At 40.5% G+C, this 144,179-nt stretch overlaps 3 protein-coding genes across 5 annotated transcripts in view; all 3 read right to left on the bottom strand.

The window, feature by feature from the left end:
- Positions 1 to 10,040, bottom strand: part of Slc19a2 (solute carrier family 19 member 2) — a 20,244-nt gene extending 10,204 nt beyond the window's left edge. For all 3 annotated transcript variants that reach the window (XM_004658806.2, XM_045149374.1, XM_045149366.1), the window contains exons 1-2: positions 9,834 to 10,040; positions 1 to 80 (exon numbers count right to left, since the gene is read on the bottom strand). The exon at positions 1 to 80 is cut by the window's left edge and continues 523 nt beyond it. In XM_004658806.2, coding sequence (XP_004658863.1) covers positions 1 to 80; positions 9,834 to 10,040 — 287 coding nt within the window. The remainder of the gene's footprint in view (positions 81 to 9,833) is intronic.
- Positions 10,041 to 30,518: 20,478 nt separating this feature from the next.
- On the bottom strand, positions 30,519 to 104,376 carry F5 (coagulation factor V). Its single transcript, XM_045149351.1, has 25 exons — positions 104,172 to 104,376; positions 101,400 to 101,476; positions 90,500 to 90,622; positions 77,385 to 77,597; positions 73,905 to 74,048; positions 72,007 to 72,228; positions 70,846 to 71,011; positions 69,682 to 69,853; positions 68,022 to 68,121; positions 67,454 to 67,665; positions 66,114 to 66,264; positions 64,294 to 64,506; positions 60,541 to 63,112; positions 56,406 to 56,580; positions 53,283 to 53,519; positions 50,069 to 50,276; positions 45,457 to 45,636; positions 43,312 to 43,428; positions 42,475 to 42,546; positions 41,439 to 41,542; positions 40,884 to 41,039; positions 37,907 to 38,051; positions 34,891 to 35,042; positions 32,029 to 32,211; positions 30,519 to 30,767 (listed from the first exon to the last, which is right to left on the bottom strand). The coding sequence occupies exons 1-25, from the start codon at positions 104,327 to 104,329 to the stop codon at positions 30,621 to 30,623; spliced, it is 6,399 nt and encodes a 2,132-aa protein (XP_045005286.1). The 5' UTR covers positions 104,330 to 104,376; the 3' UTR covers positions 30,519 to 30,620.
- Positions 104,377 to 106,262: 1,886 nt separating this feature from the next.
- LOC101596615 (selectin P) lies at positions 106,263 to 143,271 on the bottom strand. The gene is made up of 16 exons (XM_045149390.1): positions 143,164 to 143,271; positions 135,195 to 135,285; positions 130,949 to 131,335; positions 128,875 to 128,982; positions 128,249 to 128,434; positions 126,649 to 126,834; positions 124,824 to 125,009; positions 122,969 to 123,154; positions 119,642 to 119,827; positions 115,370 to 115,555; positions 114,087 to 114,296; positions 112,772 to 112,957; positions 111,524 to 111,643; positions 109,038 to 109,068; positions 107,603 to 107,658; positions 106,263 to 107,095 (listed from the first exon to the last, which is right to left on the bottom strand). Exons 1-15 carry the CDS (start codon positions 143,164 to 143,166, stop codon positions 107,604 to 107,606), a joined length of 2,307 nt encoding a protein of 768 aa, XP_045005325.1. The 5' UTR covers positions 143,167 to 143,271; the 3' UTR covers positions 106,263 to 107,095; position 107,603.
- Between the last annotated feature and the right edge of the window lie 908 nt (positions 143,272 to 144,179).

Here is a 144,179-nt window from a genome sequence, read left to right as displayed (position 1 = left end):
AGGTAGTCTGTGGCAAGGAACACAGGAAACAGCAGCACCAGGTAAGAATAAGTCCATACTGGATAAATTTCATTGAAGACCTGATAAAAAGAGAAAAAAGCCCTTACTGACAAAAGACCATAAAAATTTACTCGTAAAACAATGTACCAACACTTCATCAACTAAAGAACCACTGGTCACAGCATTCAGAGAACTTCAGAATATCCTTTCCTACCTCCATTTTTTCTTCACAAAAAATTCCTATTCATCAAAGACTTTCTCAACCAGCAAGACATTGCTGAAGCTATGATGGTATGATATCACAAGCTCTAGAAAGTTCTGTGTATGTTACTGTTATGTTCCTCACAACTGGTTCAGAGCCATGGCTATACATTTTCAAAAAAGTCAAGAATTGGATAACAAGTCACAGTATTTTTTCCCCCAAAGGTAAGGTCCTCTCTCTAGCCCAGGCTGACCTGGAATTCACTATGTAGTCTCAGGGTGGCCTCAAACTCACAGCAATCTTCCTACCTCTGCCTCCCGAGTGATGGGATTAAAGGTGTGCACCATCATGCATGACCAAGACACAGTATTAAAAAAAAAAAAAACCTCCTGAGAGATTTCAATATGTGCCAAGGTTCAGAATGTTGCCTTATATATTATTTTAATTTTGAGACAAGTCTTGCTATGTAGCCCAGGATGGATTCAAACTGCCTTGTGTAAACCCAGACACATTATCCTGAAACTCAACATCCTCCTATCTCAACATCTCAAGCATTGGTTATAGGTGTGCATCACTACACCTATGCCCAGCATCTTTTAGGTTACTTTAAGGTGGACCCAGGATTCACCTGTATAACCTGTCTGATACAAAGCATATTGCTTCTTCAGAACAATACTAAGATCAATAAATGCTTTGCATATTGAATCACTGTCAACTCTTACTCTGAACCCAGGGTGGGGCTAGGTGTCTCTGATTTTTAATTTTGTTCCTTTATGGGCAAAATAGGTAAAAAGGGCAACTCTTTCCTATGTCTTGATGGAATGGTTATCTCTTGATAACAGAATTATGTGCAATACTGATGACCTTAATTATATGCAAGATAAGAGGAAACAGTTTTTATTTAATATTTTGTTTATTTATTTAAAAGTGACACAGAAAGAGGCACAGAGAGAGAGAGAGAGAGTGGGCGCACCAGGGCCTCCAGCCACTGGAAATGAACTCCAGACACGTGCGCCCACTTGTGCATCTGGCTAACGTGGGTCCTGGGGAATCGAGCCTTGAACCAGGGTCTGGGGTCCTTAGGCTTCACAGGCAAGCCCTTACCTGCTAAGCCATCTCTCCAGCCCAGTGAGAACAGTTTTTTACTAGTTTTTTCTTTTAATTTTAAATGATTTTTAATTTACATAATAATTATATAAATTTATGTAATACAATGTGATTATTTTGGTACATGCATACATTATGCAATTTTCAACTCAGGGTATTTAGATTATCACCTCAAACATTCATCATTTATTTGTTATAAGAACATTCAAAATCCCTTCATTTAGGTATTTTGATTTATAATACAAGGGGTACACCCTTATAAACTACAAGCTATAATAATATAACATAACATGGTAGTTTTCTTTTTAATGGATGTTTGAAAAATATGATATAGTAAAAAATCATCTTTCAGTTTTAAATAAGATAGATTCCAGCAGGAGTTTCTGTTCCATTACCTGCCATATGTCAGATACTCCCCAACTTCTAAGGACTAGGTCCTAATAAACTTGTTTGAAGTTGAATGTATGTCACAACATACACTGAATACACATAACCTACAGAACACCACCATTTAGCAACATGGTATCCTGTAGAATAGTAGTCATGATTGCACGGCCTCTCCTCATGATTGTATGGTTGACTAGGAGTCATGACTCACTGCTATTGCCAAGCATTACAACAGAATGTCACACTAAATGCTGCAAACTCAGGAAAAGATCAACATTTACAATCTGGTATGTGCACTGTTCTCATGTTATCATAAAGTCAAAAACGGTTAAGGTGAACGATTATATATCATGGACTGTGTATAGTTTCTGCAGTTACCCTTGGAATCAATTTCCATTATCACTAAAAGAAAGAAAGACCTATGTCATAGGATTGTGTTTTTTTGCAAGGATTAAATGAAAAAAGTGCATGTAAATTAGTTACTCTATTTTTTCACAAGTGTGAAATCTAGAACACTGAAGCTAAAACACAGAATGTGTGGAAAGTTGTGCATTAACAATTAACTGGACTATTATCCCAGTTGTTATTGTTCTTACAATAACAATGTAGATGATTTTTCTTGGACCACCATCCCCGTTCTTCCAATAACAATCACCACATTGCTGAGCAAGGTCTAAGGGTTTAAGTTAGTCAGTTTGTTTTTATTTTTTAATAGGACCTTGTTATACAATTCTAGCTGGCCTGGAACTTCCCATGTAGACCAAGATGGTCTCAAACTTTTGGTAATCCTCCTGTCTCTGCCTCTCAAATTCTGGAATTACAGCTATGCATCATCTGGCTGTTAGCCAGGGTGTGTTTGTTTTTGTGTGTGAGATGTAGATGTGTGTGTACGCATGTCTGTATGTGTAGGGACAAGCACGTATGTGTGTGTAGGCAAGAGGTCGACATCAGGTATTTTTCTCAGTAATTCTCCACTGTTTTGTGTTTGTTTGTTTATTCTTATTTATTTATATGAGAGCAACAGACAAAGAGGCAGAGAGAGAGAGAATGGGCATGCCAGGGCCTCCAGCCACTACAAACTCCAGGTGCATGAGCCACCTTGTGCATCTGGCTTACGTGGGTACTGGGGAATCAAGCCTCGAACCAGGGTCCTTAGGCCTCATGTGCAAGCACTTAACTGCTAAACCATCTTTCCAGCCTTTTTGTTTTGAAACAGGATCTCTCACTAGCCAGCAGGTCTTGGTGATTCTCCTGTCTCCACCCCCAACACTAGGATTTCAGGCATGCACCACCATGCCCAGCTTTTACATTGGTACTGGGGATATGAACTCAGGTCCTCATGCTTGTGTAGAAGGCACATTACCCACTGAGCCATGTCCCCAGAACTTGTAGGTCAGTTTTTGAAATTATCATTTCAAAGTCTAGATCAGTGGCTTCTTTTTTTCTTCTTGCTATAGAGACTAGGCTGGCCTTGAAATCTTACTCCTCCAGCTTCAGCCTCCCAAATAGTAGGGTTACAGGCATATGCCACAATGTTTAGCTTAGTAGGCTTATTTTTTACATGCTTTTTAGAAAGTAGTTTTTGGTCAGAGGCTAAATGCTTTGCAATGCTAGAGTCTGACATTCTGAGGCCAAAAGGTAACACTCTGTTTAAATCTCATGTATGTCTTAGTTCACTTTCGTGTGAAATGAGCTAATTTTTCACAAGGTTTTAGAGGAACTTAAAACAATTAGTGTAAAATCTTACCAGCACAGAACACGTCTACAAAAGTTAAACATAATACCCCCCACCACACACACACACACACACACACACACACACACACACACACAATTTCTGAAATATATTCCAGACTTGACTTCTGATTGCCCTTGTTTCAAAAGCTACCTAATAGCCTTATGTAACTTTATGGATTTTGGACTAACTTGGGTGTGCAAATCACTTGCTGAGGAAATTATGTTTCACCTGAATATCTGCATGAATGAATAATCAAAAACTGTAGAAGGCCAGGTGTGGTGGGACATGCCTTTAACCCCAGCATGTAGGAGGCAGAGATAGGAAGATTGGTGTGAGTTTGAGGCCACCCTCAGACTACATAGTGAATTCCAGGTCAGCCTGGGCTAGAGTGAAACCCTACCTCAAAAAAAAAAAAAAAAATGTAGAAAGGATTCTTACTCAAGTATATGAATTTTAGCAAATGAGGAGAGAAGTGTCTAGGTTCAGTATGACCACAGCCTAAGAATCAAAGCCAGCAAGAGTAACCCTGAGATGAAGGTTATGCAGCAAGAAGCTTGCCAGGCAACATTTTCACAGGTGTGCTCCAATTAGTAACTTCCCTCTGGGCTTTTGCTTATACTTTCAAAACATTACTCTCCTTTGGTTTTCTAAAGTTTCAAGCTGTCTCCTGTTTGACATAGCATGTTTTTGCACCTTCACAAGTTCCTGAATATGTTTTCCCAATATACTACCAGCTACTGACCCACAAACTTTTCCTTTAAAAATGTTCTCTACACACAGTTGAATATCCCTTAACCATAAAAATGAAACCCTCTCATTTGCAGTAGCAGAAATACATGTTAGAAGACATTGTGTTCAGTAAAATAAGGCTGTCACAGAAAGGCAAATGTCCATATTCACTCTCTCTTGTGTGGAAGCTGAAGCAAGTTAGTAAGAAAGGGGAAAAGTGATTACTACAGGTTGAGGGGTGATGAAAAAAGCATGGGTATCAGGTACCAAAGCACAGTTGAGATAGTCAATGCCACAGCACAGTGAGATGACTGCAGTTGGCCTATAATATATTTTATGAATACCTAGAAGAGAGGAGCTCATGGGCTCCAAGCATAAAGAACTGATAGAGAGAGGGAAAAGCTAATTATTCTGATTTGATCACTCCATCTTATCTGTATGTGTTAGAATATCACACAGAAACCAATAAATAAATGTCAATTAAAAGTTTTTAAATGTTCTTCAGTACTCCCGTGCCCTAATTATGACTATAAACAGTGTGCATATCTGTAAACCCATCTACTTGGCAGACCGAGGCAGAAGTATCACGAGTTGAAAGCCAGACATAGGGAAAATGCCTCAAAGTAAATAAATGCCTAACATTCACAAGTCTAATTCTGTCCATAACACAAAACCACAATCTAGATAAGTCAAAACGAGGGAAGGTAATACTACCAGGTTTGTAATGCCAACCAAAAAGGTATAGGTGTGCAGTGGGTCATGCTGTGAGATCAAATAGCTTCTCTTTAACTCCTTCTAGTTAAGAAAACAGCATTTTTCCAATAAAGAACATCAGCCTAGGACAAATGTTCCTCTTACAATATCAGTACCATAACAGCACATAACCTGCAGGTCATCTCCACATATTACCAGAATTATTCCCAGTTAATCCAAACAGTCCTATGAGATAAATGCTTTTGTCATCTCTGTTTTTTTAAATTTATTATTATGATGATATCATTTATTTATCTATTTATTTGAGAGTGACAGACACAGAGAGAGAGACAGATAGAGGGAGAGAGAGAGAATGGGCGTGCCAGGGCCTCCAGCCTCTGCAAACAAACTCCAGACACGTGCGCCCCCTTGTGCATCTGGCTAACATGGGACCTGGGGAACCGAGCCTCGAACCGGGGTCCTTAGGCTTCACAGGCAAGCGCTTTAACCACTAAGCCATCTCTCCAGCCCTCATCTCTGTTTTATAAGAAGCAAACAAACAGGATTAGACAATGGTTAATTATGCAAAGTTATGACAGCCAAGTTGGCAAAGGGAGGATCTGAAGCAGATATTTTGAATTTTTTATTTATTTGTTTGTTTGTTTATTTATTTATTTACTTATGAGAAAGAGAGGAAGAGACAGAGAGAGAGAATGGGTGCACCAGGGCCTCCAGCCACTGCAAATGAACTCTAGATGCATGCACCTCGTGCATCTAGCTAACATGGATACTGGGGAATTGAACCTAGGTCATTAGGCTTTGCAGGCAAGTGTCTTAACTGCTAAGCCATCTCTCTAGCCCCTGAACCAGATATTTTTAATCAACCACATGAAAATACCTGCTTTCTTCAATTAGAAAACTGTCTTCCAGGTTGCTTCTAATGCCTGCAGTAGCTTTTTTAGTCTCTACTGCAGTGTGTTGACAGGGAACTATCAAAAAATAAAGATAGCCTTCAGAACTTAGCCACTGGGTCTCCAAAGAAGACTCCTTCTCAGTGGAGAAGTCATAACATCAGAAAGTACTTTAGGAGCTGGCTTAGGTCAACCTGAGTTAGGATCCCCAGTACCCACATAAAAGCAGGGCACAGTAAAGTACATCTATAATCCCAGTCCTGGGGAAGGGGCAGGAGGATCCCTGGGGCTTGCTGGTTAGCCAGTCTAGCCATATTGGTGAGCTGCAGATTGAGGGAGAAAACCAGTCTCAAAACATTGGGTGGAGAGTAACAAAGGAAGACACCCATCAACCTCTGACCTGCACACACACATAAACAAATAAACACTTCCTTGATACATATACTTTGACTCATGAAGGGAAATTTCTTACAGGCAAAAATATACAAACAACATACTCTTATTAATTGCCTATAACTAACTTCTCATCTTGGGTAAAATATGGCATGTGATGAAAGGGAACTGATTTTATACTATTCATGGAATTTCACAATTCTAGGTCACGACATGTTTGTGTGTGCTCTTTGCTGAGATGTAAGTCAACAGAAAACAAACTGTTAAGTTATAAACTTTTAATCTGATATACTTTACTTTAGAAGAGTTTCAACAGTTCTGTTAATCAAAATGCACATTTACATCACACTGTATTCAATGTATGTAGAGATGGAAAAAAAAAAGAATAAATGAGCTGGGCATGATTATGTCTTCAGTCCCAGCACTGGAGAGGGTAAGGTAGGAAGATCCCTGGGAGTTTGAGGCCAGCCTCAGCTAGAGTGAGACCCTGTCTCCCTCCCCCCCCCGCCCCAACCACCACCAAAAAAAAAAAAAAAAAAAATAGAACAACATGAAGCTCCAATCCTCAGGGAGTTCTGAAGGTGGATGAAAAATACATAAACACAATGTAAAATGGATATCAGAAACTTAGGGCTTCTTCTTTGAGGTAGACCTTGAAAGATAAGAAAGAGGCTAAATGAGGTATGGGGAAACATTCCTTTAATCCCAGGAGGCAGAGGTAGGAAAATTACTGTGAGTTCAAGACCAACCTGGGACTACAGAGTGACTGGTAGGTCAGCCTGGGCTAGTATGAGACCCTACCTCAAAAATAAACAAGAGGCTAAATGAAGATTATTCTAAAGAATGATCATGTAATTGAAGCACAGATGAGATTTGTGGATATGCTGGACTTATAACATCAATATGAATGAAGTTTGGGTGTGTGGAAGGTGAGAGGAAGATAACAGGAGCCTGTAGGGTTTGGAGTATCAAGCAGAATGCATGGAATGGTTTTTAAAAGTCAAATAAGTCTGTCAAACCAGATACTACAAAGAGGAAAAGATAAAAAGAACTTTCTAAAAAGAAATAGCTCTTCTGGGTATGGTGGTGAGTGCCTATAATCAGCTCACTGGTAGGCTGAAACAAGATCACAAGTTCCTTAGTGAACAACTTAGTGAGACTATATCTTAAAATAAAAATGACTAGGAATGTAGCTCAGTGGTAAAATACTGACCTAGCATGCCTAAGACCCTGGAATCAATCCTCAGCTCCATGAATAAATGAATGAACAAACAAACAAATTTTATTTTAATAAATAATAAATAAATTTGGTCTTAACCATTGGAATGTAGTCAAATTTTAATCTTCTAACTGTAATAATACTGTAACTTTTTAAGGTCAATGCTATTCCTAAAATCTACAAAAGAAAAAAAAAATCCCTCGGAGAGGGGAAAGATGGAGGAATTTTTGCCTTTGGGAATTAGGTAATAATAGCACTGTTTATAATGGGCCAATCTGGCCCTTCTGTAGGTTTCAGAAGGCCAAGGGGAAATGCAAACTTCAGCACAAACATCACTGGATTAAGATTTTCTTTGCTTAAAAACCATGTAATATCTTTTATTAATTGCCCAATAGTGACAGCAAGCACTCAATCAGGAAGAACAAGTTGTTCTCTTTATTTCAGTTACTAGTTTTTAAAAAGGAAATGTACGTTTCTCGGTGCAGTAAGACAGCCATGCTGCACAACCAGCAGAATCAGCCATGATTTCAAGATCCTCAGAAAGCAATGACCCTCCACCACTAGATTTCTCTTCAACCCTGCCCTCTTCTCCTCCTTGCTAATGTGTACTGAGAAGCATTGCTGTTTATGCTACTCAACACACATGTACTGGACCTCACACCCCTCCCTACTTTATAATTCAGTGACCTCCTACATGTAACTGAAATTACCCTAAACAGTTTTCCGGTACAGAGAGAACATGATCGTTACAGAATACAGCAGCCCTCTACCGAGGACCCTGAAAAAGTAGATCAGCTTTCAAACAGCAACACTGGGAACATTTTCTTCCCTCATGTGCTTTTCTGTCAGGCAAGGTGCAAGGACTGTACAGGTCACATGGCAGTTCATGTGAAACGCAAGTCTCAGTGGCTGCAGGTCAGGTTCAGTGGTCTGATGATTCTGGGTCTCCAGAGTCACACTCTCTTATCAATGCTGTACTCCTTTCCCTCCATTGTTGGGTTAAACTAGTCCCAAAAGGACAATGAGTAACTGAAGTGATCAGTAAGACTGGGACACAGATGATCTAATAGTCTAATAGCTAAAAATGCAATCATGTCACTCAAACGGATCCATGAAGCAACATCAACTCTCAATTCTTTGTCAAGTGACCTTGAAAATGAAGGCACACTGCAAGAACCGGACTCATAATTATATCCTGTCAGTCTGACTCTGGTAGTGCCGCCTCTTGCTCTGACCTGTTACTACTGTTGCTACTGGTTACTACTGTGTTTCTACTCAAAAGAGGTGCCTGGCCACACCAGAGGAATATGATTTGCATGGGAGGAGTAAGTGCTACAGTAACTGGGGCATGCAAGCAAAGGCGGTAGGATAAGGAGGCACAAGAACAAGGAAACTGTTACCCTGTGCCCACTCAGGTTGTAGGGAAAATAACATCAGAGCTCAGCTTTCACCTTTTGTAGTATACAAGGTACTGAGCCTACTTATTTGAGTTCTGTGTTAATTCACTGAGTTTCTTTTTTTTTCCCCATGTATATGCTGTCTTCTACAAAAAGCAAGAGTTGGGATTGACTGTGCATTTTAAGCAGGACCAGGCACATTTCTAGAGGACATCAGACCTTCTGAAATACTATGCTCACAAGCCTTATATTAAGTAAATAGCAAGATGTTCTTGATGACGGACAGCGTTCTCAGTTACCCTGAGCATCACAAGCAGGGACAGAGCCCACAGAAATCTCACCGGTAGGCGTGGGACGAAACTAGCACCTGTGAAGCAACAACTGACAACACAAAAAAAACCCCTTCGTGCCAATTATGTGATACCATTTGCTTATCCCAAGAAATAGGGCTTAAGTGGGAGCAGGCTCAAGATGAGGTATTCCTGTCCTGGACTGTCCTTATTAGACAGAACATATCCATCCATTAAAAGGTCAACAAAGTAAGGGATAAAAAGGAACGGGGACGCAGCAGGTAAAAGGGCGACCCTTTGGCCCTTCCACCAAAGCAGTGGGTTACCTATGGGTTACCTACTTCCAAGTCAATGAATATCCACTAGACGTTCTAGTACAAAGTGCAGCTTGGTGTTTTCACCTTTTTACCCAAACACTGTCCCCTGCTCCACAGCAGAAACTGCTGAATGTCCGCGGGCAGAGTCAGCAGGACAGCGCGGGCACACCGCCGCCCGCCCAGCACCTGAAATCCACAGGCACGCGGGCTGCGGCCCTGGTTCGCTGCCCAGCACAGGACTGACCCAGAAACTTAAAAGACCGCAAGAGACACTTTAAAGGCAGCACGAAACACGAAGTCGTCTCTCAAGCAGTAAAAAAGAAAAGAAAAAAAAAAAACAAAAACCAAAAACCTCTGCCCAGAATGGCTCTTGTGGCCCGAGCACCCTCCGAGCCCTCCCGGGTGTCCCCGCGAGCGCGCCCCCGGCCCAGGCCGGCCCCGCGCGCTCACCTCCCGGTTAGTCAGGTTCTTGTCCGATCCCAGCAGGTAGGGCGTCAAGAAGGGCTCCGACGGCCGGAGGCTGGCGAAGAAGCCGTAGGCGCAGAGCAGCGCGGTGGGCAAGAACCAGCACTCGCGAGGGACCCGGGCGGTGCGAAGGAGCATGGTGGCCGCCGCCGCCGCCGCCGCCCGCCGGGACACCGGGCCGGGCACATCCATCCGGGGCGCGAGGGGCGGGGACGCGGCCCGGCCCCTGCCTTCGGCTCCTCCAACTGGAGAGAGGTTCAGTGTGACTGGCCCAGCCCGGACACCAGGGGCAGGCTGTCCGAGCCCGCCGCCGCCTCCTGCCGCACGACCTCACACGGCTCCCCCAGCCCAGGCCCGCGGCGGGGTGAGCCGAGACACGCCTCCGGGGCTCGCCACCGCCTCCAGCCGCACAGCCAATCACAGCGCGCGCCTGGAGCTGGGCCGCTCCCTCATTGGTCAAGGCCTCACGAGATGCGCGGGGCGGCGCGCCAGACCCCTGACGTCCGGAGGCTCCGGGGCGCTGGAGCCTTGGGGCTGCCGGTGAGGACGCGCGGGGCTCGTGGCGGTGGTGGCCGGCCGCGACCCACGCGTCAGGAATGTTCCCCGTGGGCCGGCTCCCCGGATGCGCGCTTCCGCACAGTCACCCTTTCCCATCGTTAATCACCATCCGTCTGATGTCCACTCAGGTGCCCCTCCCTGGGAGACCTAGTGACCCCAGGCCGGTAAGAGTTCAACCTTCATTCAGGAGGAAGAAACCCATCCCGCCAGCAGCTTCCGTTATTGTTTTAAATTTTTAAGTACCCTTCTGTCATGGAAGGACGCAAGCCCGAGATCTCAGCTCTTTGGGGCACGTTCACTAGAGACTGACTAAAAAGAAAGTAGGAAGCGTGAGAAGAATGCACGAGCTAGTCAGGAAACAGAAGGACCCTAATGAAGTCGCAGCTCAAAGGATTTTTTTTTTTTTTTTTTTTTTTTTTGCTATATTTCCTCACTTTTGGCACCCAGGACTTAAAGAGAATACTTAAAATCCTCCACATACATTGTGGCCTATATAGTTAAAAAGAAAGTAGGAAATCCTGAGTCATAAAAAGCAATCATGAACCGAGTTCTTCATTGAAAACATCACTATAACAACAAAGAGGTCTTGGCATAGTTTTCAAGGGCAAAACATGAGAAGAGTCCCCAGTGCTTGCCTTCCCCTCCCTCTGCGTGCCCTTTCGCTGGACTCAGCCTGCCTCTGAATCCCACTGCGGACAAAGCTGCACCCTCTACAGTCATTTTCCCCAGGACTATTTACAGAGGGACAGAGCCTGCCAGAAGCTCCAGGAAACACGTCTGAACTATCTTATTTTACCCTCCGTTGTTGTCGTTGGTGTGTCATGATCTATCCACCTCAGTTTTTCTCTTGTGGTAGCAAACCACATTTGGGTTTTCTGTGGTTTTTTTTTTTTTTTTTTTTTTTTTTTTTTTTTTTTTTTGCAAGCATCGGAAACAAAAGCAAGTCTGCCAGATGGATCAAGACACTAGTAAAAAGGCAAAAAGACTTGTCTCTATGACTGCTTAAGTGAATGCACCAGAATATGTGCGTTGAGCAATCTGCGAGAAATAAAATACAATTTGTGGTATTTACAACTGCCACTGAGTTTTTGCAAAGAACGGTCTAGAAAAGCCCTGGAAAGTCCTTGGAACCTTTTCAGAGGTTCCACAAGGTCAGAAGCTATTTCATGAATCATGTTAAGGCTTTATTTCCTTTTACATTCCAGAGGCTGCATATCATCACTCAGTAAGGCTACAAGAATGTGTTCTTGTGTATTCTTGTGTTTAAAATTTCTAGGTGTAATTTATCTTATGGTAAAATTAGTAGTTACAGCCCACCCACTCAAGTCTTTAGCGTCCTCAATAACAGGAATCCTGGGACCAAAAAGTTCAAGAACTTCTGATGTATGCAATACAATTATCTAGTCACCTGAACTCCTACCATAGGATTTGCTTCTTTTCTCTCCCTCTCTCCCCCAACTCTGTGGGGGGGGGGGTGTGTGCAGAAGAGCTCAGGGTGGTCTTCTTAGTAATTGCTTTGCATGTGCATACAGTGCTTTAGTAGAAGAGAAAACAGAAGCAAGCCCAGAGAGCCTGGAAATTAGTTACTTATCCACTAAAAGCAGCTGGCCATCCTTTCCCTGAGGCATGGAAACTAAACAGTGTTTATTGGCAAATCATCAGATCTGGGACCTTGCCTCCCTATAAATCACTGAAGCCCTTCCAATCCTTTTTTTTTTTTTTTTTTTTTGCAAGGAAGCTAGGTATAAACAAATAATATATTTTTCTTGAATGAGGTAGAAAATGTATATGCTCATAATTTTTCTCTAAGTGGTCATGACAAGTAGAATTCTAAGAAAGACCCAAATTACCCTGGTCCTCATATGTTTTCTATCCCTTTGAATGTGGCATGAAATTTGAGAATATGATAATTCTCTGATTACATAACATTTTATAGTAAAAGTGAGGTTATTCAGCAGGCTTAAGAACCTTTTACAAACAGAATTTTTACTTCTGGTAGCATGGAGGAAGTCAGGTTCATTTGAAAGATAGCATTCTGCTGGAGGGGCCTATAATGCTAAAGCATGTGGGAAGCCTATAGCAAGAAATCTGTAGCAATGGAAACTGGCTACGGGCTGACAGCCAGCAAGGAAGCATGATCTTAGTCTTATAATCACATGGAACTTTGTGCTTTAAAAAGCAACAACAACAACAAAAACTTCACAGGACCAAGCATGGTGGAGTCCACCTAAAATCCTAGCAGGGCTGGAGAGATGGCTTAGTGGTTAAGCACTTGCCTGTGAAGCCTAAGGACCCTGGTTCGAGGCTCAATTCCCCAGGACCCATGTTAGCCAGATGCACAAGGGGGGCGCACATGTCTGGAGTTCGTTTGCAGTGGCTAGAGGCCCTGGCGCGCCCATTCTCTCTCTATATCTGCCTCTTTCTCTCTCTGTCTGTCGCTCTCAAATAAATAAATAAAACTACAAAATATTTTAAAATCCTAGCAGTTGGAAAGCTGAGGCAGGAGGATTTCAAGTTTGAAGCCAGCACAGGCTACAGAGAAAGTGCCAGGATAGGGATAGGGGAACGATACCACGTTTAAGTGTGAGTACCCAAATTTGAAACCCAAGAACCCTCATGAAAAACCATATATGTGGAGGCCTATGTCATCCCACCAGGCTTATGGAGAGAAGAAAGGCTGGCACACAAGAATACACAGAACGTTTGATAGACAGGTAGCCTGGTAAAAGCACTGGTAAACAACATGAGTCTGCTTGCCTCAAAGAAAGTGGAGGTGAGGACCTATACCTGAAAATTATCCTCTGACCTCTGTGTGCAGTCAATGGCCTGCACTCACGCACATGAGCACACAAGTTCAAAGATAGACTGGCATACATAGTTAGAACCCGTCCCCCCCACAAAAAAAAAACACCCAAAACTACACCACCAAAAACCAACATCTCAAAAAGCTTGAAGTGGATTCTTATGCAGAGCCTCCAGAGGACAGTCTGGTGAATATCTTAGTTCTGGCCTCTGAAACCTAAGCAGAGATCCCACTTAAGCCCATTTGGGAATCTGTTTGTAATAATATGGAAGAACATAGAGCATATCCCAGCCAGTACTAATCAAGCCCAACCCTGCTTAACTTCCAAGATTCAGAGGAGACCACATGTTGAGAGTGGTATGGACATAAACAATGAATACACATCTTTATCCATTATTATTTGTTATAAATGTATGTGTAGGGGGGTTGCCAGGGTCTCTTGCTACTTTAACTGCTGAGCCAATTCCCTAGGCCCAAGAATACATATCTTTAAGTTGAAGTACTAATAACATACATATAGTTAGCTACACTGAAGCGTACAAATCAACAGCAGCAGTACTGTCACGATATTGTAGAAATATTGCTTTTTTTTTCCCCCTAGAACCAAGACATTTTCTCAACCCTAGAAAGGAAACCCATACTTAGGAAGCCATTAGCCTCTACTTATTTCTCATCCCCTGCCCCTTGCAAATAATATGTGCTTTCTGTCTCTGCGAATTTACCTTTTCTGAAAATTTCATATGCTATGTGACCTTTTGTGCCTGTATTTTTTCACGTAGAATAAGGTTTTCAAGGCTCACCCATACTGTAGTATTATCAGCACTTCATTCTGTTTTAGAAGTAACATATGTAAACTACATTTTGTTTGTAGATTCATCTGTTGATGGACATTTGGAGACTCTTTGATTACTGTGAATAGTGCTATCATAAACAATTCTGTACGAGAATTTGAATTCCTGTTTTCAAGGGGAGGGATTGCTGTGTCAGTTGGAAATTTTATGTTTATCTGTTTGAGGAACTGCCAAACTATTCTCCACAGGCTGGACAGTTATACAGATGATGCACAAAGTTTTTAATTTTCTACATCAACATTTAATTTCCTTAAAAAAATTGCTACCCCAATAAGTGTGAAGTTGTAGCTCACTGTTTTGGTCTTCAGTTTGTTTTTAATATTTATTTTTATTTGTATTTTTTTTTTTAGAGAAAATAAGAGAGAGAATTGGCATGCCAGGACCTCAGCCACTGTAATATAACTCCAGATGCTTCTGCCACCTAATGGGCATGTGTGACCTTGCACTTGCCTCATCTTTGTACCTATACCTTACATGGTCCTGAGGAAACAAATCTGGGTCCCTTGACTTTGCAGGCAAGCACCTTAACCACTAAGCCATCTATCCAGCCCTTTATTTTTAGTTTTTTGGTTTTTCACATATTTATTGGCTAGTTGTATACTTAGAAAAGTGTCCATTCAAATTTGAGTGATACGAATTTCTTATATTCTGGATATTAAGTTCTCCCACTGAGGAGATATAATTAAAGATTGAGAAATAGTTTTCTGCATTCACATCCAGGGATGTATGCTTTGTAAAATATTGGTTTATATTATACTCTCTTCTGTTTCTTAATTTTCTCACTAAGGAGAACATATTACATGGAGAACATTCCATGTAATGAGATAGATGTCTACTTCTTTCTACATGACAAGCCATTATATGGATTGTGGTGGCTTGAATGAGGTGTCTCTAATGAACTTATGTGTTTTAAATGTTTGTTCTCCAGATAATGGCAATTTGGGAGGTGAAGCCTTGCTGGAGAAGGTGTGTTGTTGAGAGGGGACTAAAGGGTGTTATACCCGCTCCCCCTTGCCAGTGTTTGCTTCACTCTCCTGCTGCTATAGTCCACCTGCTGTGACAGAAGTGATGTGAGCCTCTGCTCATGCCATGCTTTCCCCTGCCATCATGGAGCTTCCCCTTTAGACTGTAAGCCAAAATAAATCCTTCCATGTGTTTGCCAACTATTTAGATTTATTCTTTTATAAATAGGTTACTCATGTCATTTCCCATTTCTCTCTCTCTCTGTGTCCCTCTCTCTTCTTTTGTGTGTGTGATATGTGTACGTATGGGTATGTAAATGGCATAATAAACACGTGGAGGTCAGAAGACAACCTCAAGATGTCAACCTTCATCTTCCACCTTGTTTGAGACAGGGTTGCTCTTATTGTTTGCCTCTGAAAATGCTAGACTAGCTGGCTCACAAGCTTCTCACGGGATTCTCCTGATTCAACCTCCCATTTCCAAGGTATACATGTGCACCACTGTGCCTGGCTTTATGTGCACCCTGGGGTTCTCAACTCCCATTGCCCAGCTTGTGCAGCAAGTGCTTTCAACCACTGAACCATTTCTCCAATTTTCCCCCATTTTTCTTTTGACTTTTTTAATACTTCTAGTTAATTTTAAGCTACTTTATACTTTATAAGCCATTTATTTTTCAACTACAGTGAAAGCATTATTTTTCAAATATGGTTTTTATTGATTTTATTATACTTTTTTTGCCAAATAGTAAATCTTATTGTGGATCATAAAATTAGGGCTGAATATTTGTCAGACATATTATGTACTTGGATGAGAAAACAGCATCATAAAAATGTCCTTTTCTTCAAAGTTAATTTGTAGCTTTAATACAATTCCAATGGGAACCCAAGCAATATTCAATTAAGAATCCAAAAATACCTTAAAGTTTGTATAGAAAAATAAAAGACATCATATAGCAAAATAACAAATGTCCAAGAATAGTCAATGAAATGTGCAAAGGGAGATTGATAAGTCGGTTCTTGCTTATCAGAACATAGTTTTGCAGCCCTGGAATCAAATCAATTTGACAGTACCACTGGAGTATATAACACTCATAAAGGAAACATCAGAAAATCCAGAAATAGGTGTTAATATACAAATATATTTATATACAAATTTAATAAATTGCAGTTACTTTGTTTAATTAAATCAAGCTGATGATTATTTACTAAAATGACACAGCAAAACTGTTTATTCATATAGAGGGAATGGAATCAGAAACAATCTTGTACCACATGTAAAAACAAATTCCAGAAATACAAATGTCTTAAACGTGCTTCGTATCCAAAATCTATGTGACCACATGTATCTTTTAGGAGACAATCAAACACGTAACCAGAATAGAGAAATACTAATATGAATGTGGAAAAAGAGAATGACAAAATGAACTACTTGTTAACTTGACCTGACTAAGTTGCTTGGCTGACACAAGAGCCTTGTCTTAACATCTCTTGTTTATTTAACATAAAGATGAAGGCGCTTAATGAATCTCAGTAAATGAATGGTCCTGTGTCTATCTTGATTCTAATGCGTTGCATGACTCATTGCAAAGTCCTAAGGCAGCTTAACGAGTGAACAGTGACCTACAAAGCATGAGCAAATTAAATATATTTGACAAACAGAGGGTTGCAGGCTATGAAGTACCACTGATGCACATGTATCATGCAATACATAATTTTACTTTTTTTTTGTTTTTTCGTTTTTGAGGAAGGGTCTCACTCTAGTCCAGGTTGACCTGGAATTCACTATATAGTCTCAGGGTGGCCTTGAACTCATTATGATCCTCCTATCTCTGCTTCCAGAATGCTGGGATTAAAGGTGTGTGCCACCACGCCTGGCTAAATTTTACTTTTTATTTTTATTTTATGATTGGCTGATTGATTGATCAAACAGTTGACTAATTGATTGCAGTACTGGGAAATGAACCCAATGTCTTACACACACTAGGAATGACTATTACTGAACTATATCCCTAGCCTATAGAGCTATAAAATAAAAAGAAGAATTGAGGTAATTTTGTCCATTACACTAGTTTCCAGAGGAAGATTTTGGATTATAGAGAAGGGACATGAGATATGCTAGAACTTTAAAAATACCTTTTGGCCCAATTTGAAATATGTTCTACAGTATAAATGATAGAATTCAGTATATATATACTGTTCATTTTGGAAGGAATATTGAAGCTGAAGCCATGAAGTATAAATCAATTTACCAGGATCACTGAAAGTTAGCAAAATCTCAAGTCCTTTGCTGTTCTCACATGTATTCAATTACCATTCCCCCATGCCACAAGCATCTTATATTCTCTCTCCTAGTTCATATTTCTTTATTTTTCAATATATAGTCTGCTTTCCTTGTCCATGAATTCTGCATCCATAGATTCAACCAATCATTCAGAAAAAGTAGCCTGTACCGAGTACATGCAGACTTTCTTTTTCTTGTCGTTTTCCCTAGACAATATGACATAACTACTGTTATACTGCATCAGGTATTATAAATAATACAGAGGTAAGTTAGTGTGCAGGAGAGGATGTCCATAGATCATATATAAATGACATCTCATTTCACATAAGGGATAGCATCCATAGATTTTGGTATCTATCTGGGAGGAGTCCTAGAATCAACTTTCCAAGGATGTGAGGGACAATACCATAATGCACTTCTCCAGAAAAGCAGTATTGAAATGCCTATCACATGTAATTGCTAGTATTTGGATTCTGATGGTCTCCACAAGTATGATAACAAGACTAATCATTTTCCTCAAGTTGTAGATAGAAATATTGGTAGGCAACATTCATCAGTCCTCAAGATGGCTTTTTATCTTTCAACATGAATTTGTTGAGAAACCACTGTCTAAGGCCTTACGTTTAATTTCATAAGAAATAAAGGTAGGACAGCTTATACAATGACTCAGTCATGAATCAGCCACCCATGTGACTCTAGGCTACGTCCAAAAGCCCCCGATATTGTGATCTGTTTCATAAACAGGAGGGAGTTGTGTCCTGACACTAGATGAATATGCTTTGCTATCCGACAAAATGCCAACTCAGCTCACAAGTGATTCTCTTTCTCTTTTAATAAATACTTGACCCAGAATTGTGTACGTAGTCATCGAGGCATGGCTTCACAGGTTGAACTTGTCATGGTGCAGCCCAACAATAGGAATGCCTACTCATCTGCTGCTCATCCTGTGTTGGCTTGGAAGAGACTGTGGCACCCTACAGGAGAGGCGTCGCCACACCCACAAGATACTGTGAGAAAGTGCTCCTGAGTATGTCAGTATATACTTTGTGGTATCATCCCTTCTTCTTTGGCCTTGCCTGTTTTCTGTCATTCCTTTACACATAAATTGAAATGAAACGAATCGCAAAAAATTCCATCATGTGTGAAAAAATAGTGCTTCCTATGATAACCAATACATTGTAAACTATAACTCAGATATTATTAAATTACTACCTTCATACTATAACACTTCTAGCACTTACTTAATTGTAGTTTTCTTGCCTCTAGTCTTTTCCCAGCCTACGCCAGTGTCCACATCACAATTAGAATAATCTTATTCAAGCTTAACATAACACTTGTCCTGATTTTTGTTTTTTTCTTGGTTTTTCTAGGTAGGATCTCACTCTAGTCCAGGCTGACCTGGATTTCACTATGTAGTTTCAGACTGGCTCGAACTCATGCCAATCCTCCTACCTCTGGTAGGGATTAAAGGCATGTGCCACCATGCCCAGCTTGTCCTGATCTTTTATTTAGAATTTTTGGAGTCTGAAGAGATAGCTCAGCAATTAAAGGTGCTTGTTTGTGAAACTTGATAACCATGGTTCTATTCCTAGTACCCATGTAAAGCCAGACGAACAAAGGGGTGCATGTATCTGAAGTTCGTTTACATGGTAAGAGGCCTTGGCATGCCATTCTCTCTTTCATAAAAATAAAAAAAGAATTTTTGATGTCATGCTATTTGTATATGACTCATAATAACCAAATTAAGGAATGAGCTTGGGTATCTATCAATATATGAGTAGATTAAAAAATGTGGTATATATACATAGCTGAATTTTATTCAGCCACAAAGAAAAAACGAAATGTCATTTGCAGGAAAATGTATGGAACTGGAAGTTAACACCAAGTAAAATATGGCAGATTTAGACAAGTATCACATGTTTTTCTTAACATGGAGACTAGAAAAAAGAAAGGAAAAAGAAAGCATGAATGATGTAATACCATACATTTATAATCACAGCCCATGGGAGATTGAAACAGGAGGATTGTGAATTTAAGGCAAGTTTACCTGTAGAACAAGATGCTGCCAAAAATTGGGTGGGGCAAAGGAACAAAGGACATAGAAATAGAAGGGAGACTACTTGGAAACAAGATGTAGGCTGGGAGTAAAGGAGAGGGGGAATCAAAGAAATTAATGGGGGTGAATATGATCAAAGAATATTATGCATATATGAAAATGTCACATTGACACCCATTAGTTTACACAAGTAATATACATTAGTAAAAGTCATACACTCATGAAATATCTGTTAATTAAATTTTAAAAAGTTTGGGTACTATTGAACAAAACAGAAAGTCCATGTCAAGGCTTTCTGCCACTGCAAATGAATTCCAGGCACATTGTGCATCTGTCTTTACCTGGGTACTGGGGAATTGAACCTGGGCCATCAGGCTTTGCAAGCAAGTGCTTTCAACCACTGAACCATCTCTCCAGTTCCCAAATGTCATTTTAGATGTCTTATCTCCTCTACTGCTACCACTGTAGTCCCCTCTGAGTTACTACATCAGCTTCCTAATTCACGTTTTTTAACCCTCATCACACCATAAAATCCATTTGTTCTAATCTAAAGAAAACTCATACCATTCTTGTTTTTTTTTTTTTTTTCCTTTAGATTCCACCTCTGGCTTCCCATCAGGAAGTTTCAGAGCAGGGACCAACCTTTTTCTATTATTATTATCACAGACCCACTCGAGATAATCCATTATCTCAACCTGTTACTCCATGAATGGATTAAGCTAACAAGGAGTGTGTAGTCCTAGTGACCTTTCACCTTACAAAGTTTCCACCTGACCCTATCCCTTATCAGCTCACAAAAGAGACTAAACTTCGGCATGAGTTTTGTCACCAAAACTCAAATCATTGCAGACTTTAGGTCCCTGTTTGATCTAGAATCACAACCATAGTATATCTATGATCTTCTCTTCTGCTCATCTTAATCTTCCCACACAGGCTTCCCCGTCATTCTCAGCCTGTACCAGGCTCACTCCCATCAGAGAATGTTTGCACTTGTCCCCCCTTTATATAAAGCACTCTCTTCCTAGGTGTTTGCTTCATGCCCTTCCAAACTACCTTCAGGTTTCAGCCCAATTGTTACTAATCCTACTTAAAATAGACCATAAACCCATTCTGGCCATTTTCTCTTCTTCCCTGTTCTTGATGGCAGCGCTCATCCTCATTGGAATATTACCTGTGTGTTTACCTTCCCTATTTCCTGTTAGGAGCACTAGAATAAGACTTCCTTAAGAGCAGCAGCTCTGTTTTGGTTTGCTCTTCCAGAATGGTTCTTAGCAACATGCTCACACACTCAATATGTATTTGTTGAATGCATGGATGGGTGTGATATCATTTCCTCTCTATACAATTCTGGCACCTCTTGGACAAGTGTTTGATTCTCTAGTCTTTTGGAACTATGAATTTATGTCCATCATATTTTATTATAACTTCTGTCTCTTACTCTCATTGGCCTATAAAATAAATCCTCAAAAGCAGAGGCTTTATCTTCTTCACCTCACCTCTGGCACTTAGCACAAATTTAGTGAAAATGAGTACACTGACAAAAGGTAGAAGAAGCAAATTGGTTCTGACACAAAGGAGATGCTAAGGTTGACACATATGTCTCTAATTAATCCTTCCTTCAATAGGCTTCCATGATGCTAATGTCTGATCCTTTTTCAGTCCACCATTTCCTAAGTTTCTCTCTTTTTCTCATTTTATTTTATTTATAAGCAGAGATAGGGAGAGAGAGAGACAGAGAGAATAGAGAGAGGCAGATAGAGAATGGGCATGCCAGGGCCTCTAGCCATTACAAATGAACTCCAGATGTATGTGCCACTTTGTTCATCTGACTTTATGTGGGTATTGAGGAACTGAACTCAGATTGTTACGGTTTGCAGGCAAGTTCCTTAACCACTGAGAAATCTGTCCAGCCCCTAAATTTCTCTTTTTAAGGACTTCCAGCTTTTGTGATCCTTAAAAAGCCACTGGGATAACAATTCTACCTCAACATTTAAAAACAAACTAACATATAACAGTTCTGAACTTTAAAGGCTTTATAAAACAGCAATAAACTGTGGAATTCAATACAATGATGTTGATTTTGTTAACATAGCTCTAACCCATTACAGAGCAGGATAGTGTGAGTCTATAAACTTTTATAAAGACTACAAACCAATCTAAGGAGAAAATGTGTTAGAGTCAGAAAGAGTACTGGATTGGTAGTTGGAAACCACTGAGCTCTTGCCCAGATTTTTCTACAAATAGGTTACATATCTTTAGATGAGTGGCTGTACCTTGCAACTCAGTTTCCTTTACCATAGGGTTGGAACTACATTATCTCAGCAAGTCTTTCCAGCTGCATAGTCTTCTGATACTAGGGATCCAACTGAGAGATTGTGTGTAGGTGGCAGGAATATATTGAGTCCTGGACAGTGAATGTATTTATCTTTCCACGTCAATGGCCTAGAGTGATGAGAATGTGGTGACAGAGTCAGACTCCTGGCAGAGCCTTAGCTAGCTCTCAAATGCCATTTGTATTCCTGTTCTTACCAACACAACTGTCTTCCTTATTCATGCAACATCTGGGTTCCCATCAAGACAGAGGTAAGAATGGAGGAGCTAGGGCAAAGAGATGTGGTATATTTCTAGACAGGGTTGAGAAGTATGTGTGGCCGAGAAGGGCTGTATCAGGAGAGGGTCATCTTGCCAACATTGTGGCCAGTCATTTCAGCTCTGCTGCTAGGTTTTTATCTAAAAACTACCACTGATGTGTCCCAGGATTCAGGGTGTGCCCTTTGGAAGTTCCCCCAGTGGGTTCTGGAGGTTGTCAGAAGCATACTGGGAGCAGTCAGTCACCTGTGAGATGGTGGGTGTGGATACAGCATCTATGACTCAGCAAAGCAGCCTCCACATGTCTTCATATTAGACAGACTTCCATATAGAATAGTTTCCCATGCCACCAGGACAAACTGGGCTATCTAGCCAAGCCAGGTGGTGAAAAAGTTGATTTTATGATATATCATTTATCTCTCTCTCTCTCTCTCTCTCTTTTGTAAAGAATGCATCAAAACTTTTTGGGAAATTTTGTTAAGTTCTGTTTTCCAAAAGGATATAATGTCTTCTGGTAACCTGTAAAAGCAGCATTCACAATCACATGCAAATGAGTCATAAGTTAAGAAATCTTGAATGAATCAAAACAAGGGTGTGTTGATTTCTCACATCAAACATGTGTTTGTGGCAACAAAATTTACTCAAAGAGCAAATCCCAAGTGCTCTGACATTCTCAAAGCTACAGAGCCAAGCTATATCCATTCCGATGCTTCTGCTGTGTCACTCTCCTCTGTTTCTCTTGACAGTATACGAACATATCCACACACCTCACACATTTGTCTTCTTTCTTCTCAGTTACATATTATCCAGCTGGTTTGATGAAGTATTTTCAAATACACTCCCCTGGATAAATATTTTCTGTAAACTCCTCTCAGATAGAATCAATTAGAAAGGGCATATTTCCCTCAAATCTTTGAATATTGATCCAGGATCCTGCCTCTAGTCTCTCAGGAAAAAAAAAAAAAAAAAAAAAGCCTATTATGTATCTTCTCAATCCTGACGCTGAGGATGAGAGTTCTCAGCTAAAGTTCCAAGACAGATATTTTCTGTTACAGGGGAGGCAATCAGGTGTCTTGGGACATGATTCCTTAGGCAGGCCATGGTGCTTGTGCTCAGCCCTTGTCATAGTCTACCAGGTAGATAGTCTCTGGTCCTTGTTTGCATGACTTCTCTCAATAGTTGTGGGGATTATTATTTTTGTAATTCTTATTTTATTGAAATACAGTCCTTCTGTATAGTCCAAGCTGGCCTCCAAATCTCCATTCTCCTGTCTCAACATCCAGAATTCTGGGATTACTGATATGGACTACCATGCCCACCTACTATAATGATTTTTGTGATGAAGAGCTGAATTATATCTTTCTCTGTTTCCTTGTGTACTTTGAATATATGAGTTTTCTAACAAATGTTTGTTCCATGAAAACATTTTTAACTCATCAGTTAGTTTCACTCTTCAGTAACACTTTTTTTTTGCAGCTCATTTGTAGGTTTATCTCACAGTCATAAATGAAGCACTTTGTGCTCATAATTAACCTAGTGATTCTTTTAGAGAAAAAAAAATTACATGAAACAAATTTTAGAGTCTATTATGTATGCACTGGATGAAAAAAATCCTATCTTTGTATTAGAATCTGAAGATCCCTTAATGAGACTTTTGACTCACACTTTTGTTTGTGTGCTTGCATGTTCACATACATGCAGGTTTTGTGTGTACACATGCTTGTGGAAGAGACCTCAAATGTAGCTCCTCAGGTATCATTCATCTCTTTTGTTTTGTGTGACAGTCTCTCATTGGCTTGTAACTCACCTTAATTAAGCTAGATTGGCCAGAGGGTCCTAGAGACTTGCCTGTCTCTGCCTCTCCTATGCTGAAATTTCAAGCACCTGTCATATCCTGCTGCTGCTTTTCTTCCTCTTCTTCCTCCTCCCCCACCCTTTTTAGCATGGGTTCTTAGGATCAAACCCAGGTTCTCATTCTTATTTTCAAGAAAATCACTTTACCCTACTTAGCTATGTTCCCCAGCCCTTGTTCATACTTTTTGCAGCAACCCATACCATTTTGCATTTCTAAATTCACTGTCTCCAACTTTACACCGGGATCCTAGAGGAGACACCCACCTTATTTTGAAACAAAAGAAATTCTTCAGTGGGGCCTTGGATGTGGAGTGGAGGCTAGGGAAGAATCTACAGATCGAGGATATGCTTGGCGGCTCACTAAGAACCCTGGGCCTCAATTCCTCACTCTGCCAAGGGATTTCAATCTCTCTCTCTCTTTCTATTAGACAAGCATGCTACCACTTAGCTTCATCCCTACTCCTTGGCAAGGGATAGTTTGCTGTGCCCCCTGCAGCGAGGACAATGACTTCAAACAATAGAGAGAAATGCATGAATCTGAGCAGCTGGTTATTCTGATCTCTTACCTTTCCGTTCCCACCCCACCAGAGGCATCATTGGTCATCACCTGGCTTAGTATGAAAAGCTTCATAATGAGCCCTCAGGCAGACTGGGTTTAGGACCCAACCACCACTACAGCTTTTGACAGCCTGGGGGAAGACCTACCACTGCTCCCTTCTGAAGCTCAGTTTTCTCTGTTCTCAAGTGGAAATAATATCTACTTCTTAGGGTATTAGGAGGATTAAATAAGATTATACATGTTAAATCCTCTGCACAGTTCCTCATTCAAAATTAATCTCAAAAAATGTGACCTATTGTTATCTAAGTACCATGGTGGTCAACTTGTAGTTATTTAGCAGAGAACTGAGCACAAAGTAAAAGCTCTTTAAATACCTGTGTAGGAAGCACAAGCAAAGCACATTTCGAATTTAGTTTGTTTTGCTAGAGATCCAAGTACATTCATGATCAGAGGGAAAAGAAACAGAAGGAATTTAGTTATATATATTTTTAAATTACTTATTTATTTATTTGAGAGTAACATACAGAGAGAGAAAGAGGCATAGAGAGAGTGAGAGAAAGAAAGAGAGAATGGATGCGCCAGGGCCTCCAGCCACTGCAAACGAACTCCAGATGCATGAGCCAGCATGTACATCTAGCTAACATGGGTCCTGGGGAGTCAAGCCTCAAACCTGGGTCCTTAGGCTTCACAGGCAAGTGCTTAACTGCTAAGCCATCTCTCCAGCCCTGGTTATTTTTTTTTTTAAATTTATTTATTTATTTGAGAGCGACAGACACAGACAGAAAGACAGATAGAGGGAGAGAGAGAGAATGGGCGTGCCAGGGCTTCCAGCCTCTGCAAACGAACTCCAGACACGTGCGCCCCCTTGTGCATCTGGCTAACGTGGGACCTGGGGAATCGAGCCTCGAACCGGGGTCCTTAGGCTTCACAGGCAAGCGCTTAACCTCTAAGCCATCTCTCCAGCCCCTGGTTATTTTTTTTTAATTAACAACTTATCAAGGTATAATTTCCATCCAGTTAAAAATCACCCTTAATTTAGATGTAGTTTAATAAGTTTTGACAAATTTATATAATTACATAACTATCTCTTTGAGATTCTAGGGTTTTGGAAATAAGTCTGTGAGTTGTGGGAATCAATAACTGAAACACAAAGTTTGGTCTTGACTAAGAAAGAAAGAAATTTTCTTTCCTTCTTGGGAGGAGGTAAGGTAGATTTATAAATGTAGATAAGTCGGTACTGTTGGGATATTTCTTAATATCTGTTTTTCTTGTCTGGTAAGAGGCAGAGTACTGGAAACAGATAAGCAAAGATATAACAGGTTCTACCATAGAATATGAACATTGAAATAGCTCATGTGGAGTGACTGGTGAGGGATTTGTGCAAAGATAGCTGGGCTAAGCCGGCCAGTATGCTCCAGGCTAGATGTGGCTATGGAGAATGCAGGGGCCAATCAAATCTATGGCTGGGAGTTTCTCAAGAGTGATCATATGATATAGAGGCTGAAGGACAGACAAGAGTTGTCCAAACATTTGTAGGCAGTGTTGATGAACTGAGGTGGTTTGAAGTAGCCATAAACTCATATGTTCTGAGTTCTAGGTCCCCAGCTGGTGGCAATTTGGGAATTGGAGCCTTGCTGGAGGAAGTGTACTGTTGGAGGCAGACCTGTGGATGTTATACCCAGCTCCTCCCTGCCAGTGGTCTCCTCACTCTCCTGCTGAGGTTTTCTACCTGCTGAGGCAGAGGTGATGTTCGCTTTCTGCTCATGCCATCCTTTCCCTGCCATCATGACGCTTCCCCTACAGACAGTAAGTCAATAAATAAATACTTTCCTCCCATAACCTTCTTTTGGCTGGGTGTTTTGGAGGAGGTAACTGTGACATGAACCATGCATATACACTGTGTAGGGAGGAAGTGAAGCCAAAAGGGGTGCAGAGGTACAATATAGTCATGAGACTGAGAGACCTGGAGGCCTCAGTGAGGTCTGGGAGTAGATGATTTGGAAGTTTGTGAGAGCTGAGATGCTCCAGGAGTTCCTGGCCCATTGGCTTAATATTTCGTGGTCTTATGCTGAGAATGACAAGGTCTGTGTTATACTCACAGGAATTGGCTGCTGAAGCAGAGTGAAAGGCAAAGGGGCTGTTGGCCACCAACTGATAGAAGAGGCCAAGACTGCTGATCTAACAACTGTCTATGTCCATATACATTTAGATTGTAAGGAATGACAGAATATTTCCCAAAAGGATGTTTTCAAAAGGTTTAAGTAGGGCTGGAGAGATGGCTCACTGATTAAAGAACTTGCCCATAATGCCTAACAACCAGAGTTCAGTTCCCCAATACCCACATACAGCCAGATGCACAAGGTGGCACATGTGTCTGGAGTTTGTTTTCAGCAGTTGGAGGCCCTGGTGAGCCCATTCTCTATCTCTTTCTCTCTCTCTTTCTTTCCTTCCTCATCCTCCTCCTTTCTTCTCCCTTCCCAGACATGGTGGCACATGCCTTTAATTCCAGCATTTGGGAGGCTGAGGTAGGAAAATTGAGGCCAGCCTGAGACTAGGTAGTGAATTCCAGGTCAGCCTGGGTTAGGGCGAGGTTTAAGTAGGACTATACTTTAAAGGCACTACACACTGGTAGGTAAAATGTGCTTTGGTAAAAATGAGTTGCAACAATTATTACTTCAAAAGAAGTTCTCTTAATATGAAATGGGGAGGGAGTTCATCTGGTGAGTACTGAAAAAGTACAGTGAGTAAACTCTGAGGGAATTGGGTATGTTGGGAGGAGGAGAGAGAAAGTAGTTAAATATAAAACTTGCTTTGTTTACAAAGCCTTAATCTTGATGAATTTTTAAAACAAATATACCTTGTTAAGGGAGTTTATATTTATATTTCAACATCTAGGTTATAGTCCAAATGATTTTAATCGGAGGAAAGTTGTTTATCTGCCCTGTGCTGAGTGTATGACAATAAACCACAAACTGCTAAGAAGAAAATAACACATAATTATTAAAACCAGGCCTTAGTAATCAGAAATTTGCAGGGTTGAAAGTATAGCTCAGTGGCAGAGCACTTGACTAGCATGCACAGGCACTATGTTCAACTTCCAGCACTATGCCAAAAAATAAAGGAAAAGAAAAAGAAAAAGAAGAGGAATTTGCACATAAGTCTGTCAGTCTTCTGAAGGTTATGCTAGGTACCACCCTCTGTAGTACCTTTTCTATTATTTACAATAAATATTTGCTTAGCTAAGTTGGCATACTCTAAATATGTTGTATTCATTTTCAGAAAAGATAATTAGAAACAACTAATCTCTGCTAGATAACCAAGAATCAAAGTATACATATACATACAATGGCTGAATGACAATATCTTTACCATATGTGAAAGAGACTAGGAAGTGAGGTAATCCAGGTTCAGAAAGACAAACATGTTCTCTCTCACATAGTGATGCTAGCTTCTAATTTTCAATATCTAAGTTGGAGTGTTTATAGAGTCTGGGAAGCTCAAAAGGAGCCGTGGGGAAGGGAAGAGGAAAAAGGGATTCCCTAGAGTAGGACACATGCAATGCAGCCAAAGCTGTAAGTTCATCTAAATGGCTTCAAGAAGAGGAAGAAAGCATATAAATGTCATTTACTTTAGAATCAGACACAGTCCAGACATTTCACTGATGCTGAAACAATAATTTCCTGGTCATTAATTAGCATTTATATTTACCTATTGGGGTTATGATTCATAAACACAATTTCTCATCTATGGATGAGACAGTAGACACAAAGAGAAGCTAAGAGCATAATTTGTCTGTTTTTATAGTTTCAGCTCTGACACTAACAAGCAATAGCTTTTACAAGCTGCTTCACCAGGGAGGCCTTATTTCTTTCAGAAATATCACAGCTACCATTTCTTTTACTTATTACACCACATGATTGTCCTGCCCTCATTATGCCTCAGTAGATAGAGATATTCTGCACAATTCTACAGTAAAGAGACCCAGGACTAGGCTTATAATTTATGAGAGCATTGAAAAAGTTAAAATGTTGGATTCCTTATATAAAAATTAGGGAATTCAAAAGGATGAGAGCCTAGCATTAACCTAAGCCCAGGGTCCTGAGCATGGAACCCTTTGTAACTGAATAGAGAGTACATCTAAGAGGCCAGACCTGGAGAGAATGAAAGGATGTTTTCTTGTAGTTTGGAGTCTTTTTATACAAAATGTGGAGACATAGTCATCTGAATCATGAGAGGGAAGAAAGAATGGGAGTACAAGTACCAGAACCCCATTGTTCTGTGGATGCTTGAAGCTCTCACACATATTTACCAGAGTCAGCCCACCTAAGCACAACATAGGTGACTCTGGTAGTTTCTAAAGCTGCCCCAATAGAACTATGAATTTTGGTTTGCACATCCTATATAGTTTCTCCCTATATTGAAATCTAGCTTGCCTGTTTTTGTTAATAAGCCTTAACTAATAGAATGCAGAAGACATGAGAGTATACCTGCTCTGAGCCTATCCATTCAAAAGAATAACAGCCTTTCACCTAACTTATTCTTTCATTGCTTTCTTTCCTTTTTTCTTTTTTGTATTATATATATATATATAGAGAGAGAGAGACAGTGAGAGGATTGCAGCCACTACAATCAAACTCCAGACACTTTCGCCATTGAGTTGGCATGTGTGACCTTGAGCTTGCCTCACCTTTGTGTGTCTGGCTTAAGTGGGATCTGGAGAGTTGAACATGGGTCCTCAGCCTTTGCAAGCAAGCACTTAACTGTTAAGCCATCTCTCCAGCCATGACCTAAGTCTTGAGCACTGGTTTATAGGCATCTGAATCACCAATATGAAAGCCTAACTACCCTGTTGGTGACATTGGGTAGGAAGACCAAATATAGAAGCCATGTGGTGGGGGCTGGACCTGAAACAAAATGGACAGGGCAAAAGGATCCACTGTCCCCACTGTCTCTGCATTCATTTGAGCCTTCTGAAGAATCAGCTGCAGCCATGGTTTTATTGTTTTTACCACACAAGAGACTCCAAATTAAGATAGCAATAAAACTGCCCCACCGAGCCCATTCTACCCACAAAACTATGAAAAATAATAAATGTGTTGTTGATGTTAATTTTACTATTTTTAACATAGAAAAATATAATTACAGTATACAAAATAATGTTTTGATATGTATACACATTATAAAATTGTCATATTTGTTTTCTTACCTATCTTCTGTGTGGTTATTATTTTAGGCCTTGGAATGGTTTATTTCATGAAAATTGGTCTTTTCAATTATTTGAGTGACTCTCTATCCTGTCAATATTGACTGGTTCTCCCATGTGGTTTCATGAATGTCACAGCCTGCTCTGTCTGACAATCCCTGAAGGATCACTGGGTGCCAAGCTTGCATGGGAAGGAGTGATGGCAGCGAGCTGCTGGAGGAAGGGAGAGGAGGAAGAGGAGGCCACAGAAAGAAATGCAACTCAAGAACACTTCAGTTATTTGCTGCTGACCTGGGGCAGTTCTAGCAGGAAAGGCTGCATCTGATCCAACAGTTCCAACAATCAGCTTTACAGGTGGAACCTCCCCTCAGGTGAACCTCTGTTTTGAAACAGTATACCCTGTAGTGCTAGCTTTTAACCAAGGCAATGTTCAGTTTGATTTTGTTTGATATCTAATGACTTCTAACCTTGAACATCAGTATGTGCAGTCAGTCACAAGGGACACCAGGTCAATTTCACTGGGCCTTCTAAAAACATGCTTTCTTGTTTCTTTAACTCATAGAATCACAAAAAGGGGCATCACATAGGACAGACAGGGTGTTTAAAGTTTATATCATGTCATGTGGGAAGATTTTATCTTACTATTCACAAAATCAAGATTTTCTTAAGGAAAATGTAGGAATAAAATTTTATGAACCTATAAATAGTTTACAAAAGTAATATCTCTTTTATTAATTTGTATACAATTTTAAAAAGTTATACTGAAGTATACTATTACATGGATGTTACTTCACATATTACCTTTAATATAGTGAAAGATTAGTCATTTTTATTCTTAATATTTTCCTATTACATTCAAATTAATGAAGAAATAATAGCCATCATCTCACTTAATGACAGAGATGAATTACATTATAAAAGTTTTTATATAAAATTGTATTATCTAGTAGAAAAAAGGACAATTGTGGTAAAAAGTTAACATTTAAAATAGCTTTAAAATACATTTCCCATTCTCAATGGTTTGCTGCCTTTTAAAACTTTTTTTGTTTGACAATTCTAGTTAATATCACAGCCGAAGAGTTCTAGACGCAGTGCAATACTTAGATTCCAAGTCTTAGGAATGATGCGGATGTATCTGGAAAGGATAGGTGGGTTGAAAAAATTCTTCACTTGTCCTTTAGTATTACTATTTCCTTCAAAAACCTACAGTGAAAACAAGTGAAAAATCCTCAATATATGCATAGTGGGTATAAAAGTCTCACAGATAATTTATTTTTATTCCTTCAGCTCAGAGTAAACCTTCAAACAACATTTCTCAACCCTGCCCTCTTTAAAGACTTTATTTATCAATGATGATTCAAATCAGGAAATAAAAATCTGATATGATGCCAAGGAATGGTTGCCAAACTTTCCTTTTAGCTCCTTTGTGACTGTATGGCTTTGAGGAAGTTAATTATACTCTTTGATTCTCCATTTCTTCATTGTCAAAATGGCATAAGAACATTTTTACCTTAGTACAGTTGTAAAGATTTGAAATGCATGTGAACATATAGCAAGTACCTAGTAAGTGTCATAAGTGCTATTACTATTTGCTATTACTTATGTTTAAAATAAAATATTACCATCCATTTTTATGTTATTTTACTTTTTGGCATATATTTTACCTCCTCAACTAAACTATGTTTTATGTCAGTGTTTTTCATCTTCATAAAGTTGCCCAAGATTTATATACATAGAGTAGATGATAAATCATTATTAGTTCATGGCAATGATGCTTATCCTGGTATGAGGACAGTCTGCTATAGTGACTAATAAAACAAACTAAAACAGACAGTAAAGAAACAAAATTCATCAAATGCTGAGCATTTGACTAGAATGCAGTAAATTTCAGTTCCCTTTCTCTGTATTGCTTCTCTACAAGATTTAGTCCAAGTTCCATTCCTGGATAACTAGGTACATCTCCTTAGCTTTGCTTCTGGTAGCATTTTTAAACGACCTACTAGACGGCAGAGGAATTTGGCAATGTAATAGAATCATTCATCTTTCAAAAACTCTAGTTTTCTTATCAGAAAGGATACCAATTGCTTCTGTACAACAAAGCAGTGACATACATAAGATCATACCATCTTAGGCATTTACTCCATCATGAGTGACTAGTGTTTCTAAGGCAATGCTTGTTTGTATTATTTCACAGAAGTCTTTCTGGATGGCTTCACCATCTTTCTCAATCAAAGCTAATTACACCTCATGCCATCCCCTGGTATTTGGTCCTATTTCATGAGATGATAGTCTCATGAGTGACTTAGAAAGATGATGATCTGGTCCCTGCACCAAGAATAGTCACCTGTAAAACTAGGACTCACAGGAGTGGATCAGTGCATACTTAAAAAATGCAAAATACTATTATTCTTAATATGGCATGGTTTTCAGATTGCTTTCTCTTTGTCAATATAGCAACCTTTACCTTGTCCACCATGGAGGATTTCTGTCTGTAAGGTTTCCACTGCACACCATGGTCACTGTATTGGATGGTGTAGCTCTTCACATACATTTCAGAAGTCAGAGACTTGCAGCCCTGTGTTGAAATTGCAGTTATCTTCTTGACTTTGAGTAGATCAACTTGTAACCATTGCCTGTTGTTGTTGGCCTATGAGAATGATAAAGACATATGAATAAGGAACATGCTTTAAAAAAAATCAAGATACTTACAAATGCACAAAGTTCAAAGGGATTTCTTGTCTGACTCTTTCCTTAGGATTCACTGTCTTTTGAAAGCCTTTTAGATTGCTTGTTCATTTCCAGGGATCATGACACAGGAGGAAGAGGCCTTAAAGGGTTGAGTGCAGAGAGCATAATGGGACTACATGTGATATAAACTCAGGAAGGAAAACCATGGGGAGCAGTGAGGGCATGGGAAGGGGCAGTAGAGGAGCAAAATAGCTGAGAACAAAGTATAATGACACAAATTTATGAAAATAATAGCAAAACCCATTATTTTATACATTGACTTAAAAAATTATCTTGATATATTTCATGCTTTACAATCATTGTTTAGTTGTTTGTTTCCTTTCTAATACTAAGGAAAAGGCTTATTTAGTTTGTTTCCTGGTATTCAGAATAATGCAGGGCACACAGTTGGTACATAATTAATAGTTACTGAATTAATAAATAAATGAATCTTGGAAAATTATTAAATTTCCAAAATATCTGTAAATATTTTCTTAAATGTGTTTAAATAAAATGATAATATTGTTTTGGGATGTCTTGAAAAGAACTGGGTTGCTTCCTCTTTTGATTTCACATATTATAGAAAGCCCAACTCTTCTTTCCATTGCTAATGTCACATAGGAGAAATGGTCCGATTTCTGATTGTCCAATATTTCATATAAATGCAAAATCTAAGAGATAAAATAAAGCTGTGAATATGGCTTGATATATGTTAGAATAATTGCCCTGAATCTGACCTAATAAAAGGTATAATCATGCTTGGTGACATACGCTTGAAAAAAGATCAAAGGAACTTTGTTTAGTGTAATCTGAGATAACTTTCTATCTTTGGGAGATTTATCATTCCCTACAGCATCACAGAATCTTACACGAAATAATAAATATTTACATATTTCCTCAATATCATCCATATTTGCATGGCTATATGTGTAGCTGTACATTTTAATGTTATTAGAACATTTTTGGTACTTTGGAAACACCCCCGGGTGCCATTGTAGTGTGTCTTCAAGTTAAGTTTGTGTTACCGGTGCAACTATGCAATATCTATACAACAGACAACTAGATGAATTCTGGAAGCACAAATGATGTAGAGACACTTAGCCATGGATAGATGAACTCTCTGTGCATGCAGGCATATGTCTGGCTTTAATTTCAGTCTTCTCTAGAGATCCTATAAAGACATTTCATATGTGTAGATGCAGATTTCCAGATTTACAATAAAATCATTGACAAAATTAGCATTTATTCTTAGGATCTCTTTATGAGTTAACAGAGACTAATAGCAACTATACAGATAACACTTTTTATACGTTGTAAAATTGAGGATGGGGTGAAAATATGCAGGCCTAAAGGCTCATCTTGGAAATAACTAGGTGACATTTTAACTTGTTATTTATGTTACCCTACAAATATGTAATATAACATTCTTATTTTAATTTCTCTGGGTATCTGTTTTCTTTCCTGCAAATATTAAAATGAAGTGTTGGGCTGTTTCACATGGTGGTTATGTCCTGATTACTGGGAAAATAGTATTCCAATCCTGATTCTGCCACCAAACCAAGATAAATTTATTTAATATCATGTATTTAGATTTAGGGGGAAAGATATGGATCAGATGCTTTAAAATAAACAATCTTTGCAGGTAGCATTCTGTGATTTCATGATGAGCTAGAGTACGTTTTGACATGCAGATATTATTCCTGAGACACTGTATGGGACTCACTTGTACCACACTTTCCTCCCTTCCTTCCTTCCTTCCTTCCTTCCTTCTTCTTTCTTTCTTTCTTTCTTTCTTTCTTTCTTTCTTTCTTTCTTTCTTTCTTTCTTTCTTTCTTTCTTTCTTTCTTCCTTTAGGGTCCAGGAAATTAGCACATATGTATCTTGAAGGCAGGAGACTGGAGAAGACTAGTGAATTTGGATTTAGTTAGCCACTGGGAAGAGTAAGTTATCTGTGCTATTGAAATTCTACCAGCAGTTGAAGAATGAAATAAAAATAAATCTGCTCTTAACTATTCTTCTAAAATTAAATCACCTGTTTTACTCAGCAGGTTGATATCAGGGGCAAAGTAATTCTCGAGAAAGTGTTTAACTGAGACCAATTATCACAATCCTGGTTTAATAAACATGCCTCCACTGTCTTGAGTAATGTCACAAAAGTGTTAAAGAATGGGAAGAAAAAACATTAAGTGGTGCTCTTTAGAAAATGAAAAATATTGCCATATTGTGAAGAGAAGAAACAAGAGCTGTTTTATATGTAGATCACTTGTCATTACTGTTGCCTAAATCAGGAAGTGGCAAATGATGACTCGCTCCTTCATTCACATGTTCGTCATGACTACTCCCCTGCTACCATGGCAGAAAATGTATCATCCACTGAGCCTAAAACATTTACTATGTGGCTCATTACAGAACACAAAAAGTCCTTTGCTGGTCTTAATGAAAAGTAGACCAAGAACCACAGAGAAGAGCAATGACTTTTCTCTGTTATTCCAGACCCTCAAGCCTAGGATCCTAATCCACAGAAGACCAATATTCCCTGTGCTGGCACCATTGTGTACTTCTGAGGGGCAAAAGAAGTCCATGGTACTGTCTATATCACCTTGGCTTGCCAGGCATTCACACGGCCCTGGGCATTAAGACGGGCATGAGAGGGTTCCCAGTAATCTCCCCACCAAGATTTTTTAAATGAGGAAGCTGTGATTTGCTTGTTTTCTATCTTTCCAGTTTCCATACCCAGTGGTGCGGAGCATCCTGTCAAGAGAAAAGTCATGCACTTAGTTACATAACACGAATATTCTCTGCGTGGCAGTTTGCAACAGAGGAGACAAGAAATACTGCTGCTACCAGGGAGAAACAAAATAACCATCATTCAACATTTGTTGAATCTAGGTGATAAATCCTTCTCTCTGTTCTGAGTGCATAATTTAATGATCCTAACTATCTCCATTTTCCCAGTGAGATCACAAAGTACAGGCAGAAGCAGTAGTTTGCATAGAACAGGACAGTCAGAAAAACAGGAAGCTGAATTTTAAACTCGGTGTGATGCCAAGCACTATTTCCTCTCTGTATATCACTGTCCTCTTCAGTCAGCCATGGAATCTTTAGTTTTTGTTTATGGTAGACAGCAATTCTAAACAATCCATATGCGACCATGAGGCACATGACATTTCAGTTAATAACAGACCACATATATGATAGTGGTACCATTAGATTACAATGGGGCTGAAAAACTCCTGCTGTTTAGTAAAACCATAGTTGTCATAATGTCATAGCGTCATATATGACTCATGTGTTAATGATGATACTGGTGTAAATAAACCACTGTGCCACTACTTATATTAAAGTATAGTGCACATAATTATGTACAGTATGTCATGCTTGATAATCCACTACAATATAACTGGCTTATGTGTTTACTGTAAATTTTTTAAGATTTATTTTTATTTATTTATTTATTAGAGGCGGGGGGGGGAGGAGAATGGGCATGCCAGGGCCTCTAACCACTGCAAACGAACTCCAGACGCATATGCCACCATGTGCATCTGGCTTACGTGGGACCTAGAGAACCGAACCTGGACCCTTAGGCTGTGCAGGCAAGTGACTTAACCACTAAGCAATATCTTCAACCCAATTTACTGTAATGTAATTTTTAATCATTATTTCACAATGTACTCCTTTTGCTGAGAAAAATAGTCTACTGTAAAACAATGTGTCATGTTATGCTGGCAGTAAGAACACATATCTCTTTTATTGTTTTCCCTCATGAGTAACTGACCTTTACTGTCTAGGTCTGTGTAAATATATGACACAATAGCCTAAAGACGGATTTCTCTGAACATTAACTAATGCATGACTGCATATAAAAAATACTGTTTCTTCCCCTAACCAAAGCTACAAAGAAAATATAGTGAACCATTGGTAGTTATCATTTAATATCTTCACTTCCAAGTCTTTGAGTGTGACTTACACTATATGCCCTTTGGAATTTTAAAAAAATATTTTATTTATTTGACAGAGAAAGAGGGAGAGAGAGAGAGAGAGAGAGAGAGAGAGAGAGAGAGAGAGAATGGTGTATCAGGGCCTCCAGCTACTAAAAATTAACTCCAGACTCATGTGCCCCTTGTGCATCTGGCTAACATGGTCCTGGGGAATTGACCCTCGGTCCTTTGGCTTTGCAGGCAAATACCTTAAATGCTAAGCCATCCCTCCAGCCCTGCCCTTTGGAGTTTTGCTAAGGTGTGATTTAAATATTCCAATCAGCAAAGCTGACCTGTTAGTGGAAGCAACATGGCAATTAAGGGATACTAGCTGATTGCCCATCTCAGGGTCACTTTGTTTTTATTAGTAAAGCATACAGAACTTTTCTTTAGGGGACAAGTTGCTTTTTCTGTTTGGAAATAAAATCCCCCAAATTTAAACAGAACACTTATTGCTAATAATGTATCACAAGTGAAGAGAAAAGTAAAGCATATTATACGGAAAGGAGATGTTTTATATACATTAACAAAACTGAACCCCTCATTTTTGGTTAGTTTGATTTATGATTGAAAATAAAGTGACCATTTACATCCTAATTATAGAAAAAAAGCACGATTTGTGGAACTGATTCAAGGATTATTCTTTTCTTCATAAAATTTGCATTTTGTGTAGGGGACTATATACTATCAGCATCTGGATATTGGCAAAATGTCCATCCCTCTATCGCTAATGAATACCAAGGATATAGTATCTGCAGTAATACGAAACTGATCCCAAGGTTCAGGTTCATTTTCCAATGTGAGTCAAGATTTCTGCCTCTTCCTTGAAGGAAGATGATGTAACTTCCCAGCAGTGTGACATAACAAGTTACCCTGTGACTGAGGATCGGTCCCTTTGCCCCCTTAGTCTTTGAGGATCCAGCTGCGGCTGGGTCAGCCCAGCCCTGGACCAGTTAGTTTATTCTTCCACCTCAGACTGCTAGGTAGATGAGATTAGATTATATGTGTGCTTTGAGTTGAAAAACACTGGAAAGCTTTGCTTTAGGCATCACTCAGCTGATAAGACTCTCAGCACCAAGCATCACTGCTCATAAAGTAGACATTTACCATAGCGATTATTACATAGAGTCTATGTTACCATAGAAGTATCTCATTTTCTGAAAAACACGAGCTGGAAAAGAAAAAACTTGAACACTTAGTGGAGTATGAAAGAAAAGAGTATGATCTTGAGTTCAGGAAGTTGGAAAGCAGATTAAGACTTCAAAAATACTCAAGTCCCAAAAGGTATGCTAGTAATGCTACTACAGACCTCATCTTATGGACTCAAACCTAGTTGAATCTCAGTATTTCTCACTAAAAATGGGCTGATGGAGTTAGCTCCAACTTAGAACCTTCACTGCAGGGCCATAGTGGTGTTCACATTATCCAGGCATGTTTAATGAGATGCTTCATTTTGGTGGAACCAGTCTCAATGTAGATTGCACTAAGCAGTCCCCTGGGTGGGGCTTGGGTTGTACAACGGTTTTTCTGGGAGCTGAAGTTATCAAAGGTATCTAAGTATTTTACTTACTCTCCCACACTCTCTAAAGCTTGAGTCTCAACATGTCAGGGAGAAGAGAATGTATCTTTGTTCCTTACCATTAACTTCGCAGCCTTGTAGCTCCATTCGAAGGGCAGGTCTGTTATGGGATTTTGTTGGTGTGATCCTAATGTATCTAGCCACAATGGGTGGGTCAAACTCATTCTCTTTTATTGTAGAGGCATCTGAATTGCCATTAAAATACTTTAAGGAAAGAGGAAAGCTTGGTTACATAACACTTCTCTATAAAGTAATCGCATTTAAAAAACCCATATAATAAAGTTTTGTAAGGTTGTTTTCATGGGGCCTGAATCAACTAGATTTGGTTGTAAAAATTAATTGGGCATATATCAAGAAGATGGGAACAGATGCATTTTAGGATGATGGTATAGATGTACTTTATCCTGTTCTTGCTAAGTCCAAGTAGAAGACCTGGAAATTATAAATAAAGAAAACATAAAGAAGATTCCCCAAGGTGGAGAGGAGAAATCAGACAACCAAGGGTCTCAAGTCCCAAGGAACAACACAGTGGTTGGTGGGTCTTAGAGAAGTAGAAGCCAGCGGCCTAGTTAGGCAACTGTTCTAACTGTGGCCAAACGCCACAGGGGGATAAACCATGGCCCCTCCCCAACTAACCACCTTATTCATAGCAGCAAAGGCTATAAAAGTGAGCCTAGACTTTTAGTTTCCTTGGACTCAAGAGTTACTCAGTACCTCTCTAGAAGCCATGTGAGAGGAGACCACTATAGAAACCCAGGGCTTTACAATTCTCTCCAGTCCCTAATAAGGGTCCCCCAGCAGTGCTGATGGAGACCGCTGCAGAACTCAACCCTCTGGTTAAGGTGCCAATGGAGGTCTAGTGGGAACCTGGACTCTGACCTCTACCTGGAAGTCACCAGGCTATGCCCTGTTACTTTTCCCTGCCAAGAAAGTGTCAGAAAATGCCAGCTAAAACAGGAGACAAGAGCAAACATCAATAAGATTGAACACACAGAAAAAAAAGAAAATCAGTGGGAAAACTGGTTCTTGGAAAAGGTAGAAACAGATTGACAAATCCATAGCTGGCCTGACCTAAAAAGAGAAGAGAAGAAAATTATAGTATCAGAGCTGAAGTAGACAATGTTACTTACAGGTGTCATAGGATCTAAGGACAATTAATAGTAAAACTTTCCACACGTGGCTTAGTAACTTGAGAAAAAAAAATGGGCCAATTGGTTAGAAAAAAAACCCCACATAGTATCACCACTCACCCAAAATTAATATTGAATAATTCCAAGCCATTAAATAAATTGAATTTGTGATTTTTCAAATTTCCTATAAAGGAATGCCAAGTAGAATTTGCTCATGTTTTCTACCAAATGTTTAAAGAATTAGCACCCATTGTATAAAATATCATCTAGAGTCCAGAAGAGAAGAGCACACTTACTAATATATTTTACGAGTCTACTATTACCTTGTCACCAAAACTAAAAATCAACAAGACAATGAAGCTACACATTATGACACCTCATGTATTGCTATGTAAAAGTCTTTAAGCTATGGAGTCAAATGCTTATCTGCATCCTCTCTTCCCCTACTGATTTGTAAAAATCGTGATTTATTTTTTAATTTTATTTATTTTTGTTTATTTATGAGAGATAAGGAGAGAGAGAGAGAGAATGGGTGTTCCAGGCCCTCTAATCACTGCAAATGAACTGCAGACACATTTACCACCATGAGTATCTGGCTTATGTGTGTTCTGAGGAATCAAATCTGAGTCCCTTGGCTTTGCAGGCACGTACCTTAACCACTAAGCTATCTCTCCAGCCCCTGATTTAAATTTTTAATGACTCTACATGACATATTGAAAAGGGCTATTTTGGCCCAGGCCCATGCCGAGGCCCAGCCAGGAGAACCTCCTAGCCCTCACTCTCCACATGGGCTCCTTTTACCCGCTCTAGTGCCCCACATGGCAGGAGCTCCTTGAACTTTTTTTTACCTTTTTCTTTCCATGTCTTTTCCAGGCCCTCCACATGGGATCTCTAGCCATGTGAGTGCCTTTCCTTGCTTCTGTACTTCCCTCAATGAATATAATAATTTAATAATCATCTTTCTCAGTTTTTTATTCAATTCTTTGTTTAAAATTAGAAACAAACTGAGGGTTTGGGCTTCAAGGGCTTTTCTGGACCCCAAGCACCCCTTTACAGCATATTACAAATGATTTATTCTTGGAAATAGCAAATGATAATATAGAAAAGAAACAGTAAATGGTAAATTATTTACATAAAATCCAAAGAGATGTGAGGTTATTGGTATAATAATAGAAGATATTTTCTTTGGGGACAGAGGTTGGGTAAGATGGGGACAATGAGAGATCTTGAGTGAAACATGGAAGAGCAAGTAGAGGAAAAACATTTTTCTTTAAGCAAGGCTCCTGAATCATTCTGAAAATCATACTGCCCCAGAGGATCATTGGTATAACATGAGGGAAGCATAACTACCATAGTAGCTGGAAGATTGAAATAAACAAATCCAAGGACTTGGTGGCTATCTTCTAACTTACACCCTCTGTTGAATAAGTACATATATTCTATTTTGCTTCACACTACCAGCAAATCTGATTTGTCTTGGACCTTTGTTTAATGATTGTTTCCTGCCCCAAATTTTATGGGCTTTAGAGTTTTTTTTAATTTTTAATTTTAATTTTTTATCTTGAGAATGCCTCTTTATTACCATGGTTCTATCAGGAAATATATGCTCAAAACCAATCAAAAACATTCCCTTGCTTTTGATGGACAGAACAGAAGGCCTCATATAGAACACCAGTGTTCCAGTAATCCTGTTCTAAACTATGCCAATTTTACCTCAAATTTGTTTCAGTTATTCCCCCCCCCCAACTTTTTCTTTGTGATACACAGACTCATCAAATGACTATTTTCCTCCATAAGAATCTTGGGAAGTCATTCACCTTGCTAACACTGCAATGTAATTTAAAGGATACAGCCATAATAACCCTAGCACGAATCTTGAGATTCAGCTAAGGACATGTACACAGACCATCACATTCTTTGTGCTCTTCCCTTTGAAAATCTGCCAGTTGGTTTTGTCAGAACTGTAAGCCACATAGAACTCCGTGGTGAAGTAGGACTTCAGGTAATGTTTTGCACCTTGGGTTTGTATGCCTGTGATCACGACATCCTTCTGCATGTCCACCTGTATCAGAGCAAAGTCAGTAAAAAGAACTATTCTTCTGCTTAATTTCCTAGTTTAAACAGTGTTCTTTAGAATTATCAAGGCAATGCCTAAGGTCTTAGCAAACACATGAAATGATTAGGTGCAATCTACAGCAAAGCACAGAGTATGTGGACTCGAGTTGTAGCTCAAGCAGTAACTAGCTAGTTTTGTGTCACTTTAGGAAGAGGGTTAACACCTTTCTGTCTTGGGTTCTCATCAGACCAAGAATTATTAGAACCACCTTTACAGGGTTGATTTTGAGGATGTAAAATACTGATAATAATGCTTAACATGCATTGCAACAACAACAATAAAATATAACCAAATCACTGTAATTCTTATCACAATAGCAGTAAATATCAGGCTAATAAAATATACCTGGATCCAAGGTTGAGAGTCAGATTCACTTGTATGTTTTTCTATACTCCAAGCATTATATGATCCACCATTGTTTAATCTTGCTAATCTGGGCTCCCAATAACCTAAATCCAAAGGAAAAAAACTCATTTTGAACTTGTTTTCTCTGATACTTTTTAAAGCTATGGTCCTTCAATGTGGATGGGGCTGGCCTCAAACTCCCACTGCCTTAATAATCTCCTTGCTGGAATTACAGGCATGTACCACTACATATGGCTTACATTTTTTGAAAATCAGGCAATCACCATTTTCTCAAATGAGTTTAATCCAATTAACTGGAGGATATGTATTACTGTTAGATAAGTCAGGTGACACAGGCATTGTCTACCAAGCCCACCCTTGGTTATGAAATGTTGGCTTCAAGCCCATGTTTAATCAGCTATAATTTTCACCCACCATTTCTTGCATGCAGATCATGTTTGCATTTTCTCATTGTGTTGATGAGGTAGCTGCTGAAAGTGCCTACCAAACAGGAAGATATGGAAGGTATATACAGGAGCCTTATTATCCTCTTGATGACCTCATGATCTTGAGAAGTGATTTGAGGCTGAGTGAGAACATTTAGGAGGAGTTTCTGACATAGAGTGAATGATCATTAAGGTTTCTTTTGCTAAAACCCTTCTATCTAGCTGGTTGTTATATATGTGACCCAACCCAGAAAAGATAAATTGGAAGAGATTTGGAAATGAGTACATGGTCATAAGAAAGACTGGGCCCCTTATGGATAGATAACAGAGATGCCAAGTTCTTGGTTTAGGTCTAGAAAAGACTTTGACATCATGACACATCAAAGGGAATGAAAGTGATAAGAGCATACAATAAGATGTTAGCTCCTGACATTGTTCTCTTTACCAGAGTAGTGTCCCACTATGTTATGGTAGAAGAAATCCTGGGGAAAAGAGATTGCCTGTAGATAGGTTGTCATGTATGGTCTCATGGATTGTCTGCTGAACAGTTCTTGGGGTTGCCATTCACAAGCTATGATGCTTCTACTTACGTAGATGCTCTGAAGCTGTGATCTGTGAATCAGCTATGACACCAGTGCTTAGTCCCATTGGCATCTTACATTCTTTGAAAAGCAGAAAATGAATAGGTTTTGCTTAGAAAATACATGTAACAAAATGAAACCTCCATGGCTAGAGACTGCACTTCTGTTGGGACAGTAACTAAATAGTTTCACTTCATGTGGCTGTGACTTCAATATGGATGGCTAGAAAATGGTAAGTGCACAGCAAGACTGTTTCTTTAATGGAACCAGTGACACTTTAGAGGAAAGCAACTGGAATCCTTAAAGCCATTGGTTCTGAAACTGATGACTTCCATCTGGTTGGATTTTAAAACAAGATATGTTACATTAAGCACTAACATTCATAAGTTTTCATTCTTGACCTGGAAGATACAGGTCACTTACATCTATTCAAGGAAGGTGACACCAGCTACTATGTACCTAGGTGTGAGCATGGTGTTTGGTATTCCACAGGTGTCAGTAGCTTAGTAAGGTTTGATAATGTATAGATAGATGGACAGATGGAACTGTTCCTTGAAAACTTAAATGCCAAGTACAATGACTATCACAGTCATACCTGATAACTTTTTTCTTTACTCTAGGAGTCTGGGCTATTTCTTATACATATAGATTCCCCAATCAAGAGGAATGTCTGAATCATTTCTTCAGTTTTTATAAATTACTAGCATGCTTTAGTGCAGTCAGACCATGGGCCAGGACAAAATCAATTAGGGCACAGTTTATGTCTTTATCATACTAGAATGCCTAAAAGTTGGAAATATGTTATCATGACTCACTGTCTTGCCAGCAAATGCATGTGGTTGATACCTTTGTCTATGATGAGAAACGGCGTTTGCATCCCTGCTCTCTGGTTTTCTCCGACCTCTGTGTCTAGAAGCCACCAGCCAGGCTTTGATGCTTTCATTTCAAGAGTTTTAAATGAACCTAAAATAGAGAGTTGAGGACAGACATGAAGAGCAACCATTTGATACTGTGATGGAGCTCTCTAAGAACCTTAAAATTCCCATATCACAAGAAGCTTGGGAATAAAATTTCAGTGTAATCCGTTTCTCTTTAGGCAGGACTAGACATTTACCAGACAAAAAAGACAACTACAGCTACAACAGCAATACATAAAATTTACTGAAGATAAACCACTTCACAATTTTTTAAAAAAGAAACTACAAGCTCCCACTAGAAAGAAACTCTTACTTATCTAAGTGTCATGTTACAAATTAACCCACACACAATACAAGTTCACACTCCTAAGTTTCAAAATGAATGACTCATTACCCAGCTTCAAAAATATTGGAAACATTTTCTTCTTCTCTCTACTTTGCTCTGCTTTCTTAAATAAAATAACATCAACATAAAATATCTTTCCTTATGCTTTTAACTTTTCTTTAAAGCTTACATATCTGGAATAAGCTTTACATAATTTATTTCATAAATTCACCAAAAAAATTGGATTTCTAAAATTTCAGTTTATTCATACAGGCACTTAATATTACTCTTTAACAATACAATAAAACCTATAATCTGTGAGCATATCCCAGATTGTGAGTGATGTGGTCATCTTCCCCAAAGATACTGAACAAGAGTCCCAGCGCTCCTTATATCCATGTAGATATTTAGGTTTGGAGATTTCAATGAGCTAGCCCACCCAAGCTTCTCAGTCTATGTTGTACCCTCCTTTAAAGGACCATTGATCTGCTAATACTTGGTGAAAAGATGTGGGGTAAGTTTGATCTGGTCCTGTCCATCTCGAATCTCAATAGACTAGGTCTTGGGCTGGAGGGATGGCTTAGCAGTTAAGGCATTGTTTGCCTGCAAAGCCAAAGGACCCAGGTTTGATTCCCCAGGACCCATGTTAGCCAGATGCACAAGGGGGCACATGTGTCTGGAGTTCGTTTGCAATGGCTGGAGATCCTGGAGCACCCATTCTCTCCCTCTCTCTCCCTCTTTCTCTGACAAATAAATAAATAAAAATATTTGAAAAAAATAAACTAGGTCTTTCTACATGAGGAAGTCACCATGAAAACCAAGCAAGAACCACTTCTCCTCTCCACTTAGCAAACCAGATCCATTTGGACTTCTGTACCTACACCTGAGGAGGATTGACACAGTGACTTCCTCACTGGAAGTACTGTCAAGGGATCACCTTTCTACTGGTTCTTCAGGCAGCATATGTGGAAGTGGCAGTCACTTATAGCAGCACACGTGGAAGTGGCAATCACTTATAGCAGCACAGAAGCCTGAGAATTCTGCCTAAAATCTACATGTCCAAAGTTGTAAGAGAAAAGTCCCAGATTTACCTTCTAACCAACTTCCTACAACTGGACTGACACAAGGCATTCGTGACCCCAATCACTGTCAGTTGTTTGTACTCACTAGCATATCAGCATCCCCTCTGGTGACAATAGTTTATTTAAATCTACCATTTAAATAGATTTGTTACCTTACCCATACAAAAGCTCTAAATACCTTTGTTATCCTTGAGCATTTGCAATCATCAAAATTCTTTTCTCTCCAAGTAGCCTCATGAGTCTGTTCAATGTTATGATTCCTGGAACCACTTGCTAAAGAAAGTGTGGGTGAAGGGTCCAGAAATTCTAATTAAGTTTCTAACCATCCTCTCAACAGTAAATCTTTACTACTCTCTCTGAGCCCCATGGGATTTACTCTATTGTCTACCCTGATGTCTGTGTGGCACACCATGATGCAAGTGACACACAGCATCACTGTAGAACCAAGTGGGGCCACACTTCTACTCTGTCTGGTGCCTGGACACAGTTTTCATGGGAGCAGCTTTTTGTTCTGTATATACATTCATTCATAGCTTTTCCTGGGATCTACACCAGAACCCCATCTTCTGACCCTTTCAGTAGAAGGTGCATATGGAGAAGATGAGGACAAGTTATAGCTGTCTTGTTATTTCTTAGCAGGGACCTTTTCCATTTCCCAGATCTTTACCAGGCAGAAGGGGCCAGACCCCTAACTGGTGCTGTTGAGTGCCATTTTCCAGCAGGGTCTGACCATGAAAGTGAACCACATGAATATCTCGAGAGCTGCCCATGTTCAGCAGGTGTAACCTCACCCACTCTTGCTCATACATTCTCAGACCAGGCAGGTTGTAGATCATTCCATTAATGGCTGAAAGGAAAGAGTTGTAGTCAATTAGTTAGGAAGAGTTTGGTAAGGAACTATGGAGCCACCCACTTAACCACCTATTTTTCTCATTATAGCACATTCCCAGCCCTACCAAGGCATAGAAAAGGCCCTCCCTACATGTCATGACACCAGTGAGAGGTTGAAATTGCTCCTCTAGCTTCTTCTCAGATCACTCTAGAAACAGCTGTGGGTTTCTCTCTTCCCCCAGCTTTCTCTTGTCTCTCCTGTGGAGAGCTTTGCCCTTCACACTCATTTGTGTACATTTACCTTTGCTACAAAAAAAGATGAAGACTACTGTGGTTAGATAATGAAAATTCCAAGGGCAAGAGTAAGGAAAGAGAATGCAGCAAATTATCCTAAAGTCTTCAGAATTCACAATAGATGTCCCATCAGGAAATTAGATTTTATCTCTGGAATATACACCCACTATAGAAATTCATGCTTGTTTTCTCTTTCTTCTTTGAATGGCCACTCCTCTATGACCCTCTCAGCTTAGATGTCTAAGGTTTTCAGACTATAATCCATTCTTCCCTGGGTGAAATTTATTTTGAGACAAGGTCTTATTATATAGCTCAGGCTAGTCTAGAACTCACTGTGTAGCCCAGACTGGCCTTGACCTTGAGATCCATCCTCCTCAGCTTGCTAGGATTGTAAACTATATGCCACCAGACCCTGCCCAGATGTATTTTGAAAGCACCTGGTAAACTTAACCACCTTAAAAATACAACACAAAGTTTAATGATAAAGGTTACTGAAACCAAACGTTTAATTGAAATAGAAGTAACTAAAGGTTCTTTCTTCTTGTTAAAGGAATTACTGTGCAATTTCAGAAACCAGGCAATGGAAGTTTTGGAGAGGAAGAAGTCGAGATCATTTGGCACCCTTAAATTATGCCAGGTATGGGACACCTACTTCTAGGATTTCAGCACAGGCTTTCATCCCTGAATTTCAGTTTCTGTTTAAGAAATAGATCTCAGGCTGGAGAGATGGATTAGCGGTTAAGCACTTGCCTGTGAAGCCTAAGGACCCCAGTTCGAGGCTCGGTTCCCCAGGTCCCACGTTAGCCAGATGCACAAGGGGGCACACGCATCTGGAGTTCGTTTGCAGTGGCTGGAGGCCCTGGTGTGCCCATTCTCTCTCTCCCTCTATCTGTCTTTCTCCCTGTGTCTGTCGCTCTCAAATAAATAAATAAATAAAATGAACCAAAAAACAAATATTAAAAAAAAAAGAAATAGATCTCATCAGAGGGAAAGGCATCTCCAGTGGCTATTATGTCAGCTTTTCTCAAAGGCTGCATCAGGATGTGAAGCTGACAGCTCTCAACGTAATAGGCACTCAGTAAACATTTGATACTCAGAGCTGAAGGGCAGGATTCATTCATATATTCACTATTCCTTATATTTCCTGTGCACATGCTGAACAAGCCAGGCACCGAGCTAGGACTCAAAAAGCATGCTTAGCAAACCTGATGAGTTCTACACCTGGGGATTACTCAATTCCAGAGACAGATTGCAACACGTTTAGGTCTGAAGCTATATTGGGTGTATTTGACATTTTTTGAGAAATCAGGAAGCATTGCCTCAAGGGTATTCAGCTAGTAAAGCCACAGTTGAGAGACAAGCCTGCCTGACTCTGGAGCCCATGCTTTCCTGCGAGGCTCAGAGGGTGTGCATCCAAGAGACTACCATACATTGGCCAAGGGCCCAGCGATGGGGGAAGAAAAGAGAGAACAGGGAAATGGAGAACTGCAGAAGGGAGTCCAGAGGGGGTATAAACAAGAGAATAAGAAGAGAGAATGAGGGTAGAGGAGGGGAGGGGAGAAGAAAAAAAGAGGAGAGGGAAGAGGAAGAGAGGAGAGGGGAGGGAAGAAAAAGGAGAGAAGAGATCTCTGTTTATAGTCTAGCTGTCTCTCAATCAGCTTTATTCTCCTTAACAGAATCTTTTGAATATTTAAATTTAAAATTTTTAAATTATTTTTATTTTTAGTTATTTATTTGAGATAGAGATAGAGACAGAGATAAAGGAGAGAGAGGGAGAGAGGAGAGAGGGAAAATGGGTGTGCCAGGGCCTCCAGCCACTGCAAATGAACTCCAGACACATGTGCATCTAGCATGTGGCTCCTGGGGACTCAAACTGAGGTCCTTTGACTTTTCAGACAAACGCCTTAGCCACTAAGCAATCTCTCCAGTCCTGAAAATTTAATTTTTAAAGATGATTTTATCTTTTTATGTTAAGTAGTATCCATTCTTAGTGGCTGGAATAGCAAGTCACCAATCACACTGTTTGCATACCTGTAGCACAAGTGTTTTTGAAGGCACCATCATTCAACTTCTAGAAGTAAGACAAAATATAAACTCAGGGTAGCCTGAGCATGTGAGTGGTAGAAAAGGGAGAACTAATCTACTTGGCCTTTATGGGTGGCTGGAGGTGGCACTGAATAGCATGTTATATAGAAAGGTGCCACAAATGTGTTCATTTTAATTTTTGAGACAAGGTCTCACTACATAGCCCAGGCTCGTCTCTAATTTGTAATTGTCCTACCTTTGTCTCCTGAGTGCCAGGATTATAGGCCTATGTCTACTGATGTTATTCATATACTTTCAACAATAGCAAAACTCTCCTTCCATATTACATTCAATGACCTATTATTATCCAAAGCACAGGTCTTCACTGGTCAGATATTTTGTAGCAACCATTTCCATTTCTCAAACTCTGAAATTAGGGCTCACCAGTTTTTATTTTTTTCTAATCGAGAACCTGTCTTTTTCCTTCTTCCCTTTTTTCCTTCTACCCTTACTTTTTTTTTTTTGTTTGTTTGTTTTTTTGAGGTAGGGTCTAACTCTATCCCAGGCTGACCTGGAATTCACTATGGAGTCTCAGGGTGGCCTCAAACTCATGGCAATCCTCCTACCTCTGCCTTCCAAGTGCTGGGATTAAAGGCATGTGCCACCACGCCCGGCTACCGTTCCTTTAAAAAAATTTTTTTTGTTCATTTTTATTTATTTATTAAGAGTGACAGAGAGAGAGAGAGTGAGAGAAAGGCAGATAGAGAGAATGGGTGCACCAGGGCCTCCAGCCACTGCAAACGAACTCCAGACGCATGCACATCTGGCTGACATGGGTCCTGGGGAATCAAGCCTCGAACTGGGGTCCTTAGGCTTCACAGGCAAGTGCTTAAGCACTAAGCCATCTCTCCAGCCCCCACTTTTTTTCCCCTTGGTGGATGTATGTATGATGTGTATATATGTGTATTCTTGTGTGAGAACAGGCATGTGCATGCCATCACATGTGTGTGGAGACCAGATGACAACTTCAGGTGTGGATTCTTGCCTCCCACTTTGCATCAGGGTCTCTTGTTGTTCACCACTACATTAACCATGCTAGCAGGCTTGTGAGCTTTTGGGGGATTCTCCTGTCTCAGCCTCCTTTCTTGCTGTACGCAGACTGGGGATACAGATGCTTGGATATGAACTCAGGTACTCACACTTACATGGCAAGTGCTTTATCCACGGAACTACCTCCCCAGTGCTGTCATTCTTTTAGCTGTCCACCAAAAGCCACCAGCCCTAATTCTACGTTTACCTAAAACTATAATTGCTTGCCAGTTTATAAAACAAACTCCTGAATGAGTTTCTGACATACTTTTCCAAAAGTGGCCACCTTGGTACTTTACTTTTCTTGTCTTCCCATTTAGTGGCTGCCTACTTGCCTAACTCCTTATATTCACACCTGACAGCTGACATGGCTGCTACCAACAGCTACTGAGTGCTCAGGAGGAAAAGACACTGCCTGGTCACCTCTTTAGGGATTAAGAAACTAGTTCAGAGCTGGGAAGATGGCTTAGCAGTTAAGGTGCTTCCCTGCAAAGTCAAAGGACCCAGGTTAAATTCCCCATGACCCATGTAAGCCAGAAGATGCACATAGTGGTGCATGCATTTGCAGTGGCTGGAGGCCTTTATGTGCCCATTCTCTCTCTCTCCCTCTCTTTCTTTATCTCTCATAAATAAATAAATAAGGGAAAACAACATGTTTGTTTTTTTTTAAAGAAACCAGTTCAATAGTTTCTTAACATGTAGAATGATAAATTCCTTTTCATTGTATAATGCCTTTTTTTTTTCTCACTGGTTAGTTTTGGTTTGTTTGCAACAGCTTCTGTGTGCTGCCCTGAGAATTTATGATCTGCCTGCAGGGCCACCTGCCACCAGATCTGTGAGATGCTAAGGATACAGGCTTGGTTGAAACTACTATCCCTCAAAATCGTATGCTGGGTAATGTTGTGAAGACTTAAGGGCCAGAATCACCATGACCCAGTGAAGTTTATGATCAGCACCATGTTCTGACCAACTGAGCTAATCGGCCACATCCAGTAACGTTTAATGCAGAGAGAAATTGGATCAAAGTCAGCAGGAATTACCATAAAACTGATGGGAGTTTTTTACTTCTGGAGATTCAGGTCTCCAAGATCTTTCAGACTTTTTATAGTACCAGCTTTTCTTCTCATCAAACACCATAAACAGTAAGAAAAAGTCTCTCGTGTCCACAGGCATGTTGCTCTCCTTGTGAAGTGTTCCTTTCTGGCAGATCAGAAGAGGCCCAATCAAGCCCGAGTGGATGTCTTTCTCCTGAAAGACAGAAAGAGCAAACACAAGTATTTTCCTTTGCTTGCAATTTGTTTTTCTTTCCCCAAATACCACTGTTCATATAGAAAAGGCAATATCTTCACAAATGCTCTGTATTTGAAGTTTAGTAATCAATAGCCAAGTAAGCCTGGATATTTAATTCTGTTGTATTCACATTCCTTTCCTCCGAATAGTATCCATTTTCCAATAAGTGATGACAATCATATGGACAGTGTAATAGATATTGTTCATTGAGTAACTATGTTGTGCTAACTGCTTTGCTGATAGTATTTCATTTAATCCTACATGCCGGTAAATATAAATTCATTCATTTATCAAGTACCTATCATATGCTATATATACATCCCATTCTCCCTTTTCTTTCTTCCTCCCTGTCCCCTTCCCTGTCTCCATCTGACTGAACTAAGGCCCTATGTATGCTACGTGCCCTCTCACTGAACTCCATCCTCAGCCTCTAAACTGTTTTATTTGGAGACAGATTATCACTAAATTGCTCAAGCTGGTCTTTAACTCATTTTGTAGCCAAGGAAGACCTTGAACTTGAGAGTCTACAGCCTCTTGAGTAGCTGCATATTATGATTTTTTTTTTTAACTTTAGAAACTGAGGCTGAGAAAGGTCAAGCGGTTTTCTTAGGGTCACTGTAGTGGCGGCATAGAAAGACGGCAGCAGCAGGGAGTGTGGCTCTGCGGAAGAGCGCGGGCGCAAGAGGCCCTGGGTTTTGGCCCTACTGCCAGAAGGGAAAACACAAAGTCCGAGGATATGCTATTTCTACTATGTCATAAGTTAAAAGGGCTTCTCTCTCTCTCTCTTTTTTAAATTCAATGAAAAATTGTATATATTTACCAACTGCAGCAAATTGTTTTGAACAATGTGGAATTTATCATTCCAAGGAGGCTAGACTTTTCAGTTCTTTCGTAAATGGCAGATGGAAGTTAAAATTCATTTAGAGCCAGGCTGGTGGTGCACACCACCACTACTTAGGTAGCAGAGGAAGGAAGATCTCTGTGAGTTCAAGGCCACCCTTACTCTATATACTGAATTCCAGGTCAGCCTAGGCTAGAGTGAGACCCTACCTCAAAAACAAACAAATAAACAAACAAACAAAAACTCATTCAGAAACTCATTGTGAACCAAGGCCTCATTCTGGGCTGCCCATTGGCTCCAGGGTGCACTGACCTCTCTGTCAGCCAGGACACCACAGGATGATGCTCCTAGAGCTCTTTTAGGTGGCCTTCTACGTTTGGGCATAGCTAGGACACTGCTGGACTGCACTTAGTAGAGGGATACCAAAGGGGTGCTGGGTGGAGGATCAGGAGGGTCCATCATTCCTGATCCTCTGTGTGTGGGTGGCTCACATGAGGGTGGCGGGGGTGGGGAGAGAGACACACCGTTGCAGTCCCAGGGGTAGAACAGTGTGGCCTGTGCATGGGCTTTCCTTGGCTGCAGGTGCATGGCCACTACTTTGCTGTCCTCTTGGCCTAGAGAACTCCAGCTCCACCTCCCAGGGAGCTACCTCACTGCTCATGTAGGCCCCACGTGGTATTTCCTCAGAGCTGAAGTCAGGAGGCTCCCCAGGGACCCCTTTGTCCCAGATATGGGCTATATTCCCTTGTTTGGTAAAAGACCTTTTATAGGCAACTGGGCATCATCACTATGTGTGGCTGGCCTTGACCCTTTGTCACAAAAGCACAGGATGTGACTGGCACCCAATTCCCTGGTAGAAATCAGCCAGCCCTAAGCCATTTTCCCAGTGGAAAAAGGAAATGAAAGCCATCAGCCCCTAAAGGAACAATCTCTAGCCGGTTTGCAGCAATGGAGGGGGCTCTGAGCCCTGGTTGCCTGTCAGCTGAGAGAGGCCTGGGAAAGGGTTCTGCATTTTGTTGGGTGGCACAGGACCTTGAGCAGACCTCTCAGCCACCAGTGCGTGCTTGTCTCACTGTGGGAAGATTGGTGCTCTTATGCCTCGGAGTGCTGAGGCAAAAACAGCAGTCAGGCATGCTGGGGACATTGAAAATTGAGGGTTTTTCATTTTGCTCTCCCAGGCTCCAGCAGTCTAGGGCCAGTCAGGAAGACCTGGGGTGGGTACAGCTGGCCATAGTCAACAAAGGTGCTACTTTTGTCCAGGGGAATTAGTTGTTCCTTCCCTCCCATGGGAGTTGGACAGAATGGAATGTGCCTGCATTCATTCTCCCAGTGGGAACGCTGCAGCTGTCTCTCTGTTTGCCTATTTGTCTTAAAATGGTGCTGGCTTCTTGTCACATTGTTTTTTATTAGCAAAGACTATTCAATGTGTCAAAAATAAAATGCTTTGTCTTATGGATTCATTGGAGCAGGAAAGAAAGTCCTCCTTTAACCCTCAAATCCAGTATGTGATTTGTGTCCACAGTGTTGCTGTTAGTCCTCAATCCTCTAAAGTCCTCCAAAGCCTAGCTTTGGATTATGATAACAATTAAAAAAAATTTCAAATAAACATCTTTCTTTGTAAACGCAGGCACTCTCACTTGGGCCCAACCATATTTGTAGGTCCTCTCCACTGAATAAATGTCTCTGTGCATCCTTCTGACGAACTGGATGGATAGTCCCTGGATATGGTAGCTACACTGTTGATCATAACCCATAACCCTCTACATCCCTCATGCCAAGCAAGGGAAGCTGCTTTTTTTTTTTTTTTTAATTTTGAGGCAAGCCCAATAGACTGGTATTTTTATGAGAGAGAGAGAGAGAGCATTAATACACCAGGGCCTCCAGCCACTGCGATCAGACCCCAGACGCATGTGCCCTCTTATGCGCATACGCAACCTTGTGCATTTGTGTCACTTTGTGCACGTGGCTTATGTGAGACCTGGAGAGTTGAACATGAGCCCTTAGGCTTTATAGGCAAGCACCTTTATCACTAAGCCATCTCTCCAACCCAAGAGAAACTTTTTAACAAGAAATAACACAATCCTTCCAGTTAGTGAACAAGAACTTCTGGTGGAAGTACCTACCGCATTCACTGCTGAGTAGTAGGCCCATACCCGGCAGGCAGATCCAGAGCTCTCTGGTCCTGCCCGCTCAGTGGCATGCCATACATAGGTATAACTTGCATTCGGCTGGATGGCATTGTCTTCCTTAAACCATTCAGGAGAGTCATCTTCATAGGTCTTCCCCTCTGATGATTTTTCATAGGAAAGTCCATGGGCATGAAGTGAATATGGTCTGGATGCTAAATTTTTAAAGCGAACCTAGATAAAGGAATGACTCAACTGTATTAGCAAGGCAAGCCAAACTAATACCTTGGCAGAATAAGAGGCTGTAGTGGACAGTTGTGTGATGAGCGCAACGGTATATTGAGTGCTTACTATTTATAAACTAACGTATGCTTATTACTTTATCTGACTTTCAGAACAACCCCATAGGATAAGACTCAAGTGGTTTACCCCAGAAACACTAAAAATATGTTTTTAGTGCAAAGCTAAAGTAACTATAAACTCTGTGATGCTTTAAATATGAAATGCTCCCTCAAAAATCATGTGTTCAAGGCTTGGTACCCAATACAATGTTTGGAGGTGGAGATTCTAGAGAGGAGGTTGATCACAAGGCTTCTGACTAACGGATTAGTCCATTTATGGATTTGTAATTTGATGATATTATTGGAAGGTGGAGGAAACTAAGAGGGGAGGTCTCATTGGAGGAGGGTCATGAGGCACATGCCCTTAAAGGGTCTATCTCTTCTTTCATTCTCTCTCTCTTTTTTTAAACTTTTTAATTTTTAAATTTTTATTCACATTTTCCATGATTATAAAAAAAATCCCATGGTAATTCCCTCTTTTCTGTTCCATAGATGTTATGAAGTCAGTATTGCTTCACCACAGGCTTCCTTCCAGAATGTTCTACCTTAATACAAGCCCACAGAGATGGGGATGAGTGACTATGGGTTGCAATCTCTAAAACAATGAGCCAAAGTAAATCTGACCTTTTGAATTGTTTCCTTCATACATTTTGACATGCAACAACAAAAAAAACTAACACATCTACAAATGAAATGGAAATAAGTGGAGAGATTTGAAGATGAATATGACATGCTCCTTGCTGGTCATAAGCTTTCAAGCTACTTTCAGAAGGTGACACATGTGAATCTAAGGCACAAATTTGGACACAACAGGTGGTTAGATGAAAATGACCCAGGTGAACAGCTATTTGGTGGCATGTTTAGAAGTTGAAAGAAATAAATGAAGTTTCTTAGGAAAAATTGAAATTGGCCATTAGATTCCATAATGACCTATGATTATTCAAAACAGACCAGGAGAGAAATAAAGGCATTTTAGGCTCCCAGAAGAACAGAAAAAAATATGTCTCTCGAGAGAATAGTAAAAGAAAAGCCTGGGGAATCCCAATGATCTGAGTATGAGGGATAGGTGGGACCCCTGATAAGAAATGGAGCTAGAAAATGAGCTGCAGACGACAGAAGGCTTTAAGTGCCAGATGGGTAGTCTTTGGGCCCCGTTTCATCAGGGCCGTGGCAGAAACTCTTTATGGCCCTTTCTTTTCATGGGTTCCAGTGACTAAAACACTGCTAATCACACAAGAGATTCCTTTCTATATTTTTATGGAACATTGAGAATCACTGGGCCTTATAATGGTTTGTATCTTAAATGTCCCCCTCCCCAAGCATGTATTGACGGCTTGGTGGCTAGCTTGTGGCACTATTGGGAGGAGGTGAAGCCTTTAGGGTGTATGGCCTGGGACCTAGTGGTAGGAATTTAGGTCATTGGGAGCAGTCCTTGGTGGAGATCTTGAGATACCAGCATCTATCTATCATCTATCTATCTATCTATCTATCTATCTATCTATCTATCTATCTATCTATCTACTTATCTATCTATCATCTATCTATCTATCTATCATCTAACTAATCTGTCTCGCTTTCGTTGCTTCCCTCCACTATGGGTTCGGCAGCTATGCTCTACCACACACTGCTGCCAAGATGTTCCACCTTATTAAAACCCCAAAACATTGGAGCCAAGTACTGAAAGCAGTGGCTAAAATAAGTTTTTCCTTCTTTCAGTTGTTTATCATGGATATTTTGACACAGTAACAGAACTCTGACTAATGTATATCCCTATTCCCTTACATGACTGATTGACATTTGCTGTGTTGGAGTTCAAAGCCAGTGAACTTGTATACTAGGCAGCAGGAGGTCCACCACTGATACACATCCTCCAGAGACTGCATGTATGTTTTTTTGAGATGGAAATCTTACCATGTTGCTCTGTCCTCAGCCTTCCAAAGAGCTTGGACTACAGGTTCCCATCACCACACCAGGCTATCTATGTGTATTTTACAAAAGGATAAATGGTTATGGTTTGGGACCTAGAGTGGTTTAATTGAGGTCCTCAGCCTTTCTAAGTATTTCTCATTTTTCATTTTTTTTTCTGTTAAGTAAAAGGTTAGAAAGGATAGGAGAGACAAACTTGGTTATAAAAGCAAGCTGTTGGTGGGAAACTGGATACAAACTCTTGAACAAAAGACCAAGATTGGTAAGTACTTAGGACAAGTGCTCACCTTTGAAGAACACAGAGATATCTTTATTTCCTTTATATATTGGGGACTGGGGGAGAATGGGCATGACAGGGCCTCTAGCAACTGCAAACAAACTCCAGATGCATGTGCCACCTTGTGCATCTGGCTTACATGGGTACTAGGGAATAGAACCTGGGTCCTTAGGCTTCGAAAGCAAGTTCCTTGACCAGTAAGACATCTCTCCACTCCACTCTTTCTTTCCTTTTAGCAAAATACTAGTATATATTTCTATGTTACTACTAATGTCACCAGTACTACTTTTGCAAATCCCAGATTAATTGTTGCTCAAGCTTTAGATAGGTAAGCTTTAACCAGAAAATAGTGTGATGTCTTCTAGAGTATATAGGTTTCAGCATAAAAAATGTGAAATTATTTTATTTTGTTTTAAAGATTGTCAAACTTCTTGGCAGGCAGACTTTGAAAACAAATGCAATAATTTATTGATTCTGGAAAGCAAATCACATGTAGCTCTTTTGTCACCTTAGCCTTAACAACCTATCATGTTTGTGGGCATTCCTCTGGTGATCGTAGCTCAAAAGATGACTTACTTGGATGACATCATCCACTTCAGCTCTAATAACAGGACCAAGGATGCCCAGATGCTCCTCATACTCCCCCTGAGGATCACGTTTGGTGAAGGTGCTATCAAGGTACTTTCGGAAAACGACTTTCCTATATGTGGTGTCCTTTGGGATGTTATCAGTGTCTTCGCTATCCATTTGCCTGAAATGATAACAGTGGTATTCACTTGTAAGAAGAGACTAAAGACTGTTCAAAGGATTTAGGAGGTGATTCATGACATTATTAATATCTAGTTCTGCCACTAGGGTATAAGCCTCATGAAGTAAGGGATTAAGTAAGGTATTGTGCCTAGTTTGCTGATAATGTTTTTCCCAATGCCTAGTATATTACCTGACACATAATAGGCACATAAGTTCAGTATTAAGGACGAAATACACAATGACATAAATTTTTGTATCAAAGTCAGACAAAATTCTTCAACTAAGAGTGCCAGAGCTTGAAGGCTCTTGGGTGATAATTGCCGTCTGAACTAGAAGGTCACTCCTATGAAGGGCATTGGATGGATGGTCAATAAAATTTTTTTAAAAATGTTCAATCTAAAGCTAGGAATGTTGGCATATATCTTTAATCCCAGCACTCAGGAAACAGAGATAGGAGGATTGCTGTGAGTTCAAGGCCACCTGAGACCACATAGTGAATTCTAGGTCAACCTGGGTTTGAGTGAGACCCACCTTGAAAAACCAAAATATAATAAAACTTAAAAATGTTCAGCCTCACTAATTATTACAGAAATACAAATTAAAAGTACTTTGAGGTTCCATTTCACCCCAGTCAGAATGGTCACCATCAAAAACAAAAACAAAAACAAAAAACAAATGCAATGATGTAGGGAAAAAAGAAATCTTACCTTGCTGGTAGGAGTGTAAAGTAGTGAAGCAACTTTGGAAATCAGTGTGGAGGACTCTCACAAAACTAAGAATAGGACTACAATATTACCCAAGCTTCTAGACATTGGACATGACTCACCAGAGATAACAAAACACAAATAGACAAATAGGATTATACCAAACTAAAGTTCATGCACAGCAAGGAAACAATCAACAGAATGAAGGAACAATACATGTTAATAGGAGAAAATATTTATAAATCATGTATTGGATAAGGTATTAATAGCCAAAATATATAAGAAACTCAAGCACATAACTAGAAAAAAAAAACTGCTTACAATGGGGGAAAAGTCCCTAAAACTCTCTAGATATCCAGTTTTCAAAAGAGGACATAGAACCAGCCAACAAGTAAATGAAAAAATACTAGCATTACTAATAATGAAAGAAATGCAGGGTGAAACCAAAATACTGTCACTTGATATCTATTAGGGTTACTATTATAAGAGGCACAAGGGGAAAAAAACCACGTTGTACAATAAAAGTATGATTCTAAATTAGTGTGTACACATTATGAGAAAAAGCATAGATTCCTCAAAACTAGAGCTACGACTCACTTAGCAGTCTCATTTCTAGGCTTAAAACTGACGGAAGTGAGAGTAGTATGGCACAAGACAGCTACATCCTATGTTCACTGTAGCCTTTGCCACAGCCAAGAAAAGTAATCAACCCAAATGCTTGTGAGCAGGTGAAGAGACAAGAGAACGTGGCACACACGTGCAGTGGAGCACCAGTGGCCATGCCAGGGAAGAAATGTCTGTCATTTTCTACATGGATAAGCACAGATGACATCTAGTTAAATGATCTGGGCACAGAAACACAAACTCTATATGATCTTGTTTACATGTGGCATCTAATAGCATTGAACTCATAGAAGAATAGAGCAGAATGGAAGTTACCAGGGACTTTGAGGCAGGGGGTGGGGGTGTGTGCTGGGAAGGTGCTGGTTGAAAATACCAAATTTAGATATCAAGATAAATTTAGTATGTCTATTGTAAAACTATAGCCAATAACAATGTATTATAGTCTAAAATGACAAGGTAGATTTTAAGTGTGGTCATCACAAGAATTAAGTATGTGGAGTAATGCATATGTTAATTACCTTGACTTAGCTATTTCACAGCTTATATGTGTATTGAAATATGGGGCTGGAGAGAAGACTCAGCAGTTAAGGTACTTGCATGCAAAGCCAAAGGACCAAAGTTTGGTTCTGCAGGACCCATGTAAGCCATATGCACAAGGTGGCACAGGTGTCTGGAGTTTGTTTCCAGTGCTTGAATGCCCTGGTACACCGGTTCTCTCCCTCTCTCTCTCTCTCTCTCTCTCTCTCTCTCTCTCTCTCTCTCTCTCTTTCTATATGTCTGTTTATTCTTCTCTCTTTCAAATGAAAATTAAAAAAGAAAAATATGTGCAGCACCATCAACATATATAAACAACAATAAAAACACACCTTATTGGATTTCTTAGCAATAAAATGAGCGTCTGTGGGCTGGGAAGATGGCTTGGGGTTTAAAGTCAGTTATTTACAAAGCTGCTGGCTGGGATTTAATTCCCAAACCATCCAACCTGGATACAAAAACAATGGTGCAACACACACACACACACACACACGCACGCACACACACACGCACACACACACACACACACACAAATAAAATAAAATAAAATAAAAAACTTGAACTTAAGAAAATGAACTAGGGCTAGAGAGATGGCTTAGCAGTTAAGGTGCTTGCCTACAAAGTCAAAGGACCCAGGTTCGACTCCCCAGGACCCACATAAGCCAGATGCACAAGGGGGTGCACACACCTGGAGTTTGTTTGCAGTGGCTGGAGGCCCTGGTGCACCCATTCTCTCTCTTTCTCTCTCTCCCTGCCTACTTCTGTATAAGTCTCTCCCAAATAAATAAGTAAAAATAAAATATTTTTTAAAATGAACTAACTGTTGATAACATGTTGACTTGGATGAATCTCTGAAGGATTATGCTGAGTTGAAAAAATGTCCATCTCCCTAATTCCCAAAGATTATATAATTCAATTTATACAATACTTTTCAAATGACACAGCGACAGGAATAGAGATCAGACAATTGGTTGGCAGGGTTAAGGAGAAGCATCTGCAAAGAGATAGATGTGGTTATCCAAGGACAAGAATAACGTTTTTTGTTGTCATTGTTGTTCTGTGTCTTGAGAGTATTAAAGTCAGTCTATTGGTCTACTCATAAGATATTATAGTTTTTTAAGATGTTACTGCTTGGCAGTGTGTGTGTGCACAAAAAATGTACACAGAATTTCTCAGTATTATTTTTCACAAATGTATATGAATCTATGGTTGTGGTGTGTAAGTCACATCATTCATTGTGCTTACCTATCCTAATTACCCTTTTAAAATGTTAATGTAAGAGCCATCAGCTGTTTAGACAGATTATAGAGTTACAATGCTATATCTCTGGGATTTTTATAATTTAGAGGACCCAGCCTATAACTTTCTAACCCTAAGCAACACTGAATTGAAAATAATCTTCAAAACAAAAAGTAAATGGATCCCTTATAAAGTCTGTGTTGTTAATGATTAAGTGCAAATGGAGATTTCTATATCAAAATTTAGATTTCACCAACTTCAACTGAATCATACTGACTAGCACAAATCTATACATTCAGGTACTGGAAGAAGAGGGAGGGGATAAAAATTATTAGTAAGAGGAGACTTGCTCATCGACAGGCTAGACTTTTCATGGTGATTGTTCTTGATTTGCCCATGTAGCTTCTAAAGTATAGAAGATGATTTTGGAATTAACAAAAGAAATATGGGCTGGAGAGATGGCTTAGTGGTTAAGCGCTTGCCTGTGAAGCCTAAGGACCCCGGTTTGAGGCTTGATTCCTCAGGACCCACGTTAGCCAGATGCACAAGGGGGCGCCCGAATCTGGAGTTCGTTTGCAGTGGCTGGAAGCCCTGGCGTGCCCATTCTCCCTCTCCTTCTCTCTCTCTCTGCCTTTCTCTCTGAGTCTGTCTCTCTCAAATAGATAAATTTAAAAAAAAGTGAACAAAAAAATTAAAAAAAAAAAAACAAAGGAAATACTGCGGCCAAATAGAAATAGGAGAACCAACTATATTAAGCATAATTGGCTCAGAATTATCTCCCTGGAACTAATTTATGTGCTAATTTTCTCTTAGAAGTAGTGGAAAACATAAAAAGTATGTAAAATGAAAAAAACTCAAACCTTTGTGCAAATTTTGAATAATCCCAGGATATTTCTTCAGCAGCAATATAATAATATTTTCTGTTTCCATTGTGGCTGCGGAGGTACCATGCAGCAATGTTGTCAGGATTTCTGGAGGAGTTAACATCTGTCCTAATGTCAGTTTTGTAAGGGTCGTCATAGGTCACGTAGTCAAGCTCAACAAAGTCTTCTCCACTCTCTTCATCTTGTGTTGGAATAATATCAATGTGCTCTCCATCAACTTTACTGAGGCCCACAACAACAATTGGGTTATTTTCTTCTAACATAAATGTGTCATTGAGTTCAGGAGATGGCACATGAATAAAGTCAGAATATGGGAAGATCTGATCCAATTCTGGAAGAGATGAAGACTGAAGAGGAGGGTGGGGTGTCTGACCAGGGTCTGGAAGGGGTGGCACCTGACTGAGATTAGGAGGAGGCACTGTCTGGCTGAGGTCTGGAGAGAGAGTCACCTGGCTGAGGTCTGGGGATAGGTTGGTCTGATCAAGTTCAGGAGAGACCAGGAGGCTGAGGTCTGACGAGAAGGCCCCCTGGTTGTGATCTGGGGAGGATGCTATCTGTCTGAGGTCTGAAGAAAAGGGCATCTGACCCAGGTCTGGAGAAGGGCTTGCCTGATCAAACTCTGGAGACAGAGTTAAGAGGCTGAGGTCTGAGGAGAAGGTTGTTTGGCTGAGGTCTGGGAAAACGGGCATCTGTCCCAAGACTGCAGGAGGAGGCATCTCACCCAGTTCTTCAGAAAGATTTGTCTCATCAAATTCTGGGGAGAGGTTCAAGAGGCTGAGGTCTGGGGAGGAGGCTGTTTGGCTGTAGTCTGGGGAAAGGGGCATCTGACCCAAGACTGAAGGAGGAGGCATCTCACCCACTTCTACAGAAAGGCTTGTCTGATCAAATTCTGGTGAGTTGGTTAAGAGGCTGAGGTCTGAGGAGGATGTCATTTGGCTGTGGTCTGAGGGGGAGGTTGTTTGGCTGAGGTCTGAGGGGAAGGTTGTTTGGCTAAGGTCTGAGGATAGGGGCAACTGATCTTGGTCTGAAGAGAGAGATAACTGATTTCGGTCTGAAATGAAATGCTTCCAGGGAGGAGTTGTTGGAGTAATGTCAACAGGGTAGAACTCATGACTTAGTTCATAGCCAGATACCAGGGTATGCTCTGGAGGAGAGGACCTGTGACTGGGGCCTGTGGTCAAATGTGCTTGATCAGGGTCTTGCACAGGAAATGTGGGAAGGTATGCCTCTGACGACACTGTCTTATAAAGACCTGGAGGGGAGCTTATCTGATTAGTGTTATTTGGGGGTGTCTGATTGTGTTCAGGAAGGGATGCCTTCCTGTCAGTACTCATGAAAGGAGAGGTCTGATTGAAGTCTGTGGCAAGAGCTATGTCCTTGGGCTTATGGGGTATCTGTTGATGATTAAGTATCCCTCCTTTCAGAGGGTGAAATCCCCTTGGAGATAGAGGAAGGTGAGGTAAATACTTATTTTTGTTCTTTTTTCGTGTCTTAATGAGAAAAGGACTTTTCTTCAGGCCACTATTTTCCTTATCCTGTCTAACTTGTAGAAATTTCTGTCTAACTCCAGATAACTTTGGGGGGTCACTCTGCTTTCCTGACTCATTTGTAGGTGGGATGCTTTCCCCCCAAGCTCTCGAGTTGTTCTGAGGGCTATTCAGCAGCTTACCAGGAGTTGCGCCTTCACCATTATCTTGGATTATTTCATAACTACCTTTTTCAGAAGCCAAATGCCATTCACTATTCAAAATCTTTGGGTTCTTTTGTTTTAAGAGTAACAGATCAGTAGGAATGTCCTCCCAGTACCCCATTCTGGAAGAAGTGTTGTCTGGGTTTGAATGCCTCCCAGCTCTATGGCCTGGTGATCTCTTCCAGGAGAACCTGTGCTTCACCCCTGGGTGTCTTTTTACCTTGGATACTTTACTCTTAGTGTGTTCTTCATGGCTCAGTCCTTTCGTACCAGGAGGAAGCAGGTGTATCTCCGTGATATCTGACTGTAGATGATCTTCCATGTGATTTATAGAATAGGGGCTGGAAAGCTCCTTTGTGGGGGGACTGGGAACTAGATTCTTGTCTAAGCCAGGCAGGTATTCTGAAAGGGGACCATCTGAGGAGGCTTCTGAGAGAGGGGGTGCTTTCTGAGGTTCTTTGGGGTGATTATCACTGAGCCCACTAAGGTTTCTTGGGGAAGAAGAATCTGAGGCACTAGTTGCATTTGTACTTGGGGAAACTAACTCGGAGCTGCTCTCCAGAGCTAGGGCAGTAAGATTGAACTCGTCAGTCTCTTGACTCAGTGAAGAATTTCTGTGTGATCTTATGCCTAATGATAAAGCCAATATATCCTGGTAGTCATAGTCAGCATCATTCTCTTTGTGGTCATTTTCTGAGGACTCGTACATTTTCCGTGTAGACATGGCTGTAGGCACTGCGGGTTCATAGATCTCATAGGAGTCATCATCATCAGCTCGGACACACTTAACATCCCTGAATCGCAGCCTTAGGTTTTTGCTTCTTGAACTGGAACTCATGGTTGTTAGCATCCAAGTTCCTTCAGAAGAAAGACAGAGAAGAGAAAGCTGAAAACTAGTAAAATGTATCCAGACATTAGAGTCCACTATCACACACACAAAAAATTCTAGTAGATATCAGTCACAGACACCCAAGTGTGATCTTTGAACCACTGCTAGCCTACAGACTATTATTGGCTCATTATGACATAAGTTGAGGAGCCAAGAATATGGTGTTTAGAATTTCTTAATGCAATTTGACATTGTTTTGATATTCAACCACAAGATCGGTACATTTATCTTCTTTAACAAAAGATAGACTAAAAATACTGGTCAGTGGAGCTTAAGGAAGAAATGGAAGTCTTCAGTATAGACTGATGACCAGCTGCCATGTTAGAATATGTTGAAGAAAAGGCAAATCAAGAAAAAAGGTGAATTTTAACTATTAGTTATGCTTTGTTTGCTGTATGTCTTGAGAGGTGGTGTCAGGAGAAGGATGATAATGGGGTTTACTGCCCACTAATAAAAGGTATTTAAGTATTTCTAAAAAATACTACATGGTGGTGGGGGCGGGGCTAAGGCACATTTCAGTATGCTATAAAGTGAACTGCTGACATACCAAGATTTCCAGCGAAGCCTCCAACAGTTACCACTGCTTAGTGCTAACAATGGGCACTGTATTACGATTAAAATGGTCAAAGCAATTTTGTAAAGTGCTAATCTGTTTTTCAGGTGAATCACTTGAGATTTAGTGAGGGCAAGGAACTTGATGAAGGTTACAAGATCAGGTGGCACAACAGGGTTTCAACTCAGGTTTAATGTGCCAAAGCTTTCTCTGAGGTACACCAAGCCTATCTGATGATTGCTCACTTGAGAGTGGGATGTTCTGTAAGAAATGGAAAGGGCTTTTTGAACAAATGTATTTTCATATCTGAAACATTTTATGTTACTTCTTCAAGGTTATACTTTTCTGTCTGCTGTTGTATGTCTTGACATCTCACTTAGCTCAGACATATACAAACAGAACTTACCTGAGAGGACTAGATCTACTTAAGTGATTAATTTTCCAAATGGAAGTCATGAGATGCAGTAAAAGGATAGCATGGAGGAGGAAGGAGACCCACCAGGTGTAGCAGCAATCACCAGAGAGCTGAGGTCAACATTTTCTGACCAGAGATTCCTCTGGTCAGCTTCCTCTCCCAGTAACCAAGCCCTTACTTACCAACGTTATCCATTGTGACAGTCACAGATTCTCCACGCATCGGGAAAAGGGTCAAGGTGTCCTCATGCCTCTTTCCATAGATGAAAGAGTGCCCAGTGAAGTGAATGGTCAAAATATCATCCTGGGTACCCACACTGCAGAAGTGCCACTGAACAGTGTCATCAAAACAGAATCCAAGAGTAGATATGCTTTCTGGCACATAGCCATTTATAGCTAAAAGAGAGAGATCTTTCAAAGGGCCAGGTCTATGCCAACAAAAGGGCCTATCCCCAATCACTCCCAAAACAAAAGTCCCAGTGTTAATTTGGTTGTGTTGCCAAAGCCTTGATTATTCAAGATAAGTTTTATTAGAATTAACATGTGCCTAGAAGGTCAAATTCTGACTTCTAAAGGGACACCTTATTCTCTCAAGGCAGCTAAGGGAAAATTATCAGGATACAGATAAAAGCTTTCACTCACATTTATTTATTTATTATTTATCAAATGTATGGTATATATTTTGTGCTGTATACACTATGCTGTATACAGCATACACTAATAATCAATTTAAAATACTATTAAGAATAATTCTACCCGGAGGAAAATCCCAGTTTAAGAAATTCATCTACTTGACTTAGTAGCCATTGAATAGAAATGAATGTCTATTAAGTTGAAGTCTATTAAGCATAGTTGTTATTTTTATTGACACCCATTATCTACAGGTTTTGCTCCAGTATTGAGTTCATATATTTTCATTTCCTTTAAATGTACATCACATTAGGCACCATCTTTATTTCCATAAGTACCGAGTGTGGTAATTAACTCGAAGACAGGACTTCTCCCCTGGTTGTAGGTGCAATGGGTTTATAGCTGCATGGGCCTCTCTAGTGCCTGGCTGCATTGTGGGTGCAGCAGATCCAAATTCCAGTCAGCTGTCTTGAGGATTAAGTGCTTCTCACCACTGAGCCATCTCCCTAACCACGTTCTTTGTTTTTCAATGTGATTAGCGGAAAATTTAAAGCAACCTATAGGACTTGAGTAAGTGGTATGAGCACTTATCTAGAGCTATGAGAAATTCACAGATAAAGTGAGAATATGTGAACAAAGCTCACTGTGGCACCTCTCAACCATCTGAAGCTGCATTAACAGATTGTGGGGTCAACCAGCCACACAGGTATGGCTATTCATCAGAAAAGATGATCGAAGAGGCTTCTGGCTCTAAGGAACCAGGGAAGGGACACTGGCTATTAGGACGTTTGCTTGCAGGTGCCTCAGTGGGATTTCTCTCAGATTCCCCACGATGGTGGATTCTGGAGCTGGCACAAATGTCTGAACCCTGGCTCTGGGAGTCCCTTCTGCTCTGAACTTCTTGCAGCTCCCTGCAAACCTCACCATGCATTGCCTTTCTAAGATTCCATTTTTCTCTCCTCTGATTTGATAATCTACCTGTTTTTAAGAAAAAGTTTCTTCTTTGGCCTTAACTAAAGAGTATTCACAGTTCTAAAGTCCTGACCAAGGCCTGCAACATCTGATCCCAGCGAGCACATGTGCACTTGTACACGCACACGCACACACACACACACACACACACACACACACACACACACACACACACCCTTTAGGAGCAAGAGACTCAAAGGGTCATCAGACTTTAACTTTTTGCTGAAAAGACAACAGGCCTTGGTTGAAATAATGTCACCTGGGGATTTTTGTCATCAAGTCACTGAATTGGAAGTGAGAATGACAGAGCTGCACTTTAGCGAATATGTTCACCTCCATGTCTTTGCCTCACTTTAACCACAAGAGTGGAAACCCAATGGACCAAAACAGAGCTGACTTACTGCTCATGATGTTTGATTGATAAAACTTTGGGTCGTCATGTTTCACTTCCTCAGGATTTTCACAAAACTTGTTGATGTTGTCTTCAATGTACCAGCTCTTGTTCTCATCAAACACAGCAAACACGACCTGCTGCTCGATGTCTGCTGCCCTCTGCAGGGACGGAAGGTTGCGTTCAGGGATGAAAGCTTCAGCTGCTACCCGTTGCCCTTTTGTCCTTGAGTTCCCTGACTCAGGCACCTGTGAGAGCCCACAGTGTGCCAAGTACTTGTTAGAACTAAAGCTGGCATATAAAGCAAACAGTGGGGGTCAGAACAGGCAGACACTACCGTATCCCAAAGGATGAATGCGTGCCTACCAGTTGCACAGGGTAAGCAGGAAGTTGCACTAGGAGAGGTACAAGGCTTTCCTTACTTGCTTCCTCCAACAAATCAAGATCTTGGAAAATTGATGATTTTCTGGCCATATGTTTATTTCGCATGCCTTTGGATAAGACTTCTTTGATTATTACTCACCCTATTTGGGAATTTTAGGTGAATAATATGAAACTATTAATCTTCAGTGATGAGAAAGTCAAGGGAATGAGCATGTAGCTCAGGTGATAGCACCTGCCTGTCATGCCTGAAGTTCAACCCCTAGCACTGCACAGAACAAGCATGGCAGTGTGCCTCAGTCAGCCCAGTACTCAGGAGGTGGAGGTAGAAGGATAAGGAGTTCAATGTCATTTTCAGCTTCATAGTGAGTCTGAGACTCACTTTGTAACAAGAGACCCTGACACAAGCAAGCAAACAAAATGCAAAAGACTGGTATTTTTGTTTACATTCTTTGGAATAATTTATCCTCGCCTATGAGAGAACCTTGACTGGCTCCAGCCTCAGTAGAAGCTAAGTCCCCAAGTGCACTTATCTTTAAGGACTCCTGCCTTTATGGTATTACTCTGAAAATAACAGCTTGGCACTGAGCTTTGCACCGATCCCCAAGCCGCCCTGTAAACATTTTGGCAGGTATTTTATTTTCCATTTTATAAAAGAAAGAAATTCAAGCCGAATGACTTCTTCATCACACAGCTAATACCAACAAACCCAGAGACTGAACCTAAAAATAAAAAATACATCACATTACAGATCTGCTTTTTGCAGTGAGAGTCTAGATGAAACTAGGCAAAACAAACCAAAAAAGATTATCCCACACAAAAGTGTTAGTGCACTGGTGATGAAGAATGCTGCCTGATGCTTGCTGTTACCTAGAAGTAAAAGCCTCATGACTTAGCAGGGAGACCTGATCTGTCTGAACCAGAAGAAATGCCCAAAGTATCTTAAAGGTTACTTCAAGGACAAAATACCTGTATGCCTCTTTGGTCCAAGGATCTGCCCTTACAAATCAGAAGCAGCCCTATAAGCCCTGAGGCAATGTCCCTTGTGATGTCCACGTCACTGTAGTATGGTCTTGTTAAACACTGGGCATCATTTTCTGTGGGTTCATCCAACTCTAGGATACTCCATTTGTACGTATAGGTTTCTCCTGGTTGAACTGCTCTGATCATGGTGTGACTGCCTGAAAGAAAATAGACTCAAGATCATTTTCACCAGAAAATTTGCTTCATGATAGTAACTACCTTAGCTCTCATTAGGGCTAATTACTATCAGGAAAGAAATACTCGACAATGAACATGCTTGAAATGGGATAGAACATAGCTGTTTAATAATGCTCCCCTAGGCGGCGCTGCAGCACTACTAAAGGGATCATAATTTTGGGACCACTTAGAGTGAGAAGTTTGTGATTTTTAAGACGCCCTCTACATGTGTGCTGCTGGATGTACTAGTTCTAACACCACTGGGCAAGGAAAACAATCTGATGAGATAGGAGCCTGTGAATGGTCACTTGTTTCAGTGGAGGTGAAAGACTCCCACCTGAGGTGAAGGAAGAGTTGACTTCATCTTCATAAGGAGAGAAGGTCACTCCTTGAGGGTAAATGCTATAGGCTCGGCTGGCCATATTCTTGAACACAATCTAAAAAGTTAAATCAAATTTATTACTTCAGGTTTAGAGATTTCTCATGAGAACTAATAGGAGATGCTATCTTTGCCTATTGACTTCATATGTGCTTGAAGTCAGTCCAGTTAATCTTAGCAACAACCTCCTCCTGATGGGAGCTTTCAAAAGATTGACTCACATGTCCAGGTGGAACATAGAGAGGTTTGACCTTAGGTTAGGAGAAATGACATTCCCCCCATAGTGTATCACATTGTGTCTCTCACAGCTGGTCGCTAACCCTGTTTCCCTGGCCCTTTCACCTCTGGTCACATCTGCTCCTTCTCATATCTAGACCACTATTCCCATATACTGATGTCCAGTCTCCTAGGACCATTGCCATTAGAACCTTCTTCTTGAACTGCACATAGTCAGATCCAGAATTCCCAAATGCAGCATTTTTATTGTTAAACCTGAAGCACCTAAAAGGAACTAGAAATGAGAGACAAGAGAACAGTCATAGAGGAGGAGTGGTTTTGCCCTTTCATTATTTGTTAAATATTTTATCTATTTTATTTGAGAGAGACAGAGAGGAAGGGAGGGTGAGAAACAGGCAGATAGAGAGAGAATGGGCACATCAGGACTTCTAGCTGCTGCAGATGAACTCCAAATATGTGTGCCACCTTGTAGATTTGGCTTACATGGGTCCTGGGGAGTTGAACCTGGGTCCTTTGGCTTTTCAGGCAAGCATCTTAACAGCTAAGCCATATCTCCACCCCCTTTCATTATTTTCAAATGAACACAGGGGCTTTGGTGCATGATTTGCACACAGAAGTCCTAATGAAGCTCTGAAATCTTCAAAAGATAACCTTAACCTTATCTTTGCCTGGGTTTATATCATTCTTCATCTGTAAATCATCTACATTAATCACCAATAAATCATCAATTCTCAGCAGCCCAATTCTTACCTATCTCTGTGATGGGATAGCTTCAGGCTTTGATACATTTCTATACTTACTTTTATCAGAGACCAATCATTACAGAACCACATAGGAGACCACACTAAATTGTTTTTACACAATTGTACTTACTCATATGTTCACAGTGATAAGAAACAGAGCTATACAACTTTTTTTTCTTTAATAGTTGTAGGGATTTTGTCTATGATACCACCCACTCTATCACACAGCACCCTCATTAAAAATCTGCAAGAAATTTCTCCCAGGCTTCAGGCTCAGGTAAATTAAGCTGTGTTCATGGATCTATAAGTTGTGCTTAAATTTATTTTCTTTTTTACTTTGTCTACTATAAAGCTTAGAATAAAGTTTTCAGACAAGATTGTATGGGATGTATTTCTTCATGCTAATTTGTGGCATATTTTGCTCAATTATATTAGCTATTTCAATTTTATAAGATTCCCCATGCCTTTGGTATTGTTGAGTAGGCTGTAAACAATTATGAATACTAAATAAAAATGAGCAGGTGCATTTGCTTTTGAAAGTATATGAACATATTAAAAAATATATAAGCAACCATCTAGTCCATAATATATCATTCATTGTTTAATTTCTTCCATGATTCTGTGTTTATGATACTTACTTTGAGTGTATCCCTGACCTGGGCTCTGATAACAGGGCCCAAAATCCCATTTTGTTTGTTATTCTCCATGCGTTTAGTAAAGGTCTCATCTTGGTACTGCTTATAAATAACTTTCTTATAATGTTTTCCAATTTGGTTTGAGAAATTATCCAAGTGCAGTGATCTGTATTTTCTTAAAGTGCAATGAAAATAAGAAAACAAAATTAAACCACTTCCCTAAATAGAGAACCCCCCCAGCAGGATGAGGAAACCCTGGTGCATGCAGGTTCTGCTTTTGGATGAGCTAAAATGCTAGCTTTCGAACCATTTCTAAATATACTTTGCAAAGACCTGGTGTCTTCTTTCTATCTGAAAAACTAGAAACCTCTGAGTGATCTCCTTACCACTGATTGAGTCAAACATAACTAATTAGAAGCAGCTACTTTGATAGAGAATACGTGTGTACTTTTTTTGCATACACAATATTCCATTGCATGTATACACCATAACTTGTTAAACTAGTCCCCTATTGATGGAAATTTGAGGTGTTTCTAACTTTTTGCCCTTAGTAATAATGCAGCAGTGAATACTTGATATATACATCCTTTCTCCTGTGAGCAAGAATATTTTCATACAATTAAATTTTCAGACTGTGGTGGCTGGGCTAAAAGGCGTATGTATTTATAATTTAGGCATATTTTGACAAGTAATCCTACAGAATGGCTTTACCAACATACTGTTACCAGAATGTGTTATACTTCTTGCTTTCCATGGTCTTTTCAACAGATGGTCTAATTTGAACTTGTAAGTCTAACAGGCAAAATAATATTCCAGGGTGGTTTAATTTGAGCTATTTCAATGTTAACCCAACGTTTTCCCTCACCTACGAGAAACTAAAAGCAATGTCTAACTTGTAGAGCTGATGAAAAGCTCTTCAAAAGGCTGTAATACAAGATTTGGCTGTAGCCAGTGTTCAAAAGGGCTGGCTTCTCTTGTTGCTACTGTATATTCCCATAATGAGTTTGGGGTAACTAAACATTGATTTGGACAAAAAAAGGTCTGGATGGAAACCAATACTTGTGTCCCTGGCTACTTCATGACAATGACATTTTATGGTCACATACACGGGCTCCTATAGAACATGTCTCAAACCTTCATATAGTGGTGTGAATCCAAATAACTCACTTGTCCATATTTGCTGGTATCATGGGTGCATAGTCCCAAATGACTTCCTCCGCAGCAATGAAGTATTCCCACCTCTTCATGTGACGCCTCTGGTCTTGAGTCAATATCATAGGCTTCCTGGTTTTCTTTGGGCAGTTTTTAATGTCAATATAAACCTGCATTCCAGCTGAATTGGGATTTAAAGACAATAGAGGGTTTGAGAAACGAAACACTTGGTGATCAAAGTGTATGTTTTAAATAAATTTTGGAAGACTTATATAATAGCAGTGAAAGCAATGCTTAGACAACTTTTGTCCATTCTGGGAATCTTTGAGTGGAGTACAGAAGGGGGCAGAAATAAAAAGCAGGAGAGGTGAAGAAGGCCTAGTGGAAAATGAGAAGAGTCCTTTTGCTTCTTTTGGTATAGGAAGACCTTTAAAACCCTGCACTTAGGGAGGAACTTCTTTTAACACAGATGACAGTGACTACTGGGAAGACACAAAATTTATGGAAGTGCTGAGCTTAAGTGTTGTAGCTCAGCACTAAATGAGACATTTCTATTATGCCCTTGAAGGCTTAGGGAACATTGTGGAAGAGGGACCAGGAGGAACTTAAAAGCCCAAGGATGGGGAAGAGTGCTTTAAAATGCTGTCTTCCAGATTGCTTTTATGACCCAAGAATGACTGTCATTTCACTAGCTGGCATGGTGGCTCTCACCCATAATGCTAGCACTGGGGAAGCTGAGGCAGGAAGGTTACCATGAGTTCAAGGTCAACATGGGTACAGTATGAGACCCTGTCTCAGTAAAATTTCTCTTATTGCTCTTGATAAGTTGGAATCTTATCTATGAATCTGTAGATATTGGTCTTGTTCTAGCTAGTCTCTAGGTCCTTTCCTTTGGCTACATAGGCAATACCTCCAAGAAAGAATTTATCTGTGCATGCATTTATTTTCTTCCTCTTTCTCTTTCAAGGAAATGGAGAGCTCTTCACCTTTTGCATCATTTAAAAATTGTCTTTGTCAATGCATTGACTTCCTTCATTCTTAGCCAATGGCTAAAAGTCTAAAAGTAGAGCACATCTGAGTGGGGCTGCTTGAAAGGGCAAAGGAGCAGGAGCAGGTTCGTGCCTGGGCAGAAAGGATTCTCCATTCAGAAGCAAAACTGTCCAAAGAGTTTCTTGCCTTGAAAGTGTTTGGGGATGAGAGAAGATATGATCCACTTTCCCTCTGGGCTCACAGTCATGTTTGCAGTAGTAGATGTAGCACTGACCAGGGTGATGGCTGACACCTTGTGATTTTTTTGTTCCAAGACTTGGCCATTGAAATGAATGGAGAACAATTCAGGTCCCGAACTCATTCCAATCAGATGCCAGCTGACTTGGTCATGGGCACAAACCATTATATCTGAGAGGAAGAGACAACATCTAAAATAGACATTGAGTTCAGTATTCTAGGGTCAAAAATTTACCCATCAAATATGTAATGATCACATGATATGCAACAAATATTGTGAAAAAATATATATAAAAATTAAGAAAAATATTGCTTCTGCTAATGATGCTTTCCCCCCTTTCATTGTCCCTTTACTCACAGTTATTGTTTATCAACTATGAATTAATAACATCTCAGATTCAGATGGCTCAAGGTAAAGGTTGGTCACTTAAGTCTTGAGTTTGCAGGATCCCGATTTTGGAATTCAAAATCAATACCCAGAGCTGAATGAGTATGGTTTTAATAAACCTGGTGGAATATGGATTCATATGAAATAGAATATAATTTAAAAGTAATATGTAGACCTCAACTCATGACACTTTTTGTTTTTCTGTAAAGGAAGCCATTTGTGATATTGAGACGTAGAGAATAACCCCTCAGAAGTTTAGTATTTTTCAAATATGTAAGTGGTTTCATTTTTCTCCAGGCTGGTGACCATATGTTCTATTATTATTAATTTTTTTAGTTCTCTGTCAGTTCTGCCAGATGTAGTGGAGGTAGTCTAGGTGGGTGTTGTGTTCTGGATGTAGGGAGTGTGTCTCCTAACAGTTCATGTACCGAAGGGCTGGTTCCTGTTGTCGGGAAGTTGAGGTACAGCCTACTGGAAAATGATGAGATCACTGTGGGCACTGTCCTTGGAAGAGAGTAACGTAGTTTTCATACCTTGGTTAGTTCTTATGAGAGTGAGTTCCTATATACATTGCATACAACTGTTTTCATTTCTTCTTCTCTGCCATATGGTGACATTGACATGGGTCCCTCACCAGAAGCTGAGTGATAAAGCACCTAATATTGACATTTCTACTTCTAAAATGGTGTTAATAAACATCTTTTAAAAACATTTTATTTTTATTTGTATTTATTTGTTAGTGACAGGGAGAGAGAAGGAATGGACATGCCAGGGCCTCTAGCCACTGCAAACTAACTCCATATGTATGTACCACCATGTGCATCTGGCTTACATGGGACCTGGAGAATTGAACCTGGGATTTTAGGCTTTATAGTCAAGCATCTTAACTGCTAAATCATGTCTCCAGTCCATAAACATCTTTTCTTTATAAAATACTTGGCACTAGGTGCTTTGCTATAGTAATAGCAAATTTACTAGTCTAGCGGAGTTCAGGGATTCTTTTCCCCCATTTAATTGCTGTTATGATTTTACTTTCTCATTAGAGTCCACATGCAGGGAAGACATTCTGCACACCGCGGAATGCTCTGAAGTGCCAGCCATGTAGTTCTAAGGTAGAGCTTTTTCTTTTATAATATTCTTTCTGCTGACCATTCCTACTAGATAGTGACTTTAAAGTTAAGTAGAGGTTGGTGCACCCAGAATACAACACCCAAAAGGCTGCGCCCAACAAGACTGAGTTTCTACCTTGTCTGTTGCACATCCTGTTTTACTGAGAAGATGGAGATAAAAAGAAAAGAAGAAACAAACCCTCAAGAACCACTGCACTACATTGCCTTACCTTCTCAAGAGGAGTTGAAGGGCAGTGAACATACAAACTTCCCTAGTGCCTTAAGGAAAAAGTAGAACCAAGATACCAGTGATTCTGTCATTGTTGGAGGGTAAATGGCCTCTGTGTTACCTGGCATGGTTCTATTCACATAGCCATTGACTGTATACATGAGGGCTGGTGACTGTATCCAGCTCTTGCTTTCATCAAACACAGCAAACAGCAGTATGTGTTGCTTATCAAACATCTTCTGAGTGCCATCCTCAGTTAGAGTGCCTGAGAGAGAAAAGACATGCTTTAGATTGAAGAGTTTCATTAGCTTTCCTAGACATCAAAGCAGGAAGGGCAATAAACCAATAGCAGTCATATAAACTTGAAGATATCCTTAGGTTTTTTTGTTTGTTTGTTTTTTTTTTGAGGTAGGGTCTCTTTCTAGCCCAGGCAGACCTGGAATTCACTATGTAGTCTCACAGTGGCCTGGAACTCATAATGATCTTTCTACCTTTGTTTCCCAAGTGTTGGGATTAAAGGTGTGCACCACCACACCTGGCTAGAAGTTCTTATGTTTTATAAAATAAAATAAGAGCTGGGCATGGTGGCGCACACCTTGAATCCCAGCACTCGGGAGGCAGAGGTAGGAGGATCGCCAGAAGTTCAAGGCCACCTTGAGACTACACAGTGAATTCCATGTCAGCCTGGGCCAGAGTGAAACCCTACCTCGAAAAACTGGGGCTTTTAAAATTTGTGGTGCCACATTATTTCCTTTGGCACCTTGTAGACTTGGGGAACAGAGCTTTAAAGGTAAATTTCAACTAACACACACAAAAAACAAGCATTTATTGATCAAGGTTTGGCAGCAGGACCCATTTCTTCCTAGAGTTTTCCCAGCAATTTGAGACTGAGGCAATAATTTCATGAGTTTGAAGTCATCTTAGGCTACACAGTTCAAGGCCAACCTGGATTTCATAGTGAGAGCCTGCTTCAAAAACTCTCCTCTAAAAGTAGTCCATTTCCTCTAGTCTTACAAAGCCAACACATATGTACTTTAGGTAGTACAAGAAACACATCCTGAGGTGGGAGATGGCTTAGCAGTTAAAGCATGCCTGTGAAGCCTAAGGATCCAGGTTTGATTCTCCAGGTCCCACATAAGCCAGATGCACATGGTGGTGCATGCGTCTGGAGATCGTTTGCAGTGGCTGGAGGCCCTGGTGCTACCATTTGCTCTCCGTGTCTCTCTTCTTCTCTACCTGTCTCTAATAAAAAAATGAATAAATAAAAATCTTAGACAAAAGGAAACACATCCTGCATTTAATGCAGTTTTCTCGCTTGTACATAAAGCAGGGTCACAAAACTAGAAAACTGGTTGTATCAGGTTAAATCCATTCTTAGATGGGGAAAAAGTGATGATGGTAAAGTGGCAGCTTTTTATTTTTTCAGTGCCATCACAGCATCTTTCGTGTCAGATAATGAAAATATGTATTTGTAAGACAAATAAATCAATTTGGAATTTATGTAGGTATGATCTGTGAATGTGTAGAACCAGATAATAATCTATCACATTATTTCCCATGGCACAGTTTGTTGTGGTTCTTTGCTTGCTTTAGGTTTCTATGTCAGTTGGAGTAAGAGTCACTAATAGAGGCCAGAAAGCTAGAAGGGGACCATGAGGAGGGGGACAGCTTAAGGGGAGATGGTAGCATACATGTAAGCAGAGGGGCAGGGTATTAGAAGATGAAAGTGTCTGACTGGGCAGGGGGATAGAGGAGTGGAGAGAAACAGACCATTGCAGTACTCTTGGTTGACCACCAGAACCATATGCTAAGATCCCACAGCTGAAAATACCACGTTTTCAACAAAGACGACTGAGTAATCAAGTTGGAACCGATCTGGAAATCTCCTCCCTACTGGTTGGCTGTCATAGTGCTAGAATGTGCTATGCAGGCTGCTGAGGGAGAAAAGTCATCAGCAGTGTTAACCAGCAGTGGAATGTGAGAGCTGCACAACCAGGCAGCCAGGAAAGATGTGTTTACTGATGCAATAGTGGTATGACTATTATAGGGGTAACCAACTGCTCTCTGAATGGATGTAAGGCCCACTCTGAAGGAGGGATTTCATGCCTGGTACTGAAAATCTAGTCAAGAACCTATGGCTGCTAAGGTCATGAACCTTAGGGGGAAAGCTAATACCATTGTTTGGTAAAATAAATATGCTATGCCTGTCAAATTGCCCTATAGGTATTTACATTTATGCCGATAGCTAAGTGCTGATCTCACTTTTTGTAAGAAAAACTTCTTTATACAGATGATGGTGATTACTGGGGTGACTCAAAACTCATCAAATTGCTCAGAAGAAATGAAGTTGAGTGCAGAGCATTAAGTGAGACATCTCTGTTCCACCCTCCAAAGCTCAGAGAACACTGAAGAAGAAGTGGCAGAAAGAATATAAGATTCAGAGGATGGGGAGGAGTGCTGTGGAATGCTGTCTTCTGAACATGAAGTGGTCGTTGCCCTCAGGACCTAACAGCAGCTGTCATCTGTCATTTCTTGCACAACACCTGCAGAACATTGTGCCCTTCACCCTGCTGTCATGGATGATAGAGGAGGACACAAACATGACATCAAAACAGAAAAAAGACTCACTGGAACGAACAAGGGGTTCATATGAAGGAGTATGGGGGAGGAGAGACAAAAGAAAGTAACAGGATGGGGTTGTGATCAAAATGAATTATGTACACCTATGAAAACTGTCAATTATTTTTAAAATAAAAGAGGGGTTGAATTATTTTATTGCAAAAGAAAAGGCCAAGCCTGTTTTCTAAGACACTTAGTCAATGAGATTTCTTATGAAGCCAGTTGAATAGGTGTGAAACTTATCACCCACAGTGTTTAGCATATTTTAAAGCTAGGAAGCTGAGTTGGGCATGGTGGCTCATACCTGTAATCCTTGTACCCACAAGGTAGGGACAGAACTATCACTGTGGGCTTGAGGCCACTTAAAGAATGAGACCCATTCTCAAACAAACAAAATGATTTAAAAAATTAAGCTTGAGCCGGGCATGGTGGTGCACGCCTTTAATCCCAGCACTTGGGAGGCAGAGGTAGGAGGATCACCATGAGTTCGAGGCCACCCTGAGAATTCAGAGTGAATTCCAGGCCAGGGTAGACTAGAGTGAAACCCTACCTCAAAACAACAACAACAACAAAAAATTAAGTTTGAGTTTCATATGTTTATAGACCAAATTACTATCTCGAGTCTCATCTATATCAGAAATACTAGCCAGTATCCTTTCTAGCAGCTCTTTTATTTGAGTTTAGTGTGCTTAAATCATGGACTTTGTCCTTCAGGTAAATATTATAGGTCATGTAAGCATGCAGGTATGACATAAAAACAGGCAGACTTTCATATAGGCAGCTTCCATGGCTGAGGTAAAGGAGGAATTAGAAAAAACAGGGAGGCCTATATAGATGCTGTTTTCTCTTGCCAGTCAACTGGTCTCCACCACCCTTCTGCTGACATACAAGAAGACACTAAGGTTCTCACCAGCCTCATTCCATTACAGAGCTCCCGATCAACCAGCATCTTTGTGGTGTGAGAGTGTTCTGTTGTTTTTACCTTTCTTACAGATTAGCAGAGGCCCAATCAGTCCAGAGTTGAAGTCCTGTGTCAGATTTTCATAGGAGTAGTAGATGTGGGTGAGGCATGCAGGGTCATCCCGTGTGGGCCCGCTGTCCTCACCGATGACCCACTCGTAGGTGTGCTCTCCGCCCGGAAGCACAGCATCATCCATTTTCTCCACAGGGGACGTGTGGTCGTCGTAAGAAGCTCCTGGAGAGCCATGAAACACGCCAACATCAGGATTTGTCCTTCTCCAATATGAAGAACATATCACAAGGTCTCTGAAAACTAGTTGCCTTTCTATAGCAAACCTTTAAATCAGATTCAAGTGCATCTACTTCTATGCCCACAGACTTATAAGGACTTTGATGCCATGGTGACCTGAAAAATAACTATTACTAATAAATGCTAGTTAATATTTTAAAAGTTAGAGCTTCGCATTTAAGGCACGTGCCTGCAAAGCCAAAGGACCCAAGTTTGACGTCTCAGGACCCACATAAGTCAGATGCACATGGTGGTGCATGTGTCTGGAATTTGTTTACTGTGGCAGGAAGCCCTGGCACACCCATTCTCCCTCTCTCTCTCTCTCTCTCTCTCTCTCTCTCTCTACCTGCATCTTTCTCTTTCAAATAAATAAATAAATAATTTTAAAATATTTTTAAAAAGATTTAACAAGTTGATTTTCCAGGGTATCTAAACAATAGTTTACATATTATCAGAGACTTGCATCACATTTCCTCAGCAAATCATCTCAGAATACAAATATGGGTTACATGTTCATTTTGCTCTTTGACAAATCGTATTTAACTGCATGTTAGCATGATATGTAAGTACACATAGAGCTGTTTATATATTGTTTTATCTTAGCTCAGAGAATAACATATTTTCTTTCCAACTGCAATTCCTCTCAGCCCAATTTCATCTCCTTGTTGCAACTGTCATCTTATGAGTCTGCCTTTTCCCCAGAGTCTCATGTCTGGCTCCTGCCTGCAGTTTAATTGCCTTGTGTAGGTGAACTGTGTCAGTCTTCAGAAATTAAGATGCTTCACTGCTATTCTGTATGCAAAGACCCATTGACGCCCTGTGTACACTGGGGAGGCTGTAACCATTGACCTGCAATTCTGAAGGAAGGGAACTGAGATGCACATGATTAAATGGACTTCAGAGAGCTGGGTGTGGCTTCCAACAATGAAAGGAAGAAGTAGCAGAGACAAACGAGTGAGGCTGGGAAGGGGAGAAGTCAGTACCCCTAGCAGCCAAGTGGAATGCTGGGGGCATTCCTCATTTAATGAGGTGAATATTTTACTATCACAAGCCAACACATGAATTTCTCTTTGGGATGAAGTTATCTCTATTCAGTAGAAGGTGAGACCACCAAAGTGTAGTGGATATAGGCAGACAAGAATTGATCTGAAGCCAGGCATGGTAGTGCATGACTTTAATCCTAGCACTTGGGAGGCAGAGGTAGGAGGATTGCCATGAGTTTGAGGCCACCCTGAGACTACATAGTGAATTACATGTCAGCCTGAGTTAGAGGGAGACCCTACCTCGAAAAACCAAAACAACAACAACAAAAACAAAGAACAACAAAAACAATTGTTATAAGTGAGGCCAGGGGAAGAGACTGAGTAAAGGAAAGGTGGAGGGAGGGCTAATCAAAATCTAAGAGGATATAAATAAGCCATATGGACACCTACTTTTTTGGACAATGGAACACACAGGAGCCACAGATTGTTAGTAGAAAAATTTCAGTCCCAGGGATGGGATACCTTCCAGTGAGTTGTTGGCCAGGGAGGTCCCTGATGCCCCCAAAACATTACAGGCCATTGCTGAGGCCCTTGGTTTCCAACTAGGAACAGATGATAAGACCCTATTCCCGAAGACTCCACATACTTGAGATGTAAGGCCACTTAGAAATCCTGCTGGAGCTGAGCTGAAAACCTCCTCCATTTAGACCAGCTGACAAAAAGCTGGAAAAAGTCATACTGCATGCAGTTCCATGGGAGAGAGCGAAATCATCAGTGAAGATACCCAACAGTGGACATTGCCAGCCTTATATTTCGCCAGGAAGGCCAAATGAGCCAACAGGTGCAATAGTGGTACATCGGTTATTAGGGAAACCAACAACCCTCTAATTTGACTGGAGGCCTGCTCCATGGGAGTGTAGACATCCCGGATACTGAAAACCTACAACAGGGGTAGTCACGAGCCCTAGGGTTATAACGTCTGCTGGTGTCTGGCTAAATGTATATACTATGCTCACAAAACTGCCCAGTAAGCACTTTGCTTAATGTTCATACCCAGACATTAATGCTACTCTCACTTTTTGTTAGAGAACCTTCTCTTTTCAGATGGCAGTGACCTTGGGATGACTCAGAAGGCACCATGGTGCTTAGAAGTGATAGAGGAATGCTCATCACCGAAATATCTCAATCACACCTTCCACGGCTTAGGGATCATTGCAAAAGAGGTGGCAGAAAGAATGTAAGAGCCAAAGAAAGGGTAGGACTCCTTACAATGTGCTTCTCCAGACACAAAATGGCCTGGATATCCATAAACTCACAGTGCCTGACACTACCTACACAAGACCATCATAACAGGATAAAGATGATGACATCAAAATAAAAGAGATTGAGAGGAGGAGAGGATATGATGGAGAGTGAAATTTCAAAGGGGAAAGTAGGGGAGAGAGGAAATTAGCATTGTATATTGTTGACAATTATGGAAGTTGTCAATAAGAATTGCTATAAATTTTTTTAAAATAAAATTTTTTTTCTTTGCTTTATCACTAGTCTTTGAAGTCTTGATTATGATGTGTGTCAGTGTGGTTTTCTTCCTTTCTTGGTATTATCAGGCTTCTTTTAGTCTATGGCTTTGTAGTCTTCATCATATTTGGAAAGTTTTAAGTCATATTATTCCCTTCAAATATTGACCCCACTGCTTCTGGGGTCCAATTACATATCTGTTCTACCACTTGATATTGTCCCACACTACACTGGTGCTCTGCTCAGCTTGTTTAGTCTGTTCAGTCCATTTTGTTTTGAATAGCTTCTATTGTGATGTGTCTATGTTATCTATATGTTCTTATTGTCAATCTCATTTTTTATTCTCTTTATTTCAGTCATTTTATTCATCTAGACAAGCTTTAAAAAATTTTTTTTGAGGCAAGCCCAAAAGACTGCTGTTTTTTTCAATGAGAGAGAGAGAGAACTGATGCACCAGGGCCTTCAGCAACTGCAAATGAACTCCAGAGATGTGCGCCCCCTTGTGCACATGTGCTACCTTGCACACTTGTGTCACTGTACATCTGGTTTACATGGTGCTTAAAAGTAGAACATGGGCTGGAGAGATGGCTTAGTGGTTAAGCGCTTGCCTGTGAAGCCTAAGGACTCCGGTAAGAGGCTCGATTCCCCAGGACCCACGTTAGCCAGATGAACAAGGGGGCGCACTCGTCTAGAGTTCATTTGCAGTGGCTAGAAGCCCTGGCACACCCCATTTTTTTTCTCTCTCTCTCTGCCTCTTTCTCTCTGTGTCTCTCTCAAATAAATAAAAATAAACAAAAATTAAAAAAAAAATTCTCTCTAAAAAAAAAAAAGGAGAACATGAGTCTTTAGACTTCATAGGCAAGTGCCTTAACCACTAAACCATCTCTTCAGCCTGATAGAAGCTTTTTATTTAGGCAATTAAAAAATATTTTCTTTATTTCTTTATTTATTTGAGGGAGGAAGACAGAAAGAGAAAGAGGCAGAGAGAAAGAGAGAGAGAGCACGGGAACACCAGGGCATCCAGCCACTGCAAGTGAACGCCAGACCCATGTGCCACCTTGTGCATCTGGCTTATGTGGGTACTAGGGCATGGATCCTCGAACCAGGGTCTTTAGGCTTCATAGGCAAGCGCTTAACCTCTAAGCCATCTCTCCAGCCCTATTTAGGTAATTTTGAACTTTCCTGTCTCCCCAATCATTTTCATGCTTATTTCTACTTTCTGCAACATATAGAGGAGATTTTATGCTTCAGCCATGTTAGCCTCCTGATTGAATTGTAGCCCCCACTACTCTTCATCTTCAAAATATCTACTACTCAACGCCTTGTGGGAGAATGCAGTGTCAGCACATGTTTGGGCACTCTGGGAAGGAGTGTGGAAAAGTACTCCATGCAGCCCTCCAGCGATGCTAAGTGCTCTGCTCAGAGAATTCTTTCCTTTTCTCTCCCCTCAGGTAAATGCATGGACATCCTTCAGATACCACTTAAATGTCAGTTACTTCTGATTCTGCTGTTTGGCTTCTTTCATAGTGCTCCTTACACTTTAAAACTTAACACTCATTATATCCTATATGCTCCTTTCCTGCTGGATGATAATTATTTGCATCCTGTATATTGGGTTGCCAGAGTGTAAGTGCCTCAAGAGAAGGGGTGTGGTGGTATTTGTCTAGTGTCTCTGGTGTCTTCCACGGTCCATGAGGAAGCATGGGCATGAGCATGGGAAATAAGCTTATTGCACATTTATTGACATCCTAAGGTGTAAGCTCATATAGGCTATAGCAAAGATCACCAAGCCATAGTTCACGGATGTACTCTGTTAGGATCACATAATATGAAAGTAAATTAAACAACAACATAAGAAATCTGGAGATAGTACATAACAATCTGGATTGCTGGTTTCTCTTTAAAAAACACAATGAGGGCCAGAGAGATGGCTTAGCAGGTAAGGTGCTTGCTGGCCAAGTCAAAGAATCCAGTTTCGATTCCCCAGAAACCACATTAAGCCAGATGCACAAGGTGGCACATGCGTCTGGAGTTATTTTTACAGTGGCTGGAGGCCCCGGCATGCCCATTCTTTCTCTCTCTCTAATAAATGAATAAAATAATAAAAAATCATTGAGGGACTAGAGAAATGGCCCAATGGTTAAGGTGCTTATTTGCAAAGCCTGAAAGCCTGGTTAGATTTCCCCAGTATGTACATAAAGCTAGGTGCATAGTGGTCCATGAGACTAGAATTCATTTGTAGTAGCAAGAGGCACTGGTGTGCCCATTCTCTCTCTCTCTCTCCCTCTCTCTCTCTCTTTCTCTCCTTGCAAATAAATAAATCAAAAATAAAAATAAAAAATCCTAGAGATCTGGTAGCATAGGTCCAAATTCCTACATGAGCTTGGCCTGTTTCAGTCTTGGCTTCACTCTTCCACTTTCTGACCACCAGTGCCCACTGTACCCAGTTTTTAAAAAATTTGCATAATGAGCCTTGCATGGTGGTGCACGCCTTTAATCCTAGCACTCGGGAGACGGGGGTAGGAGGATTGCTTAGAGTTTGAGGCCACCCTGAGGCTATATAGTGAATTCCAGGTCAGTTTGTGTTAGATCAAGACCCTACTTTAAAATATTTATTGATTTTTTTTATAAAAAGGTTGTGCACATAGACCCTTTCTCTCCTCCCCTAATTCTGCTGAGAATTTCATTCAGTACCTGGCTACTACAGACACCTGAGTATGTGACCCTTGTGCTACTGAGAAGCTTAACATTGGAGTCTCTTGTGTCTTCCTGTCCCAAGACAGTTTGACACTGACTGATATCTAATATTTACTATAAGCTTAACTTACACTTTAGTGATAAACAGGATTTGGATGCTAAAATTATCAGGAGCTGGGAAATGATAAAAGCTTAAGTAGCTTCCTGTGAGTTATTCCAGTTTAAGAAGAGTCCATGAAAGAAGATTCTCTAGAGACAAGCAAGCATCTTTATTTCTGCAAAGTTACAAAAGAGCTCTGGAAGCAAAGCACACACGGAACTGATAAGGAGGGTTGTCCTCTCAGGACTAGCTCCACTGTGGGAACCAAACATGCTGCCCTCTCCCAGTGCTTCCTGCCTGGAAGCCTCATGTGGCTGAAACCTGATGTTCTGGTAATGGAGTTCCTACTGTTCTAGCTAACACACAACAGGTCATTCCTATACTGGAAAATATTATTCTTTCCACTGCCTTTATAAGCTCTCCAAAGGACACAGAACCCCCTCTGTATGGTAAGAGTAACTTCCATGTTCTCCCATGCTTTGTCTGGTTAAATAAGTGTTCATCTTCATCTGTCGGATTGTATAGCGTTCATCCCTTCCTTGACTCTGAATGTGCCACACAATTATTTTTTTAATAAATAGTACTTGGTTTCTTTATTAGTAATGAAACATTTGTGGGATAATTAAATAATGATACTTCCTTGGCTAGGTTGAGGGAGGAAAGTGTATTAGCTTTGGGATAAGAGTGGAAATGTTTGAGTTGTACCATATTAGCTGTATGAACCTGGGAAGGCTTCCCTTTTTCTTATATTTTCTTTAAGTTTTCATACATGTGTATCTTGTATGTTGAACATATTCCTTCCTAACTTTTTAATCGCTTTATCCTTCCCATTTTTCTGCTCATATATTCATACATAATTGTATGTATCTATATAAAATCTAGGAATCAAGGCTGGAGACAGATGGCTCATGGTTAAGGTGCTTGCCTGGGAAGCCTAAAGTCCCAGGTTCAATTCCCCAGTGCCCATGTTAAGCCAGTGCACAATGTGGCGCATGTGTCTGGAGTTTGTTTGCAGTGGCTGGTTGCATTTTATTCATCCATTTCTCTTTTGTTGGACACATAAGTTGGTTCCATAATTTAGCTGTTGTGAATAGTGCTGCAATAATTGTTTGTGTGTAAGAGTCTGATCCTTTTGGCATCTATTTCTCAGTCAGAATGTAATGCAAACCATTTTCTATAGGTGATACAATTTTTGATGGGTTATGATGACGGGAATATTGATTGCCTGGCATTTAACAACTGCTATTCACATCTGTAGTGATATACTTTTGTATTGCACTTAAGAGTCTTACTTCCAGACCAACTTATAATTACTACAGCTTCCTTCATCTATTTTTTCATTTAGTTTGTTTACACAGAGTGCTCAGGGTCTTGCTATGGATCCCAATCTTATCTGGAAGTCACATTCTTTTGCTTCAGCCCTCCTGAAGGCTGGGATTTCGGGTTCTAAATGATGTTTAGTTTGGATTATGTACTTCTTAAATGTTCTTGAGTTCTCTTTAAGTGAGAAATATTGAAACTGATGATGGCTTTAGGGTGGTATAATAAAGTCCCCTAGACTGGGTTACTTCTAAATCCAGATATTTCTCACTTTTCTAGAGGCTGATAGTGTGAGATTAGGGCTCAGGCTACCAGTTGCTTTCTTTTCATTATGTTCTCACTATGTATGATGAAAGAACTCTTCATGAGGTTCCTTTTGTAAGAGCAATGAGATGAGCCCTTCAAGAGGAAGGTAACTTCATGACTTAGGTACCTTCCAAAGGCTCCACCTTTTAATACTATCTCACTGAGAATCAGATTTTCAACTTACAGATGGATTATAGGGAGACACAAACATATAGTCTGCTGCAGTTTTGTATCTATTTTAAGGTAATAAAAACTGGTAATAACACAATTTAACTGCTCAGACTCACTGCCCTGCAGGATCAATAAATTTCCAGGCAAAGGGAACATAGCATGAAGTCTCCTTCCTACTAATTCTTCAGCCCTTTGGTTGTTTAACAATGATTATCATCACTACCACCACCATCATTATGCCCAGGCTCTGGAATATGTGCCAAGTATAAGTGTATAATGGAGACTAGGATACATGTTGGTCTAGATGGGTTTCACTTCTATATTTGCCTTAATGCCACGAGTTGCAGAGACCACAATTACAACATACTATTTATCTGGAAAGACAACCTAGCAGTATACAGATGGCCCTAACATTTGTCCTAGATACAACAGTGTGGTTGGTTTTTTCAGCGAGCTTAAATTTATTTGTGAATAATTAGTGGTTTGCACTTAGTTTTACTTTAGCACAGAGTGGGTTTAAGGCATACAAGACAATTTGACATACATGTAGTTATAGAAAACGTTGTTGGGCTGGAGAGATGGCTTAGCGATTAAGCTCTTGCCTGTGAAGCCTAAGGACCCCGGTTCCCCAGGTCCCACATTAGCCAGATGCACAAGGGGGCGCACGCATCTGGAGTTCATTTGCAGAGGCTGGAAGCCCTGGAGCGCCCATTCTCTCTCTCTCCCTCTATCTGTCTTTCTCTCTGTGTCTGTCGCTCTCAAATAAATAAATAAATAAATAAATAAATAAATAAACAAAAAAAATACCCCACGTTGTTATAGTAATACAAATTGATGTCCATATAACTGACCAAAACAAGTTATTGAGAATTTTACATTAAACTCTCAGTTAAAATGTAAGATGAGGGACTGAGGAAATGGCTTAGTGGTTAAAGCATTTGTCTGTGAAGCCTGAGGACCATGGTTCAATTCCCCAGTACCCACATAAGCCATGTGTACAAGGGGGCACATGTGTCTGGAGTATGTTTGCAGTGGCTGAATGCCCTGGTGCACCCATTCTCTTTCTTTGCCTCTTCCTGTCTCTCTCTCAAATAATTAAATAAAATATTTTTAAAAAGCAAGATGAAACTTCATACATTTCAATGAATGGTTTTCATTAAGTTTAAAAGGGTATCTTAATGGGCATGTATCTGGAAATAAATAATGAAGATGGATCTGCACATGGAATATATTCTGTAAATGCATAAATGAGGATTATTACTGAAAGAGTTGGGGGATAATCTTATAATTGTTATTACTTATTTCATTTTAAATTATTTTACATTTATAATAAAACAGGCACTTTTTTATGTTACAACCTATGCAGTATAAGATAAAATAGAACCAACCATTTAGAAGAATCATTTATGAAATTCATTTATAGTGAATATGATTTTAACTTTGTAATAAAAATAAAATAAGTAAAACCCATATTGAAAAGTGAAGAAAAGGACAGGAACAACTGTTGTGTTAGGCCACAAAAAGGATCTGATTCAGCCTTGTGCTGGAATAAATTCTTTACACAATGGTATTCCTTTATTTTATATTTATTTAGTTCTCTTCACTTCCTGATCAGTCAATAGTCAGCCTTTTAATTTGTTTACTCTTGTCATGGTGTATTAATTATTTCCCAAGAGCTCCTTAGTACTGTTTTAAATGGAAGAGGGTGCATGCTAGCTTTGGGAAAGTGAAGTTCCTTAATGAACCACTCTGGCTGCCCATCAGGGTGCTCATTCAGTATGCCCTCCCTTGCTCCTTATTCTTGTAAACTCTGTTCTCCATTTAATGAACTCAGAGAATGCTTCAGTGCATCCAAACATTCAGAGCATTCTTCTAGAAGCTATAATTTAGGCAATGGGCAAATTTAAGTGCTGTCTTTTATGATAACTTTAATCCACAGTATAGGGTACAAAGGCTTCATTTGATGGGGACTGACATTGTTTTGATTTATGAAAATATTAATATTAACCAGTACAGTTGGTTTTAGGTATTTATCTTGTATTCAAGAAGTCTCTGTGAGGCAGAGGTAGGAGGCTCACTGCAACTTCAAGGCTAGCCTGGGACTACAGAATCAGTTCCGGGTCAGCCTGTGCTAGAGTGAAACCTTACCTCAACAACAACAGCAAAAGGCCTCCACTTAAGGAAAAACTATTTAATGAATGTTAAATAATATAATCACCCACTTTCTGCCAAGCATGAGAATATTATAGAAAATCCTAGAAGACTAAGTTTAATATGCAATTCATATATATAAGCATAAAACTACAAATGAAATAAAAATATTAAGGGGTTGCGGATATAGGCCAATGGTAGAGTCAAGTGTGAGGCCCTGGATTTGATTCCCATCACACACATAAAAAATAATATTAAGATTTACTATGTTCCATACAAAACATGTTGTTAATAATAATAATGATAATAATAAAATAATAAAGGAAAAAGATTTACTATGAAACAAACTTTCTAAATGTAACCACTAGAACAAATTCAAAGATCTCATTGAGGGGCAGAATTTGCTCAAGGTGTAACTTTTGAAGTAATTCCATGTGTGCTATTCATAGAGTTTCTAAAAATTTAAGCCTCAAATGAAAATCATTTTGGTAATATTTAGTTTTAAAATGGTTAGGTACAGTTATAGATATTTTATTTACTGATTTAAACACACGTTCTTATTGAACATATTTATAAAGGAAAGGTAGCTTCTTTACAAACCAGTTTGTGCATTCTTGTCAGAAAGGGTGACCCACCATCTGCCTATGCTTGACTGTGGTTACTCTAACCCATTTTCCTTGTCTCAGTCCACCACCATTCACACATCCACCTTTGAAACAGAGTCTGGACTCTCACATAATTGGCTCAGCATGTATTCGTTTATACCACAAAAACAATTCAAACCACAAGGGAGGCTATAGGTAAGGGTGAGTGGCAGATGCAAAGAAAGAGATATTTTATATTAACCTAGGGAGCCTGATAAATTGAATAGAAGGCTTGTCTCATACCAAGACACTATGTGCTAGGTTGGCATCCCACTTCCAAGATAGTTTTACTTTCCTTACCATCTGAATTTACCATTTTTGGACTCGTGAGACATGAGACATTCATAAGCACTAGTAAAGAGTCACAAGTGGATATGGTGAGGGCAATGTCAGCATTTTGTTTTTAATAAGTGGTTGCTCACTGGGAGGAGTATGGGGATGAATAAACATTAAAGGAAGAAGACTGATGTTGCAAAGTTCATTCCCTTTGCAAACAGTCTAGCTGTGGTTAAAGTCCACAGCTCTTTCCTCCTCCCACGTTTGAAATGGAACAAGAAAGGGACAGTTTGACATTCTGTGGTTCCCCCTCTTGTGCTGCATTACTAAATCCTGATGCAGTCATCCGGAAGCCTCCTCAGTGGGTTTGGTATTTTCATTATTTCACTGTATGGTTTTAGGAACACCAAACAGACTCCTGTGCCTAAATCAGCTTTAGACGGCACTTGAAATTTCACAGCTAATGATTCATTATTTTTTGTTCTCTCAAGCCAGGGATTAAATTTTAGCTAATGCAAATACTCCTTGGGAAGAATTTCATTGACTATTATTAGTTGTTTGTACCTTAGTAAGGATGAGTTTGACAATTACTTACATAGGAAAGAGTAAGTGGAAAAATCACTTTCTAATACACACTGTTAGTTAAGTATTAAATTATTTGAACACATTTTGATTGAGGAACCCTCTTTACCCTAATGGCTACTATTGACTGGGTGTTTATTATATACTAGGCATTGCCTTAAGATTTCATGACCACAAACTGTATGAATAGGTATGATTACTCACTTGATTTCAGATTAAAAAAGACAAAGCACAGAGAGATGGAGTAAGTTTCTAAATAGAAGTCATACATCTGGGAAACAGGAAACCAAGATTTATATCTGGACATCTAGAATACAGCCTCTACTACCATTCCCCTACTAGATTCTTTTCTTAAGGGTATGATGGCTCCAGCCTCATACCATCCAACATCATGGGGAAAAGAAAGAGATCAGTGAAATCTGTGCGGCCTAATTTTTTTTTTTTAATGTTATAGTGAAAATGATCAAAGTATGGTCACAGTTGCTCTTGGTAGCAGCTCCTGATAGAACGCTCCACCATTTACTATGAGCACAAGCATCAGAGGACAGTTGGAATACAAGCACCAGAGACATACTGCCCTGTGGCTAATGTAGTCACTGTTATAGCTGTTATCTTTGTGATCATTGGCAACATTGTTATCCTTATCAATACTGAGCTTTTATTTATTTGTGGCTTAATGTATCTCAGGAAACATGTTTAATTCACTCCCTAAGGTACTTTATTTAGTTCCCAAAGTGTTCAAGAAGTTATGAGGTTATGGATATAACCTATTTAGAATTGAGAGAACTGAGGCTTAGAAATGCTAACGTCATTGAACCAGAAATGATAAAGCTAACACTTGAATATAAGTCTGCCTCTAAATTTCAGGTCTGAAACCACCTTCCTATGCCCCCAATAAAAATAAAAATAATTTACTTATTTGCAAGGAGGGAAAGAGAGACAGAAAGAGTGCCAGGGCCTCTAGCTGCTGCAAATGAACTCCAGACACATGTGCCACTTTGTGCATCTGGCTTTACATGGGTTCAGTGGAATCAAACCTGGCTCGTTAGGCTTTGCAGGCAAGTGCCTTAATTGCTGAACCATCTCTTCATCCTTCAGATTTTAACGCTACTTCTAGTACCACCACCACCACCAAACACTAGTCATTGAATTTTCATTTCTGTGCCAAGCTGATCCTTATCAGACTAGTCCTATGCCACCATGGCAATGAGTCATGGGTTAAATTTGGCTCGCTGCCTGTTTTTTAAATATTTTATACTTATTTATTTACTTATTTGACAGGGAAAGAGGAAGAGAGAGAGAGAATGGGCATGCCAGGGCCTCCAGCCATTGCAAATGAATTCCAGACTCATGTGTCAACTTGTGTATCTGGCTAATGTGGGTCCTGGGGAATCAAACCTAGGTCCTTTGGCTTTGTAGGCAAGCACCTTAACCACTAAGCCATCCCTCCAGCTCTCACTGCCTGGTGTTTTGGTAAATGAAGTTTTATTGGGACACAGCCATGCTTGTTCATTTATATGTTCTCTAGATCTGCTTTTGTACTAAACAGTAAAACTGAACAGTTGTAACAGAGATCCTATTGCTTCAACACTGAACATATTTACTAGCTGGCTCTTCATAGGTCAGTTTGCTCTCTCTTCTCTTAAATCATGGCATTTGCTTCTGCCTGTCAGAATTCATAGAAGCAGGAGAAAGAATTACAGCCATCATGGAGTCCAACCAACATTCATTTGCAGTGATGATAATCACCACAAGGCTTCCTTTGCTTCTTGTAGAAGCTTCCTCACTTCTGCCTTAAACCATCTAACAATGTATTTTATTTCCATTTTAAGACGAACATACAAGAAGTCAGAAAAGTTAGGTAATTTTCCAACACAACTACTTAGAATTAGAACCCTATGAAATCCTGTGGTCTAGGTGATTCCAGAACTTTTTGTTTCATCTCTAAAATGGAAAAAAGGAATATTTTTATAACTGCAATTTGTAGGAAAAGGGTTTCTCTAACAACATATGTTAAGAATACCAGTTTTAAATGTTTGATGATGATATTAAAGAGATCTACATTTTTCTCTAGACAAAGGGTCAATAAATTTTTCTTACCTTCTGATAATTTACTATACTTAATTCCTTGAGGATGAATGCTTATGGGCTTGTCTGCCTTATTTTTAAAGTGAACCTGCATGGTATCTCCAACTTCAGCATATAAAGTAGGTCCCAGAAGTCCTAAGGAAGATAAGAGTTAAGATGTTTGTGGTCAGGCTCATCAAAGACAGTGCAGGAATGAAGACAAATATGCAGAAATGTCCCTAAGGCAATTGCTTGTCATTTATTCTTGTTCTGAAGTTGATTTTCTTCTCTTGACCTTGACTTCCAGAGGTATCCAGCCTTTAACAATGTGATATAACTTCATCACCTGGAAAGTCCATGCTTGAGAATCATTCAATCAGGTTACACAATAAATCACATATAACAAAAACATTTTTTTTGACAGGATCTCATGTATCACTGGCTGACCTCAAGCTCACTATACAGCCAACAATGGTCTTGAACTCCTCATCCTCTTGCAATTTTCTCTAGATTGTAGGATTGTAGGCATATTCCACCATACCTTGCTTTATATGGTGCTGGAAATCAAACCTATGCATGCTACGTTAGTTCTGAAGTGTATCATCAGTTCAGTATCATAGTGTTTTAAATAAGTTTCCAATGTTATGTTGGGCCACATTCATAACTATCCTTGGCCTTGTGATCTGTGGGCCTCAGGTTGGACACTTGCTTGAAATCTTGGCATCTTTCCATCCTTTCCAGCTAACTTGGCTATACTGTGGGTAGTCATATAAACACAAAGAGCAGAGCAGAGAGTAAGCCAGACTAAGTCCACTTTGGTCCATTGTCTTTGGTCATAAAAAGAAGGAAAACCATTTTTAATTTTGCATTTCAGTGTGAGGGAGTAGTTTCTTTAGATTTTTTTCTGAGACCTTAAAGACCTAAGGGCATTGCAAGAGCAAACAACTACTCCACAGCATGAGGCACATTCAAAATCCTTGAACCCGATGTGACTTTAGTGCATCCAAGGAAAACACATTAATCCCCATGATAAATCTTTTTGTTTATTACTCATAGACATTTTATTTTATTTTGAATATAATTAACAACTTCCATGACCGTAAACAATATCCCATGGTAATTCCCTCCCTCCTCCTACTTTGCCCTTTGAAACTCCACTCTCCATTATATCTCCTCCTCCTTTCAATCTTTTTTTAAAAATAGCATAGGTAAAATAAGAAGAGATGAGGTGGATGTGGGGATACAGGTTATGGAAGGCCCCATGAGTCATGTTAGAAATGTTTTTCTATGTGGAATGGCAAATCATCAGAATTTTTAACAGTAGTGATATGGCCTGATGCTTTAAAAATTTATCCTGGCCAGGTGATGGCACATGCATTTAATCCCAGCACTCAGTAGGGAAAGGTAGGAGGATCACTGTGAGTTCAAGGCCACCCTGAGACTACATAGTGAATTCCAGGTCAGCCTGAGCCAGAGTGAGATCCTACCTCGGGAAAAAAAAAAAAAAAAAAAAAAAAAAAAAAAAAAACTTCATTAGATAAAGAATTGTGACTGCTGCTGTGTAGTGAAGGCTGGTGTGAGAGGAATGAGACAAAGATGAGGTAGGTCAGAATGTGTTGAGATGGAAGAAACAGAAATGTGTGAATCCTAGGCACATTTGAAGGTAAATACAACAGATTTTCTGATGTATTAGATGTGGCATGTGTGAAACAGAAGTCAAGAATGACCTCCAAGCCTTTGATCTGAACTAGAGGGTAAATGATGTTAGTCGTTACTCGGACAAGGAACAAGTGGGGATCAAACATCAAGAGTAAGGTTTCACTTGCTACCTGCCAGGCACAGGGCTCAGTTCTGAGCTGCATAGATAAGTGTGGCAGACAGCTTCAGGTTCACTGAGATGAACTTCCGGACCAGGCAGTTATGGAAGGAAGGATTTATTGAAGCTTACAGATCCAAGGGAAGTTCTACAATGGCAGAAAAGTTGGCCCTGCTTTCACAGGTCCAAGCAGAGAGAGAGAAAACCACAAGCCAAAAGCCACACAGCACACTTCAGGAATTCCAAGGTGGAACTAGGCACTTTTCAGATCTTTAGATTGGAATTTCAAACCCACCACCATACTTTAAGATCTGCCCAGTGACACTTCCTTCAGCCAAATGGCTGCAGATCTGAACAACAAACTAATAAAACACTGATTATTTTGGGGGCCATCTATTCAAACTGCCATAATAAGTAAGATGCAGTCCCTGTCCTCCAGGAGCCCACAAGCCTGTTTGGATGCAGAAATGTGGTCGGAGTGACCCCTGAGACACGGATAAGATGCTCTGGGAGCTAAGAGGGTGCAGAACCAGCTCTGTCCCAAGATTTAGAGGAAGAGTATGCTACTGAGTCTGAATTGTGAAGGTTCATATATGAGAATTTCTCAAGTGCAGGCTATGAAGTCTCCACTTCTGAATAACCTGAGATCAGACTAGAAGAAAGCTTCTTGCTAAGAGCTTTGGAGGTGGAACTTGTGAATTGCATTCTAGCATTTGCTCCCTGATGGTTCCAGTGTCATTTAGTGCTTTAGAATCTATCCCCAAAAGCACATCAGGCAAGTGACAGGTTCGCTCCTCTCACTTCCAAGCCATCCAGACCCCCAGGGTATTTGTTCCTACTCATTGGAAATCTTAGAAGCAGGAAGTTGCAGTAGTCATGGAGTTCAACCAGTTTTCCTGCACAGCCCATTCACTTGCAGGGGTGATAATTATGACAGGACTTTCACCTTATTGTCGTCTCCATGTTCTCAAGAATTGTAAGCTTGCACATTAATCCTCAAAATATACTTTAAAGATAGATATTAGATCTTGCTATTAATGAGGAGGAAATAAAGTCCCAGGATATTTAAACATCTTTCCCCAAATCACACAATTAATAGTTACAAGGCAAAGCTGTGATTTAAACTTAAGTCTGTATGACTCTAAATATTGTGTATTAAACTATCTTTCTAGCAAACTTTCACCTTGCATTCATTGATCATTTATTCATTCAACAGACATTGAGGGTACACATGGAGTTAGGTGTTAAAGTGGCAGTGATACATAAAAAAGAAAATAGAAACTCTCGTACATCCTAGAGCTTACAAGACAAACTAATTTTAACAGGTGATCACATAAATACAGAATATCAACTGTGATATCATGAAAGAAAAGTGCAGGATATTCTAGAGAGCACTGGAGAGAGGATACAGTCATATCCTGCAAGCAATGAGAGGGTCAGGATTGGGAGAAGCTTTCCTGAGGAAGTGATGCTTTAAGTGAGGTCTAAAGGCACAGAGACAAGGGGGTGTACAGGGTCTTTCTATGAAGTTTAACTAGCATGCAAAAAGGCCCTGAGATTCCAGAAAACTTGGTCTATTCAGACAATTTATAGATAACCCTCCATAGAGAAGCTTAGTAGGAAGTAAGCAAGGTTGTGAAAACACAAAGGCCCAGTCCTTCAGTCTGTAACTTTTAATCAAATAGTATTTAGAGGATGTTATTAAAAATGTCACCTAAGAACAAATAGCACACATTTTTAATTAAAATTTGTTTTTCAGTTTTTCTTCACTAATTTTCTTTTGGGGCCAGGTTTTGCTTTTACGATCTGTCTGTTTTTCTGGGGAATGACCTGAGAAGAAACCAGAGCAGGTGCTGATGGAAAGCTCTAAAGGGATGTTGGGAAGATTATGGTCAGAGAGGAAAGAAAATGGTAGATGATGTCTGTTTAGGAGAACACATTATCAAGATTTAGTAAAGACCCGGATGGAGTGGAGGGTGGGGGACACCAAGTTGTCACGGGTATCAAGGAGATTCTGCCTTGGAAGCTGGATAAATGAAGGTGGCATATTCTGAGAAGAAGGACACTATGGGACAATTTGGTTTGGTGGATGTAGTAGGCAGAATAACACGCCCTTCCTTCCAGGCCATAATGCTTCCAATCTGCAACTAGGCCAAAGGGATTCTGCACATGAGATTAAGTTAAGGATATTGGGATGCAGAGATTCTCCTGGATTACCAGCTAGGCCCTATGCAGCCAAAGGTATTCTCATAAGAGGGATGTAAGAGAATCTTAGAATGAGGTGAAAGGATGGCCCTTTCCTGGTTTTGGAGATGGAGGAAGGAAACAGGAGCCAATAGCTACAGGCAGCTCTAGTGATTGGACAAGACAAGGAAGTGACTCGGCCTCACCAACACCTTGTGAAACCCATTTTGAACCTCTGACCACACAACGATAACAGAATAAAAAAAATACATTATTTTGTGCTTTGGGGCAGGGTCTCACCAGGAACTGGAACTCATAATCCCCTTGCCTTAGCATCCTGAACTGTGTAGGAATACACCAGGGGCACTTGGCTAATTCATGTTTTCAGGCACTAAATGTGATGATTTGTCATAGCAGCAATGGTCAGCCATAATCTGCGTTACAGTTCAGCCTTCCCTATTCTGATCTTCCCACCCATTGCTATCCTATTCCTTTTGTTGAATTTTCAATCCAAGTTTATACTGTTTTTGTTGTTGCTGTACTGTTATTGTTGTTGCTATACTGTTTTTGTTGTTGGTTTTCTCTGTTAGCCCTGCATAGGTCCATGGAGGCTACATAGTTCAATATACTCATTTTAGAGATGAATAGCAAAGCCTAGGAAGTATGTGGTGGTCAGGGGAGAAAGGTAGCTTACCCAAGGTTTGTTAGACCTTCATCTTAGAGTATTCCGGATAGCTTCCCTTTTGTGGCTTCTCACCTTGTCTGATTCTGCCAGGTGACTCTATCTTCTCAACATTACCTTCCATTCTGGCTCCTAGTGGAAGGCTCAGCTGCTGTCTTGATTCTCTGTCTTACCCAGGCTGCACATAGTCTAGTATATTCTGACATTGTTGTCAGACTGTCATGGCATTTTGTTGCCATGGTTCCCTGCTCAGTTGATTGGTTTGTTGGCATCAAATGGCTATAAATGCCAGATGTCCAGGAAAAGGTTCCTTGATTATTTAACCCAGGGAGGCCTCCTACTTCAATGGACAGTTTTGGGTGTTTATTCAGTCTCGCTTCCTGCTACTTTACAATTATGGTAAAACTCAAAAATGTTTTCATAAATTACCAGGAGTTCCTGTAAGCAGACATGTGAGTGAATATTTTTTGTTTTTTTGAGCTGTTTAGCTTTTCCACCAGCCACATGGTCTAAATTCTTTCCCATCTTTACTCTGATGGGAGAGAAGGAGTGATGGGGGAAGGAGTGATCTGCCTTGGGCTTGAGGAAAGCAACACAATATAGCCAATCTCATGAGTTTATGAGTTGGAAAGGACTACAGGAAAAGAACTAATCAGGTCCCCCTGCTCTTTGATGAACAAGGCATTACATCACACAAGGCAGCCCATGGGCAATGATTTAAAACTTCTTTGGGAGCCAACATTTCATAATCTTCAAGAAAAAATACAAACCCTCAAAACTATCCCCTTTGAAGCCTGAGATGATCCTTGAAAATTTACCTGGCATCTCTACCTGTTCAGATATCTACAGACTTCATTATACAGGCATCTTCAAACTATAGCCTAACACTGAGGTCCCAGTTGCACTTATAATAATGTCTGGACTCCTGTTGCAGAAGTGAGATACCAGGACCTAATGCAGACATAAGCTAGAATCAAACCCACCAGATGTTTTGAGAAGGAAATACAGAAAAGGTGCAAATAACTCAGGACTATACTTTGATGCTCCTAACCACAGCATTCCAGTTTAGATCTCATTCAAGGCAGAGCATCCTTATACCAGCTCTGCATCCTTATCTCAACCACTATGGGGCTACAAAATGAATGTAGTTGCACTCCTTCCCTGTGGTGTTCATAGTTAAGCAACTTTGAGAGTTTAAGAAAAGACTGCTTGTCTGAGTATAGTGAAGCACACCTTTAATCTCAGCATTCAGGAGACAGAGGTAGGAGGATAGCCATGAGTTTGAGGCCACCCTGAGACTACAGTGAATTCCAGGTCAGCCTGGGCTAGAGAGAGACCCTACCTCCGAGAGAGAGAGAGAGAGAGAGAGAGAGAGAGAGAGAGAGAGAGGGAGGAGAGAGAAGAGTGCTTAAAGATGAAGGTAAAAATGAAATGAAATGAAAATCAAATGGATTCTGGGATACACAGGAGTTGACAGAAAGGTAATGTTTATAGTGAAAGGGACTTAAGCCTATTAGGCTATATTTACCAACTTTCAAGGTATACTTCTGATTAATAAGATTAAATGAGGAAAAGAGATCTAACAGGCAGTCATCTGAAAGGAAATTTTTAAAATTTTATTTATTTATTTATTTGAGAGAGAAAGAGGGAGAGAGAGAGAGAGAGAGAGAGAGTGAGACAGAGACAGAGAAAGAGAGAATAGGCACACCAGGACCTCCAGCCACTGTAAACAAACTCCAGATGAAGTTCCCCTTGTGCGTCTGGCTTATTTGGGTCCTGGAGAATTGAACTGGGATCCTTTGGCTTTGCAGGCAAACACCTTAACCACTAAGCCATCTCTCTAGCTCCATATGAAAGGACTTCTATCATAGTGATTCCCCTTGTTAAAAACCTCCTTAGTCCCCAGCCTTACACTGGTCCTTTCTAACACTACAGTACTCAGCAGAAGATCCCTCAACTTCTTGGTATAACTACAAAGGTAATCTCGTGAACAATGCCTCATAACTGAACCCCCAATGAAGGTAGTAGCCATTCAGTCTAAAGCTGAGTCAGCCCAGTCCTTCCTGCTTCTTTTTTTATCTGGATCCATCAGTTATTTTTCAGATATCTGTATTCCCTCCTTTTCTATTGAATCATTAAATAATAGGGTCCTATATTTCCTAGAGAACTCCAAAATACCATTATGCCCCTCACTCTCCTCCCAAACAATCCTGTTTTCCCTCCGGTGTGGAGACAAGTTTCAGAAAAGAATTATCTATATGTTTCTTTTGCTTTAGTTTCCTCACCTGCTGTTCAGGCCTCAAGCCAGTGCCATCTAATCTTGCCCTCCACTCCACAACAAAAACCAGGCCTTGTTTCCCATCTCTTAGTAGCTCTTAGGGCCAATTTACCCTCTGCTTCCTGGACACCACATTCTCTACTTTTCCTCTGTCCTCCCCAGGCAAATGTTCTTAAGCTCCTTGGCAACCTTTTCTTTCTTGGTTGATCAACTGGGCCCCATTACTTGTGAGCTCTATTTACAGGAGTAATGGGCCCAATTACTCATCTTTTTAAGTTAAAAAAAAAAAAAGACTATCTGTAGTTTTCTCACTATATTCGCTCTGAGTGATCTTGCCTTCTCAGAGCTTCAGTTACAGCCTTGGTTATGGTGTCTCCAAAATATCTATATCCAGCCTGGTGTGGTGGTGCATACCTTTAATCCCAGCATTTGGGAAGCTGAGGTAAGAGGATCACTGTGAATTTGAGGCCAGGTTGGGCCTACATAGTGAACTCCAAATCAGCCTAGGCTAGAGGGAGACCGTACCTCTAAACAACCACATCCACACACATATATCCCCGACCTCTCTCCTAAAGGCCAAAGTTGATACTCATCTATTCATTCGCCAACACTATAGACATTCCAGTCACCTAAGTTTGAGCTCATCATCTTCCAACACAAACATCCTCCTTTCCCTAAATTCCTCTTACTGCATGGCACCATGCATGCTATGCGACTTAAATCAGAAACCTTGAAGTCAATCATAATTCCTTTCTCTTCACTATTTTCATTCAGTTAGTATTGAGCTTAGTTAATTTCATCTCATTAGTCTTTGGAAACTGACCGATTTTCTACATCTCAGCTCCCATGCTGTCCTGTTTCTTTGATTGACATCAAAGCCCCCAAGATAGTTTTCCTGGACTTGATTTTTCTTGAGTCTGTCCTTCACATTTGGACAGGACAATCTCTCTCTAAATGATTTTTTAAGTCAGCACACAAAGTGAAGGGCCTCATTACAGCATCATGTGTGTGTGTATGATTATACTTTGTTCTCAGTTACAGACTGATCTTTGAAAAGCACAGATCCAAGCCTGCCTCCCTCCTGCTTACGTTATTTCAGTGACTTTCTACTTCCCTAGAGCAGAGCTTTCACATGGCTCCTGATCCGGCTGGGTCTCCAGCTAGTGGTATCTCCTTAATTCCTTTCTTGTACACTGTGCCCCTACTGTGCTGATCCAGTATGGTTCCCCGAATGTCTAAACCTTTATGCAAACTATTTCCTTGCTTTAAAATGTACCTTTATACTCCCACTCACTATTGGCTCTCTAGTTCTCTCTCCCTCTTTCTTTTCTGTTTTCCTCTCTCTCCCTCCCTCAACTTGGAAATAGAAAAACCTTCCTCACCACTAGACTGAAGATAGGTTTTTATCACAATTCTCCCTCATTAGTGACTATAACTGTTTGCTTCCTTATTGGTTATCCCCCCATACTCTGGTTTCTCTTCAGATCATATAAATCTTTTGCCTTTTATTTATTGATTATCCCCAGCAACTGGTTGGCTTCTGGAAGTCAGAGACTAACTCTTAATCACTTTCATATCCCCAGAGCCTGCAATGCAGTATAGGTCTTAGCATGTAATCATTAAAAAGTAAAAGAAAAAAGAAGCCGGGCATGGTGGCTCAAACCTTGAATCCCAGCACTTAGGAGGCAGATGTTGGAGGATTGCTGTGCATTCGAGCCCACCCTGAGACTACATAGTGAATTTCAGGTCAGCCTGGGTTAGAGTGAGACCCTACCTCAAAAAACCAAACAAATAAACAATGAAAGAAAAGAATATTAACTGAATTATTTAGTTAAAGACAAATAAGTAAATAAATGACCATGTAGAAAGAATATAAGATAAGCAAACTACTATGGGCATATTGATAGTCACAATATTATGATCTACATGCGCTAATAGTAGTATAAGTCACAACTGTAATAACAACTAACAATAATGTCACTAACTCATATTGAGTGCTTATTATATGTTAGCATGATTACAGGAACTTTGTACTTATTAACCCAACTGATCTGATCCTCACAGCCTCCCTGAGTGCTAGGAGTTAGTTCATGACATTGGGAATAGAAAGGAGAGGGAAGAGGTATTTCTTCTCACAGAGTGTTGGAATTAGTGTGGTGTTAGAAAGGACATGGCCTTTGCATAGGTAGTTGTGAAAGTCATAATTGTGGCTGAGGTTTGAACCTTGGGGAAGAAAATACAGCAGAGAAACTGAGAAGAAAAGGCATAAAAAAGAAAAGATAGAGGAAAACCAGGAGGAAGTGACATTAGGGAAATGAGGTGTAGAAAGCTTCAAGAAGAAAGACTGTTAAGTCATTTAGAAATGTTGAAAAATTTAGAAAGAAATCATGGGCACTGGCATCTCATAGGTCATGAGTGCCTTTTTTCTGACAGTGATTTTAATGGAGTTGGTCATATTGGAGCAGCTTAAGGAAGGAATTTAGGGGGCCATAATGTAGAGAATGACAGACTTCTCATATAAGAAATTAGTAATGGGGCTGGAGAAATGGCTTAACGGTTAAGGCACTTGCCTACAAAGCCTAAGGACCCAGGTTTGATTCTTTAGGTCCCACATAAGCCAGATACACATGGTGGCGCATGTGTCTGGAGTTTGTTTACAGTGGCTGGAGACCTTGTCACACTCATTCCCCCCCACCGCCCTCTCTCTCTCTGTATGTCTCTCTCTCCCTCCTACCCCTCTTTCTGTCTCTAATAAATAAATAAACATCAATCTTTTAAGAAAAAGAAATTAGCAATAAAGGAATGGAGAGGAAACAGACAGCTAAGGGCAAGGGGAGACTTATTTTTACTTTTTCTAGATAAGGATTTACCTGAACATGGTTTTCTTTTGTTCTGTTGGCTTTTGACAGAAAGGAAGACTCCATTGAAGAGGGATAGAGGAATAAAGGAGTCAGGGCAGCAGGTGAGTCAGGGAGAGATGTCAGGGTTTCACTTGGATGAGGAAAGAATGGAATGGGTGAATTGATGATAAAAGATCCAACTGGAGGGCACTTTCTAACAATGGTCTCTGTGATTCCTATGAAATATTGTTCTATAGGTAAGAGCCAGGAGCCTTTCTCAAATTAGTCTCTTTGGTTAAAGAAAGGCTAAAGAAAAAAGAAGAGAATTTTCTATAAAACTTTATGAAGGAGGCAATTCTATTTGGTTCATTGCAGTAGATAAGCAAGAGAATAGATAGGAGCAGTCAATGGAAACAAGCAAGCATACACGTTTCCTTTGAATCAGCATGGGAAGTCTGATGTACACAAATGAACAAACAGTATTCTGTGAACACACATGCTGATGAAACCTGACCACAAGCCCCATGTGATCAGTGAGTTTATCTTATCCACTCTTGCATCCACAAGGCCTAGGTCAATGTCAATCCACAACAGTGGTTTGTTAGATGACTAAATAAAAATTTCAACTATTGAAAAGTTTGGTTTAGCTATTTTGATCAAAGTTTAAAACATAATTAGCATCATGGACATGTGACTTATGAAATTTCACAGGGCCCATGCTCACAAGAGTCCCTGTTTGCTCTAAAGCTTGTTTGAAATTCTCAATAATATCAACAGGAGGCCCCCATTCTCATTGTGTTCTGGGACTACACATCATATAGCCAGTGTTTGTTTAAAAACATACATTTGAATAAAATATCACCAAGTCGATTTTTTAAGTACAAATAATATCATATTATCCCTAAAATACATCTTTAAAATTTAAAATACTGATAAACTGGGTTACTGAGCAAGCTCAAGCTCAGACATGGCAATTTAGTGAGACCCTGTCTCAAAATAAAAGGAAAAAGTTGATCAGGTACACATATCAGTGGTAGAGCCTTTGCTTACAATTACAGATATCCTAATTAAATCCCAAGTACTTACTTAATAGATAAATAAATATAGACAAACAAACTCAACCTCAGACCTACCTGAGATGCTAGGCTGTGGTTTTTCTTTCTTAAAATATGGTTCATACTCTCTGTAGACAATTTTCTTAAAGGAAGATCTAGGATTCAAACAAGAAAAACAAAACTAATTTGAAAGACGTAGATGACATCTACCCTTATTACAAAAACATATGTCCCCACATCCTCAGCCTTTCAGAAGGAGAATAGAATGACAGCCACCTGGGGTGATGGCTTAGTGGATAAGTTGCTTCCTGTGCAAGCATAAGACCAGGATTTGGATTCCTAGCACCCACATAAATGCCAGGAGGGTGTGGTGGGCCATTTGTAATCCCAACTCAGGAGCTGAGCCAGGGGATCCTGGGGACAAGCTGGCTAGCTACACAGTGGAATTGGTGAGCTCTGGATTCAAGTCCCTGCTCATGAAAGTGGAAAGTGATCCAGGAAGATATCCAATATCAACCTCTAGGTCTTACATGCTTACACACATGTGAACATGCAATCACACATAGATGCACACCACACACATACACATGTGACAAAAGGAATGTAAAAATTCAAATACATATATAATTGTATTTTAGAAGTCAAAAGTTTGTGAATATTATTAATAAGTGAAGTCATTGAAATAATTATTGCTTTTTTCAAAAATAGTCTGTTGTAATAAACATTCTTTCCAAATTTAGGTCACCCTGTTTCTCAGAATCAATTTTCTACAAGGGAATATAATCTTGTAATGTGAACTCAAACTTTAGGTTTAGGTTAAAATATGATCAAGTCACTGAACTATTTTTCAACAAATTAACAAAATATAGTCTAAAAATTCCAAGTTTCATTATACAATTAGAAACTACTTGGAAATATTGTAAATTAGTATGCATTTGTTGAATCTATTTCTAATTGAGAGGATGGAAACAGCAACTGAAGCAAAAGCTCTAAAAAATGCACTGGAAAGATTAAGTAACTTCCTATAAAGATGTAATTAATAAATGTCATGGCCAAGATCCCAAAGGGTTAAATCATCTCATCTTTATCCAGACCTAGAAAAACACTTTTATTTTCTATTTCTAGTATGAATGGGTTTCAGAAACTTAATAACTATGCATTTGAGAGGCCATTAAGGAAGAATTCCATTTGGTTCCCTTGTGAATAACTTATCCCCTTTTTTTCCTAGCTAGGCAATACTGACCTGCCAATACAATGTACCACTAGTAGCTATAGTCCTCATGTTGCATCAATAATCTTTGAATTTGTTGATCTCAACCTTGTATCCTTCAGTGTGCATCTACCCCTCTCCTATCCCAGGCTAACCACGACATGTTCTAGACAAGTCAGTAGCAGATTGTACATTCTTCCCTGAGCAATAAAGATGTGTGTTGGAAATAAGGTCATCAGTGCCAATTCCCTAAGGGCCTGGGTATGATTTTTATTTTCACTTTGAAATACAATATTTAAAATTGTTCTTTAAACTGAGAAATTTCTAATTGCCACAAGACCAAGATGGAATGCAATTCATGGCTTCTAAAATAACACAGTTACAATGAAAAAAAATTGGAAGGCTTGTTATACATTTATAGCAAGATGTTACATATTACTTTCAAAATATTACACTTTTTTGGCTGAATGCTTTAGTTTTGCAATTGGAAAAGAGGAACACATCTTTCACAATCCCTAAACTTTGATGTTAACTGAAAAGATGTGAGTCCAACTAGGAGGTTAACTATTTAAAACAGACACATCAGTAGTTGGAAATACTGAATAACATCTATTATTTGATTAATTTGGGGAAGTCTTCTTTTTAACCTTCCAGTTAGGAGAATATACACTGCAACTCACAGGTACAGGTTTTTAATTTTTTTTAAATTATGTCAACCTCCTCTTAGTTACATATGTCTTTGAACCTTTGAATAGTCACCTTACCAATTTACCAAGATGGGAAATATCCAGGATAGGAAAAAAAAAAAAATTGCACCATATCCCATGAAGTGGTTAAAAGTGAGAAAAATTAAGTCACATAAACAGCCGTAAAGACACCAAATGTAAGCCGGGCGTGGTGGCGCACGCCTTTAATCCCAGCACTTGGGAGGCAGAGGTGGGAGGATCGCCGTGAGTTCGAGGCCACCCTGAGACACCATAGTGAATTCCAGGTCAGCCTGGGCTAGAGTGAGGCCCTACCTCGAAAAACCAAAAAAAAAAAAAAAAAAAAAAAAAAAAAAAAAAAAAAAAACCACCAAATGTAAAGAGAAAAGGATGAAAGTATGGAAGAGGTGCATTTCTTTAGATTGACGTTTTGAAAGTCATCCATTAAAAAGTCAAAAAATGACAGCAATAGTTATTCGGTTATCTCCTTATAATAAAGTCCACCGGGTCAACCTTCAACTTGAGAAGATGAATCTATAGAGGGAAAGGGTCTATTAAAAAAAAAATACCCACCTACTGGAACTCGGAAATAAGAGATTATGGGGAGGGCAAATGAGGGAGCTGGAGGCTGGTGCTATTGAATTGATCAATACATTTAACAGACAATCAAATGCCAACACACCCACACACACACACACACACACACACACACACACACACACACAATAATCAAAATAAATATATCTTACAACCTAAGAATGCTAAAATCTATTACTGGAGGCAAAATTAGTAACCACAAAGTTTATTTTATTCATTGCAAAACTCTCTCTCTCTGTCTCCCTCCCTCCCTCTCCTCCTTCCCTCCTTGGAATTGAAACATTCCATTCTATTGGTTTATTCTTCCTGGAGAAGCCCACCTGCACCCAGAGCGGTTACCTGGGGTCTATGGGCTCAGGGCGGTAGCTCCAGGGTATGACCTGAGCAGCTACGAAGAACTGCCTTAGCTGCGCAGCTTTGGCCCCTGGGCTTCCCCAGCCCGCGCAGCTGGTACCCAGGACCACCCAGAGGCAGAGGCGCGGGCCCAACGGGAACATGGTCCCTTGCTGTCTGCTGCGTGCTGCCGCCTCCGCTGACCGCGCAGCGCTCAACGCTAACCCAAACCTCTCTGGCGCCCAGCGCCACACTGTCCCTTGCTGTCTGTCCTCTTTCCCCTTTGCAGCCGGCGAGCCCTGGGAGGCCTAGGGAGGCAGTGTCTCTCCCCTGACCCTCCCTCCCAGCCCGGCCTCCTGTGGGCAGGAGCTTGGTGACGTCACTGGCCCTGGTGACCAGAGGTACAGGGAGATTAGGGACTGGGTACTTACTACAGGTGAAGGAAGAGGCTTTAGCTCAGGGACAATCCCCAGGGATCCCTGCTGCCAACATAAACTGTACTTACTCACTTCCACAGGCGGGGGCTGTCATCCTCATCTTTTCCTATCCTCCCTGGGTGTAAATTCAGGCTGCCAGTCTCTGCAAATTCTCAGTGCAACAGGACCCAACCCTCACTTCTGATCTAGGGAAAGGGGAGTTTGTCTAGTGGCTGGACACAGAAACTACAAAAGGATACAGTCTTTTAGCAAGCCTGGGCGTTGTGAATCACTTAACCAACTTCCACCAAGACACAAACTGAAAGGGTAAGGACAGCACAGCAGAGCCCAAGGCTTAGAGAGTTTGGCTGAGACCATGGGTACTCAAAATCTTGTCTACTTATTAGCTGTGTGGTCTTGGACCAGTTACTCTGCCTCTGCAGAGTGAAGTTTTGACACCTGCAGAATAAGGCTGTCAGTGCTCAGTTTCCCTGATGTGATTTGTTGGGAGGATAAAGGTATAACTGCAAACAGTATAATCCCCAATGCCTAGAAAGCATATAGTCTGGGTTCATTTCTAGGGTTATGGTTTCCCGTATCCCAATCCCCTTGTATTTCTCCAGAGATCTGTTCCCTGCTCTTTTTAAATCTTCCCTTGCCATTAGTGGAGATTCTGAGAACTATATGATCTGAAACATCATGATGGTTGTCTTGGGTAAGTTTCTGTGCTTTATGCTTTCAAAATATTCAGTAAATTGTAGTCTGCTACCTCCAAATAACACAGAATTCATTCCAGGCTCCTCAGCAGCCTTCCAAACTGTCTCATCCTTGATGCTTGGCTCATGCTATTCTGTTCATTTCAAATGCCCCATCTCAAGGGAACATGATAACACATGTCTGTAATCCCAGCACTAAGGAGGCTGAGTTAGGAGAGTGGTGAGTTTGACGCTTAAGGCTAGCCTGGGCTATGTAGTGAAAGCTTGTAGCAAAAAACAAATATATTCATAAAGCCATTTTCTTTTTTCTTTACTTGTGTATTCTTTGAAGTTCACAGTTCACTGCTCTCTCTGATTCTAGTTCAAATATACTTTTCCGGGTTGGGAATTTACCCCATTCAGATTATAGACTCGTGCTGATTACCCTTTGTCATTTTGTACAGGTTTCTATTGTATTCTTGATGATATTGTGATCTATACAAGAGCAGGGACGCCAGGCTTGTACTTCTATGTACAGCACCAGTAGTTACCAACATTGCTAGAGTTCCTTAGGTGATTTCCTGAAACGCAAATTCTCACTCAGGAGGCAGGGTTGAGAACCATTGTCCTATTATATCTAGGACGTTGTCCTATAATACTTATATATAGTCTAGGGACCACATATATTTTACACACACACACACACACACACACACACACACACACAATCAGTGACACCATTGGCAGTATATCTGAGAAATTTTAAAAGCAGCACATCTTTAAATCCCAAGGTGCCTACTTCCCTTTCGAGTATCTGCCTATGTACAACCTGCATCATGGTCATTGGATTACATTTCACTATGGAAAGAATATTATATTGCTTGGCTCTCTAGTTTTTGCATTAATTACAGAAAATCAGGATATAAGTTTCAGTGAATTATTTATTAAATATATGGTTTAAATAACACATAAAACATATCTGTTCTTCCCTGCAGAACATTATGGTATTGAAGGCTTTTTCTGCCCCTCTGACTTTTTTTTCTGGGGTAGGGCTGTATAATTAACACTTTCTGGCTCATTGACAGGACTAGCTGTCATTTTGATGACTGTAATTGTGTACTATGTTGGTGGTAAACAAAGTGTTCTACACAGAACTTATTGGACAAACATCTCTTAGAAGAACGCAGCATTTGGAGGAATTTTTAATTGCACACTAAACAGTGGTCTGAGTGATTTGATGGAGGGGAGGTCTGCCGTCTGATGTAGCCTCCAGTCTCCACTCTCAGCGTTCTGCAGTCTCTGGTACCATCTGGAGGCTTTTGCAGAAGTCTCAGTAGCAGAGGTCTAAGTGACCTCAGATAGTAGCCACAGGAGACCACAGGGACTCCAACAAAAGTTAGAGGTGGGCCTGCCCTCTAAGGACGCAGAGAGCACCTCCCTTCAGTCCAAACACAAAGCAGAATTTTCATTCTGCACAGTTTGGTCTTCTGGTGAGTCAGATGCTCCAGTGTCTTTGACTAGCTGGTGTTACCAGTGACGGTAGGTCAAAGCCCACAGACCACAGTAGAAGCATTTGCACCCAGCCTCTGTGGCTTGCGTTGGAGAAGGCGGAGAAGTGAAGCCGGAAGAGATGGGTGGAGCAGTGAGAAGCGCACAATCCTTCTGCTCTGGACTAAAGCCACAAAGGAGATGCCATGTCCTCTATTCACAAGTATTTACAGAGAACACAGCAAGTATACTAGAATTAAGTCAAGTCCAGCAGGAAGTCTATGCAGAATCCTGAGAGATTGAGTGAGGTGACCAGGAGAAGGAGAGGTCTCTGAAAATGAGACAAAAGAAATACAAAATTAAAGAAAAAGTTTACTATATCTATCTCTTGAGGAGCATTAGGTCTTTCTAGGTTTCTAGAATTTACAATCTAGGTTTCGAGAATTCAGTTTTTCTGCCAGATAGCCACTTTCCTTACAAAATTGTGATGTTTCCCTGCACTGTTTAGGAGAAGAATGGTATTAAATGGTCTCTGTTTCTTCAGAATATTATCAGGCAAGGCCACAGTGTCAAATTACACAGCAGCAATAATACCAATGCAACACATCCTAGAATAGCTTAGGTATTGCTAGAACATGTCTCTCTTGGAGGAGACAGAAGTCCTGTGAACTCTCATGTCCCTTGTCCCACTGTCACGCTTATTTCCTACTGCTATGGATTGAATTTAATACATGCTTAGAAGTAAGTATAGGTTATATAAAGAAAAATTAAGCTTCAAATTATCACTTTCTTCCCTTCTGTGTGATTTCCTTGGAGACCATCTCCAGAGGCAACTTACCTTAAGAGCCAGCATCAAATGCAGCATTTGTAAACACCCCGTATGTTCCTAGGTGGCTAAGGAACAGAAACACAAGGGTGATCTGTCATATACTGTTCAGTCCTCAGAGTGTCCCCCCAAACCATAGATTACCACCTTCCCCTAGAATTCTGTATGATTTTAATTAGGAAAGAAAAATGAATGCCAAGATAACTGTCAAGGTGCCACTTAACAGATCTGGGTAGCTAGCATTGTGTTTTACACCACACCTTTTCTTTTTTTCTTTTTGTTTTTATTTTTAGTATTTTTTTTGTTTTTCTTTTTATTTATTTCTTTGAAAGTGATGGACACAGAAAGAGAAAGAGGCAGATAGAGAGAGAATGGGCGCGCCAAGGCCTCCAGCCACTGCAAACGAACCGCAGATACGTGCGCCCTCTTGTGCATCTGGCTAACATGGGTCCTGAAGAATCAAGCCTCGAACCAGGGTCCTTAGACTTCACAGGCAAGTGCTTAACCGCTAAGCCATCTCTCCAGCCCCACACCACACCTTTTCCTTTTCTCCCTCCCTCCATCCCTTTTTCCCTCCCTCCCTCCCTCCCTCCCTCCCTCCCTTCCTTTTCCCCTTCCTCCCTTCTTCCCTCTCTCCCTCCCTTCTTCCTACCCACCCTCTATCTCTCTCTTTCTTTTGTGGTACTGGGAAGAGAGCCCAAGACCTTATACATTCTAGGCAATCACTCTATCATCAAAGACACCCCATGCCCTGCCCAGTTGCTGATAGCTATGTGTACAAAACCTGCTATGTATGCCCTTTAAGGGGCTGCAGCCTCTTCTTCATGAGAAGAAATAGTTACAAATTTCTCTGCCTTGATAATTGCTACTGCAGCAAGATTTCATAGAATGTACTGCCCTCTAGGGACGATTTTGGATTTTTCGTAATGATCAAGAATTCAAATGACTGTGTGTATGTATGTCTCAGGAACTAGGGATGCTGGATGTCTGAATAGCACAGGATAAAAGAACTGACATCTCATGTAACACTGGAATCTCTGGAAGTTAATTTCTTTATGTATAAATATTAACTGAGTGTTCGTGCATTTTTTATGATGTAATTGCTATGTGAATTGCACTAAGGTAATACTGTCCCACCAGACCAGCTGCAGGGCTGTCTCTCCCTGGAGATAGAAAGTGAAAACTTTGGATGACCTCAAACGATTTGCTAGGGTAGCACCTTGGCTTTTGTTTCTACCATGAATCACTGTCTCTTTGATTCCTCCTTTATATTATATTAGTGCATTTGGTGATTTTTAAAACACGATGTATAGGTAGGATATATTATCTATGCATTTTACTTCAGGACAGTAGAGAGGATGTGGCATTTGTGTATTCATCTTGACCCAGTGAATTGGCAAGTCAAACTAGTGAAATCACTCATGCATAGAGAGCATTTCCATCTTACCTTTGAGGGCTCAGGGGGCATTTTCCATCATCTGCAACAAGTGATAAAATATGAATAAAACAATGAGGTGAAGGGAAAGAGGTATTGGAGATGGAAATTGTTGAAGAGAGTTAGTGGACTGATCTTCAGGTAGGCTTGTTATATGGACAGTATTGGAAACAATTTGGCCTGACAGGTAGCACTTGGTTTAGGAAAAATTAAGCAATTAATAAAATATTTTGTACTATAACTCAAAAGTCCTCTTAACATTTTTCCATTTAACCTTACTTAAAAATACAATAACAAATGTCCTCATATCTGAGGCTTCCAGCCTCAGTACTTAAAAGCTCCTTTTTTCTATCTTTATTATTTATTTTTGACAGTTTCTTTCATGCATATATTATATCTGATCTTATTCACTTCCCACGACCCTCTCTTATCCCCGTTTCTGTACTCTGAGCTTCATTCCTTGGCCCTCAGCTAACGTGCTAATTTATAAACAAATCCATCTCACCACTGCAGTGTATGTTTCTTTCTCCTGGTGACCTGCGTGAGCATAGCTCCTGTCTTAAGCCAAACAAGAGACTTTGAGAATGAAATCTTTAGACATGGTTACAGCATTGCCCTGCAATTTATGACAGATTATTTGGAAGCCTGAAATCAATTTGGAATTAGCCCAGGAAAAATCTCTGACCACTAACACATGAATTTATTTATTGTTAAAGATTTAGGAGGATAGGTGACTGAGGATCTTTTTCCAACCTGAAATTTGTCTCTAAAGTAAATAAAGAACGTGGAGGAAAATGCAGAAAGGAGTGGTGTGATTCCTATGTGACTATAGAGTTTGGGGTCCAGGTTTAAGGAGCTCTTCCTCTACCTTTTGGATTTGGTTGAACAAGCACATATTTTGCGTGAAGAAATTTTTTGGTAGCAATTGGTATATCTCTGTGTCCTGTTAGCAGATTATTAGCCCTGTGCTATCGCCTTAGTCACCCACTCACTCGAGATTATGTGTAGAAGCTCTGGAGAAACAACCTCAATGTGATGGAAACATTGTGTAGGGAAAGTGGGTAACAAGAGGGAACAAGCAGTTCTTGCCCACAAGCAGTCGACATTAGGTGCTAAAACTCCTCAATCCAATGAGACATCGCAATGCATTAATTCAGCTCCTTTCAGTTCCATGGATTTGAATATCAGTTGTCTCCCTGATGCTGCTACCTCTTTCCTATAAGGGTGGGTAAGAGCCCCACCAGACTTGATTTTTAAAACAGGTGGCCAGGACAAAGGTCACAGCAAACAGACAAGGTGGGGGCTTGAGAAAAGAAGTAAGGGCTCAGGTAAAGCATAAGGCAGCGGCTGTTCCCTTCTTTATTCTTAGGACACAGTCCTCTTCCTGAGCAACAATTTCCCTTCTAGGAATTCTTCGCCCATTTGGTCAGTTTTTCTGATTAAATCTTGTATCTGCTCCACATGTGTTCAGAAGAGAGTGCAGATTTGTAAGTGTGTCATGCAATGTCACTAATGAAACAGCAGGTCCTTACACTTCTACCTTCATCTCTGCCTCCTCCATAATTTCCCTTCTGCTCAGATACTCTAGCTCACATTTTCCCATCTACCACCCTTCCAGGAGGTTTTATCCCATGCCACTTTCTCTGCCGGAATTGTATTTCCATGCCTCCCTTGTTCAAGTCCGCTGACTTCTTCATACTTAAGCTTGAGAAACTTTTTCTGACCTTCAGGTCTGACCTAGGAGCCCCCTGTTCTATATGCTGCTATACGTTGTGTACACTGATATGTGTACTTATTTAACTCGTCTATCCCTGCTACAGGACAATATCTGCATGAGTATCAGGAACCATCACTCTGTGTCCCATTATCTGACAGAGTGGTTCTGTAAACAATTGTTGTGTGAAGGAGTGAGTAAAGAAAGAAACTATGACACTTTAAAAAAAAATTAGTCATGGTGATTTCAGAGCTCCCCCTCCCCAAAATGTCTCATTGGAATTTTAACTAGGGTTTTTAAAACTTTCAGACCAAAGTTGGTGATATAGCTCAGTGGTAGAACACTTGCTTAGCATGAACAAGGCCCTATATTCAATCCCAGCACACACACACACACACACACACACACACACACACACACGAAAATTAAGATTTGTAGGCATGCCCCTAAGTTATCCTTTACGAGAATGTGTTACTTTTTATAAAAAATAAATTTCTCCAGGTGACTCTGAGGGTCAACCAATTCTCATGCTCACTTATTTTTGAGGCAGGGTCTCAAGCTAGCCCAGGCTGACCTGGCACTCACTCTGTAGTCCCAGGTTGGCCTTGCACTCACATCGATCCTCCTGCTTCTGCCTCCCAAGTGCTGGGGTGAGAGGCGTGTGCCACCACACCTGACCTTCATGATCACTTTGAATGATGTGTTTCTAAATGTAAGCATTTACTTCATCACCTCCTCCCCAGATCACATAAGCAGAGAAAGAGAAAGAATCCTTCTGAGTTACCTTTTCTTCTGAGCCGTTTTCTGAGCAGAGCCAGGAGTGTTCCAGCCACAGCCAGACCTGCTGTAGAAGCCACGGCTCCACCCATGAGAGTCAGCGCTTCCCGGGTAGTCAATGGCCCCGCTGAAAAATAGCATGGGTACCAGGTGTAAGTTTAGTGTGCAAAACACCAGTCATTTCCCCTGATCTCCACCTGGCAGAAAAGAAGATCTGGAAGTCACAACTCCACTGGGACAGAATAGGAAATAGAGCCTGTTTGTACCCCCCAGGCTTAAATAGCAAATGTTTTTATTTTTCTTTGTGCTTATAAGTATGTGTGTGTAATGTGCTACATGAGTGTATGTGGTACGTGTGTGTATGTTACATGTATGTATATGTGGTCTTGTGGTGCCCTATGCAATGGAGGCATTCATTTTCAGTGGCTGGAGCCAAAAGTTGGGTTTCCTACTCCATCACTCTTGCACTCGTTCTTATTTGAGAGTCTCTAACTGATACCAGAGCTTGCCATATTTCAAAAGCCTTGCCAATTCTCTGTTATCTGCTCCCCTTTGCAGGATGGGGATTACTAGCTTGCATGACCACACCCACTTGTTAATGTGGGATCTGGATGTTCAAACTCAGGCAGAGTCAGGCTTTCACAAGGAACACACTTAACCACTGTGCTAATTCTCCAGCCCCCAAATGTGATTTTAAAGTCAAAGGAAAGATCTACAAAAGGATTTTTGTAGAAGAGACCTGTGTGTGAAAGCTTGGGCAAATAAAATAAATGACGGGTAATTTCTCCATGAACCAAAGATTCAGAAAGTAGTCATAACAACTGCTAAAAAACAAAAAAAAGTAAAGAAAAGTAAGGGCTGAGAAAAAGCTTGCAAACAGATGGAGCACTTTTGAAAGTAGATGATAAACAAGATGTTCTGAGATAACAAATTAGGATTTTGAATGAAACTCCAAGTTTAACACATTTTGAAATCTCAAGATGTGTTAAACAGAGACCAGAAGGAAGTAAGAGATTTCACTTTACAAATCTCAGCAATGAAAAGGACGGGTAATTATCTACACAGAGTCACTGAATTTTATTCCTATGGCTCTGTGTAAGGCAAGGAGATGCTGTCTGACTCATCATGAAACATTTATTAAGCCAGGGGAAACCCAGAAATGAGAAGGAAGACCACTGTGAGACATATAGAAAAAAGAAACACTGAGTTTGCTTTTCACATCAAAGTGCTGTTCTAAACTGTGTGAACAATATACCTTGGCAGGTGGGCATGGCAGTTGACCAGTGTCCATCTTCTCGGCATGTTGCTCTAGCAGAGCCATTCAGTAACTGACCCTCTGGACAGTGGAAGGTGCAGGTTGATCCAAAGCTAAAATTTCCCCAGGGATAAGAACAGTTCATCATGACTGGAGTATTAATGTTCAGTTCTGAACATTTAATAGCTGCAGGAAAAACAAGAATGCAGGGAAATCAGACATAGAATGAAGGCAAATGAGATTGTAGTTTCCTTTGTAACCTGATTAGAATTGCCAGTAGACAGAGAATATAAAAGGTCAGGAAGTAGATCTGCCCCTCCCATTATTCACAGCAGCTCCTCCAATGTGATGCATGCTGTGGTCTCACTATAGCATGCCAGCCAAAGCCCAAGGATGGTGTATAGCAGCATCCAGAAATACCTGCAAATGCATTACTGGGATCCACAAATTCTATCTAAAGTTTTTGCCTCTTAGGCTGGAGAGATGGTTTAGCAGTTAAGGGGCTTGCATGAAAAGCCTAAGGACCCGTGTTTGACTCTCCAGATCCCACATTAGCCAGATACACAAAGGTGGCACAAGTGCAAGGTCGCACATGCCCACTATGTGGTGCAAGTGCCTGGAGTTCGACTGCAGTGGCTGAGGCCCTGGCCGCCAATTCCCTATCTGTCCTCCCTCTCTGTCTCTCTCTCTCTCTTACTCACAGTCTCTAAAACAACAACAAAAAAAAAGTTTGCCTCTCAAAATACTATTATTCTAATTGCTATTATCAATAGATTTGTGATTAATTAAATATTTACTAACTACTCAGCACAGTCAGACACTAGAAGTCCAAACCAAGCAGAGACTATAATTCTCTTTAAACTATTTTTTTTTTTCAGGAAAGCAGATTACTTTTAACTTTTGAGTAGGACAAGAGGAAGTTAAATTCAGATTAATAGTATTAGTCATAGGGTCACTTATAAGGTTCCATGCTTCATGAAGAAGGGATTAACCCTTCAGTAGCTGTCATACAGGGATAACTACTTAGCTTTCCAATAATTTTTCTGTTACTCAATAAATTTGCAAATCATGTAGATCTAACACATTTTGGACATCTGTAAATTCCATCCTTCGCATCTTTAAGTCCTGGGCATTTGCTAGGGACTTGAGGAAGGGCACAGGTGAAGTGGCTGCTGCACCTGACTTCTGTTTAGGATTTCTGTGGATTATACGGAGGAGTGGGTGCTTATGGGAGTTGGGTGAGAATTTTAACAGGCAGATACAAGGGCTAGGTACGCCTGCAGGAAGACATTATCAGGACTCCCTGCTCAGTTACCTCTGCATGCTGGCGTCACTGCTGTCCATAGTCCTGAAGGCCTGCACCTGAGAGCGCTGTCTCCTATGAGTGTGAATCCAGTTCTGCATCCAAAGTAACAGGTAGTATTCAAGCCAAAGTTGCCATGATGATGTCTGCAGGACATGGTGCCCTGCTCAGGAGAGGTGAGGGTTGGGCACAGCACCTCTGAAGTAGGCACAGATACTACACCTGTGGAGAAAATGTTTCACTTTAAAGTTTTCTGCATGCTCCCAATTAAAAGAAGCACATTCTAGTTAAGGCTGACTGCTATGGAATACCTGCCTCTAATGCATTCCATAACAAAGGAGGCTATAGAAATTTGTATAGGGAAGTTAAGAAAAACAGTTAATCTCAGGTATGGGAGACCAGGTGAAAAACCATTATTTAAAAATATCTTTGAAGGGATTATCATCCAGACCACAAGAAGAAGTAGGTCAACATTACTAATGGTTTGTTTGTTTGTTTATTTATTTATTTATTTGGAACCTGCACACACACACACACAGAGAGAGAGAGAGAGAGAGAGAGAGAGAGAGAGAGAGAGAGAATGGGCATGCCAAGGCCTTTAGCCACTGCAAACAGACTCAAGACACATGTGCCACCATGTGCATCTGGCTCACATGGGTACTAGGGAGTCAAACCTGGGTCCTTGGGCTTAGCAGGCAAGATCCTTAACTGCTAAGCCATCTTTCAAGCTCTACTAATGGTTTTTAACAGAAGCAGAAGAGTTGACACAGAAATATAACAATTCAGTAGAAAGCCAAATGCATACAGGGCAGTTGTTCATCCTCCCTGGCTTCACTGGGGGCACTATCCTTCCATGGTTCAAGATCAACCTGACAGATTAAACGGGAAGGATGTCACTGGCTTTTTTCATTAACCATCCATGTGACAGGATGATAGTGTTGGCCTCTTTGTACATGATTCTTTATTTCAGTAAACTCAACCCATGAGTGAAACTTTTGCATTCTCAGCAATGAAGTAATAAACATCACTCACTGCTCCATACAGCTGTGAGGGAAAGTGGCTCAACAGATACAAAAAAAAAAAAAAAAAAAAAATGCTACACAAGAACCCAAATGTCTTTTCTTCACAAATATAAAAAAATTACTGCCACTCTTTAGAAATGTTTCAAGCATGTAGACTGCCTTCATTCTTCCACAATAATAGTCTATGTGCCTGTCACATAAAAGAACTTTGCGAGTGTCATCATTGTGGAAGTTCCCAAAACTACAATTGTTCTAGCTAAAATCGATTATTACCTTTGCAATTTGGTGGAGCTGTTGACCATTTTCCTGAAACTGTGCATTCCACATTGTCTGTTCCCTCCAGCTTGAAGCCCTCATTACAGGAGAAATGGCAGGTGGATCCAAGACCAAATTCTCCAAGACTGTGAGAACAAGCTAGGTTGCCATGTTCAGGGGCAGAGATTTCTGGGCACTTGATAGCTGAAATATCATTTTGAGAATGTCACATTGTTTTCAAAGTTCTGTATTTCTCAAAGTTCACTCATTCAATAGTCAACAAATATTTTTTGACTACCTACTGTATCTCTGGTGTTTTGCTATATAAGCAATTGGCATTCTATAATGTATAAAATAGGTTGTTTGCTACAGAGGGACATGGGAGGGAGGGTGGACTTGAAGAAAAGAGTAAATGTGGAAATCAGAAAAATACATATCCCAGTTGGAGCAGCAAACTCAAGAATTCAGTTTCATCCTTCCTCTCCACCCTCTGCTTCAGCCTTTCCCATCCTCTCTGAGAGGACCTCCTGCACATTTCATGTCTGCCCTTGCTCCTGCCTGGGACTACTTCCTCTTAAGTATTTTGCCACCTCCTCAGCTCCAACACATCCAAGAACTGCTCTGAGCCCCTCTCTTCCATTTCAAACCATTTCCTCGATATGATTCCCAGGCTGATTTTTATTTATTTATTTATTTTTTGGTTTGGTTTTTCGAGGTGAGTCTCACTCTAGCCCAAGCTGAACTGGAATTCACTATTGTCAGGGTAACCTCAAATTCATGGCAATCCTCCTACCTCTGCCTTCCAAGTGCTGGCATTAAAGGCATGCACCACCACACCTGGCCCAGACTGATATTCTACATTACAATTCTACAAAAGGAAAGCTCCAAACACCGGGGCTAGGAGAGTTAAGTTCTTGGGAATTACCAAGACTGAAGTAGTATGCTCTTGTTACTGTTTCTTGGCTTATGCTGCCCTGAGTTTCATTCCACTTCCACTGAGTTTATCCCAGAAACACTGCAGGAGCCTGTTCAGCACAGGCTGTCTGTCTGCTGCTGCTTCTGAGCAATGCCATTCAAACATTCACTGAACATTGACTTTTGTTTGAGCTCACAAGCTTGCATATCACATGTCACATCTTCCCACATTTACTGGATGGAAAGTTTCTAAGAACCCCACACTGTTGATCTTGTTGAGCATCATTCCCACTGCTGGATCTCACTGTGGTCCTCAACAACCATGGGTCAACTGGTAGGATGAGTAAATTTCTAACATCACAATTTGTCATAAAATCTATCTTTAAAAATGATTACAGTTATAGATTTGTCTCAGTATTATGTCTTTTTCCTTCTTAAATTATCTGACACATGATTATGATTACTCAAAAATAGTTATTGACAAACTAGATGACTTAAAAAAATCCAATGTCCTTCTCAAGGTAACTCCTTGTTCGGGTTCATTCTGTTTGGCTATTTTGATGAGTGTGCAAGTGTGTGTGGAAGTGAGAGTACAAGCTCAGGTGCTTTCCACCTTTTTTGTTGTTGTTGTTTTGTTTTTGTTTTTTTTCGAGGCAGGGTCTCACTCTGGCCCAGACTGACTTGGAATTCACTATGTAGTCTCATGGTGGTCTCGAACTCATGGTGATCCTTCTACCTCTGCCTCCCAAGTGCTGAGATTAAATGTGTGTACCACCATGCCCCTCTAGCTTTCTACATTTTTTATCTGTCATCTATCTATTGATCTATCTACATCTGTCAATAATCTATGTCTCTCTCTTCTTTTCTTTTCTTTCACTGGCTCGAGAACCCATCAAGTAGGCCAGTGAGCCCCAGAGATCTTCCTGTCTCCACCTTCCTAGCACCAGGATTACAATGCCATGCCACCATGCCAGGTTACGTGTACATAGTTTCTGGAGATCAAACCCAGGTCTTCATGCTTCCAAAGAAAGAACTGTACTGACTGAGCCACTCCCCAGCCCATATCTTGATTTTAAAAAGCCTCTTCAAGTCTTATTTGCTACCTTATGAAAAAGTGATATACTCAGTCTTTACACATTGGCCCAGGGGTTTTTCAGTAACAGGCTGTTCTGTGTAGTTTTGTGGATCTTTGCATGAGTCCACTAATGCAAGTCAAGGGAATGAAGAAAATCAAAAGAGATGGGAACCAGCCAGAGCTAAGAGGGTACTCGTTTTCCATGTGTCACAACTTTGACTTGGATAAGCAGACAAGGCGGAAGGGTGAGGTTGGTGTAGGTCACGAAACCTTGACCCCATCTCCCCAAAAGGTGAGGCTGAACTTCAGGAACTGGCTCTAGCAACCAAACACAGTCTTCACAAAGACACCCAATGACAGACAATGTTACATAATAAGAGCAGTATCTGTCCGGAAGGTGGCCCACAGGAGAAACACAGCAACTGGAAAATGTAGCCTGGGACACATGCTGATGGGGTAAGTGAGTGAGGGAGTCAGATCAGAGGCTTGTGTAAGAAGCACAGACATTATATATAATGCCTTAGGTATAAAACCTTAGGTGGTCTGCTCCCCGGAGGCTTGCCATATATCTTTCTGACAGCAGGTGGTGCTATTTTATGTGTAAAATTTGTATTTTACGTACAAAAATTCTTATTTTAGGTATAAAATTCTTGGCTAGGAAATAGACCTCACGGACGATCTTTTCCATTAGTTTCTTGGATTTGAGAGAACTGAAGATTTCAGGGGAATGATAAAACATTTTAAGGCCACATCAGTGAGGAAAGAGCAGTTCAAGTCTTTGGATATTAATGTAGTGCTCATTGCACAGGGAGGAATAAATGAAATTTCTGCCACTTTCATATAACTCTAGTAGATTTCTAGAAGCATAGTTTTTGTCTGATCACCAGACTACCATTTCTAAAGCTTATTTTAGAAGTTACAGATTTCACCTGTGCATAGAAGGTACATTTATCAGTGGCCCCACATTTTGGAAACCCTGCCACTGAGTGGCAGTGTGTTGTGATGGTAAAAACACTGTAGTCAGACTGGCCCTGGGTTTAAATCTTACCTTCCATACTTTTAGCTATATTGCTTTTGACAACTGTTTATTCTCTGAAATCTTCAAATTTTCTTATTTATTTATTTATACTGGATCTTCTCATCATGCCAGGCTGGCCTTGAACCTACCATGTAGCCAAGAATGTCCCAGGTGTTAGGATTACAAACGTGCCCTACCATACTCAGCTTAGTGTTAAGGAACAGACCTAGGGCTTCGTGCATCCTGGGCCAGAATTCTGCTACCTGAGTTACATCTACCAGTCCTAATTTTTTCATTCTTTAAAATGGGGACAAGCTCGTCAATGGTTTGTGCAGACTGAATGATGCATATGAAATAGCTGGTATTAAGCAATAAACATTAGCTTTCATTGATGGAGTCACTGACTACATTGGACAACAAATGGAATTAACTATAGAAAGCCCTTTTGAAGCTCCAGGAATTAATTAATTCAGCAAACTCTTATTTTCAAAGACAAGGCATACTAGATATATTGCCCATCATGTGCTCCCAGAAACTTAAAGACCAAGAAGATTAACACTGCCCTTGAGGATTTTACTAATTTAACATCAAGGCTGTGCTTGAATGACGTGACTGCTATCAGCAAATGATAGCCTCAATTTTTACAGGTGGTTCTTACACACCCACTTTGATTCTGTTCAGCTACTGCAGGAGACATAAAGATGAAGGAGGCTCAGCTTCCATCCATAAAGCCCATAGAGAAGAGAGCAAGAGTGAATACACAGCTTAGGCTGACATCACACCTACCCTTGAATAAGTCCTGGAACTTCATAGTGTTGATGAAGGTGAGTGGAGGAGTGAGCCAATTAAGAGTGTAGCAGAAAAAGACCTTACAAGAGAGCAATGCTTCAATGGCATAGCTGATCTTCATTACTAACCAATGGTGATAACCTTGGGCAAGTTAGTTTGGCCCATGTCTTTTCCTCGTTTATAAAATGGAGATGATAGTGTTTTTCCTTATTATCTTAAAATGGTGGCATCATATACTGTGATGACATGAAAACAGTTGAAATGTTTAACTCAGTGTTTTAAAAGAATATTCAGGGAGAAAGAAAACTTTTGCTCTAGATTCCCACGCTTGGAGTTCCAGTGGTGCAGTCGGTTAGCGTGTGGAACTTATACAGATTCCCAGGCCTTGTGAACGAGTACTGTGACTTGGGAGCACGTTCAGCTGAACCTCTGGTGATTCTTTTTTCTTTGGTGTTGGCTGAAAACCTCAAGAAAGAGCATCTCACATGCCTACCTTTACATGTGGGTGGGGTTCCTGTCCACTGTCCAGATGGAGTACAATCTAATCTTTCTGGTCCAGATAAGGAAAATCCCTCATCACAGATGAACTGGCATGTGGATTGATAAGTGGAGCCTCCAAGAGGCTGGATGCAGGTCATCGTTCCATTCTGAGGGCTGAGCAAAGGTGTGCAGGTAATGGCTACAGTGGGCAGGGCAGAGAGAGAGAGAGACCATGTTAGAACCTCGTAACCCAAAAGTTGTTGTGTGTGTGTGTGTGTGTGTTTGTGTGTGTGTGTTGTCTACTTAGCACAGCTGACTCAAGGTAGCATTCTTTTTTTTTTTTTTTTTTTTTTTTTTTTTTTGCAATTCCTGGTGATTTTTTTACCATTAGATGCTGGGGAACTGGGAGACATCTGCAGCTTAGCTTACAGCTGACATTCTGGAAGGTAGCTATGCTAGCCACTAAGCCACCAAGGTGTATTTGATTGACATTCTGAGAGCCCACCCACAGGCTTCAAAGTTGGCAAGGTGATTTTAGCAGGGATCTGGTATGGTGTGTGGAGAGGTTATCATGCAGCTCACTGTGGGGATCTCTGCACAGAAGGGAAAGTGGCTGCGTCTTTGAGACCTTTTTCAGAAACAGGCCTAATGCTGTTACCAGGAAAATGTTCCAAGTGCTTAGAAACAGGAGCATGGGGTAAATTGTTGCCCCCAAGCCCCAGCAAGAAAGTGGAAAGAATCCAGATTTCTGAGCCACATCCTGGCTAGTATTCTGAACCTTTCTGAGCCTTAATTGCTTCATATTCAAAATAAGAAAAAATAGGTCCTTGCCATATAGGTACCCTGGGCTGTACAGTAAGTCACTTAAGTCACATAAAAATTTAAATTTCAAAGGAGTAACAGCCATCAGCTGTCTACAAAAGCTAATTTCTATCTCTTCCCAATCTTAAAATGCAAAGGCCATAAATTCCTCCTTGTTCCCTTGCTAAGGAAAGTTAAATTAGGTCTCACAGCTCTTTGCCACAGTGTGGAAACATGCTACTGAGGTTTTAGGGGACCGGCTCAGGTTAGTATTTTTATGTTGTGACTTTTGGAAAGTCACACAACTTCTCTGAATCTCAACATCTTAAAATGGGGAGACTAACATTACGTACTCCTAAGATTCTTACTAGGATCAAGAGGGAAAATACTGCCAATATGCTGTCAATATGCTCCTTTTCCTGGAGTGATGAAGGCTCAATGAAATATGCTCACATTAACAAGTGAAAATCCAGTTTGAGGACTGCTTCACTGTTTGTCCTGGTTGAGCAGTATGTGGCTTGAGACAGAGAAGGTTGGGGTATGACTGTCTGGGGGCAATTTTCATCTACTGACCAAATAGCAGGAAGGTTTGACAGAATTGTCTGTATCTTTATCTTCTCTTTATTCCTTGCTCTGTAGCGACGTTCCTCTCAATCTGATCAACTTGTCTAAAGAGAGTTAGTATGCCCCTTAGAAATTCTTTCCATATTCAGTGTCTGAGGAGTGGGATTGGGTGGGGAAGGAGACAGCTCAAGAACCCATCAGCTGGAAGGACAAAGGAGAAAGGGGCATGAAGAAGTCCATTGCTTTGGTGGCATCATCTCCAGATCTCCTCAAGGGTGGGTGTAGAAGGGCACAGGGGCAGTGAAAGGGGAACTCATCTGGTAACTCTGCTTCAGAAGTGTCACAACAGCTTGTGGATTGCAAGCCCCATGCTATCTTCCTGCCCCAACCACATCTGTGTATCTCACTTGATGAGCACCCAGCAAGAAGAGGAGAAAGTGCACTCAGAGTAAACAAAGAACTAAAAACAATAGGGAACTGGAAGGTCACAGGAAGCCGGTGAGTGTCAACCTCCTTGCTATGAATACCCACCAGTAGGACAGTATGTCACAATGTGTGGTAATCTATGCCATGCTCAGCCAGTTTCCCAGAAGGGGTTGGATCACTGTGATGGGCCTTCTCAGTGTTTCTGAGCTCTTCCCCAAAGCTCTGTGGACTTTGTCCTGCATGCATACTTCAATGCAGCCAGGATGAGAGCTGAGGAGAGAGCTCAAAGCATATCCCCTGTTCTCCTCAGACCCAGCTCTATATCACCAATCCCAGCTCCAGAAGCTTGAAATATGCTCTGATGTCTAAGGATGAGGAACATCCAGTTCTGCTGAGTTAATTTGCCAATTTGTTCATGCATCTACTATTGGCCTAACATATCAATGGTGTGTGTGTGTGTGTGTGTGTGTGTGTGTGTGTGTATGTGTAATAGCAGGTAGTTTCCTCTTTATAACAAAACACGATCTTCCTGCTTTCACTCAGACCCAGAAAGCTGTCATGGTAAAAGAGAAATGTGTGACAAATAATACAGAAATGTTCATATTTCACCTCTTAAACTATATTATGAAAATGTAACATACGTAATAAAATACCAATTACATAAGGGGAACTTGGAAGAGGAAAATATTGGAAAAATCCACACCAGAATGCTAAAAATATCCATTCTGGGATGAGAGTATATGAAAGGATGTTTTTAATTTCTCTGTTTTCTTACTTTACCAAAGATTTTGTAAATGAAAATTGCTTTTGTGTAAACAATGTTTGTAGTGACTTTATCTAAACTATTGGACACATTGAGAGAAAAAGGAACAGAAACACACAAAACATATATCTATCTTTCAGTTCACAAATGCAGAAGGTTAGAGCCAACTCTGTTTCGCATGGGATGTTACAGTGTTGGCAGAACACACTGGCATTGTGCTATTACCACAACGCAGGAAAATAAACGCTTACACTGAATCTTCATGTCACTATCTTGCAAAAACATGAAAGCGTGCAGTTCATGGAGTGTCTCCTTCTTCTTTCAAGTCTTCTCCACTTTATGCTAAGCATGTATCTCCAACATTGCACAGACATTGGAGAAAATTTGCAACCAGAGCCTTGAAATTCTGTCACCCATGATCCCTAAGAGAAAGTGTCTAATTCAGCCTGAGACAGCACACATGTTAATTTTTCTCTTTCTTCTTTCTGTGTACTAAGTCAGTGAATATAGTTCCCCAAGTTTATGACAGAAGCCTGCAGATCCCGATGAAGACCTTGATAAGGAGTGTGCTATTGCCCATGAAAATATTCTGACAGTCCTTTGTGCTATTTGCTTATCCTCTGAAGACATTTGCACTTGCGATGCTTGGGTTTTGGGGTGGAAGGGTGAGTTCAATTTCTAGTCATTTTCAAGGCAGATCTTACACAGTTAGCAGCTTGAACATTCAGCTGTTAATAACACTGCCCCCAATCTATGTCCAAGAGGCTACAGAGAATGCACTCCTACCTTGGCATTCTGGAGGAGCGCCACTCCAGTGTCCACTAGCCAAGCACTTTATTGTACTTGCTCCCACCAGGAGTGAGCCCCCATCACAGGAGAAGCTGCAGACTGACTGGTATTTAAGGGCACCAAAAGGGTACGAGCAGTTCACTTGGGCCTTCCTTGGAACTGGAAACTCTTGGCACTGCAAAGCTAAGGGATGAGGAAGTAAAGGAGAAAGAAAATAGAAATTCACAAGTGCTGTGGATTTTGATCTATTAACCCTTTCTAATGCAAGAATAGTGATTCCTGAGTTGGCTTTTTTTTTTTTAACTCAGAAGATGAAAAAAAAAATAGTGTCATTTAATTTCAGTGGCACAGGAAGGATTCTATGAGGAAAATTCTAAATAAGTATTGAGCATTTTGATAACATATAGATAACATATGTCCATAGTTCTTGAACTACCAAGATTTTGGACCCAAGAATTGATGTGAAGTATGAATTAAGATGTATACTAAAAAACCAATTCAGATTTTAAATCAATATATTATTTGTAAACCTAGAATATAGCAAACAAGCACAAATAGACTTAAATCCGAGGCTAAAAGTAAATTACGGTGAATTGATGAAAAGAATATTAATAGTTCTTGAGAATTATATGCTTTACTTTAGAAGAATATGGGATCTGCCTTCCTGTGTACTGTTAAATGAGAACGCAGGGTGAAATATGATCATGAACAAATACCATGATCTTCAAAAATAATTTTAGTTGGTATACAAAATAATACTTTTAGTATGGTATGCTATTATGTGTGTGTGTGTCATTATACTTTTTTCATATTCACTTTCCCATCCATCCTCCTCACCTCTAGCTACACCATGATTATAAACACATAAAATGGTCATATGTGGAGAGGACACATGTGTTCTACATATTTTGAGTCTTTTTTCACCTTAGAAATGTAGCAGCTGTAACTACCCCTAACATTAGACTAAATGATATCAAAGGGAGTGCCAGTATCAGTTGTGAGTCATGGTCGCAGAGCAGCAGAAGCCGTAGAAGCAGTGATATATAACAGTGCCACCCCCAGGCTGAGCAGCAGATGTGGACTTCACTGTTAGAGTAGACGCTAAGGACCTATCAAGGGAGCTGCTGTGGGTACAACTGCAGATGCTTAAGAGAATATTCAACTGTCTGCTATGGATGATTGTACATTTGCCCACAATTCCAGCACTTGGGAGGTTGATACAGGAAGATCAGGAGTTTAAGGCCAGCCTCAGTAACATACCAAGTTTGAGGCCAGCCTGGGCCACTTGAGACACTGCCTCTTAAACCACCAAAGTCTAAGCAGACCTAAAGCTATCTTATTGATAAGAAGTGACAGGAAAGCTGGGCATGGTGGTGCACACCTTTAATCCTAGCACTCGGGAGGCAGAGGTAGGAGGATCACCGTGAGGCCACCCTGAGACTACATAGTGAATTCCAGGTCACCCTGAGCCACAGTGAGACCCTACCTCAAAAAACCAATAAAAGAAAATAAAAGAAAATAAAAATAAAAGAAGTGACAGGACTGACCACCTTTTCCATTATTCTTTAAAATTGCACACTGTTCCTCCAGAAAATTGCTTTCTTCCTCCCAAATCTCCCCAATCCACTCTAAATACATCATTCAAAGCAGCTCTCACTTAATTACACCAGAGTAATCAACATTTGAAACTGACATTGCCCACCAGTTTCACCTCTAATGCCAAACACAGACACCTAGTACCTTGCAGGTTCTCCATGAAAGTCTGCTGGGTGAGCAAACGCCAGTGCTGACTGCAGTGCTCACTCAATGCTAGTGCCTGAGAGCCACAGAGGGTCCTCCCATGTCACAGTACCTTGACACACTGGGGCTGGGGCTGTCCACTGTCCTAAGGCAGCACACCGAATGACATCACTGCCCTTCAGCATGAAGCCCTCATCACAATGGAAGCTGCAGTTGGTGTTGTATCCAAATGCTCTGGAGGATGGGGAGCAATCCATGCTTCCGTGGAGTGGACTCTCCAGTGACTCACATGCAATGGCTGGAGAGAAGAGATTGTCAGAACTATACAGACCCCTATGGTCCATTTGTTCAGAACCTCAGATCCCTTTTCCCTACGGAAAACTGCTCTTCCCTGGGCCTCTCTTTGCCTGCTTGGCTCATTTTCGTTTACCTTTAAGGTCTCAGTTTAAACTCACTTTCTTTAGGAAGCTCTCCCTGTACACCCTTGCCCAGGGGTAGTGCCTCCTCTTCTACAGTGGACATCCAAGTTCTCTGCTCATCCATTGTTCAAGCATGATCACAATTTGTCCCTGTTACACCACAAGCCTTTGATTCTGAGGTCCACCACCCAGGGTTGTATCCTAGAGCCTTGGGCAGTGTTTGGTACATTCTAAGTGCTCATCACATATTCATTGGCATGCTTATTGGATCTTGAAAGAGTAGACAGGGGGAAAGCTCCAAGCTTATGAGGAAAGAGTGGGTCTATCATATTTTATTGTTAACCCTATTGGCTGGTACTGTAAAATGATCCCAAATGGGCTTTGAGCCTGGAACACAGGATGTTTTCCTAATCAGGCTTCACTGTCAAGTGAGTGGAGCACAGATTGAGTTCCTGATCAGTTACACCCTGTGTGACCTCAGTTCTGATAAAGATCGGTTTCCTCATGCCCTTTGTGGAGGCCATTCCACCCACCTCTAGGCTTCTCCTGGGGCTTTGCAAAACATCAAGCCCACTCTTTCACCATGGGATTTTACCTCTGGTTTTTAGAGAATCAAGGAATTAAAGGATCAAAGATCCTCTAGTGCTCCCCTTTGTATTTATGGATGAGAAAAACGAGGTCTAAAAATGTTAAAGAATCTCTCTAAAGCCTACTGGGTGGCCTTATAAATTTGGTCTAGGAATTAACGAATCTGTTCTTCAATTTCGTATGCCCCATTCCCCATCTTTGCCTCATAAGCTGAGAATATGAGGCAATTACACCAAATGAAGTTTCCTGGTATTATGTAATTGTCTAAGATTGGGTCCATGCTGCACTTCAATGCAGTGTTCCTTTACTCCTTTGCCAAAGTCCATCCAAAGACTATGAGGGCAAATCTCTATATCCTGACAGCCACTGTCTAACTCATTCTCAAGTATAAGACATAGTCCCACAGCTTTATATGCCAGTGGGTTAGGAATGGAATAGAGGTGGGAGGCAGGCAGAAACTGAAGGTGAAGCTAAGGCAAGGGCCTGGGTTCTAGCCTATATAATTTATATACTTTTCTCTTCTCTGTCTTCCTCTCTTCTTCCCACCTGTCTTTTTCCTTTTTTTCTCTCTCTCCCCTTGTTTGTTTCATTGAAACAAAATCTAGCTACATTGCCCAAACTGGCTTTGAATTCACTACATAGTCTAGGCTGGCTTTGAACTCACAGTGATCCTTCTGCCACAGCCTCCCAAGTTCTGAGTTTATAGGCATACACCACCATACTCTGCTTGTATATGCTATCTCATTGTGTGCTTTTAAGCTTTTTATATACTTAATCCACCTGAAATTCTTAGCATCATTTCACAGAGGAGAAATCTATTGACTCCAAAAGGTGCCTAGAAGAGATCACCCTGAGGTCAAGAGCCCTCCATCTTTCTACTGTGCCCTTACTCCTTCTAGGGTATAGTGGGGGGCTGATAAAGTAACCCACCTTCACAGGTTGGCAAGGGTGCAGTCCATTGGCCAGAGCCAGCACAGCGGAGTGTGTCTACGCCTCTCACTCGATAACCAGGTCGACATTCAAATTTACAGCTGGAGCCATATGCGAAGACAGCAAGTGGATGCACACAGTCCATGGCTCCCTCGGCAGGGGCTTCCAGGTGCTGGCACTGTACAGCTGGACAGAACAGCCAAGGATAAGAAAAAGATAAAGGCATGGGAGATGGAAAACCATAGTTGCATATGGAGAACAATCTGGAAATAGAAATGGAGCTGGCGAGATGGGAGGGTCAGGAGGCCCTAATTGTCCATATTTGGGGTACCAGTTCTCAGTATTACTCAAATCTCTTAAAAGCAGATTCCTCTAAGTTCTGTTCCTAATCCCCTCTATCCTTGTACCTTATACACCTTTCCTGGTAGGTTATCTAGATGTGATGCCACCCTTTGCCCTTTCGTGTGAAATTTATGAATGAGGCCATTATGAAACTGCTTATAGAGCATGAGTTGGTAGAAAGGAAATCTTTTCAACATTGTGCATAGCAAAATCAACCTCTAGTTTTTCTACAGGCTGATACTGATTTCTCATTCCATATTCATCCAATATAATGCAGAGGCTGATAGGTGTTAAATTTTGGAAATTTGGAACATCTTCTTCATGACTTATCAGTTTTCTCTACACTCAGATTGGGTGAGGTAGACATTATGCATCCCAGTGTCCTTTACACTTTTGGCCTGGAGCTGTCCCCACCCCTGAGGCTCTGCAATTGGTCCACTTCTGTTCCAACTTTGCAATTTCCCTTTCACAATGACGCTACAGCCAAACATTGGCGCTGAAATGCTTTGGCAGAGTGAAGACTGTTAGGCTTCTTTCTTTCACGACTCTTTAGGGGTGGGCACCAGGCAGCTAAGAATAACCGCACAGCAATGATGTGAATTCTTGGACAAGTTGAATCCAGGACCTAGGAAGCCTTAGCATTTTATGGCATTTTTACTTTCCTGAAGTGACAGGCAAAATAATGCTCTTGGTTGGTTAAACAGTACTTCTAGTAGCTGTTTGAAAAGATCCACACATCCACGCTCTTCAGTTTTGTACTATTTGTGTTCTCAAATTAAATATTCAGTCTCTTAAGCTTTGCTCTCTGCTCATTGTGCATTTAACAATGTTTTTTCTTTCATGTGCTTTTTAAAAGAAGGTAAGATTTATTTGTTAAAGAAAGAAACAGATATTGAGAGAATGTACACAGTAGAAGACCTGGCGTGCATCTGGCCCATGTCAGTATGGGAAAATTGAACCTGGGTCCTTAGGCTTTTCAGGCAAGTACCTTAATGACTAAACCATGTATCCAGCCCACTTTCATGATTTTGCCTTGGAATGAAGCATTAAAATACTTCCTCACTGTGTGGACAGGAAATAGAATGAAGATGATAACCAGGGTTACTCTGATTCCAACAGTGATAACTAGAATTTCTATGTAATCCACATCCTTATTATTTCTCAAGTCGTTTAGTATCACACTCACTCTCCCACAGTAGCCCCAATTTTAATATGTTTTGGTTGTTTAGTAAGGATAGAAAGAGTAAGGTCTACATACCTACACACTGTGGAGGCAAACTTGTCCAGACTCCAGAAGCCAAACATTCCAGTTTGCTGGGTCCACTCAATTTGTACCCTTGAGCACAGTGGAAGTTGCACTGCGAATTGAAAGAGAAGTCTCCCAGAGGGTGGCTACAGTTCATGAGCACATGTTGGGGGACGTCAAATTCTCCACACTGGCTAACTGTGGGAAACAACATGTTGATTTCTTTTTTTCTCATTGCAGACTTTAAAACTCTATCAGTTTTGCAGCAAGCTGTAACTATCACTGTTGCTATACTATCACTGTATTGTTCTGGGCTTCTGACTGAAGCTGCTCATTTTTATCTGGTTATTTTGTATTCACAGCATCTTAGAAAATAATCACTCATTCTCTGGTTTTATTTCAAACAGGTAAAACTTACTTGAAAGATTTATCTTTGTCTTGCTGTCCATAAATGTCTCTTTTCCTCCTAGAAATTTGTTTTTACCTTGTGTGTCTAGAGATAATGGAGTGGAGCAGGCAGACAGATGGCAAAGAGGACCTGACACCTGACTCCACTCACTAGAGAGTCTCCAGCATAATTTAATTCACGCCATCATCCCTCACATAAAACCAATGGCCAGAGCAGCAAGCAGCCTTACCATATTCACACTCGGGCCCATAGAACCCAGGGTAGCAGGAGCAGGTGTAGTTTCCAATGGTCTCAATGCACTCCCCTTGCTGGTTGCAGGACATGTCATGGCAGGAGGCTGCATGGATACAAGAAGGGTCAGATTCACAGGCATTCAATGAGGACCAGCATAGTTTCAACTTCTCCTAGGCAGTGTTGAGCTCACCAGACAGCAGAGAAACAGGGTGCCCTCTGGAGAGACCTCACCACAGCATGAGTAATAGAAGGACCTGATCTTTGAAGCTCTCATGAAAACAAATACTAACTGAACAAATGGCACGTGTATGAGATGACTGAAACCTATTGGCAACCATGCTAACATTAGTTACAGGATGCCGCCTAGACAGTGCTGAATTTCCTCTCAATTTAGACCTAAAATTTAAGAGACTGGTTTCCAGTCCCAACTTTTCCATGGGAGAACTCCATGGCTCCTATTTTATTATGTGTTTAGTGTTTCCAAAGGAGGGCACTGCTGTATGTAGACACAGAAGGACAAGTAGAGCCATCAACAGATGTGTGGACAGAGGAACTATTCATGGACCCATGCCAAATGTTGCAGAAAGAAGGTTAGGAACAAGTTAAAGGAGGCAAGGTCACACACTTATGATCTGAGTCCTGGTTCTCCAGGCTATTTACTCTGTGACATCTGGCAAGTTAATCCTTTGAGCCTAGCTTTTTCCCTTCTACCTTTTGTTTGCTTCAAATATATAACCCAAACCATATGACATAAGAGCAGAGAGTCAAATGAGATGTTTAAGACCTAGTCATGGTAAAGGGCAGTTTTAGGCTAAGATGATTCATGGTTCTAAATGTCGTATTTAGATGGTGCTGAGCAAGGGCTGGCCTGACAGATCCTCCTCACAGTGCCTGTGTCACTGGATGACAGAATCAAGAGGGACTGTGTTTCTTTCTTCATGACACCCTGTTAGGGTCTATGTATTTGGTGGAGGTTTATTTAGACTTGATGTTATGAATACACTGAGAATGCTCGATTGATGTTTTGATTTGTAAGTTAATAGCTGGGGGTAAGGTATGTGGCTGATCTGCTTTCTGGTGGTTATTGTCTCTATATTAGCTAGCTACATGGTGGTATACTTTGGGGCATATTTTTAGAAGAAATTCATATTTCACATAAGAACATCATACTAGAATATCTCCATGTCCCTCTCAACTCAGCTGCTGCAATTCTATGTTATAAATTTGTAAATTTGTAAATGAAGAGAAGGTGCAGGAGCTGAAAGAGGTCCATCCTGTTCACTTTGCCCCATGACTTTGACCCCACCAGTGCCTTACAGTGACAACATGTGACTGCCTTGCAAGCATTCAAGTTTGGTTTGTTTCATTTCCTTGGGATCCCAGTACTTTAGGAATGAAAAACAGCCAATTTTCTAAATTCTATCACATTCCAGGAATGACTAGTTACTAAGTTACCTATTTCTTTGAATCTTCAGGGAGAATAATGAAAATTCAATGAATAATGCTTTCTGATAGCTTGTTCCAAGAGCAAAGAAACCATGACATGCAGAGAATTATTTCAACTATCAAACGTAAGTTCAGTATGCCTAGACACTTATCATCTATCTCTTACAAAGAATTGATGGTTTCCTACATTCATTACATCTTGCATTTCAAAATGCCACTAAGTGATAGTGGCTATCTAGAGTATTGTGTTGGTGGCACTGGAACCCATCTTTGTTTAGGTATAATTGCACCAATTAGTGATGCTGGACATTGTAGCCAGTTACATAAATATGTCAGTAAATTTTCCATTTCTTTTCTACTTTGCAATTTTTATTTTTCGAGCTTCATGACCTTAAGAAGCTGAAATGTCCTTAACATCAATGTCATCAGTAATAAAGAGGCTGGGCCAGATGCTGTTAAAAATTTCCACCTGGTTTTAAACAGCCAGTTTTCTATAATCCTGGTTATATTTTCTTCAAGGTGATCAGTGATATAGAGAAGCTCCTTGTTTTGGTGCCCATGGCCTTGTGATTGCATATTACTGACTCAGTAGTTACACTGACCACCCAGGGAAAGGGCCTCACCTGTGTAGCACAACGCCCGCTTTCTTTTCCAGCAGGGCTCATCGTTCCACTTGCCAGGAGCCGATGGACTCTTAATGTAGATCTCCACACAGTCCTGGTTGTTCTTCTTGTTGTTGGGCTCATTGTCTGCCCAGTTCTCTGCCTCCTCAGTGAGAACCTTTTCCGTCCCCACCCAGGTCCACTGATCATTGAGTTTTCGGATCCCAATCCAGTAGTAAGAGCTGACGTAGGGTATGGCATCATCAAGGTAAGCAATTTCGTTCTTATTCTGGATGGCTACTAAATCTGTGAAGCGCTTCTGGCAGTAAGCCCTTGCGTTATCCCACGAGTATGCCTTTATGCTGTAATTATATGTCCAAGCTGCCACTTCCTTCTGACGTGTTAGCTCTGAAGGTGTAATGAACACCAGGTTAGCAATCGTATCCATAAGCAGACTATGATTTCAAGTGTACCTATGTGTATGAGGATGCACGTTTGATTCCCCAATACCCACTTAAACCAGATGCACAAGGTGGCCCATGCATCTGGAATTTGTTTGCAGTTCCTGGAGTCCCTGTCACACTCTCTCTCTGAAATAAATAAATAAATCTTTTAAAAAGTTTTTTAAGGGTGGGAGAGATGGCTTAGCACTTAAGGCATTTGCCTGCAAAGCCAAAGGACCCAGTTTCAACTCCCCAGGACTCACATAAGCCAGATACACAAGGGGGTGTATGATTCTGGAGTTTGTTTGCAGTGGTTAAAGGCCCTGACATGCCCATTCTCTCTCCTTCTCTCTCTCTCTCTCAAATATAAATGAAAAAAATAAAAAAAATTAATTTTTTTTAATTGCATATAAAGTCAGAATAAGAAACAGGCTGGAGAAATGGCTAAGAGGTTAAGCACTTGCCTGTGAAACCTAAGTACTCCGGTTCGAGGCTCGATTCCCCAGGACCCACGTTAGCCAGATACACAAGGGGGTGCACGTATCTGGAGTTCGTTTGCAGTGGCTGGAAGCCCTGGCGTGCCCATTCTCGCTATCTGCCTCTTTCTCTCTCTGTCACTCTCAAATAAATAAATAAAAATGAACGGAAAAATATATTAAAAAAAAGAAAGTTCAGGGCTGGAGAGATGGCTTAGTGGTTAAGGCACTTGCCTGCAAAGCCAAATGACCCAGGTTCAATTCCCCAGTACCCACATAAGCCAGATGCACAAGGGGGGTGCATACATCTGGAGTTCATTTGCAGTGGCTGGAAGCCCTGGCGCTCCCATTCTCTCTCCCTCTCTCTCTCTCTTTCCATCTACCTTTCCTTCTTTCCCCATCTCAAAATAAATAAATAATAAAATACTTTTAAAAAACGAATAGGAAAGTGCCCTCTTATATGGATTCTTGAAGTTAAATATTTGGAACACTAAGATAGTAGAGTTATAAGGGAACAGAGATGTCATCTAATCTACTCCTCTCATTTCATAAACGAAGGTGGCATATCAGATAATTTACCCAAGTTCACATTAAATGAGCCATGAGGCATCTGATGTAGATGTTCCCACTTCACATGGAAGATGAAGGGTCTTTTGGTCTGCAGCCTCTGTGGCTCATCCTAAAAGCCCAGCATGTTTACTTTCTAAGCCTTTCAGAACACAGACCTCCCTGCCTTTCTGGTTGGTTTTGTTTGGCTTTGTTCTTTTCTGTTTGAGTCAGGGTCTGACTATGTAATCCAGGCTGGCCTTGTCAGTCCTCCTGTCCCAGCCTGCAAAGTGCTGTAATTACAAGCAAGTGCCCCTACGCCTGGCTACTTCTTGGCCTTTGAACTACCTCTTCCTGCTGTGGTGCTGCCCTCGCGGTCAGCCTGGTAAACTTTAATCATCTGGCTTGCCTTGATTTCCACTGGCAAGCCTGGGCTTTCTCCCCTTGGACTTACCTTGGTGCCTCATCCCTGCCTCCCTTTCCGATGATTTCTCCATGCTGTTAACTCCTTCAGTTGTGATGTCCATACCTGCTAGACTGTGACTCCCCGATTCATGGTCTCTTTTGAACTCTGGACTCTCAGCATAAATCATAGCCTTTGGCCCTCAATGGGGATTCAATTATTAGAGAAATGCAGGAAGGTTTTCTTGGCCAAGTCAGGGTTAGAAATGAAAGGCCCAAGAATTCAGAAGCTCAAAAATACTATCACGCTCCAAAGGGAGCTTAAGCAGGCCACCTGCATACCTCAAACTCCAGGTTTTACTCTCTGTTAGAAGCAAGTAAAGAATCCCTCTTCTCATTGTATCAGAGCCCACTCCTAATATAAAACTAGGTAAAAAGGGCATGAGATAGCCCTCAGGGATGGGAAATGAGTAATAAAGTAAACCACTTATTTGGTTTCTGTAAATAGCCTGCACTATAAGCCTTACACTATAAGCCTTAATAGCCCACACTGTTAGCCTTAGTAGCTCCCACCATAAGCTGTAGCAGCCTGCCTCAGACCACCAAGGTCACAGGAGGCTGATACCATACTCTGCTACCCCCACCTAAGGAATTACACAAGTGCTGACCTCCAAGGTCATAGGAGACTGGAACCACACTCTGCTACTCCCACCCAAGGACCTGCGCAAATGCTGACCACCAAGGTCATAAACTAATTGGCTTAGAAACTATGGGGTGGCACCAACTGACTGGCTAACACCCTGTGGGGCTCCTAATATTAGAAAATGATTGGTCTAAGGCACAGGCTTTGTTAGAAACCCTATAAAAACTGTCCTGTTCCTGCATTCGGGGCTCTGCAGTCCTCTACCCCTGTGCGGTGTACGACTGTGGGCCCCAGCGGGCTTGGAATAAAACCCTCTTGCAGTTTGCATCAAGACCGCTTCTCGTGAGTGAGTGATTTGGGGTGTCGCCTTATCCGGGCAGAGCGTGGGGACCCCCTGCGGGGGTTTTTTCCTACAGAAACGTCTCCTGATTTGCAGTCACACATTCTACTTCTCTTGGCTGTTTCTGTTTGATGACTTATCCTTCCTCCACATGGGCTTGCTCCCTGGTTAAAATGAGCCTTTCTTTGCAAGTGTTTGTGATAGCAGGTAAAATTCAGAACGTGCTCTTCAGGCTCTGTGATACAGGATCATCACCCTTGCAGGGGATGGGGGGAGGGGAGCTCACCCAAGGCAAAAGAGGTCAGCTTCCCTGTGAAGAGGTGGAGAATGTAAGCAATCAGACCTGGAAATGGCAACTTCCTGTTTATAAAGCTGTGTTTCTATTCAGCTCCTTTCTCCTCTGACTCTATGAGGACTAGACAAATTTCTACCTTCCTCACCAAGACCTCTACGGCATTGTTGTATCTTAAGGCTTTACTCTGGAGGCAGACATGGTGGTGCAAAACTGCAAACCTAGATTTTGGGAGGTTGAGGCAGGAGGAACATAAGTTTGAAGCCAGTCTGGCCTACAGAGTGAGGCCTTCTCTACAAAATCTATGTCATATAGCTAAAATTGCATTATTACTTTATGAGCTCATGGCAATGTAAAGATGAATATATTCATATGATATGTGAAATTATTTTCAGTACCTTCTAAGGAAATAAGTTTTATTTTTAAAATACATTTTATTTGTTTGCAGAATAGAGACAGACAGAGAATGGGTGCATCTAAGTCTCTTGCCTCTGTGGACAAACTCCAGATACCTGCACTACTTTATGCATGTACTTTATGTGGGTACTAGGGAATCAAATTCAGGCCATCTGGCTTTGCAAGCAAAGCCTTTAACCACTGAGCAATCTACACAGCCCCAATAATTTTTAAAGAATAAAACATTTTTGTGGGTTTCTGAAAATACTGTGGGTCTGTGTGTCTTTCCTCTTGGAGGTGTTGGTCCTGTATGTATCAGTTTGTTGTTTCTGGAAACTTTTTTTTATTATTTATTGACAACTTCCATGATTGTAAACAATAACTCATGGTAATTCCCTCCCTTCCCCCATTTTCTCCTTTGAAACTCCACTGCCCATCATATCCCCTCCCCCTCTCAATCAGTCTCTCACTTATACTGATGTCATGATCTTTTCCTCCTATTAAGATGGTCTTGTGTAGGTAGTGTCAGACACTGTGAGGTCACAGATATCCAGGCCATTTTGTGTCTGGAGGAGCATGATTGTATGGTAGTGAGTTTTTCTTCCAGGAATCTCGGTATATATAATGTTCCCATGTCCCACAACTGGCTACATCCTGCCCTTTTCCCACTTGACTTTGGGATCTTTTCTAGTTACTTAGGAACAGATGAAGAATCAGCCTAAAGTTTACCAAAGATCAAGACAGTGAACCAGAGGAGTTGAGCAGCTCCCAGGACCACGCTCTGGAGTCTCAGGTTCCAGGTGGCTTTTAGACAGCTGGCCTGGAACAAGAAAGAAAACTTCCTTTCAGTATCTGCATACAACTAACATGACCACAAAAAGACCATTAATAATCATTGAAATAATCTTTCTGCTTCCATGGGAGATGGTACAGTATCTCTGCTTCCTTTTCCCTGTTCTGCTTCTGAGTCCTACTGCTTAAAGGACAACATGACAAGAGAGATGGAGGACAGAGTTCATTTCTTCATTCAACGAATGTTCACTGACTGCTAATTGATAACATCCATAGTATTCCTTTGAGACCATATTTTAATATGACTGTAAAGAATATGCTAAACACATGAATATGGCAAGTGTTTTTATTATTATCATGCCATAGTCTTTACTTCTGAGGAATAAGAAGGAACATGAGAACTTCCTGATCCACAGAGATCATGTCTGATAGACTCCAGGTTAAGGAGATAGACTGTTGTGAAAAAGTGTTAGAGGGATGACATTCTTTTGGAATGACAGTAACCCGTGTTGCCCTCTGGCCTCCACATGCACATCCATGTGCACACACAAACATATATACTCATACAAACATACATGAATCTTCACATATAAATGCACATGCATGCATAATAAAATATGTGAGGTTAAAACTCCATAGTGGAAATAGAATGAAAATGTATTGAAGGATAAAAAAGGAGTAACATGAACTTTTTAAATAAGAGCTTTTTTGTAGCTTTTCTGATCATTGTGATACTTAATTACCTTGGAGAAACTTTAAGAAATGGTATAACAGTCTATTAAAAGGCTATCATCTTTATAATATTCTGGAGATATAATCTTATCTTTCTATTAAAATTTGTGAAGGGGCTGGAGAAATGGCTTAGTCGTTAAGGCACTTGCCTTCAAAATCTAAGGACCCAAGTTCAATTCCCAGTTCTCATGAAAAGCCAGATGCACCAAGTGGCACATGCATCTGGAGTTTGTTGGCAATGGCTACATTTTAATATGACTGTAAAGAATGTGCTAAATACATCTCTCTCTCTCTCTCCTTGCAAATGAAAAAATAAAAATAAATTTTAAAAACCCATCTCTCCTCCTAAGTTGTAGGAAGGTTGCATAGTTTTCCAGAATCCTGAGCTACAGGAGTGAACATCTTGCTGCTAGGGAGCACAGTAATGGAGTCTTCGTGCAGGTCCCAGTGCATGCTTTGACCCTGTTCTGGGCTCTACTCCAGAAGAAGGCAGCAGTATCAAGTCCATCACTGCTCTTTCCATTCCCTTTGGAGGTGGCTTGTTCCATTAACGCTATTTCTAGAAGATTCTCTGGATCTGGAGCCAGTTTAGTGAAGTGTGTGAGGAGAGTGAATCAGTGAGAATACTGATTTTGTGCCACCATGCTCAAAGCTATTCACTGCTTTCCATATTAACCTGTTTGTTTATTTACACCTTTAAATAAGATATGGAGATATTTCTTATTTTGAACTTGTTTATTTGTAAAACTTTTAAACAAAAATTTCCTTAGGAGACTCTTCATTGCACCAAGTATGGAAAGAGAGAGAGAGAGAGAGAGAGAGAGCAGTGGTTTTAAGCATTGTAAAAGTTTTAGAAGGTCATTGGTACTTCTGACCTAGGCCCAACATCTAAGAGGAAAAGTCAAGCCAATTTGCATCTCCTGCTTCAACATGAATACATATGTATGACTCTTTTAATCATCAAATACCAGGAGTCCTATCTCTTGGATTCTTTTGGAGTTATTGGAGAGTGTTAAGATAACTCAACATTTCAATGCCATTCTGCAATTAGTCTTTTGGACAGAAAAAATGCTCAAGATTGGGTACTACTTCCTGTCACTGAGATAGGATGAATTTAAGTGATTTACCCAAGTTGGCTTGCCTGAATGCATATCAGTTCAACATCATAATTTTTATACTTATAGGACTTATGAACTTTGAAAACAGTGAGAATATTTTAATTGCCCTTGAAATGCTTTAGACTATTTCAGAAGGCTCCTGGATCCACTAATTTCTTTTCTTTTGAGACAAGTTCTCACAGAGTCCAGGCAGCCTTGAACTCAAAACACAGCCAAGGATGACTTTGAGCTCTACATACTCCTGCCCCCATCTTCAAAGTTCTACGATTACAATGTTGCTGAATATTCTAATTTTGTCTATGTTTAGTAGACCCCAAATTCAAATTTGTGTGTGGTAAGGCAGTCCCTTGATACAATGGAGCCTACAGGTGTTTTAGGTATGGGTATGGAGGATGGAGAGACTTGAAAATCTCCCTTGAGTGAAATTTTTGTCTGAGATGTCCTTGGGTCAACAGCCTTTTACTGCTCCTGTCCAAAAGAACAGTTCTCAGGAGGATGCTAGGTCTAGGATGCTGAAGAGTTAAGGACTCAGTACTATGTGGCTAACCAGGCTAAGTGCTGAAATCAGAGGAAATGCCTGGCCCAGAGAAGCAGCCAACTGCTCCACTAATCTGTAATGCTTTCTGGCAAGAAAGTGGTTGGAAAGGAGTCTGAGACTGGGTCATTACAACAACATCCTGTGACTGTAAACCTTCCCTTAGCAGCCTGATTATCTTTAATGTTACTTTCGAAGGGACTAAAAGTAATGCAAGGTGAAAAGGGGGTCATAGAGAATGTGGAAGGAGAATGTCGGTCCCTCTGACTCCATTTTCATAGGGTGAGGCACCGGCAGCCAGTAGACATCCACAGCTCGCCAGGTGCCACAGCCTGGGGACATGTCCTGGTGTCACTGTAGAGCAGCACTTCCCTGCAGAGGCAGAGTTAACATCCCTCCCTTGACCTTCGTCCATCTGCCCAATCCTGCTGGGTTTCCCAGCTTCTTCTCTAGCTAAGCACTCATAACTTCCTTTCCTCCTTTGCTTTGGAGCCCACAGCCCCATCATCCTACAAAACTGTGCTTTTGAACTTTATCACTATTATCCAAGCTGCCCAACTAAATGAATACTTCCTATGTTTGTCTTCTGTGTCCTTCCTTTAGCAATATATGCTGTTGACAACTTTCTTTCTCTTCAAATGCTGCCATGGGCCATTTTCTTGCCCCCTGTTTAATGTCTTGAGCATTTTCTTAGTGTTCCTTTGAATTTACTTCAGCTCTGCTTTGATTTACAGAGGTAAGAATTTTTCTATGTCCCTGTTTTCATGCTCTATCTTCTTTTCCCTGGGTCACCTTATCATCAACTGTTTGTCAAAGGTCTCCAATCAGCAATTCCATTTCTGGCCTCTATCCTGAATAGAAGGTCCTCCTCCAAAACAGAGTGAACACAGAGCATGCAGGCATGGGAACACTGACAGTGGTTCTCAAGGGCACAGTCTGCTGACAACCAGGTCTGAAGCCCTAGCTAGGGGAGGTGCTTAAGGATTGAACAGTATTCTACTGATAAATGAATAGATGAAAGGCTAATGGCGTGGGAGGCATTATAATAGAAACGTGAAGGGTGAGAAAAGGGAAGGTAGGAAGCTATGGGGAAATATGCTCAGCATACAATGTGTGCTTGCATGAAAATTAAAACCATACAATTAAAAATTAACAAAATACAGGGCTGGGGAGATGGTTTAGTGGTTAAGCGCTTGCCTGTGAAGCCTAAGGACCCCAGTTCGAGGCTCGCTTCCCAGGACCCACGTTAGCCAGATGCACAAGGGGGACGCATGCGTCTGGAGTTCGTTTGCAGTGGCTGGAGGCCCTGGCTCGCTCATTCTCTCTCTCTCTCTATCTGCCTCTTTCTCTGTCTGTCACATTCCAATAAATAAATAAAAAATTTAAAAAAATTAACAAAATACAAATGCACTAAATAGGAAAATATTGGAAAACAAGTGGATATGACTGCAATAGTGATTGCGTCTGACTAAAGTATATTATGGACCATTTGGAAGCTCTGAAAAAAATATACTTACCATTTCCTCACCACCCCCACACACAAAATAAATAGCAGGTATGTAGTCATTAGAGTCAAGAGATCTCAAGTGTAACACAAGGTTTGTGGGTAAAAAATGTTTATTGTACATGGGATTTATGTTAAGACTTCAGTTATTCTCTCCACAAAACAAAATAAAAAATAACAATGTGTGATGATGGATATTAATATTCTTTATAAGAGAAATATTTTACTACCTGTATGTATCCCATTACATCATGTTGTATACCTTAAATATAAGCAATAAAATTTTCCTTTTTAAAATAAATTCCAGATTTCTGTGTCTTGCTATACACCACACACACTTGAATTAACAATGAAATGTTAAATAAAAAAATGTTAATTTAATGAATGAGCATACATAAATGGATGAATGATTGACAGAATAATGGTAAGAGAATGGTTGGAAATAAACAGAAATGTGAAAAATAGAAAAAATATTACAAAGAAAAGAAAATATAACAGACATATGTTCTTACTATCAGTACCAGACCCAAGCTCCCTCACCCACTTAGCCATGGAGCCCATGGAGTCCTTCATCAAGAGCAGGGAGAGAAGACCAAGAATCTTCCCCTTTTCTGAATCCTTCCCAGCAACCTGTCCTAAATCCTAATGACTTGACCTTCTGGTGAGATAACTAGGCATTCTCTAGATTACCACTTGAAATTGACACAGCACTTATACATAGATATCACTGTTTCTTTCCTGCTCTGGGGAAATTATCTTCAAGTTGGCCTCCTTTTCTTAAGATTATCAAAGCTATTTCTTCCCCTAACAAGCAATCAGAATGAATTTTTTGAAGGGGGGATGTTGGGGATAAAATTCAGAGCCTCATGAATGCTAGGCAAGGGTTCTGCCACTAAGCTACATTCCCATCCCATAATGATATTTCAAATATAAACTTTAGTAATATTGTTTTACTGTCTAAAAAGTCCTTCAAGTCTATCTAGTCTCTAAGCAGTACATTCAAACTCTTCAGGAAGTACATTAATATCCTTCAAGGCAGCACTTCTTCCTATCTATTGGTCTTTCCTGCCATTATTCCTGCCATTATTCAATGTCCTGCAAATTGCCCTGTGTTTTCTTAACAATAGTGCATTGAATTTATAATGAAACATCTTATAATTCCAGAAAGGACTAAATGCACCCTGAATCCTTTTTCCCAGAGCAGCCTCTTCATGTGCTGTTCCATGCATACATTATCTTTTCCCCAAGGAAGATTTTCTAGCATAGCCACTTGCTTTTCCACAGCAAACAGGTGCTCCAATCTAGCAACCTTAATTAAGTGCCTAATGTCTCAGATTGTTTTTTACAAAACAGTTAAAACAATGAAAACAGACACAATTTCTCTCCATATATAACGGACATATATGACAGCACTAAGGACAATTAAGAATGAAGATACAAGACAGAGGTCCTAGGTAGAGAATTAAAGTGGGACCATCTGATAAAGTGACTATTGAGCTTTGTCTGATAGGAACTTCAAGACAGACTTCTCTAAGGAAGTGATATTTAAGCTGACAGAATTAGCAGGATAAAACCCTACCTAGTGGGAAGCAGGAGGAAAAACATTAAAATCAAATGATACAACATAATTCAAAAGCCTTAATGTGGGGACAAACATGATGTGTTTAAAGAGACATAAAAACATTAATGTGGCTGGAATGGAATGAGGGGAAGATGAGAGAAAGATATATGACAGATCACCAGGTTCTGGGAGGCAAAGCAAGGGCATGGGATTTTATTTTAAATACAGGAAGAAAACTGGAAAGAACTCTGAGTGAGGCAGCGATGTGGTCTGATGAATGCTGAGAATTAGGATGCTAGAGGAAGCTTGATGCTAGATCTTGAGAGTCTCAAGTAAGGATACAAGTTCAGGGTTCCAGTAGAGGAGTGCTATAAAGATATGCATTTAACAGTGGTAAAGTTTTGATGTATTAGAAGCATAAAGGTTGAGCTACAAAAAAGAGCTATTGCCATGGTGTCAGTGGAAGTTCAAAGGGCCTGGTTCGGGTTAGAGTCAATGTAAAAGCTGATGGAGAAGTAGATAAGTGACTCCTTGTACCTGTAGAGCTATACAAGCTATGAGTCACAAAGCTCAGCTGTTATAAGACATTGCAGCCTTTGCTGTGAATTTCTGTGTGATAGGGGTGGTGTGGCACAGATACTAATAGCTTCAAGTTAAAGGTAGAAATAAAACAGTGAGGGGAAACAACTTGTCCCTAAGTCAAACAGCAGATTCTAAATAAAGATAGGAAGAGTTCCAAGGCATCAACACAGAATCAAAGCAGCATTTAGGCTATTGGTAGCCATTGTTTAAAATGAAATATCAGCATAAAAATAAAGCACATAACCATAAAAAGAGCTGTCAGATTTAGCTTAGCTATATCCCTAAAAATATGAAAGATTTTCTCTGCATTTGATTTTGTAAAGTATCCATTCTATTTTGCTTTCCCATTAACCTAGTTAGATACTAAGAATAAAATGTGATGAATGGCATTTATGATAAACCCCCAGGCTGGGTCCTTAGCACTTCATTGTACAGTTCCAGCATAGCATATAGGAGATTTTGAGCAGAGGAGATGATGTGATGGAGTTCTTCCGGAACCCACACAGAGGTCTGGGAGTTTTTTGGGGTTTCCTAAAAAGGTCAGTATTTTTATGACGGTCATCAGAATCCCAAAGAACATCACATCCTAATATATTTATATTTTCCAAAATAGAGGAGAGACATTCATGGCTGTTCAGAAGCAGCGATGTGCAAAATGATAAAAGTCATCACATTTTATATCATTACAATTTAAAATTAGGTCAGGCTCAAAATCCTTTATTTTATCTTCAAAATTCTTTTATCTCTATCTTCCCCAACCCCTGAACCCCCACTTTAAGTATTGGGAAAGTGTGCTCTAGTAAAGCAAGAGGAGGTACAATTCAAGGATGAATCACAACTTTCTTCTAGTGCTCCATAGAAAGATGCCTAAAAGCGGACACCTGTCTGCTGTGTCCTCAGCTACAGACTGCAGGAGTTTGGACCCAAGGATTGTGTAGGATACTCCGGGCACATTGGAATTAAGTTTTAAAATATGTAAGTATATGTGCTTTATCAGCAGTAACTTTAATGACTTCAAAATGTCTGAATCATACCTGAATCCTCAATATCATTATAACCCAAGAATTTTCTCCTTCACTTAAATAGCTAACATTTGTTAATCATTGATGTGGCAAGCTTGGATATGGATTCTTTTCATTGTGGATCACTTATCATATCCAATTTACATAATAGGTAACTGATATTCTAGCATTGATGATAGAATATAATGAGTAGAGCAGAAATTGATGCCACATAGATATTCCATATAAGTTCCAGAAGGCTCCTGGGGCTCAGATAAAAAGTTAGGGCTGATGGGATTAGAAACTATTCAATGGTTGACTTGTCCCAATGTTCTCACTCAGCCTTCCATGCAGCCTGGAGAGATAAGCAATGTTGGGAAAGGGTATCATATGCTTGCCAAGATCTACTCTAAGAGAGTTCCTGAAAGTTCTGGGAGAAAAAGCAGTGGCTGTGGAGACAGGGGACATGGTCTATATTGTAAGATCATCACAGTTTAGCAAACCTTTAGCAAAGATATAGGTATCTCAAGCCACAACGGTTATGTTTGTAAAATGGAAATGGTCACAACTCATAAGAATATCAGGAGAGTCACTTAAAAATGCATGCATACCAAACATGGTGGTTCCCCCTAGCAATCCTGGCTATTCAAGGAAGCGGAGACAGAAAAATTGTGAATTTAAGACCAAACTGGATGATAAAGTAATATCCTATCTTAAAAAGAGAAAGAAAAGTGCTTTCAAACTCTAACAGGGTCTCCAACATAACATTTCATCCTCACTACACTGCTTTACTTTGTGGACCTTTCTTCTGCCTGATCAAGTCCCAAACCACTTCAACTCATCCACTTCCCATACAAAGAAAAACGAACTCACCATCTCCTCTGCGATTCTGTTGCCTTTCTTCCCTCTGGCCAACCCACATTCTTATAGTCTCACCACCTCCCCTCAGTGTCAGGCTGATTCAAAAAGCAACTTCCTATTCACTTTCCAGAAATTCACCACAGCCTTTCCCCTAAAGCTAGAATGTTGATCTGCAGGGGCAACATTGGCAGCTCAGAAACAGCAGTTGCCAAGGGGGCAGGGGGTCACCCCTTGCATGAGAGACTGTCTGGAGACAGGCATAGGTGTGAATCATGCCTGGACATCACAGGCTGAGCAAGGCAGGAACAGGATCCACACCCCCAGGGATCAGGTTTCCTTTGATTATGATATGAGCCCCGATGTAAGGTCACAGGTTTGGGAGACTTGCTTTGTGCTAATCCTAAAGTCCCAGTGTAAATTCCAGTTATTGTGAAATGTCAGTGAATGTTTATATGATTCCAGCAGTCTTCCGAGGGAACGAAGCAAAAATAGAAGCAAAAACTAGTTGGAAAGGGGAAACCCAGTGAAGGTTTCTGGTAGTTGGGAAGATCGTTGGAAATAGTTCTTAAGTTACATGTAAAACAGATAGGGACCATTTGAAAAGAACTCTGCTTCTTATATCAGGAAAACACCCCCAACCCCACCCCCAAAAAACATGGAAAAGTCCGGTGACACAGACCCGAAATCTCAGCCACTTAAGAGGCTAAGGCAGGGTGATTATGCATTCCAAATGAGACTAGATAGCCAAACTAAAGAAAGAAAGAAAGAAAGAAAGAAAGAAAGAAAGAAGGGAGGGAGGGAGGGAGGGAGGGAGGGAGGGAGGGAGGGAGGGAGGGAGGGAGGGAGGGAGGGAGGGAGGGAGGGAGGGAGGGAGGGAGGGAGGGAGGGAGGAAAGAGAGAAAGAAAAGAAAGAAAACAAAGGTTAGTATTTCTCTTCTCACGTAGTCCATAGTATTAAGCCCTGCACACAAACTGCCTGAGGTCCATCCTTGGTCCTTCTGTAGCTTTCCATTAGACAAATTATTTAA

The sequence above is a fragment of the Jaculus jaculus genome, chromosome 1 (assembly GCF_020740685.1).
Source record: "Jaculus jaculus isolate mJacJac1 chromosome 1, mJacJac1.mat.Y.cur, whole genome shotgun sequence".
NCBI lineage: Eukaryota > Metazoa > Chordata > Mammalia > Rodentia > Dipodidae > Jaculus > Jaculus jaculus.
Note: the sequence above shows the minus strand (reverse complement) of the source record. Positions and strands in the feature narration are given on the sequence as shown.

Bases quoted from the DNA above. Each gene is read 5' to 3' on its own strand.
- LOC101596615 (XM_045149390.1), bottom strand. The intron at 115,556-119,641 runs GTAGGCATGTGA...ATGATATTTCAG, and splicing joins AACCCCACCCACATGTAAAG to CTATCAAGTGCCCAGAAATC. The intron at 109,069-111,523 runs GTAACTCAGAAG...CACTTGTTGCAG, and splicing joins AAAACGGCTCAGAAGAAAAG to ATGATGGAAAATGCCCCCTG.
- F5 (XM_045149351.1), bottom strand. From the start codon at position 104,329: ATGTTCCCGTTGGGCCCGCGCCTCTGCCTCTGGGTGGTCCTGGGTACC. The intron at 68,122-69,681 runs GTAAGTATCATA...TTAACTTTTTAG, and splicing joins AGGTCAGGGATACACTCAAA to ATTGTGTTCAAGAATATGGC. The intron at 64,507-66,113 runs GTAAGTCAGCTC...TCTCTCTTTTAG, and splicing joins TCAATCAAACATCATGAGCA to CTATAAATGGCTATGTGCCA.